General features: G+C 31.2%; 7 protein-coding genes across 8 annotated transcripts; 3 read left to right on the plus strand and 4 right to left on the minus strand.

The window, feature by feature from the left end:
• The first annotated feature begins 706 nt into the window (after nt 1-706).
• Nucleotides 707-2,101, plus strand: LOC148177614 (uncharacterized). Its single transcript, XM_088032838.1, has 6 exons — nt 707-883; nt 930-1,438; nt 1,498-1,597; nt 1,646-1,756; nt 1,809-1,964; nt 2,009-2,101. Exons 1-6 carry the CDS (start codon nt 794-796, stop codon nt 2,057-2,059), a joined length of 1,017 nt encoding a protein of 338 aa, XP_087888964.1. The 5' UTR covers nt 707-793; the 3' UTR covers nt 2,060-2,101.
• A 48,681-nt stretch (nt 2,102-50,782) lies between these two features.
• LOC148177615 (facilitated trehalose transporter Tret1-like) lies at nt 50,783-52,592 on the minus strand (the record flags this gene model as incomplete). The annotated part of the gene is made up of 4 exons (XM_088033380.1): nt 50,783-51,896; nt 51,945-52,229; nt 52,280-52,412; nt 52,458-52,592. Coding segments are annotated over 4 exons (1,605 nt in total), but the record flags the coding sequence as incomplete, so codon positions are not given.
• A 1,767-nt stretch (nt 52,593-54,359) lies between these two features.
• LOC148177616 (trehalose transporter 1-like protein) lies at nt 54,360-56,249 on the minus strand. The gene is made up of 5 exons (XM_088032440.1): nt 56,094-56,249; nt 56,026-56,046; nt 55,885-55,981; nt 55,525-55,846; nt 54,360-55,478 (listed from the first exon to the last, which is right to left on the minus strand). Exons 1-5 carry the CDS (start codon nt 56,105-56,107, stop codon nt 54,364-54,366), a joined length of 1,569 nt encoding a protein of 522 aa, XP_087888566.1. The 5' UTR covers nt 56,108-56,249; the 3' UTR covers nt 54,360-54,363.
• Nucleotides 56,250-56,412: 163 nt separating this feature from the next.
• Nucleotides 56,413-57,303, plus strand: LOC148177617 (uncharacterized). Its single transcript, XM_088032657.1, has 3 exons — nt 56,413-56,826; nt 56,876-56,954; nt 56,999-57,303. The coding sequence occupies exons 1-3, from the start codon at nt 56,541-56,543 to the stop codon at nt 57,165-57,167; spliced, it is 534 nt and encodes a 177-aa protein (XP_087888783.1). The 5' UTR covers nt 56,413-56,540; the 3' UTR covers nt 57,168-57,303.
• Nucleotides 57,304-58,111: 808 nt separating this feature from the next.
• LOC148177618 (trehalose transporter 1-like protein) lies at nt 58,112-67,437 on the minus strand. 2 transcript variants are annotated; one of them, XM_088032613.1, is made up of 6 exons: nt 67,296-67,437; nt 63,489-63,532; nt 63,414-63,434; nt 60,349-60,475; nt 59,423-59,837; nt 58,112-59,361 (listed from the first exon to the last, which is right to left on the minus strand). In XM_088032613.1, the coding sequence occupies exons 2-6, from the start codon at nt 63,500-63,502 to the stop codon at nt 58,325-58,327; spliced, it is 1,614 nt and encodes a 537-aa protein (XP_087888739.1). In that variant the 5' UTR covers nt 63,503-63,532; nt 67,296-67,437; the 3' UTR covers nt 58,112-58,324. The 2 variants fall into 2 exon arrangements, with proteins under 2 accessions (XP_087888739.1, XP_087888740.1); XM_088032614.1 differs by lacking the exon at nt 67,296-67,437 and adding an exon at nt 66,755-66,795.
• Nucleotides 67,438-77,015: 9,578 nt separating this feature from the next.
• On the minus strand, nt 77,016-119,091 carry Actbeta (inhibin subunit beta). Its single transcript, XM_088032768.1, has 3 exons — nt 118,277-119,091; nt 82,689-82,894; nt 77,016-79,624 (listed from the first exon to the last, which is right to left on the minus strand). Exons 1-3 carry the CDS (start codon nt 118,767-118,769, stop codon nt 79,016-79,018), a joined length of 1,308 nt encoding a protein of 435 aa, XP_087888894.1. The 5' UTR covers nt 118,770-119,091; the 3' UTR covers nt 77,016-79,015.
• On the plus strand, nt 87,173-91,455 carry LOC148177620 (myrosinase 1-like). Its single transcript, XM_088032265.1, has 5 exons — nt 87,173-87,356; nt 87,411-87,493; nt 87,960-89,041; nt 89,087-89,193; nt 91,291-91,455. Exons 1-5 carry the CDS (start codon nt 87,280-87,282, stop codon nt 91,436-91,438), a joined length of 1,497 nt encoding a protein of 498 aa, XP_087888391.1. The 5' UTR covers nt 87,173-87,279; the 3' UTR covers nt 91,439-91,455.
• Nucleotides 119,092-144,179: the final 25,088 nt, after the last annotated feature.

Consider the following 144,179-nt stretch of genomic DNA (forward strand, 5'->3'; position numbering starts at 1 on the left):
AGCATTAAAGCAAGTAAAAAACGCTTTTAATAATGCTTTATTGAGTAGTTTTAGAACTGTCTTGTGTTTCAAAGATTAACGTTCAAAATTCAAGATTTTCAAGTCAATGAATTACATACAAATTTGTTTTCAGTTTCTTTGTTTTAAAATAAAAAATTATCAAAGGCGAGAGACAATGCGAGGTAAGTCGACCCATTATAAAATTGTCGCTGATTTTCTAGTGCACTTTTTAGCTTTTGCTTCTAACACATTCGTTCCGGACCTTAAAAGTGTTCCCAATTTTTACGTCAATTACGTAGGTCTAACTTTTATAACTGTTCAATTAGGTCTAACTACTTTGTTGTTAAAATTCGATAAATCGATAAAGATCAGTGTCTTGGTGGATCCTGCTATAACCAGATGTGTCTAATTTTTTGATCAAAAATTAAAAATTAACAAAGACGAAAGATAATGCATTGTAAGTTAACTTTTACGTTTTGCTACTAACACCCTAAAAATCTCAAATTATATATCTCAAAAATTAATAAAATTAAAAGTGGTGGATGCGCCAGGTCAAAACCAAATATCTACATATTTCCATAGTATTTGTCTTAAAACGAACTAAATATAAAGTAGTTTAATTTAAAACAGACTTTCCCGCATCAAAATTTTACTATTTGAGCTAAAATAGAACAAAAATAATCCGTTTTTTTTAGATGATCCAATCAGCACTGCGTACTTTCTGGGCTATAAAGTTTTCAAGTTAAAATCCGTCAAATTCGTGCTGAAATATGCACTGTGCTTCTGTCTCTTAATGACATTTTCAAACATATTTTTCTTTTTGTGGTATCCGGACACTGTTAAATTTATGGATTATAGTGTATATTTTCTCCAGTTCCAATGGGTAAAAATTTTGAAAATCACTACACATTTTTCAGTTTTTATTTTAGGCAACACTCTGCATTATTGAGGTACTGCTTAAAAATAATCTTCTGGATGAAATGCAGGCCGAATTCACGTTTTGGCCGATTCATTCTTCTGGTGGGGAAACAAAAGCGAAGATTTTGAAGGAAGCAAAAATAATTAACACTTTTGTGTTTGTCGATGTGCTTACTATTTTGTGTTATGCGACGGCACTATCTACTCCAACTGAAAGCGACTCAAAACACCTTTTTCCAACGTTTTTATATGAACACTGCTTTGGTGGAAATTTTCTTTTAATAATATTAGTGGACATTTCATACTACGTCGCGATATTCTCTTCAGTTGTCCAAGGAAACCAAGTTATTTATGCATGCCAGCAGATGAAATTTCAATTGTATATGTTCAATAAAGTGATTGAAGAAATAGATAAAGATATTGGAGACAACGAAAAGATTCTGCTTTATAATGACGAAGATCAAAAACAAATAGAATTGAAACTAAAAGAGTTGGTTAAACGACACTGTGAGTTTCTAAGGTGGGTTATTTTTCTCTACTTAAAACACGTTTTCTTCTGTTTAAATTTACATTTTCTAGGTGGCAAAAAACAGCTTTGGATTTAATGAGTCATTACATTACACCGTTTTGTATCGCGGGATGCATGATTGGAACTTCTGTCATCCTTTTATGTTTTCTGGTAAAACTTTTCATCATTTTCTTTTTATTTATTTTCGGATTATTTCAGCTTTTTAAAGAATTTTCTTTCGTTTTACTCTGGCGTTGTGCAGCTTTTGGTATTCCAACAATTTTATTATTTTGGGCTATTCTGACATCGGGGCAGTCTTTAATAGATGAGGTAGGTAAAAAATGATGGGAAAACGTCCAAAAAATAAACTTTTTTTTCTCAGTCTGATAAGATATACACGACACTCGTACAAACCAATTGGTATTTGTGGAATTCTAAAAATAGAAAACTGTTTTTGGTATTTTTAGGCAATGCTCTAAATGGTATTGCTCTGAAATTTACCCAAAATATCGCCATCAACCACCGACAAGGGATGATTGTAAGTTTGAATTTGCATGAAAATAAAATTGATATTTTTTTTAGATTTGTCGCATGATTTGGTCAACTGTTTCAGTATGTTACAATTTCAATTAAACGTTTTTTACGACCGTCCTGTATATAATAATAATGTTACAATTACACACACTTATTCAATACAATTATTACAATTGTTTAACTTTGAGTTTATAAATGTCTTTGATTTAACTATGACAAATTTCGATCACTGTGGAAAAATGGGTGGAAATTTTGTTATTCATGACTGTTTTTTTTCCTAAGTGTGGGTCTAGAATTGATTGATTCTTGATCGTCATTACCCAAATATACTTACATGAAAATTACTCTACCAATTTGGTGTTATTATTTCTTATACCTACCAAAAATCGTTAAAGATCAGTTTTACAAGTTTCCAGGTGAAACCAAAGACAAAAAGAATTATTAATAGACTATGGATTACGTACAGAATTGTGTTTCCTATGTTTATTTTAAAATCAGCTTTGATCAAAAAAAGGAGAAAATAAAATGCAAGTTTTTTTGTTCTCGTAATTTATTCATTCTATTTTATTTTGTGCCGGTTGCTAACTTCTCTAAATTGCCAAAATTTTTAGATGATTCAATCAAAACTGCGCGTATTCTCGGGTACAAAATTTTTCAATTACTCTTCCTTCAAAATATATTTTGGAAGTCAAGTAGTTTATTTATGCCATCAAATGAAATTTCAGTTGTACATGTTTAAAAGTAGTAATTAAAAAACTCGATAAAGACGTAGGAAGAAGGAAAAAAAATTTTTTTTTGGTATTTACACAAAAAATTGGTATTTATGGAATATTAAAAATCGGAAACTTTTTTTGGTCATTTTAAGCAACACTTTGAATAGTATTGAGCTGAGATTTACTCAAAATACTGCGATTAATTATCGACAAAGAATGGCTGTCCGTTAAAGTTTAATTTAATAAAAAAATTGACGTTATTTTCAGGATTCTCGTGCAGTTTATTCCATTGCATCAGTTTGTTACAATTTTAATTAAACCTTGTTTATAATTAGAAAGTTATAATAATACAAATGCTAATAAAGCATTTATTTGAATTAAACTACTTCTACGAATAACAATGGTGAATGCGCCGAATCAAAACTGCATTAACATGTCATTATCATCATTATTGACCAGCAGGGTTCGATTTTTTTCTAATTAAAAATGTACGTACAAAATTTATGGGATCAATAAGTAAATTTTGATGAGGTAAATTACTTGAAACTGCAAGAAAAATCACTTAAATTTGTGTGAATGCGCCGAGCCAAACTGTTAAAAGAAAAAGGTAAAAAAATCCCACTAAGAAATTAAAGGGATCGAAAAGTTCAAGTAGCTTCAACGTATTGAAGTGAGTAAGACGAGAACGAATTTTGTTTAAAATTTCATTGTTATTTGTATAATTTGTATTGCACTTTTTTATTGTACCTAAATCCTAATTAACTGATTCGTTTATTAACCAGTTTATGATTGTCAGTTACTTAAGATTAACTTTGATAACTGCTCAATTTAGTCTGACTACTTCGTAGTTGAAAATAGGTATAGATCAGTGTCCTTGTACCGATTGTCCGATGGATACTGTTTCAATTGTGTCCATTTTTTTTTATTCAAGAATAAAGAATTACCAAAGACGAGAGACGTGGACGCGCCAAAACATTTCCATATTTTAAAAGACAAAAAATAAAAAACTACAATACTTTTTTAGATGATCCATCAGCACTGCGTACCTTCTGGGTTATAAAATTTTCCAGCTTACAAACGTCAAACTTTTACTCAAATATGCACTGTGCTTCTGTCTCATGATGACATTTTCGAACATATTTTTTTTTGCCTGGTATCCAGGCACTGTTAAATTTATGAATTACAGTGTATATTTTCTCCAATTCCAATGGGTAAAATTCTGAAAATTACTACACATTTTACGGTTCTTATTTAAGGCTACACTCTGCTTTATCGAGTTACTGTTAAAAAATAATCTTCTGGATGAAATGCAGGCCGTGTTTACATTTTGGTCAATTTATTCTACTGATGGCAAAACAAAAGCACAGATTTTGAAGGAATCAAAAATTATTAATACGTACGTTTTTGTCGATGTGCTCATTGTTTTGAGTTATGCAACAGCGCTGTGTACTCCAACTGAAAACGACTCAAAACATCTTTTTCCAACGTTTCCATATGAACACAGTTTTGGTGGAAACTTTCTTTTAATAATATTAGTAAATATTTCATACTACCAGTACTGCATACTACGCCGCGATATTCCCTTCAGTTGCTCAAGGAAACCAAGTAATTGATGCCTGCCAGCTGATGAAATTTCAACTGTATATGTTTAACAAAGTGATTGAAGAACTCGATAAAGATGTTAGAGACAACGAAAAATTTCAAAGATCAAAAACTGATAGAAATGAGACTTAAAGAGTTGGTTAAGCGACACTGTGAGTTCTTGAGGTGAGTCATTTTTCACCACTTAGAAAACGTTTTTTCCTCTTTAAATTTAAACTTTTAATAAAATAAACTTTTTTTTCTCAGTCTGATAAAATATACACAACACTCGTACAAACAAACTGGTATTTGTGGAATTGTAAAAATAGAAAACTGTTTTTGGTATTTTTAGGCAATACACTGAATGGTATTGCTCTGAAATGTACTCAAAATATCGCCATTAACCATCGACAAGGGATGATTGAAGGTAAGTTGAAAATTTTATCAAAATAAAATTATTTTTCTTTTAGATTTGTCGCATGGTTTGGTCCACTGTTTCAGTGTGTTACAATTTTAATTAAACGTTCTTTGCAACCGCTCTGTATATACATGTACCAAGTGTTCTACGAATTGTTAAACATCAGGAAATAACATGGAAATTTGAATTTTATTTTACTGCTTTCCCAAACCTCCAAATTAAATTTGGCTAATCGTAAATTGTGCTTTAAGAGGTTCTTAATTTGACAGCTTTATTAGGATCTAATACTATTGCAGGAGTATTAAAAAAGTCGAGTTAAAACGTGAATTTTTTAATTTCCTGCTCAAAATATTTTTACTTACTTTTTAAATTTACTTGTGCGAGAATGTTTTCAAAGGTAGGAAGGAACACGGATTAAAAAACTGCTTTCGAAAGACATACCTATTGGCAGTTAAAAAATTATTTTTGGCATAATGCAACGTTTTACATTGACAAATCTTTATTGCGCAGTTAAAATTTTAAACGGGAAATTTGAAATTTTTTGTTTTATAGCTTAATTTTTTTTTAATAAAGTAGTAATAAATAAGAATTTTAAAAATAGTATCCAGAATAAGAAATTAACTAAATTTAATTTAATGTTCAGGTAGAACAAGAAAAAAAATAGAAGTAAAATTTATTTTCATGTTATGTCTCTCTTTATATTTGACAATCCGTGGATCATCTGGCACTCTTATTCAATACTATAATTAAATTAACGTGTTTCAACTTTTTGGTTTCTTTAACCTAGCAGACTGTTAGTTTCTTTTCTCATGAAATATCTAATTTGTCACAATTTAATAGCACAAATCGATAAACCTGGAAAATAAGTAGGAGTTTTTTCTTCTAAGATATTGATTGGATCAATAATAATTGATTCTAAATAGCTTCTACGTTTTAAGCGAGAAAAAAAACATTTTACTAATGCTTTAAGTTGAGTAGCGTCTTATACCTTAGAGACAATGGTTCTAATCCAACATTTTTAAAAGGTTTACAAAACGCAAAAAAAAATTTGGGTAAGTTTATTTTTACCACATCAACATTGTTTCTATCTTCTAATTTTACTTGATGTAATTCTTAAATTATTATCTAATTAGTTTATTTAAAGAAAAATCGCTAGTGGTTACAGTCTTACTAGTTGCCTAGTAGAGTCAAAGGCTAAAGAAATCAAAATCTTTTATGGATTACATAGAAAATTATGTCTTCTACGTCTATTCCAAATTCAGCGCTGATCAAGAAAAAGAAAAAATAAAAAGCAAGTTTCCGGTTTCGTACCGGTGGCTAACATCCCTAAATTGCTAAAACTTTCAGATGATCCCATCGGAACAGCGTACATTCTGGGATATAAAATTTTTCAAATGAAATATGTCAAAGCACTGCTCAAGTACGCATTATGCTTCTGTCTGTTGCTAACATTTTCCAACATATTTTTCTTTGTGTGGTATCCAGACACTGTTAAATTCATGGACTACGGCGGAATATTTCTTCAGTTGCAATGGGTAAGACTTGATATGACTTTTCAAATTTAGCTTTTATTGTAGACTACATTCTGCATTGTTGTGACGTTTCTCTTAAATAATATTCTCGATAAACTCGAGGACGTATTTTCAATTTGGTCCATCAACTCCACTGATGAAGAAACAAAAAGGATAATTATAAAGGAATCAAAAATCATTAATGCCTACGTAGTGGTGACTTTTCTAAGCGTTTTGAGTTATGCGACTTTGTTGGCTATTCCTACTGAAGACGACTCAAAACACATTTTCTCAGCATTTTTATGTGAATATTGGTTTGGTCAAAATATTTTTATGGCAATATTAGTGAAGATTTCATACTATTTTCTTACACTTCCTGCAATGTCTTATGGAAGTCAAGTAGTTTATGTATGCCACCAGATGAAATTTCAGTTATACATGTTCAATAGAGTAATTGAAGAGCTTGATAAAGATGTTGGAGACAACAAAAAAATCTTTCTTTACACCGAGGAAGAGCAAAATACAATCAAAATGAGACTAAAAGAGTTAATTCAAAGACATTGCGAATTTCTAAAGTAGGTAGTTTTAGCCTAAAAAATATTTTTCTATTATCAAATTTAACTTTCAAGGTGGCAAAAAAGTATTATAGAGTTGATAGGCAATTACATAGCACCATTTTGTATCGCAGGATGTCTCAGTGGAACTAGTTATATTCTGTTATGTCTTCAGGTAAAGTTTTTTTAATTTCTACCTTATTTACTTCTGTCCGTTCTTCTAGATTCTTAAGAATTTTTCTGTTGTTTTACTCTGGCGTTGTGTTCTTTGCGGTATTGGAATTGCTCTAACATTCAATGGTATAATATCATCAGGACAGTTTTTACGAGATGAGGTAAATCAATCAAGAAAATTTTCTCTTTAACTGTTTTTTAGTCGGATAAAATTTATACAACACTTGTACAAACAAATTGGTACTTATGGAACACCAAAAATCGGAAACTGTTTTTGGTCATTTTAGGCAACTCTTTAAATGGTATTGAGCTGAAATTTACTCAAAATATCGCAATTAACCATCGACAAGGGATGGCTGTAAGTTTAAATTTGGTCTAATATAAAATTTACGCTATTTTTAGGTATGTCGTGCAGTTTATTCCATCGCTTCAATTTGTTACAATTTTAACTAAATCTGTTTCTATTAATAAGTTTGTAATTATGCAAATTTAACAATAAACGTAACAAGAAAGTTTTTTTGAGTTGAACTACTTTTACAAAAAAAATTGGTGAATACGCTGAGTCAAAACTACATTATCATCATTATTGACCAGCACAATTCGATTTATTCATATTGAAAAATGTAGGGAAATGTTAAAATAAGTGAATAAAGCTTCTCCCTACAAAATTTATAGGATCAATAAGTTCAAATAGCTTCTACGTATTGACTGAAATATAAAATAGTCACAATTTTTCTTTTGAATTTTCAACACCCTAAAAATTCTTCAAAATATTTTTAAAATTAACAAAATTTAAAATAGTGGGTGCGCTGGAATGCTTGCAAAGAAAAAATATTATTAAAATTTTAATTGATCGTTTTACAGACTATTCATATGATACGAGTATATTCCATTGCTTTAGTTTTTACAATTTCAACTGAATGGTGTTGTAATAATAATTATGCAAACATTTTTAATAAAATCAGAGCATTTTGACATTTCTCTATTTATTTATTTTTTGTTTGAATTGATTACTTCGTGCTAAACTGCTAAAAATTGAACACCATGACAAAGAAAACAAAGTAGGAAACTTAGATAAGGTAAATAACTTAAAACTAGAAGAAAAAACACTTAAATTTGTTTAGATGCGTCGAGGCAAAACTGTAAAAAAAAATGTAAAAAAAATCTACTAAGAAATTAATGGGATCAATAAGTTCAAGTGGCTTCAACGTATTGAAATGAGTAAAACAAGTTTTTAATAATACTGTCTTGTGCTCCGATGATTAAGGTTTAAAATTAAAGATTCGAAGAACCGTGAATGTTTTTTCTTCAATTTTTTTGTACAAAAATTAAAAATTACCAAAGGCGAGGTAAGTCGACGATTATGCAATCTCAAGATTATTTCTTTTCAATTTGTATCTTCTGATTTAAAACTTTTCTTTCCCAATTTTTAGTTAATTACACTAGTCAACAAATTTAAAAAAAATTGATCTGATATAGTTGTATTAAACTTTTAATTCAAATAATTGGATTTTTCAAAATTCATGAGAACTGTCACATCTGACATTTATAAATTTCGTCATCTGTCAATCCAGTCAATTCTGTAGTTGGTGCACAAAAAGTACACAAGAAGGCGCTGTATAAAAAAAGTTTTAATATGACTTTAAAAATAGAAATATTGTCTTAATTGAGATAATAAGTTAGGTAGATATTACTTTAGTAATCAATCTTCATTATGGTGATTTTAATTTATAAACGCATCTGAAGAGTAGACGATTTGGGCAATTTTCACCGCACGGTTTGTGTAAACGTTTAGGGCGCTTGTAAATACAGTATGTCCCCGGATTGAGTTCACAAGAGGAAAAAAAACGTTATTTTTTATTTTACAAAAAAATGACAAAGGAATAATATTTTTTGCTTAATTTAAAATAAATAAATCTTTAATTAAAAGTTGAATATTATCAAGCTGTGTTCTTAAAATCGATAAAAAAAATAGCGAAGAACTTTTTTATTTTTAATTTTGCAAAAAATGTCAAAGGAATGAAATTTGTTCCTTAACTCAAACCAATTTCCACTATTTGATTGACCCATTACCTGTTTTAGCACATAGTTCAATTCTAACTCGTAATTCCTTAAGGCTGTTTCGAATTTTCTCAATTATTGTTAAGGATGCAATTGCATTTTTTTTCCAATTTTTTAATAATCACACATTATTGGGCAAATTTTTCTTTAATCTTTAACGCACTATTTGAAATTGTGAATGCACAGCCTGCTATTATTTAAATACGATTACAAAATTTAATAAATAAAAACTAGGTGGCCCTCGGAATTCTGTAGATCTCTTTTTTCGTGAACCTCGCTTTTCCGTGGCGTTGGATTTTAATTTGAGATTGTTTATTTGATATACTATGAAACAAAGATGGCCTCGGAAAAATTAGGTTTACAAAAAAACCGAGTTCTAAAGAATTCCGATGGCCACCTAGTTAATTGCATTTTGTCATTTAACATTTAACAAAGAAAGTGTTAAGATAATTTCATATTTTGTGGTTTTCGTTTTTGAAACTCTGTTAGAAATAATTACGCATGGCAAAATGTAGATTTTCCTGAAAATTTTAGAATCAAAAAAAGAATAAAAGGTTTTAAGGTTCTAAAACCAACGCGCTTCGCTATTAAAAATTTAACAGTACTACGCAGAAAATTCATAAATCAGACAGGCTTCGTCTTTCGTGGTTTCTGAGTCTATTGCAAATTCTATTACTCATACAATAAAAGAAGAAAAAATATAAGACACACGGTGTAGTCTCCCATTTGGGCACCACGTCATAGCAAGAAAAAAATATACAACAGAATCTCGCAAATTTATATAAATTGGTGAGTTTCTATGAATACAGGCGATTTCTGAGTTGGTGTCCTCTAAACCATAAAATGAGGCTGTTGTAAATCAGTAATAATCATCTCCTAATTACCCAATTTACGATTTTCTTTTGTGAATGTGATGCGGTACGACTCTCGATCTTTGTTCAAAACATCTGATGACAGGGGTGGAAAAGGAAAACAACAAACCATCGACAATAGAGCAGCAGTTACAAAACTGGTCCAAAAAAGATTATACCTAAAGAATAACAGAGTTCGCTCTCTTACTAAATTTCTATTTAATCAAAGAAATAAAAAAAATTATAAATAAATAGAATATTGACGTAGCCATGATGTTAACGGAGATGATTGAAGTTGTTGACAAAGTTGACAAAATTTGTCCAATCTTTTACGGTCGCTCTTGCGTTTGAGAAGCTTTGGTACCTGTCATGGGTCCCAACCATTTTATGACTTAACAGAAATCGCCTGTAAATTCGTTAAATCGCAAATAAACATCGCATTTCAATATTCTCAATAATAAAAATTATTATACACTTTCGAGATTTTCGCTGTCATATTTAAAATGGACATACAGAAAAATGGTCGACTCAAAAAACTTTAGAACATTTTGAGATGTGAGCAATAATTATAAATGGGTTACAGTAATTTATATTTTGGGATCCATTGTTTGGAAACGACCTGTTTGTTTAAGTTTATTCATTTATAAATTGGTATTGACCAGGGGCTGAGTTCACCTGATTTTGTCGCTGATTGTCTTGTGATTTTGTCTAACTTCCCCTGATTTCCGTGTGATTTCGTCTAACTTTCCCTGATTTTTTTTTGATGTCGCGTCTAACTCCTCAGATCCTTTTCTGAATCGGTGAGAGATCTTTATGACACTCTCGACGTAATGGTTATGGTTTTGTCCCCGCGACAACCGGCGTACGGCGATATTTAAAAATCGATTTTGCGAAAATCAAACGGCCGAAGAGGACGAAAACCCGCCACTTTGTTAGTTTGGAAACTCGTCGGCAAAAGGGCAAAAGGAGCGAAAATAGTACGGTTCCGTCGTGAAAACTGGCAAATTTTTGACTTTTGAAAAAAATAGTAGATTTTATCAGACGGCAAAAAAGTGGTACTTTTTGTCGAGCAATTAAAATGTAGTAGCAAGGCGAAGCGTAGCGTATGCAAAATTGCGAACAGCAAAGCCACTTTTCGGAGAAATAACAAATACTACTTTTTGGCCTGTTATTTGATATTGAAAGTGAATCAATGCAATTAAAAAAATAAGCCATTAACTTATTTATTCAATTCTCATATACCTCCTTCTTATCTCCGCTTGAACAGTTGTCGGCATGACTTTAAAACTCACTACACAATAGTACCAATTTACCGAATAGCAGATTTTGTTATTGATGAAAAACATCGGTAAAATGTGCCACCCGAGTATCCCTGTCTGATGGTCGTTTTTTTTCTGGTAACAAAGGGCGTGGAGTGGATGTCGGTACTTATAAATACTCATAAATAACAAAACTAACTCAGATGGTGTACTCCTTTTGTGTAAAAAGTATCTTGTTAAGTCATACACGCTTGCACTTTTAGTCTCGTCTAATATCTATTTACTGCTTTAGAACGATTATAAGTTGGCCGAGTCGTAAATGGTACTTGAGTTTTTGGGGTATTTATGATGAACGGTTCCCTTTTCTTTTTTTGTTAAACTACAATAAAACGACTATCAGGACTTCTTAATCCCTTGTTAATTTATTGTTTTCGTCCAGTTTATATTTGTTGATCGCGACTATCGCTGTGTGATGGTCGTTGTTTTAGTTGTGTGAAGAGGAATGCAGTGATGTCGATTTAGAATTAAGAATTAAATTATAAAGAATATTTTATTTATATCGTCAGAACAGAATAAGTTAGGACTAATAAAATTTCCATGGGTAACTGTTTCGAGAAATATCCCAATATGCGAAAAATTAATGAAAAATGATACGCTACGGTTTCGAGAGATAATAAAGTACGACTTTGTTGTAGTAGGTCGGGAATGGATTAAAATTTAAAAAAAACGAAATTGATTACACGTTCGTTTCTTTGATTATGCTTGAAGTAATTAAGTCTTCGTCACCCGAAAGCGGCGGTCCAGTTTGTTTACCACTTCAGATCCCAAGAGAGGAGGTAAAAAATACAGTAGTATTTGAAGCTTCGCTGTCAAGTTACAGCAGGTACCAAATAGTGATTTTATGGCTTAATTGCAGTACTCACTATACAAAAGTATTAAACCAGTAAATTAGCAGATTCTGAAATTTTCTTATTTTTTACTCCTTTTGTGTAAAGATTTCCCGCATTTTTAATAATAATAGTCGTAATAAAATTCGATAATCGTCACGTTCATTTCAATTATCTGTTGTACTTTCGCATAAGTATCCTTAAAAATAGCCTGTTAGATACTTGGTATTTATGCAAATTTTTTATACAGAGTATCAAGAAATGTTTGTCCATCAAATGATAATAATCTGTGATTAAACAATGAATTCGCGCTTGTAAATTGAAGTTTTGAAATATGCTTAAAGATTTTGAAGTGTAAGTTACGCATAGATACATACCCAAAACACACCTTGATGGTCAAAGAGATCCTGTATTAAAAATAAGTCGAATTCGATTAATAAATCAATCTCCGCTAATGTTTCCTTCGTTGCTCGAACCGATTTAAATAAGTGCCGAGAAAAAAAGCCGCTACCGTACATGTTGTGTGTACAAAAAATCAGACCCTTTTCTGAAATGTTTACTGCATCTTTATGACTTCTCACGACTCAATGGTTATGGTTTTGTCCCCACGAACATTATAGCATTTTGAAACATCTACCACGTCAGCAAAGGCGGACGAACGAAAACGACTTTCAAAAGTCTCTCACGCGAAAAGCAAAAATCGGAAAAGGACCAAACCACAACCACCGGAATCTCGGGAAAGTGTACGTTTGGGAAAGCTCGGCGGAAGTGTCGAGAAAAAATCGGTGAAAGAAGGTACTCGCGCAAAACTACGTAACTCGTTCGCCGGTATTCTCGTTTTATTAGAGGCGCTCCGCCTGTACACGTTTTATATATATAGTAATAATGAACAAATTAATTTTAAGAGTACAAACTAATAATTTTGAAATTTTAATTGCAGATTTATCTGTTTTGAAATGAGCAAAAAATGTTATTCCTTTGTCATTTTTTTGTAAAATAAAAAATAAACTTTTTTTCCCTTTTGTGAACTCAATCCGGTGACATACTGTATAATGTTTCCGAAGATGTCAATTGAATGTTAATTTTACGACCGTCCTGTACGTAAAAACGTAAATAATAATGTTACAATTACACCCACATTTATTCAATTCAGTAATTGTATTATTATTATTACAATTGTTTAACTTTGAGTTTAAGTTACTTTCTATTAAATGTCTTTAATTGTACTATGACAAATTTGGATCAATGTCGAAAAATGAGTGGAAATTTTGTTATTTCTGTTTTTTTTTCCTAAAAATGTGGGTCTAGAATTATTAATTTTTGATCGTTACTAATCAAATCAAATTACATTAAAATTTCTAGAATAACTTTACCAAAGTAGTGTAATTATATTTCTTATACAGAAAAATCGTTAAAGATTAGTTTTATTTATTATATCGTGTGATTCATTAAATTTCCATTCTGGGTAGGCCGTGTATTTTGGACGTGTGTTGACTTCTTGTTCGATAACTACCAAATCTCGCAAATATTAAGCCGAAACTACTGTAATGGTATTAGTTACGACATGAATTTTTTTCTCAAAGCCAACTGCGAATGGAAATTTAATGAATCACACAATACTATGAATTACATACTGAATTGTTGTCTATTTTAAAATTAGCGTTGTTCAAAATCAAAATACTAAAAAACAAGTTTTTCTAATTTATTCATTCAATTTTTTGTTTTGTAGCAGTTGGTAACTTCTCTAAATTGCCAAAATTTTCAGATCATCCTACTAAAACCGCGCGCATTCTCGAATACAAAATTACTCAATTAAGATAATAATATTGATTGATTCTTGATCGTCGTTACTTAAACCAAATTACACGAAAATTATTACTAATCAATTTGGTGTAACTTTTCCTTATAGAAAAAAATCTGGAAAGTTAAGTTTATTTTTTATCTTTTTTTTTAATTTCACACTGAGTAATTCCGAAAGTTAACTGATTCGTGTATTGATTGATTTTTGATCGTCATTACCCTAACCAAATTACATAAAAGTTACTGGTCAATTTTGTGTCATTTTCTTTAAAAATAAATCGATTAGTATCGTGTGATCAATATTGTTTGTAATCAAGTCAGCCTTGCAAATTAATTTGTGGGTATGTCTTTGATAGATTCGTACCGACAGCTGTCAAATGGTTGTCAACTGCAATGTCAAAAGTGAGCAATTAGCGAATCTACGTTGAAGGTGTAACACCTTCCAGATTTTCTTTTGATTTTTTTTTTGTTGCTTGATTTATCTATTTTCAGAGTTTCGGTTGCCAAGTTCGATATCAGATCGCTAGTATAAATTGTCGATAGACATACGGATTCATTTTCATGGATGACTCGATTACAAACAATATTGATCGCACGATATTACAGTCTTGCTAGTTGTCTGCTGGAATCGACGCATTCAAAGCATTCTATGGATTACATACAGAATTACGTGTTCTACGTCTACACCAAAATCAGCGGTGATCAAGAAAAAGAGAAATTAAAAGGCAAATTTCTTCTTTTGTAACGGCGGCTAACGTCTTTAAATTGCCAAAATTTTCAGATGATCCCATCAAAACTGCGTGCATTTTTGGATTCAAAATTTTTCAGTTGAAGTACTTCAAAGCACTGCTTAAATATGGACTGTGCTTCTGCCTCTTCTTAACATTTTCAAACATATTTTTCTTTGTGCGCTATCCAGACACTGTTAAATTCAGGGACTATGGCGGAATATTTCTTCTGATTCAATGGGTAAGATTTTGCAATAAAATCGCAAACTTTATTTGGTTTTCATTGTAGGCTGCATTCTGCATTGTTGCGAATTTCCGTAAAAATAATCTACTCGATAAATTTGAAAACGTGTTCACATATTGGTCAATAAATTCCACAGATGAAGAAACGAAAACAAAAATAAAAAAAGAATCAAAAATTATTAACGCTTATGTGTTGGTAAATGTTCTAAACATTTTGAGTTTTGTAACGTTGTTGGTTTTTCCCACTAAAGACGACACAAAATATAATTTTTCAACATTTTTATGTAAATACTGGTTTGGCCAAAATATTTTGTTTGCTATAGTAATGAAAATTTCATACTACACTCTTATATATCCCTCAATTTCTTATGGAAATCAAGTAGTTTGTGCATTCCATCAGATAAAATTTCAGTTATACATGTTCAATAGAGAAATTGAAGAGCTTGATAAAGACATTGGAGAAAACGAAAAGATTTTTCTTTACACTCAGGAAGAGCAGATTCTAATCGAAACGAGACTGAAAAAATTGATTAAAAGACATTGGGAGTTTCTGAGGTAAGTAATTTTTGCTCTAAAAAATAATATTTTCTTTTCAAATTTGACTTTTAAGGTGGCAAAAAACATTAATAAATTTGATGGGTAATTACATAGCACCATTTTGTATCGAAGGTTGCGTCAGTGGAATTGGTTATATTCTATTTTGTTTTCAGGTATACTTTACTTGATTTAATTTGTTTTCAGTTCCGCTTATTTTCTAGATTTTTAAGAATTTTTCTGTTGTTTTACTCTTGCGTTGCATTCTTTGTGGTATTGGATTGGGTTTAACATTCTGTGGTATAATTTCATCTGGACAGTCTTTACGAGATGAGGTAAATCAATCAACAAAATTTTTGCTTTAACTGTATTTTTAGTCGGATAGAATTTATACAACACTTGTACAAACAAATTGGTATTTATGGAATACTAAAAATCGAAGACTGTTTTTGGTCTTTTTAGGCAACACTTTGAATGGTATTGAAATGAAATTTACTCAAAATATTGCAGTAAACCATCGGCAAGGGATGGCTGTAAGTTGAAATTTAATTTAAAATAAAATTGACATTTGTTTTAGATCTGTCGAACAGTTTATTCCATTGCTTCAGTTTCTTACAATTTTAATTGAGCGTACTTTAAAATTGCCTTTTTTGGATGTAGAAAATTTGTCGTTTACCCCATTTTAAAATCATGTTCTACTTCTACTTTAAGTAATTTATTAAATTAATTTGTTTAATAAAATAATCTTAATAATAATAATCAATTTTATAACTTTTATTTAATTTCATTGGCTAGTTCATTTTTTGTATTGTCTGAATTAAGTACATTAAAATCGAACTTTTTCTTATCAAATTGAGAACTAAACACGATTAACAAAAAAAATAAAAAATAATGATATTTTTTAGGAGTTCAAAACTTTGAAAATGCTGGATGCACCTACCGGGCCGAAACAATTATTTTTATTTATGCGAACATTGCTTTGATAAAATAGTTATTTGTGTTCTAAGGACAAAAAATGTTTTTTTTGGCCGTGATACACACAAGATTTTTAGGCGACATCATTAAATTTCCAAGTTAATTAATTTTTATTAACGATTTATTGATCTAATCATTTAAAACAACTAAATATTTATGAATCCTTCAGAAAAGTTCATATTTTTCTTATTTACATTTAACTTTGGCCTGTTAGCTTCACAATTTGTATGAATTAGGTTTGATGTGCTTTTCGATGTTGTTGTAGCAACATTGCTAGACATTTGCAATAATTCAACACGTCTTTGTTTTGCACTTTACAGTAGTTTGTCGCTTTGATTGTATCCAAATAATTATAAAATTGGGGGTAATGTCGGTATCTCAAAGTAATTTGAAAAATTAACTATAGATGGCGCAACCCTAATACGGACAAAAATGAAAGCGGTCAGAAAACAGTCATTTTTCGTCCGCATTTTCTAAAATTCTAAAAATTTTAATAATTTTACATCAAAGAAATTTTAAACTACGCACTTTAGCAAAACATACACAAAAAATTCCAGAATTTGAAAACTGTTTTTACTAATTTTAGACAATAGTAAAAACATTCCCATTAACAATCAACAAGATATTATTATAAGTTCAAGTTTGTATATACTTTAAATACTTTAAATTGATTTTTTATTGTGTTAGAATTTCAACCAAATGTCTTTTGAAATCGCCCAGTATACATTAGATTTTTTTGTCTTACCGGACTTTATTTTTTTTTCATTCATAAAATATCCAATTTGTCACAATTTGAAAGCAAATTTTGATAACGTGGAGAAATCGGTAAATTCTCTAGATAAGATATTGATGAGATCAATAATTCCTACAAATAGCTTCGACGTTTTCAGTTGAATAATAAACAAATTTCAACTAATGCATTGGTGGTTTTAGTAGTCTAATGCTTTAGAAACAATTGTTCGAATTCAGTTGTTTTTTAAGTGTTAGCAAGAGCGAGATTTTTTAAAGTTCCTCTATTTCTGCATCGTTTTTATTGATTTGTTTATTGCTTGATTGTTGATCTTCATTACACAAACCAAATACCTAAAAACTTGGTTGAATTTTTTCTTTTCGAAAAAATCTATAAAAGTCACACTCTTACTAGTTGTCTTGTGGAATCAAAAACAGAAGTATTTAAAATACTCTATGAATTACATACAAAACTATATTTTCGGCGTCTACTCCAAAATCAGCAATGATCAAAAAATAGACTAATTAAAAGTCAAGTTTCCTGTTTTAAACCCTCTCTAAATTGTCAAAATATTCAGATGATCCCATCAGAACTGCAAGGATACAAAATTTTCCAATTAAAGTCCGTCAGACTACTGCTCAAATATGCACTTTGTTTCTTTCTGTTAATAATAGTTTTGAACTTATTTTTCTTCGTGTGATATAATAATTCTTCTGTTGCAATGAGTGAGAGCTCGAACTGATGTCGTTCACTTTACATATTATAATTTTCATTGTAGTCTATATTCTGCATTGCTATGAGACTTAAGAAATAATAATATAAATAATATGCAAGCTGTTTTCATGTTTTGATCTAATTATTCTACTGATGTGAAAGCGAAAACGATAATCATAAAAGAATCAAAACAAATTAACGCTTACGCTATTCCCACTGAAAACGACTCAAAATATAGTTTTTCAACTTTTTTAAGTAAATACTGGTATGGTCAAAATATTTTTCTAGCATTATTAATTAAAATTTCATACTACATTCTTACCTTTCCATCAGTTTCTTATGGAACTCAAATAGTGTATTCTGTCAACCAGATAAAATTTCAGTTATACATGTTCAATAAAGGAATTAAAGAGCTTGATAAAGACGTTGGAAAAAACAAAAACATTTTTCTTTACACAGAGGAAGAGCAGAATCTAATCGAAATGAAACTGATAGAGTTGATTAAGAGACATTGCAAGTTTCTCAAGTAGGTAATTTTGGCTCTAAAAATTGGTATTTATGGAGTACTAGAAATCTAAAACTGCTTTTGGTCATTTTAGGCAACACTTTGAATGGTATTGAGCTGAAATTTACTCAAAATGTTGCAATGAACCAATCGACAAGGAATGGCTGTAAGTTAAAATTATTTAATAGTAATCAATTGATACTGTTTTTAGGTTTGTCGTGCATTGTATTCTACCGCTTCAGTTTTTTGCAATTTTGACTAATCGTTTTTTAAAATCGCATTGTTAATACGTTGATAGTTATAACTTTGCTAAGTTTGTTTACTTTGTTTTGAATATCATACCTTTTATTTTTATTGCTTCTTTTTTGTAAGTTGAATTTTCTGTAAATAATTTATCAAATAAAAATAGTAAAGAACTGTAGTATTATGTTGGATTTTATTTCCATTTAAATTGTAAATAAATGTCAAAAAAATTGAAAAATTATCCTACTACAAAATTTATAGAATCGATAGTTTCGAGTAACTTCGATGTACACCTAGAACTAAATGTAAACTGCTCAGAATTGTTATCTTTTTCTTTGAACAAGCTCAAATTTTTACAAATTATCTTAAAAATTAATTAAACTTAAAAAGGTGAAAGCGCCGGGTCTAATCAAATTATTTTAAATGTTCCGTTTCTTCACTCCTTTAAATTATTTTGTACATATTGATTGGTTACTAGTCATTACGACGACATTGATATTTTCCTAACTAGCAATTGGAATCAATAAGTATTTGTTTTTACAATAGTTACCTGGTTAATACCAACTCAAGTAAAATCATTAAAAATTATGAATTATATAAAAAATATCGTAAAAAACATCCGCCATTTTCAAAGAGAAAGAATTGAAGGTAAATTCTTTAATTTAAGAGAAACAACAGAAACAAGACAATTTTTTTCAGATGATCCCATCAGCACTGCGTACTTTCTGAGCTATAAAATTTTTCAATTGAGAGCCGTCAAATTCGTGCTTAAGTACGCACTGTGCTTCTGTCTCGTGATGACATTTTCCAATATCTTTTTCTTTATGTGGTATCCAAATACTATGAAATTCTTGGACTACAGTATATTTTTTCTCCAGTTCCATTGGGTACAAATTTAAAAATTACTACAAATTTTACAGTTTGGTTTTTAGACTACACTCTGCATTGTTATGTTGCTGCTCAGAAATAATATTTTAGATGAAATTCAGGCCGTGTTTACATATTGGTCAATCAACTCCTCTGATAAAAAGACAGAATTAAAGATCTTGAAGGAATCAAAAATTATTAATACGTACGTTTTTGTCGATGTGCTTATTGCTTTGAGTTATGCGACGGCACTATCTACTCCAACTGAAAACGACTCGAAACACCTTTTTCCTACATTTTTATGCGAACAGTACTTTGGTGGAAATTTCCTTTTGATAATATTAGTGAACATTTCATACTATGTCGCAATATTTCCTTCAGTTGCTCAAGGAAACCAAGTTATTTATGCCTGTCAGCAGATATAATTTCAGTTGCTTATGTTTAATAAAGTGATTGAAAAACTCGATAAAGATGTTGGAGACGACGAAAAGATTTTTCTTTATAGTGAGGAAGATCAAAGACTGATAGAAATGAGACTGAAAGAGTTGGTGAAACGACACTGTGAGTTTCTAAGGTGGGTTATTTTTTTTCTTCACTAAGAAAACGTTTTCTTCTCTTGAATACTAAACTTTCAAGGTGGCAAAAAAAAACATTGGATTTAATGAGTAATTCCATAACACCGTTTTGTATCGGAGGATGCATGAGTGGAACTTCTGTCATTCTTTTATGTTTTCTGGTAAAACTATTCTTTATTTTCTTATTATTAACTTTCGGACTATTTCAGGTATTTAAGGAATTTTCTTTTGTGTTACTATGGCGTTGTGCAGCTTTCGGTATTTTAACAATTTTATTATTTTGTGCCATTGTGACATCGGGACAGTCTTTAATAGATGAGGCACGTAAAATTAAGAAAAACGTTTGCCTGTTAATATTTTTTTTTAGTCTGGTAAAATACACACAACACTATTACAATCAAATTGGTATTTGTGGAATTCTAGAAATAGAAAACTATTTTTGGTGATTTTAGGCAATACTTTAAATGGTATTGCGCTGAAATTTACCCAAAACATTGCCATCAACTATCGACAAGGGTTGATTGTAAGTTAAATTTATATAAAAAAATTAAATTAGTAAAAACAAATATTTATTTTTTATAGATTTCTCGCATGGTTTATTCCACTGTTTCATTTCAACTAAACATTGTTTGAAGTCGCTCTGTATACAATAAGTGGTACCTACTTAATTATACAAGGTCTGGCGCAACACTTTATTTTTAAAAATAATATTTTAAAAATTTGCATACGTTTATAGTTGACAAAGCTCTAGAAGCTGAAGCAAAAATTTGTTTGTTATCATCTATAGTTATGGCATCGCGACGCCTAAGAAGTATAATTTTTGGCGATTTTTGAGTTTTTGCGAAAATACTCGCAAATTCAAATTTTTTACAACATAACTGTGATACAAATATTTAAGTTTTTATTTTAAATCTAATGCAAACTGTGTTTAAAATTTGAATTCTGTATTCTGCAGAGTATTAAGAATTTTTCCCTTGTTTCACTCGGGCGTTGTTCGTTGCGGTATTGCATTTACTTTTATCACTTGCTGGGTTAACATTAGCAGGACAGTCATTTCGAGATGAGGTAAATCGCTCAAACAATTTTTTTCCTTAACTGTGTTTTTAGTCGGACATAATTTATACAACATCGAAAACTGCTTTTGGTCATTTTAGGTAACATTTTGAATGGTATTGAGCTGAAATTTACTCAAAATATCGCAATAAACCATCGGCAAGGAATGGCTGTAAGGTAAAATTTAATTTGATATAAAATTAATGCTGTTTTTAGATTTGTCAGGCAGTGTATTCCATCGCTTCAGTTTTTTTGCAATTTTGACTAAGCGTTTGTTAAAATCGCACTGTTAATAACTAGATAGTTATAACTATACTAGCTGTGTTTTACACTCCATTTTAATATCTTATCTTTTATTTTTGTTGCTTTTTTAAATTGAATTCTACTGCAAAAACTGCAATACTATGTGCCTAAATATAATTATGATTGACTTGCAAACTTTGATTTTATTTTCATTTTAAGTTTACGCCTATGTCAAAAAGAATAAACAATTTTTCCATTACAAAATTTATAGGATCGGTAGGTTCAAGTAACTTCCATGATTTGACTGACATATAAAAAACTCGAAATTTTTGTCTTTTTTTTCAACTCGCTAAAAATTTTGCAAATTATATTAAAAATTATACGTATATAAAAATGGTGGATGCGCCGGGCCAAAACGTTATTTCTTATCTAGCTCTGCTATGGAGACTTTTATTTGACTAACAGAGTTTAATTTTATTTAAAATAAAAAAGAAAAATCTTATTAAGAAATTTATTAATAAGTAAGGGAGAAGGGGGCATAGCGGGGTACCGGAGCAAAGCGGGGCAAATCCCATTTTTCTAAATAATGCTCACATGTTGTAAGTTTTTTATTGTAATCAAAAAAAGTACATTAAAAATTATCCACTATACATTAGTCTATGATATTTAGTAAAAATTTTTTGTTAATTCCTATTATTTTAGGATGCGTGACTAATTGATTGTTAAGTTTCCCACTATGCCCCCCTCTCCTCTACCTACAAGTAGCTTCTACGTATTCAACTGTGAAAAAACAGTTTTATTGGTGTTTTGTGTTTCAAAGAAAAACGTCTGTTTAGGTACAACAACAATACAACGTTATATAAACACTCACAATCCAAAAAACAATTTCAGATTAATTTAATTTACACATGTACATTTACATTAATTGTAAGTTCAAGTTTGTATCTACTATAAATTGAATTTTTAGTTACAATATCAACCAAATGTTTTTTAAAATCGCCTTGTATAAATTAGATAATTTTTTTGTACATACTTACCAGACTTTTTTTTTAAATATTTAGTTTGTCTCAATTTGAAAGGAAATTTTGATAACGTGGAGACATGGGAAAATTGTCTAGCTAAGATATTGATGAGATGAATAATTCCTACAAATGGCTTCTACGTTTTCAGCTAAATAGAAAACAAATTTCAACTAATACATTGTTGGTTTTAGTAGTGTCCTATGCTTTAGAGACAATTGTTCTAATTCAGTTTTTTAAAAGTGTACCAAGAGCGAGAATATTTTTTAAGTAAGTACACATCTTCCACTTCTGCATCGTTTTTATTCTCAAATTTTACTATGTGTAATTCATTAACTTTTAACTGGATCATTACCCAAACCAAATACATGAAAATTTAATATAATTTTTTCTTATAAATTATAATGGCTAAAATTCACAGTTTAAAAAGTTAACTGATTCGTTTATTGATTCACTTTTGGTTGTCACTACGCTAACCTAATTAGGTACATTACATTACTATAATTTAGTTAAATTTTTTCTTATAGAAAAAATTGATAAACTAGTTGTTTGGTGGTACCAAAATGCAAAAGAATTTAAAATTGTCTATGGATTACATACAGAATTATATTTTCTACATCTACTCCAACATCAGGGGTGATCAAGAAAACAAGTCATTAAAAGGCAAGTTTGCTGTTTCGTAATGTTGACAATTGTCTCTAAATTGCCAAAATTTTTAGATGACTCCATGAGAATTGCGGGCTTTTTCGGTTACGAAATTTTTCAATTAAAGTACGTGAAACTACTGCTCATGTATGCACTATGCTTCTGTCTCTTCATTATATTATCGAATATATTTTTCTTCGTGTGGTATCCAGAGACTGTCAAATTCATGGACTACGGCGGAATGTTCCTCATCTTCCAATGGGTAAAACTTTGAACTTATACCGCGCACTTAACATATTTAATTTTTATTGTAGGCTACATTCTGCATTGTTGTAATATTTGTAAAAAATAATATTCTCAATGAACTGCAAGTTTTGACATTTTGGTCTATTCATTCCATTGAAGATGAAACAAAAACGAAAATCATGAAGGAATCAAAACTAATTAACGCCTACGTGTTAGTAAATGTTCTTAGTGTTTTGAGTTATGCAACGTTGTTAGCAGTTCCCACTGAAGATGACTCAAAACATATTTTTTCAGCATTTTTATGTAAACACTGGTTTGGTCAAAATATTTTTCTAGCAATATTAATTAAGGTTTCATATTACATCGTTATGTTCCCATCAGTTTCTTACGGAAGTCAAACAGTTTATGCAAGTCACCAAATAAAATTTCAGTTATGTATGTTTAATAAAATAATTGATGAGCTTGAAAAAGACATTGGAGAAAACGAAAAGATTTTTCTTTACACTCAGGAAGAGCAGATTCTAATCGAAATGAGACTGAAAAAGTTGATTGAAAGACATTGCGAGTTTCTAAAGTAGGTAATTTTCGCTTTAAAAATACTTTTTTCTCTTAAAATTTGACTTTCAAGATGGAAAAAAAGATCATTACAGTTAATGGGTAACTACATAGCACCATTTAGTATTTCAGGATGCTTGAGTGGAACTGGTTATATCCTTTTTTGTCTTCAGGTAATTTTTTTTTAATTTTGTTTTTTATTTACTTTTATCTTTTCTCTAGATTCTTAAAAAAAATTCCGTTGTTTTACTTAGTCGTTGTGTTATTTGCGGCATTGCATTTGCTTTAACAGTATGTGGTATAATTTCATCAGGACAGTCTATAAAAGATGAGGTGAATCAATCAAGATAATTTTCTTCTTAACTGTTTTTTTAGTCGGATAGAATTTATGCAACACTCGTACAAACAAACTGGTATTTGTGGAATTCAAGAAATAGGAAACTGCTTTTGGTCTTTTTAGGCAACACTTTAAATGGTATCGAGCTCAAATTTACTCAAAATATTGCAATGAACCATCGGCAAGGGTTGCTCGTAAGTTCAAACTTAATTTAACATTGAATTAATACTTAAAATTTAATTTGATCAATTTTATTATGCCGTTTTTAGGTTTGTCGCGCAATTTATTCCATCGCTTCAGTTTGCTACAATTTCAACTAAGCCTTTTTTAAAAACACCTTGTATATGTGAACATAGAAAGTTATAATAATTATACAGTTTAATTAAATCAGAATATTTAGACAATTTAAATTTATAACTTACTTATTTATTATTTAATTAATTATTATTTATATTATTTACTTACTTACTTATTTACAACTTTATAACTCTTGTCAAATCTGTTGAACTTTTTATTGTATTGTTTGAATTGAATTTTTTCTTGCTAAAACAAGATGAGAGAAAAGGTTAAGACGAGACAGGAAGTTTAATCAAAATAAGACGTTTTTAGACATTTTGGGCTTCGGACTGTAAATAATTAGAAAAGTAAAATGCAAAATGCGCTTTGTTCCGTTTTTTCACATTTTTTTATTTTTGTTTAACGTGGAAAATGGGTGGAAAATTTTCCTGCTAAGATATTAATGGAATCAATAATTACAAATAGCTTCCACGTCTTAGGTTTAACAAAAAAACTACTAATACTTAGTTTAATAGATTTTAATTTATTATAGTATTTTTATTGATTAGTTCTTGATCGTCAATTACTAAAGACCAACTTTGATAACTGCTCAATTTAGTCTCGATTTAGCAACTTCGTAGCTGAAAATCGATAAATATCAGAGTCCCTGTGCCGATTCTCTTGAATACTACTTGAACTCGACGCAAAGAGAATTGAAAGCAGATGAATTATATTCAGAGGAGTCTTTCTTATTTTTGTTTAAAAATAAGCAACCATCTAGAAGAAGAGGAGGCAAAAGGCAAGTGTTTCTCCTCTTTTGTCTTTTCGCAGATAGTTTCCAAAAACTGGTTTTATTTTCAGATGACCCCATCAGAACAGCGTACATTTTGGGATACAAATTCTTTCATTTGAAATGCGTTAAAGTACTCCTTAAATATGCACTCTGCTATTGTCTCTTGATAACATTTTCGAACATATTTTTTTTCGTGTGGCATCCAGAGACGATTAAATTCCTGGACTACGGAGGAATATTTCTTCAGTTTCAATGGGTAAATTCTATCCCGGAATTATTAAAATTATCTTTTATTACCATCGTAGGCTACACTGTGCATTATTGTCATGATGATCAAAACTAATCTTCTCGATGAAATTCAAGGCGTGATCACATTTTGGTCTCTTCACACTGATGAAGAAACGAAAACAAAAATTATGAAGGAATCAAAACTAATTAATGCTTCTGTGGTGGTAAATGTTCTCAGCGCTTTGGGTTATGCAACTGCGTTGGCTATTCCCATTGCAAATGACGCAAAACATATTTTTCCCATATTTTTATGTGAATACTGGTTTGGCCGATTTTTTTTTCTAGCAAAATTTTTAGTGAAGATTTCGTACTACATTATTATTCCCCCTTCAATTTCTCATGGAACTCAAGCAATGTACGCATGCCACCAAATGAAATTTCAGTTGTGCATGTTCAACAAAGTGATCGAAGAGCTTGACATTGGAGAAAACGAAAATATTCTTCTTTATACTAAAGAAGAGCAAGAACTAACCGAAATGAGACTAAAGAAATTAATAAAAAGACACGCTGAGTTTCTAAAATGGCAAAATGCAACTTTAGAGCAAATGGCTAATTACATAACACCATTTATGATCGGCGGATGCGTCGGCGCAACTGGTTTTATTCTTCTTTGTCTTCAGGTATCATTTTCTGTGTTTTCTTCTTTTTTAGTTTTGCACCTTTTTCTAGCTCATCGAAGAGTTTTCCTATGTATTATTACTTCGTTGTGCTTTTTGCGGAATTTCTGCAACTTTAATATCGTGTGGTCTTGTAACATCTGGACAATCTTTGAAAGATGAGGTAATTCAATAGAAAAAATCTTATTTTTGACTCTTTCTTTTAGTCTGATAGAATCTATTTAACACTTGTGCAAACAAACTGGTATTTGTGGAATTCTAGAAACCGGAAACTGTTTTTGGTATTTTTAGGCAACACTCTAAATGGTATTGAGTTGAAATTTACTCAAAATATTGCCATCAACCATCGACGAGGGATGATTGTAAGTTAAATTTATATAAAAATTATATTCATAGTATTTTTTTTAGATTTGTCGCATGGTGTATTCTATGGTTTCAGTGTGTTACAATTTCAACTAACAGGAACTTCGAGAAACGTTTTTAAACTCACTTTATATTAATAATGCAAAAGCACTTTGCTATTTACAGGGCTACTTTCCCGCCTCTCTTTTTCCGATTTAGATTTAACCGTATTAGTAATCGCCCTGTATAACATAAATAATAATGTTAAATGTATACACATTTATTTATTACACTATTTTGTTTAATCAATTATAATTTTTCGACCTTAACTAAAAATTGAATTTTTAGGCGAAAAGTGAGTCTTTTCTGGCCGCAAACATTTTTTGGCCGATCTATGGTGGCGCCATCTATCCATAGTTTTGCATATTACATCAAGATACCGATATTACCCCCAATTTTATAATTATTGAAAATGAACATGTCTAGCAATGCTGCTGCAACAACATCAAAAAGCACATTAAACCTAATTCATACAAATTGTGAAGCTACACATGCCGAAACTGCAAATGTAAATAAAGAAAATATGAACTTTTCTGAAAGATTCTAAAACATTTACAACTATTCAGTTGTCATAAATGATTAAATCAATAAATCCCAAATAAAAATTAATTAACTTGTAAATTTAATAAAGTCGCCTAAAAAATCTTGTGTGTATCACGGCCAAAAAGTGCCATTTTGCCCTTGTCTTCTTTCTGGCCTCGGCTTTCGCCTCGACCATTAAAAAAAGGCTCGGCCAAAAAAGAAACACTTTTTGGCCTTGTGCACAAATAACTATTTTAGTTCTCAAATGCGGACAAAAATTACCGTTTTCTGACCGGTTTCATTTTTGTCCGTACTAAGGTTACGCCATCTATTATTAATTTTTTTAATTACATCAAGATACCGACATTACCCCCAATTTTATAATTATTTGAGCAAAATCAAATCGAGAAACTGCTGTAAAGTGCGACAAGGCGTGTTAAATTATTGCAAATAAACGAACATGTCTAGCAGTGCTGCTGAAACAACATAAAAAGCACATCAAATCTGATTCTTCAAAATTTTAAAGCTAATTAAAGAAAATATAAACTTTTCTGGAGAATTCATAATTATTTACAATTATTTAGTTAATAAATCCTAAATAAAAATCAATCAACTTGTAAATTTAATGACATCGCTTGAAAAATCTTGTGTATCACGGCCAAAAAGTGCCATTTTGCCCTCGCCTTCTTTCTGGTCTCGGCTATCGCCTCAGCCATTAAAAAAAATTTTTTGGTTTTGTTACACAAATAACTATTTCAATCGTCCAAAAATAAACATTTTTCTACCTTGATTGTCAAGATAAAAGTTTATTTTTATGCTTGAGCAGTAATATCTCGATACAAGTTCTACAGGATTCCGAGGGCCACCTAGTTAATTGCATTTTGTCATATAACATTTAGCAAAGAAAGTTTTAAGATAACTTTATATTTTGTGGTTTTCGTTTTTTGAAACTCGGATACAAATAAATGGCAAAATGTAGATTTTCCTAAAAATTTTAGAATCAAAAAAAAATAAAAGGTGTAAAGAACCAACTGGCTTCGCTATTAAAAATTTAACAGTACTACGCAGAAACTTCATAAATCATACAGGCTGCCCCTTTCATGGTTTCTGAACTCATTGCAAATTCTATTAAAATGAAAGAAAAAAAAAAGACACACGGCGTAGTCTCTCATTTGGGCACCACGACATAGCAAGAAAAAAAGATACAACAGAATCTCGCGAATTTATATAAATTGGTGAGTTTCTATGAATACAGGCGATTTCTGAGTTGGTGTCCTCTAAGCCATAAAATGGGGTTGTAATAATCAGTAATAATCACCTTCTAATTATCCAACTTACGATTTTCCCTTGTGAATGTGGTACAGGTACGACCCTCGGCTAAGTGTTTCACTTCACAACATTTGATAACAGGGGTTGGAAAAGGAAAACAACAAACTATCGATAATAGAGCAGCAGTTACAAAACTGGTCCAAAAAATATTATGAAGAATAAAAGGGTTCGCTCTCTTACTAAATTTTTATTTAATGGAAGAAATAAAAAAATAATAAACAAATATAATGTTGACGTAGCGATGATGTTAACGGGGATGATTGAAGTTACAAAATTTGTCTAAACTTTTATTACGGTCGGTTTTGCGTTTGAGTGTCTGTCATGGGTCCCAACTATTTTATGACTTAGCGGATACCAACTCAGAAATCGCCTGTAAATTTGTTAATTCGCAAATAAACATTGCATTTCAATATCCTCGATAATAAGAATTATTATACACACAGGGTTTTATGTAATCCATTGAAATTATCTTCTTTTGCTTTTTGGTACCACCAAATAACTAGTAAGACTGTGAATTTTATTTTCCTTTATAAGAAACAATGATACCAAATTATAGTAATTTTCTTGTACCTAATTTGGTTTGTGCCAAAAATCAATCAATAAACAAATTAGTTATCTTTCTAAATTACAAGTATAGTGAAATTTAAAAAAAACATGCAGAAGTGAAGCAAGCGAACTTTCCTTACAGTTTTTCCCGCTCTTGGCAACTCGTTTAAAAATATAGAATTAGAACAATTGTTTCTAGAGCATAAAATACTAAAAAACCTCCAAGCATTAGTGGAAAGTTTTTTTATTCAACTCAAGACGTGGTAGCTATTTGTAATCATTGATTATATTAATATCTAAGTTGGAAAATTTTCCACGCATTTTTTTACTTTAATCAAAAAAAAAGTGAAAAAACGGAACAAGGCGGATTTAGCATTTTACTTTTCTAATTACTTACAGTCCAGAGTCCAAAATGTCTTGATTCGTCTTTACCTTTCTTCTCATCGTGTTTACCAAGAAAAAATTTAATTCAAACAATACAATAATAGAACCAATAGATTTGACAAAAGCTATAATATTTGAGTGTAAAACAAAATATAAATTGTCTATACAATCTGCTTTAATTATTCTTTGTATAATTTTCAATACATATATGTTTTACTTTTCAAATTTCTTGTACTAGAGAATTACTACAAGAAATTGGAAGAGTAAAACAAAAACGGCAAAATCGAATGAGAAGTTTATAGAGACAAAACACTTGCCTTTTGATTTTCTCTTTTTTTTTTGAAGAAATGAATCGGAAACTGCAAAATGTTCTACAGCTACATAAATATGTCATTCGAAATTGTTTCTAGACATTATTATACACTTCAACAAAGTACTTTGTTTATAAAATTAAAGACGTGGAAGCTATTTGTAATTATTGATCAAATCAATATTGCAGCAAGAACATTTTCCACTCATTTCTCTATGTTGATTGAAAAATAAAAACAGTAAAGAAACGGAGCAAGTTTTAGCTCAATGCAACCACCATTTTTAATTTAATAATTGTCTAGGATAATTTGGGAGATTTTTTGGCATGTTAAAAGTAAAAGATGAAAGCTGTGAATTTTTTAGACTCCATTCTAAACGTGGAACCTCTAGATCTCAAAAAATGTTTAGTGGGATTTTTTTACGTATTTTTGGTACTAACAATACAAAGTTTAAACGTAAATAAGAACGCGCTTTGCTGGTCAATTGAAGCATTGATAAGTCATAAAACTGTTTGGACCGGCGCTTCCATCATTTAATTTTTAATTCTTGCAGTCAAGAGTTAAAAAAAATCAAAAGGTCATCTTAACATTTTTATGTGAATACTGGTTTGGTTCAAATGTTTATCTAGCAATATTAGTGAAGATTTTATACTACATACTTACTCTTCCTTCAATATCTTATAGAAGTCAAGTAGTTTATTTATGCCATCAAATGAAATTTCAATTGTACATGTTTAAAGGAGTAATTGAAAAACTCGATAAAGACGTAGCAAGAAACGAAAGGATTTTTCTTTACACAGAGGAGAAGCAAAATCAAATTAATATGAGATTAAAAGATTTGATTAAAAGACACTCTGAGTTTCTGAAGTAAGAATTTTTTACTCGTTGACACGTGCTGAAAGAGAATTTTAAGGTGGCAACGAACAACAATAGAATTGATGGGTAATTACATAGCACCATTTTGCATGGGAGGATGCGTCGCTGGAACTGGTTTTATTCTTTTATGTCGTCAGGTATAATTTTCTTTAGTTTGTTGTTAATTTTTTCCGTTTATTTTTCTAGCTTTTGAAGGACTTTTCCGTTATTTTACTCTGGTGGTGTGTTCTTACCGGAATTGGATTCGTTTTAACATTCTGTGGAACAATATCATCAGGCCAGTCTATTCGAGGTGAGGGAATCAATCAACAAAATGTTTTTCTTAAACGTATTTTTAGTCGGATAGAATTTATGCAACACTCGTACAAACAAATTGGTATTTATGGAATATTAGAAATCAGAAACTGTTTTTGGTTATTTCAGGCAACGCTTTGAATGGTATTGAGCTGAGATTTACTCAGAATATTGCAATTTACCATCGACAAGAAATGGCTGTGAGTTAAAATTAAAGTTATTTAACGCTATTTTAATATTTTTAGATTTGTCGTGCAGTTTATTCCATCGCTTCAATTTGTTTCAATTTTAATTAAACCCTGTTTATAATTAGAAATTTATATATTATACAAATGTCAATAAAGTATTTTTTTTGAGTTGAACAATTCTACAAAGAAAAATGGTGAATACGCCGAGTCAAAACTGCATCATCATGTTATTACCATCATTATTAACTAGCAATGTTCGATTTTATTTTTATTTAAAATTTAAGTAAATGAGAAAATAAGTGAATAAAACTTCTCACTACCAAATTTATGAGATCAATAAGTTCAAGTCGCATCTACATATTGACTGAAATATGAAGGGCTCTCAATTTTTAATTTTCAACACGCTATAAACATCTCAGACTATTTTAAAATTTAACAAAACTGAAAATGGTGGATGCGCCGGGTTAAAATGAAAAATGTTTCTATGTTCTGTTGTAATTAGTCCTACCATGCGTTATTAAAGCTAGGGACTTTACGTTTTACAAAACTACTTCCCTGCCCGTTTTATTCAGATTTGAAATTCACATTATTTGCAACCGCTCTATACAAGATGATTTTGAAAATGCATGTACAAAATGAGTATGGTATCATAATATATTTTTCTTTTTTAATTTTTTTAACACTATACCATTTCAAATTTTATTTCTAATTATACAGGGTGTCCGGAAAGTGAACCACTACCTTAAAAGGAGATATTTGGGTGATCCCCCAGAATACCAAAAAAATATTAAAAAAATTCTTGACTTTTTGTTTTTGCCAAAAGACCAAAAGAAAATTAGGAAAATGGAAACATTACTGAACTGTTTTCCCAAAAATTTAAATTTCCAGTATTCAAAGGCATAGTAACGTTGCTGTTGTGTCGTTGGCGTTAGTCAGGTCAATTCATAAGCTATGGAAACTATGGTTTCATGTGAACGATGCCACACTAATTGAAATTGTTGATTCAAAAATCTTGTTAACAGTTTTCAGGCATTTCTCACAAGATTTTTACGATTGTTTTTGCACCTTGTCTTTGCGCAAAATGTCGTTTAGGTAACAAATTCATTTGAACGTCAAATTATTGCACAAAAATCGTTAATTTTGGCATCAAACTTTTACTTTTCAATCCATCATAACTCGAAAAATTAAAGACATGGATTTTTTTTAATATTTTGAACCGGACATCCTGTTTTCATTTTTGTCATTCTTATTATACATTTTTAATATGAATTCTAATTACCTGATTCGTTTAGTAACTAGTTCATAATCGTCAATTACTTAAGACTAACTTCAATAACTCCTCAATGTAGTCAAACTACTTTGCAGTTAAAAGTAGATATGGATCAGTGTCGTTCTACCGATTGTCTGCTGAATAGTGTTTTAATTGTGTTTTATGTAAATACTGGTTTGGCCAAAATATTTGTTTTGCTATAGTAATAAAAATTTCATACTGCTCTCTTATACAATCCACTTTCTTATTGCCTGGCCGACACAAATACGACAAAAATCCCACATCAAACCAATATAGGCAAACTCATACAAGAACAATATCGGCTCTCCAACATAGGAATTGCATTGGCTATCCCGTATAATAACAATATCAGCTATCTGATGTAGGAATTGAAGTGAGTACCCAATATTGGAATTAAACTGGATCCCCGTTATTGGAACTGTATTTAAAATACTTTTCTTAATAAATTAATCCACATTGAGATGTAAATCAAATATTAAACAATCAGACTTGGGACTTTATTGTCTTCTTGTTGGACCAAAATTTTCATTCCTCCGTGGTAAAACTGGCGTCCATAAACTTAGACAAGAGTCGGTCTCGTGGAATCTGTCCTAGGAAACTCTTCTGTTCATTGTCATCTGTGTTTCCACCTTCGTCTCCAACCGCGAAAAAATCCCTAAAAGCTGTGTTACAATAGGCAGGTTTCTTTCTAAATTAGCCGAAAAACCCTCCTCCTTTTACCGGGCTTGGGACCGGCAACAGCGTTCTTAGTGGTACGTAATGTACCACAGGGGGCTTGTATCATAAAACTTACTATGATAAATTAGTAACGTGTCTTTAGTTCAAACACAAACTTTATCAGAGCAAATTTTATAAAACAGGCTCCAGAACGCTGCAGGCGGAGTTAAATCTAAAAAAAAGTTGTTAATTAAAAAGTAATAAAATGATACAAAATGATATGCTTACCTGGATATGATTGTTTTGTACCTTATAATTTTGTTTTAAAAAACTGAAAACGAGAGTTACTTATACGAGTCGGTTAAATGCAAAATCCGGCATCTGCATTCTACCCTAATTTTTCTAGCGCTTAATAAAGCAAGATAAAATTAATAATAATATAATAATAAATATATATAATAATAATAATATATATACTATATATACACCTTCGTAATTTACAAGATTTTATTTTATTTATTATTGAATAATAAATGAAATAAAAGCTTATAAATTACAAAGGTGTTTTCAAAATTTAATTATGAAATTTATAATGCTGTGTCAAATTTGGGTCATATGCAGATGTCGGGTCTTACATTTAAGTCGCTGATAGTCTCTTACCTGCATGTTAACCCACACTAGCACAACAGCACTAACACTACCACTGCGCAAAAAATCGGATTCACTTACACTCCGCGAAGAACCGCAAACGCAACATCCCAACACCAGAAAGAAAAAAATCCTACCTTGTGAGATCTAACGTCGCCATCGTCTTCGTACACGGACCTACTGCAATAGAAATGTTTTATTAGGCATTTTACTCGCATTTTCAAATTGACGATGGAATTTCATAGCTGTACCACTAAAATTACCAAAATTACGAATTTTATTAACTTACCCTTTTATCCTGATCCCTAAGCCGTATCGGCAGGCACCTACCACTGCATCCCCCTCTAGGACACCGGAAGACTCACTCACTTTGTTTCAAGAACGGTTCAAATTTTAGTTTTAAGACACTGAAGTAGCTCGCGCACTAAAAAGAACTTCGGCACTGTTTTGCAAAACTCGACTTTTAACTTTGACACTCGCGGAAGTTCCGAATTTATGAAGAGTTATAAATAGTAAAAATTATATTCATTTAGCTAAACATAAGTTTGTCTTACCTGCATGTTTACACACTAACACAGTGTCACTACCACTTGTCAAACAACGAATGCACTTACACTCCGCGAACAACTCGTAAAGAAAAACATCCCATCGCGAGGTTCATCGTCGTTCAAATCCCGTCACCCAGAAGGAAAAAATCCTACCTTGTTTGGATCCAACGTCGCCATCATCTTCGTACACGGACCTACAGCAATAAAAAAATTTTATTAGAAATTTGAACCAACAGTTTTAAGTTAACTAAGCAGTTAACTTACCCTTTAATCCTGATCTCGAAGCTGCATCGACAGGCTCCTACCACTGCATCCCCCTTTAGGAATCAGGAATCAGGAACCATTCACTCACTCACTTTGTTTTAAAAACGATTTTAATTGTATTTTTAAGACACTACAGAAACTGAACTGAACTATTTCCCGCACTAAAAATGTCGGCACTCGAAATTAATAGTCAAATTCAAATAGGAGAAATATTAAGAAAAAAAGAGAACATTATTAGATAAAATGACAAAATTAAAAACGTCGTAAAATGGTAGAATGGAGAAAAATTTAATAAAAATAGTGCTCAGATGGGGAATGAATGGGTGCTTGGGCAGAGTGACTCATCGAAGATTAAACAAATTGGACAGAAGTTGGAGTTGAAAAGTGTAAAGTGGCAAGAAAAAATGAATGGAATTCGGGTGACTCTCCCCCATTTTTTAATAAGAAAAAAAAAGATCATTGAAATAGATAAAATGACAAAATTAGAAATATTGTAAATTGTGGAAAATTTAATAAAAATAGTGTTCAGATGGGGCAATGAATGAGTGGTTGAGCAGAGTGACTCATCGAAGATTGAACAAATAGGACACAAGTTGGAGTTGAAAAGAGTAAAGTGGCAAAAAAAAATGAATGGAATTCGGGTGAATTAATAAGAAAAAAAAGAGAACATTGAAATAAATAAAATGACAAAATTAGAAACGTCGTAAAATGGTGGAATGGAGAAAAATTTAATAAAAATAGTGCTCAGATGGGGAATGAATGGGTGCTTGGGCAGAGTGACTCATCGAAGATTAAACAAATTGGACAGAAGTTGGAGTTGAAAAGTGTAAAGTGGCAAGAAAAAATGAATGGAATTCGGGTGACTCTCCCCCATTTTTTAATAAGAAAAAAAAAGAGATCATTGAAATAGATAAAATAACAAAATTAGAAACATTGTAAATTGTGGAAAATTTAATAAAAATAGTGTTCAGATGGGGCAATGAATGAGTGGTTGGGCAGAGTGACTCATCGAAGATTGAACAAATAGGACACAAGTTGGAGTTGAAAAGAGTAAAGTGGCAAGAAAAAATGAATGGAATTCGGGTAACTCTCCTCCCATTTTTAATAAGAAAAAAAAAGAGGACATTGAAATAGATAAACTGACAAAATGAGGGAACGTCGTTAAATGGTGGAATGGAGGAAAATTTAATAAAAATAGATGGGGAATAAATGGGTGGTTGGGCAGAGTGACTCAATGAAGATTGAACAAATAGGACAGAAGTTGGAGTTGAAAAGTGTAAAATGGCAAGAAAAAATGAATGAAATTTGGGTGTTTCTCCCCCAATTTTTGGTCTCAAAATACACCCCTTTCGCGAACACAGACACCGTAGGGGATCTTGGTGGATTCAAAATGAACTTAGCTCCCGGAAGTCCACCATGTTTAACGAAACAAAGTTTATCCCGTGAGTAAGCATCTTGACCAAGGTGTCCCGTAAAGTGTGTCCACCCTTCTAGCAAAACTAACCGAACATTTACTTTCAAACTAATCGCCTTGAAAAATAAATTACATAAAATGATTCTAAACCCTATTCTGAACGCTATGGTAAATTTTGATTCGAAGGGCAGTTGTGCTATCAAACGACAGCTAGCTCCCGTCTCCCGTCTTTACAATGTCCTCGTCCCCCTCAACATGAAGTTCGTTCATCGCGCGCCCACATACTAAGGTCTGTCGGCTACCAATTGTCCAGTCGAGGCCAGTTTTTCGGTGGTGCCAAATGAATACTGTCCAACCAGTGTTGGAGAAATGAAAGCAAAATACCTCAATAGTTCCGTTCCAACCATTATGGTATAACACAATCCGAGCCTGGGGTATTGAATGACTAACATTGGCCCTGTTTCTAGGTTAGCATGTGATGCGACCGGCATTCTACTTCGGCTTTCTAGCTAAGTCCCCCCGCCTTAAGGTTCATCCACCCCCCCTAAAGTCAAATCGTGGAGATATGCAGATACAGCTTCAACTAAATGCGCTCTGAGAGTTTAGAGCGGCAAATGAAGTCATTCGTACCCGACGTCTGCTGGTCGGTATCGGATTGACACCGTCGCATCATTAGCTCACACAAACTGAACACCTTTAGAAGACTCCGTAAATGCCGTAACTTGACAAACTAATGTGTCGGCTACAGAACATGCATGGATGTTTCCATAGACGCACGCAAAAGGTACCTAATTTCCTAAATGTGTGTACCTACGTGGATGAACGTGGGTCCCCTTACTAGTGTTGGTATGCTTAAGTGTACAGGGTAGGTGGCAGCAAGTGTAGTGATGTTAAATTATGTGCAGAATACAGAACATACATGGATGTTTCCATAAACTCACGCAAAATGTGTGTACATCTAATTCCCCAATTTTGTCTACCTATTTGTTTCCCCTTGGTTGTGTTGGTATAAAAGAACTGGACAGAGTTCTCCAGTATTAAGAAATAGTGAGAATAGAAGTTCATGGTTGTGTTGGTATGAAAGAACTGGACAGAATTTTCCAGTATTAAAAAGAGAGGAAATAGAAGTTCATGGTTGGTATAAAAGAACTGAACAGAATTTTCCAGTATTAAAAAGAGAGGAAATAGAAGTTCATTGTTGTGTTGGTATAAAAGAAGTGGCCAGAGTTTTCCAGTATTAGGAAAGAGAGGACATAGAAGTTCATGGTTGTGTTGGTATAAAAGAACTGAACAGAATTTTCCAGTATTAAAAAGAGAGGAAATAGAAGTTCATGGTTGTGTTGGTATAAAAGAATTGGACAGAGTTTTCCTGTATTAAGAAAGAGAGGAAATAGAAGTTCATGGTTGTATTGGTATAAAAGAAGTGAACAGAGTTTTCCAGTATTAAGAAAGAGAGGACATAGAAGTTCATGATTGCGTTGGTATAAAAGAACTGAACAGAATTTTGCAGTATTAAAAAGAGAGGAAATAGAAGTTCATGGTTGTGTTGGTATAAAAGAACTGGACAGAATTTTCCAGAAAGAAAGAAAGATGCAACTAAACTGTCCTACCTTAATCCTTCGTCTTACATTTTTCAAGATGTTCCAAGATTTCGAGTGAAAATTCCGAAGTTAGGATGATATCTGTAACAAATAAATACGAATAAGTAAAAAAGTCGAATATGTATGGAAAAATAGTACACACCTACATTTAATCCATCGTAGCAATGCAAGTTCTACCATGAAATGCTTGCAATCACTTAACAACACTAAAATAAATTCGGAGTCACCGTAGCACGTCTTTCTTACTCAAAACTCGGAGTACAACTAAATAAATAATAGCTTTACGGACGTTATTAAATAACGATGATTTAACTCTTATTTTCTTGAAAAAATGACTCCCAATGTATTTGTGATTGCACTAATTAGGAACAATGCACAAGACTAAAACGTACGGAAAAATGCCATACGGTCAAAAAATATATCTGATAGAAAATCCATCAAATTGCTATGAGATTTCGTTATTATTTCGCCTTGCGTTTTCAAGAAACATTTCATTTCAAGACTCGCGGAAAATACCGTTTCGCCAATAATTAAACAAATCAATCGAAAATTTACCAAAAAATGCGACGCAATTTTTGTTAAAACAGTTCCCTTACATTAAAAACTTGTTGTATTTAGCCTGCCCTGCAATATGTATCTAACTTTCTTTAAAATCCGATTATTGCTAAACAGAAACACTCTGTATATTAAACTGCTTGCGGTAACGCTAACAAACTGAAAAAATGGACAATCAAACGCGCCTAACGTTTCTCTGAATTGAAAACTCTCGAAAATGTTTATAAATGAATATAGGTTGGTACTTTACCTTACAAAATATTTTCTCAGAACAGCACTCTGTAGCACACATCACTGAAGCGACCGTCTTTATCAAAAGCCGAAACACAACTGTTTTCATTAATATGTAATTTCCTAATTGCTTATAACAAAAACTTTTACTTTTTTCTTGAGCGAACAAAAAGTACGTTATCAGGTGGCGCTATTGCCATGCCATAACCGAGGGTCATGAATGACAACGATTTTTCAGAAGGTAGAGTTACAAAATAAATCCAAATATAAGATGGGTAGACAAAACAGATTTTGCAACTTTACATTAGTTTGAAAATTTTCAATTTAATAATAAAAGAGTAGCAACAGTAGTGCTAGAAAAACGATAAAGAAAACCGCATATTTCTTATCTGTCATAGGTCCACAAAAATGATTTACATTCTAATTTAAACAATCGAGTTTTAGTGGTAAAACACGACTTAAAAGTAGCAATTCCTCAAATTTCACTAAAATTATGAGAGTTATCAATTTTAGTGAAGCATTTGGGCATTAAATATAAAAATTTCTATTTATGCCTTTTGATTTACAATTTTGCAATTTGGCAGAGTTAATATTTGATTAAAAACTAATAATTTCCCGAAATTTCATAACTGTGGCGCTAAAATTACCTTAGTAGTACTTTACCTTGCAAGATATTTTCTCAGAGAAGCACGAAACGACCGTCTTTATCAAAAGTCGAAACACAACTGATTCTAACAATGAGATTTATTATGTAATTTCCTTATTGCTAACTACCTTTTTCTTGAGCGAACAAAAAATAATCAAAAGACATTTCATTTCAAGACTTGCGGAAAATACCATTTCGGCAATATTAAAACCAATCAATTAGAAAATTTACCAAAAAATGCAATGCAGTTTTTGTCAAAACTGTTACCCTTACATTAAAACTTGTATTTAGACTGCTTGCAATAATCAGATTTAATAATTGCAGATTAAACCAAATTTCGAATTTTTAAAACGAAACTCCGAACACGCCTAAATAATAAATAATGAAGCACTGATTTCACTATGCCACAAAATTTAATCATTTGATTTTCGCTGAGACGCTGATTTTGATTCTTTGTTAAGTATGCAATAAGACGTCTGGGTCACATCAGGATTTTTAGCGAATTTGTCATATATCCTCCAGAAAGAAAATCAATCAAGGCATATTTCAACAAAGGTTTATTAGTGTGGCCTTTTTTCATATAATTGAACTTGAAAATGAGCACAATAAGAGCGAAGTTATCAGTATTGCTATCTAACTATTTTTTTGCCAAAAAAACGAATTGTTCGTCGATGGTGCGGTACCTAACCTTCAACTAATTACGTAATTGAAGGATGAAATGAATACATGAGACCTAAGTGAATTCCAGCACGGTGGCGTGAGACGACTATGGAAATTTTTACAAAAGATCCAAGCAAAGAAAACAGAATTTCTAGTACAGAACACGATTATAAAGTTGATTTGCATATGTGCTTTCAAATAAAATTTTAATCGCAAAATTAATATTGGGTGGCTAATTTTAAGAAATGTTTTCGTCTAAATGAAAAATTTCCAAAATTCCTTGAGCAACCTTCTAATTTTGTTCATTGTATTTAACAGTCAAACACTAAACAAAGAAGTAAGAACAAAAAAGTTTAAATGTATCTAACTTCCTTTAAATTCCGATTGTTACTAATCATAAATACTCTCTATATTAAACTGCTTTTGTCAACGAAAAACGCGCCTAACGTTTCGCTGAATTGAAAACTCTTGAATAATATAGGTAGTACTTTACCTTGCAATATATTTTCTCAGAGCAGCACTCTGTAGCACAAATCACCAAAACGACCGTCTTTATCAAAAGGCGAAACACAACTGATTCCAATAATGAGATTAATATGTAATTTCCTAATTGCTTATACAGAGTGTTATGGAAATGAGTACACAAAATTAAACTGGTAAGAGAACTCACCATATGCAACAATTTTTCTTAATAAAAAAAAAACCGGCACATAAAGAAGCACCATATCCGTGTATTCCATGTTGGTATAAACCATTTTGTACCACTTTTTGCACTTTAAGAACGATCTGATAACTTTGACCCTATGAAAATTCACAACAAACTGAGCGTTTTTAATTAAATTACAGCTGAACAGGCGTTTTTATGACAAAAAGTTGTGATAAGGTGTAAATCAAAAAAATCTCTTCGTTGCGGAAATGAAAATGAATTTGTTTAGAGATATCGAACGGCTGGCCAAATTAAGGGCGGAAAATAGCGAAAATCAAAATGCGTTTACGGAAAAAAATATCTAGAAAAGTTGGAGATCTTGATGCGTTCTAACCGGTTAAATTTGTGTATTTAATTTCATAACACCCTGATTTTTTTGAATAAAATTTTTGTAAAATCCCAAAATGTTTTACTTTATCTTAAACTTAATAGTTCTAAACAACACCACAAATTAGTTTAGAATGGTAATAAAGTGTTTTACGAGCGGACTGATAACGCAGAATTTTTTTGTGCTTTTTGTGTTTTAATTTTATAGCAATTCAATGGTAGATGGGCGACTTGTCAAAATAGTTCTTTTACCAGTTTAATTTTACGCACTTATTTCCATAAGACCCTGTATAAAAACTATATTGGCCCCCATTATTAAAACAATATTGGAAAAAGATCGACTTACTAATATTGACTGCCCGATCAAAAACCCAATATAGCTCTGATATTGTTGGCCAATATAGTATTTACGTCGACAATCCTACATTGAAACAATATGTTTTCTATACATTTCCGACTTTGGTGCTACTAGGGATGTTCAATAGAGTCATTGAAGAGCTTGATGAAGACGTTGGAAAAAACAAAAACATTCTTCTTTACACTAAAGATGAGCAAAATGTAATCGAAATAAGACTAAAAAAATTGATTAAAAGACTTGAAGTAATTTATTAAATAAATTTGGTTTGGGAGTTTATTCTCTTCATTTGGCCCGTTGTTACTGCGCAGCATTGTGAAATGATTTGTAAATTCTCCCATTGCTGTTTCCAACGAAAATATTTTTTTGAATATAAATTCTCAAATTCAGAAAAAATGTGATCGTGTCAAACAGCGTTAATACGCCAAAAATTTCAAATTATCTCCAAAATTAATAAAATTAAAAATGGTGGTTGCGCCGTATGCCGTACATAGTATTTGTTTAAAAAAAACAAATCTAAAATAATTTAATTTAAAACAAACCTTATAATTTTACTATTTTGAGTTTAAATAAGACAAAAAATTCGATTTTTTTCAGATGATCCATTCAGCACTGCGTACTTTCTAGGCTATAAAATTTTCAAGTTAAAAACCGTCAAACTCGTGCTCAAGTATGCCCTGCTGTGCTTTTGTCTCTTAAGGACATTTTTGAACATATTTTTCTTTTTGTGGTATCCAGACACTGTTAAAATTTATGCATTATAGAGCATACTAGATGGACCTCGGAATTCTGCAGATCTCGCTTTTTTCGTGAACCTCGCTTTTCCGTGGCGTTGGATTTTAATTTCAGATTGTTTATTTGTTATACTATGAAACAAAGATGTTCTCGGAAAAATTAGGTTCACAAAAAAATCAAGTTCTACAGGATTCCGAGGGCCACCTAGTTAATTGCATTTTGTCATTTAACATTTAGCAAAGAAAGTGTTAAGATAACTTCATGTTTTGTGCTTTTTGTTTTTTGAATCTGATACATTTAGAATCAAAAAAAGAAAAAAAGGTTTAAAGAACCAACTGGCTTCGCTATTAAAAATTTAACAGTACTACGCAGAAACTTCATAAATCAGACAGACTGCACCTTTCATGGTTTCTGAGCTCATTGCAAATTCTATTGCAATGAAAGACGAAAAAATATGAGACACACGGCGTAGTGTCTCATTTGGGCACCACGTCATGGCAAGAAAAAAAGATACAACAAAATCTCGCGAATTTATATAAATTGTTAAGTTTATATGAATACAGGCGATTTCTGAGTTATTGTCCTCTAAGCCATAAAATGGGGCTGTTGTAAATCAGTAATAATCACCTCCTAATTAACCCAACTTACAATTTTCTTTTGTGAATGTGATGCGGTACGACTCTCGACTAAGTGTTGTTGATCTTTGTCTACAACATCTGATAACAGGAGTTGGAAAAGGAAAACAACAAACCATCGATAATAGAGCAGCAGTTACAAACTGGTCCAAAAAAAATTATGAAGAATAACAGAGTTCGCTCTCTTAATAAATTTATATTTAATCGAAGAAATAAAAAAATTATAAATAAATAGAATCTTGACGTAGCGATGATGTTAACGGGAACGATTGAAATTACATTTGTCCAATCTTTTACGGTCGGTTTTGCGTTTGAGAAGCTCTGGTGCCTGTCATGGGTCCCAACCATTTTATGAGTTATTATAACTTAACAGAAACGCCTGTAAATTCGTTAATTCGAAAATAAACTTTGCATTTCATTATACTCGATAATAAGAATTATTATACACATTCGGGATTTTCGCTGTCATATTAAAAATGGACATACAGAAAAATGGTCGAGTCAAAAAACTTTAGAACATTTTGAGATTTCAGCAATAATTATAAATGGGCTACAATAATTTATATTTTGGGATCCATTGTTTGGAAACGACCTGCTTAAGTTTATTCATTTATAAATTGGTATTGACCAGGGGCTGAGTTCACCTGATTTTGTCGCTGTTTGTCGCTGAACTTCCCCTGATTTTTTTTTGATGTCGCGTCTAACTCCTAATTTTCAAGTAATATTATGTGATTTTCTATTGATATCTTAATGATTTTCCCATATTGTCTGTTTAGTGATTTCTTATTGATAACATGACTTGTCAGAGGTTAATACTTGTCAAAAATGGCACACACTTAACTTCATTTTATTTTCTTGCTAATTCCCCTGATTTCCTTGTGATTTTGTCTGACAATCGCTGGTTTCCTATTGAATGCCCCTGATGTCCTAATTTTCCATCGATTTCGTCTAACTTTCTTTGTTTTTTTGTATTTAGTCAAAGCATCCCTGATTTCCTAACGAATTCCTCTGATTCATAGTGATTTCCTAAGACTCATTTTCCAGGAAGTTAATCACAGAAGTTAATAATTTTCAAAAATGGCATACGACAAATCAAATCAAGGGAATTTTCTTGTGTTTTTGATTAACTTTCTCGGATTTTCTTGTAATTTCGTCCAAATTCCTCTGATTTTCTTGGGATTTTGTCTAATTTAGCCTCATTTTCTAGTGATTTCCTTTGATTTTCTAATCATTGGCCCCTGATGTTCTAATATTTTCTCCTGATTTTTTATGGATTTCGTCTAACTTCCCTTGATTTTCTAGTGATTCTCGGGTATTAATAAGCAGATCCGCTGTTTGCGCTTTTTCCTGAACTCATGCAATCACACAATAGATTCTGTCTATGAAGAAAAAATGCTGTTGATAATTTTTCATGGAATTCCCCAGTTACCTTTCGAAACATTCTTTTTTTACCGAAATAGGGACCTAAAGAGCTCATTTAGCACACTCAAAGCAAATACTTGTATCCGAAACATGCGTGAAAAATCGTATTTTTTTTGTAAATTGAGAGTACGTAATCAATTAATTAATGGCAGATTATATTTTCTTCGCAGCTCGGACTGATTTTAAAAGTGCTGTTTCTCTCGAGGAAAGCTATATTTTACGTACTTTTTGGGGTATTCAAGGTTCTGATTTTTTTTTGTTAAACTACAGTAAAACGACCATTAGTATGTCCGGTCCAATTCTTCAGAGATTTCGCATTCTTCATTCCTTGTGAATTTATTGTTCTCTTCATTATTTTATCCAATCCTTATCTCCGCTTGAACAGTTGTTGGCATGACTTTATGACTTAATTGGAGTACTCTGTACAATAGTACCAAACTACCGAATAGCAAATTTTGTTGTTAAGCAATGCGTTTGGAAACAACTATTTTGTTTAAAGTGGATTCTTCAATATAGCCACTCGAAGATTTCAATTCCACCTGACGTTTCAACTCATCGATGCTCAGACCACTGTTTGCCCTAATCGTATGAAGTTTGTCGGAAAGCATGACCAGTATATTCTCAGCGTCGGGTAGATTCAGAATTAATCGCAGTTCTGCATGTTTTGCTAGCCTTTTAATATCTTCACTTATTTTTGAACGGATTTTTACAAACTTGAAAAAACGTGTTTAACAACGTAAACAAACCGTCTCTACGAAAACGATTCACAAACAACCTTTGATAATTTTATTGTGTAAATTCACATTTTCACAATAATTCACAAGTCAAATAATTTATGTATGCCACCAGATGAAATTTTAGTTGTCCATGTTTAATAAAGTAATTGAAAAACTTGCTAAAGACGTTGGAAAAAAAACATTTTCCTTTACTTTAAGGAGGGACAAAAACTAATTAAAACGCCATTGATACAGTTGATTAAGAGACATTGCGAGTTTCTCAAGTTAAGACTCTAGAAAAAACTAATTCATGTGATGATAACGCACTTAAAAAACTTTAAAGTGGCAAAGAAATATCATAGAGTTGATGAGTAATTATATAGCACTATTTTGTATCGCAGGTGGCGTCGGTGGAACTGGTTACATTCTTTCATGTTTCCAAATATAATCTTCTTCATTTTCTTCTTATTTACTTTCGTTTATTTTTCCAGCTTCTTTAGGAATTTTCCGTTGTTTCACTCTCCCGTTCTGCTATTTCCGGTTTTGCATCCGCTTTAAACAAATTGGTATTTATGGAACACCAGAAATCGGAAACTGTTTTTGATCATTTTGTGCAACACTTTGAATGGTATTGAATTGAAATTCGATCAAGAAATTGCAATGAACCATCCACAAGAAATACTTGTAAGTTCAAATTTAATTTAACATGGAATTTATACTTTTTTTAGTTTTGTCGCGCGATTTATTCCATCGCTTCAGTTTGCTACAATTTCAACTAAGCCTTTTTGAAAATCGCCTTCTAGATGTAGGTATATCTAGACAGTTATAATAATTATACAAAGTTTCATTTAATCAGATTATTTAGACAATTTTAATTTAGTTTTGCACTCCAATGTTATATTAATGTTTGGATTGAATTTTTTCTTGCTAAAAACGATGAGACAAAAGGTTAAAAAAAGACATGAAGTTTAATCAAAATAAGACGTTTTTTAGACATTTTGGATTCTGGACTGTAAATAATTAGTTAACTGCGCCTTGTTCCGTTTTGCACACTTTTTTTATTTTTGATTAACGTGGAAAAATAAGTGGAAAACTTTTCTGCTAAGATATTAATGAGATCAATAACTACAAATAGCTTCTACGTCATGTCTTTAACAAAAGAATTACTAATACTCAGTTGACGTTTTTAGTAGTGTCTGTAGACAATTGTTTCATCGTCAAGTTTTTAAAAACCGTACAAAAATTACAATTTCCGCTTTATTTCTTCAACAAGTGCTGGTGTTTTTCGACTTCCTTCTACTTTTATTGTTATCCTCAATTAAGTACTGGTCTGAACCTTTTTTCGCATTTTTGTGTTTTTGTCTTTTTCTGCTTCTTGGAAATTGTGTTTGTTATTCATGCTGAACATCTACTAGTTGTTTCTACAATTAAACAATTATAGGAATTGAAAGGAAACTATGGATTTCATACAGAATTGTCTTTCCTATGTCTATTTCAAATTCAGCGTTGATCCAGAAAAAGAAAAAATAAAAGGTACGTTTTTTGAGTTGCCGCAATTTTCTCATTGTCTTCTTTGTTTCACTTTTCTATTTTTCGTTGGGGACTGGTTTTCTACCTTGCGGAAATTTTCAGATGATCCTATGAGAACTGCCTGCATTCTAGGATACAAAATATTTCAATTAAAGTCCGTCAAACTACTGCTCAAGTATGCACTGTGCTTCTGTTTGTTGCTAATATTTTCCTGCATATTTTTTTTTGTGTGGTATCCAAACACTGCTAAATTTATGGATTATAGCGGACTGTTTCTCTTAATGCTATGGGTAAGAGTTTACATTGTTCATTTTACCTATTTAGTTTTCATTCTAGGCTATATTCTGCATTGCTGTGAGATTATTCAAAAATAATATTCTCGATGAAATGCAAGCTGGTTTCACATTTTGGTCCATTCATTGCACTGATGAGGCAACAAAAACAGAAATTATAAAGGAATCAAAACTAATTAACGCTTACGTGTTGGTAAATCTTCTAAGCGTTGTAGGTTTTTCAACTTTGTTAGCTATTCCCACTGAAAACGACTCCAAATACATTTTTCCAACACTTTTATGTGAATACTGGTTTGGCCAAAATCTTTTTTTAGCAATATTTATAAAGATTTCATTCTACATCCTTACTTTCCCATCAGTTTCCTATGGAAGTCTCACAGTGTATAGTGTCCACCAGATAAAATTTCAATTATACATGTTCAATAGAGTGATTGAAGAGCTTGATAAAGACATTGGAGACAACAAAAACATTTTTCTTTACACTGAGGAAGAACAAAATCTAATCGACATGAGACTGAAAAAGTTGATTGAAAGACATTGCGAGTTTCTGCAGTGGGTAATTTCAGCTCAAAACTACATTTTTTCGCTCCAAATTTTACTTTCAAGGTGGCAAAGAACATCCAGAAAGTTGATGGGTACTTACATTGCACTGTTTTGTATAGCAGGATGCGTCGGTGAAACTGGTTATGTTCTATTTTGTCTTCAGGTATAATTTTCTGCATTTTCTTATTTACCTAGTTTTGTTTTTATCTCCAGATTTTTAAAAAATTTTCCATTGTTTTACTCTGGCGTTGTGTTTTTTGCGGTCTTGGATCCGCTTTAACATTTTGGGGTATGATATCATCAGGACAGTATTTACGAGATGAGGTATAGTAAATCAATCAACATTTTTTTTTATCTGCGTTTTTAGTCGGATAGAATTTACACAACACTTATCAAAACAAATTGGTACTTATGGAATGCTAAGAATCGGAATCTGTTTTTAGTCATTTTAGGCAACACTTTGAATGGTATTGAGCTGAAATTTACTCAAGATATTGCAATAAATCATCGACAAGGAATGGCTGGCTGTAAGTTAAAATTTAATTTAAAGTGAAATTTATACTTTTTTTAGGTTTGTCGCGCAGTGTATTCAATCGCTTCAGTTTTTTACAAATTTAACTGAGCGTTTTTTAAAATCGCGCTCTTTATAAGTAGATAATTATAACTATGCAAACTTTGTTTTACATTCCATTTTGATACCACGTTTTTATTTTACTTGTTCCTTTTTTAATTGAATTTTATGTAAATATTTTATCAAACAAAAATGGTGGATGCGCCGGGCCAAATCGTTATTATTTATCATTGGTCTTTAAACAAATATTTGTCTCCATCATATAAACTTTAATTTAATCAGTTTAATTTTATTTAAAAAAGAAAAAGTAAAAATTATTCCCACTAAGAAATTTATGGGATCAATAAGTACAAGTAGCTTCTATGTATTGAACTGTAAAAAAAAAACGATCGTGTTTTATTAAACAGTTTTAGTAGTGTCTTGTGATCGAAAGAGAAACGTTTGTTTTTCAAAAAGTTTAATTTTCCATGACACAAATGACGTTTTATCATAACCCACAAACTTAAAATTAATTAATATTCGTTTATTGATTAGATCTTGATCAGATAACTGCTCAATTTAGTCTTACTGCTTTGTAGTTAAAAATCGATACCGATCAGTGTCCTTGTACCGGTTTTCTGTTGAATATTGTTTTAACCAGACGGAAAAAAAGTTCAAAATAAATGAATTATATACAGAGAAGCCTCTCTTATATTTATTTAAATATAAGCATTCACCAACAAGAAGAGGAAACTAAAGGCAAGTTTCGCTTCTCTTTTGACTTCTCACTGATTGAAAAAAAAACTGGTTCTACTTTCAGATGACCCCATCAGAACAGCGTACATTTTGGGATACAAATTCTTTCATTTGAAATGCGTTAAAGTACTCCTTAAATATGCACTCTGCTATTGTCTCTTGATAACATTTTCGAACATATTTTTCTTCGTGTGGCATCCAGACACGATCAAATTCCTGGACTACGGAGGAATATTCCTTCAGTTTCAATGGGTAATTCCTATTCCAGAGATAATAAAATTATCTTTTATTATTATTTTAGGCTACACTGTGCATTATTGTCATGATAATCGAAACTAATGTTCTCGATGAAGTTCAAGGTGTGATCACATTTTGGTCTCTCCACACTGATGAAGAAACGAAAACGAAAATCATGAAGGAATCAAAACTAATTAATGCTTCTGTGGTGGTAAATGTTCTCAGCGCTTTGGGTTATGCAACTGCGTTGGCTATTCCCATTGCAAATGACGCAAAACATATTTTTCCCATATTTTTATGTGAATACTGGTTTGGCCGATTTTTTTTTCTAACAAAATTTTTAGTGAAGATTTCGTACTACATTATTATTCCCCCTTCAATTTCTCAAGTAACTCAAGCAATGTACGCATGCCACCAAATGAAATTTCAGTTGTACATGTTCAACAAAGTGATCGAAAAGCTTGACATTGGAGGAAACGAAAAGATTTTTCTTTATACTAAAGAGGAGCAAAAACTAACCGAAATAAGACTAAAGGAATTGATAAAAAGACACGCTGAGTTTCTAAAATGGCAAAAAGCAACTTTAGAACAAATGGCTAATTACATAATACCATTTGTGATCGGCGGATGCGTCGGCGCAACTGGTTTTATTCTTCTTTGTCTTCAAGTATCATTTTCTGTGTTTTCTTCTTTTTTTAGTTTTGCACCTTTTTCTAGCTCATCGAAGAGTTTTCCTATGTATTACTATTTCGTTGTGCTTTTTGCGGAATTTCTGCAACTTTAATATCCTGTGGTCTTGTAACATCTGGACAATCTTTGAAAGATGAGGTAATTCAATAAAAAAAATCTTATTTTTGACTCTTTTTCTTTTAGTCTGATAGAATCTATTTAACACTTGTGCAAACAAACTGGTATTTGTGGAATTCTAGAAACCGGAAACTGTTTTTGGTATTTTTAGGCAACACTCTAAATGGTATTGAGTTGAAATTTACTCAAAATATTGCCATCAACCATCGACGAGGGATGATTGTAAGTTAAATTTATATAAAAATTATATTCATAGTATTTTTTTTTAGATTTGTCGCATGGTGTATTCTATGGTTTCAGTGTGTTACAATTTCCACTAACAGGAACTTCAAGAAACGTTTATAAACTCACTTTATATTAATAATGCAAAAGCACTTTGCTATTTACGGGGCTATTTCCCCGCCTCTCTTTTTCTGATTTAGATTTAACTGTATTAGTAACCGTCCTGTATAACATAAATAATAATGTTACATGTATACACATTTATTTATTACAATAGTTTGTTTAATCAATTATACTTTTTTGACCTTAACTAAAAATTGAATTTTCAGTTCTCAAATGGGGAGGAAAAATTACCGTCTTCTGACCGCTTTTATTTTTGTCCGTAGTAAGGTTGCGCCATCAATCGTTATTTTTTTAAATTACATCAAGATACCGGCATTACCCCCAATTTTATAATTATTTGAGTAAAATCAAATCGAGAAACTGCTGTAAAGTGCAACAAAGACGAGTTGAATTATTACAAATGAACATGTCTAGCAGTGCTGCTGCAACAACATTAATAAGCACATCAAATCTGATTCATACAAATGTAAAGCTACACATGCCGAAATTGCAAATGTAATTAAGGAAAATATAAACTTTTCTGAAAGATACATAAATATTTACAATTATATAGTAGTTATAAATCATTAAATCCATAAATCATAACTAAAGTTAATTAACTTGTAAATTTAATGACATCGCTTCACCGCCAAAAAGAGCCATTTTGCCCTCGCCTTTTTTCTGGTCTCGACTATCGCCTCGGTCCTTAAAAAAAAACATTTTTTGGTCTTGATACACAAATAACTATTTCAAGCGTCAAAAAATGGACAATTTTCTACCTTGATTGTCAAGGTAAAAGTTTATTTTTATGCTAAAGTTGATAGAGCACTTTGTACGATACTCGTACAAACAAACTAGTTTTTGTGGTTTTCTAAAAAACAACTGTTTTTGGTATTTTTAGGCAACACTCTGAATGGAATTGAGCTGAAATTTACTCAAAATATTGGAATTAACCATCGATTAAAGGTGATTGTAAGTTAAAATTTATTTTAATTTTAAATTGACATTTTTTTTAGTTTTGTCGTGCTGTTTATTCCAGCGTTTCCGTTTGTTACAATTTTAATTAAGCTATTTAAAAAGCATTTTTCCGTCTGTCTTATTTATTTACAAGCAAACGAACCATGTGAATTAAACCAAGGGCACTCAACTTTTTACACGGCTGCTCCCCCGCCTGTCTTACTTATATACAAGCAGACGAACCATGCGTATAAAACCAAGGGCACTCTACTTATTACACGGCTAATCCCTCGCCTGCCTAATTTATTTACAAGTATTGCCCATCCAAACTAAATGTGAATAAACAAACGGATGCGCACCAACAAATTTCAAATCACAAATCAATTTCAAGTCGCAAAAATGCAACTTTATTATGACTTCAAATTTCCTATTCTCGACGCCCATGGTAGCGACTATCCTTTTCTATGCGCGTGTTATCAAACCAACAACACATTTTTCATTTTCCACAAAAATGTGAGCGGAGGCGAGCGAAGCGAGCCATTGGTACTATATTAAATCCAATAAAATGTATTAATTTCAGATTTTATTCAAATTAAATTATTTTTTCAACATTCTAAATAAAAATCCTCTACCTAAACCTTCTCCAGCAGTTGTTCTTCGTGTTCCGCGGCCTTCACTATCTTCAGCGGTTTGCTTTGCGCGAAACTCTTCTCTTCTTTTTTCCCAATAAACATGATATTTCTTTCAAAGTACTCTTCAATCTCCGAAAGTTTTTTTCCCTGCGTTTCCGGCATGAACACGTACACGTAAATGGCACAAACCAGGGTTACCACCCCGAAAAAATACTGTACGCCGCAGATTCCCCCAAACCATTGATACATGTTTGGGTAGAGTTGCAACGACAAGAACATGAGGAAATTCGCGCAAACCAAGGAAATACTGTGGGCGACTCCTCGTATTTCCAAAGGAAAGACTTCTGCGGACATGGGGTAAGGGATTGGTATCACACCGATCATTGAAGTCACCACGAATAATAGTAAAAGTACCACTGGAATCCATGTGATAGTGGAGGTACCGGTTTTGATCCAGTACGTCCATAGTCCGGACAGGAAGATGGAGGCAGACATTCCGAAACAACTAACAAGCATCAGAGGTCTTCTGCTGAAAGTCTTCTGAACGTACGTGTTAATCATTGACATTACAAACCGTACGACTCCAATGAAGATCGAAGTGAGGTAAGGATTGTAAGTTGAACCGACTTCTTGGAAGAACGAGATGGAATAAAAGAGAAAAATGAAGATCCCAGAGAATTGTTGAAAGAAGAACAATCCAAAGAGGATCACCAGTGGTTTGTACCCCGTCGGTTTCATAAAAGCAAGAAGTTTGGCCTTGACTTGGTTCTCCGTCTTACTGTTGCGGATCATCTTCAATTCGTGTTCTTTCTGAAGAAGCGCCAGTTGCAACTCCGTGAAAGTCTGCGTCTTATTCTGAGGCTGCGGTTGGTACCGGTAGATCCAGTTTATCGATTTCTTTGCTTCTTCAATTCGGTTTTTGGAAATCAACCAAGCGGGACTTTCGGGGATGAAGAAGACTAAAGCTGAGGGGAGAAGTGTGACGGCGATGGTGAGCCACGCTACTTGTCTCCAGTGAAGGAACCAGCCCATGATGAAGGTCATTACCATTCCTACGTTAAAAAATTAGTACCATTAGTACCATCAAGACGATGACGTACCTAGAGAAGTCAGAGCCGGCGCTACAGAGATCAAAGACCCTCGCATGTCCTTCCTGGCAATCTCCGTCAAGTAGACAATAGCAGGACTGGAACCAAGACCTGAAGACAACCCCACAAGAGCTCGTCCCAAGATGAGAGTCGCGACGTTTTGAGAAAGAGCCATGAGAGTGCAGCCGGTGACTCCAGGAAGTGCCGCCAGAGCAAGAGTTTTAACACGCCCGAAGTGGTCCATGAGGACACCAACCATCAGACTTCCTGCAAGATTTGACAGCGCAGGAATGCTTGCTAAAAGTGTCTTATTACAAGAAACGAAATTCTCAGCTAGTTTGTTTTACCGATTAAAGAACCTTCATTTTTGCTGACTTCGAATTCCGGAGTCTCTTCCAATTGTGGCAGAAGAATAGCAGAGAAAGCTAAGGAGATTCCGATGGAGATGTGGTAACTTGTGACGAGAATTGCCGCCAAAATCTAAAAAAGTTGCTCTAGTTTGGGGGTTGAAAAAATGAGACTTACTTGTGGGGTGAGATTTTTCAGACTTCTTCTTTCGTAAACGCTGATGGAGTTGACACTGCCGAGGATGTGGTTGTACTTTTCGTTGGTCTTCTGCTGGGCCAGGAGCTGGCTTGAGTAGGTGGAACTAAAGAAAAAAAATTATGAAAAAATTAGAAGAAAAAAAATAAAAAAATACGAAATTCTAGTGTTTTTACTTTTGTGTTGGTAGCACTGCGAGATCGATGATTTTGACAATTTTGAGGTATAATAAGATACATGTCAAAAATAAATACGATAGAAAAATTAGCAAAATTTTGATTTTTTACAAATTTAAAACAATGTAAACCTACTTTGGTCGATATCTCGTTCATTTTTAAAGAAAAATTAAGTTATTACGGCTCATTTCAAGTAGAATTTTGCGCAAATTTGAAATACGAGCTCAAAATCAACGTACGGCAACAAATAACTAAGTTATCGTCAATTAAATTTTCCAAAATTTTAATTTTAATTTTTGAAATTTTTAAAGTTCTTTATCTCCAAAACTAAGATAGACAGAAAAACACCGTTTTCGCCATTGCTTTTCTCGCGTTTTTTTTGTTAAGAATCCGTTCACAAAAAACAAAATTCGTTGGCCACTTTTTTGGGAAAAAATCGAACTCAAATGTTAAAAATTTTTAAATTTTTGGTATTTGGATCGCCACTCAAAAACTATTTAATTTACCGATCTGAAATTTAGTCAGTTGATAGATCTCAAGCTGCCCTTTTGACTGATGTAAACTTAAAGATATTAAGATTAATTTTTGCTTCGGAAAAAGCTTGTTAAAAGTGACTCCAAAAAGCGTGAGAACTTAAGTTGGTCAATATCTCGTTTATTTGTGAAGCAAACTTAAGTTATTTGTTTAACGCAGAATTTCACGAAAAATTCAAAACTGTGTTAAGTTTTCTTGCACTCCTGAATATTTAGTGCTCCATATCTCCGGAACCACGACAGATAATGATAATAAATGCGGTCTTCGCCATCGTTTTTCCAGCCCTTTTTTTTACTTAAGATCAATTTTCAAATATCTAAAATTCAATTTTCTTCAATTTTTTGAAAAAAAAAAATTGACTTAAACAATAAAAATATTTAATTTTTGGTTTTTTGACCACCACTCAAAAACTGTTTGACCTACCAATCCCAGATTTGGTCTGTTGATAGATCACAATTTGCTCTTTTGATTGATGTGTATCTCAAAATCATTAAACGTAATTTTCACGCAAAATCCCAAATTTTTCACGTACGTCAAAAAAGTATCGGAATATTCTTTGCTCCATATTTCCGTAACTACACACAGATAGAAAGATGAGGTTTGTGCCATCGTTTTTCTCGCATTTTGAAAAACTATCTGTCTTTTTGGAACTCTTTCGTTTTTTAACAGTTTAAGCGGTTTCTTTCTCTGAGTCTAGCTACGTCAAAAAGATAAAGATAAGCATGAACGGGATATTAGATAAGATAAAAGAAATAAAAGATTTTCTTAATCTTAAAATAATAATATTTTTAATTAATTTCTTCGCACAATTTTATTAATTAATTTTTATTTTAACCTCCGAAATCAATCGAAATATTGAAGACTACCTATTTCTTTTATTTGTTAAAATCAACAAGTTTTGTAACAAACACAAACTTAATTTAATTCGTACTTACTGTAAAGTGAAGCAGCTGGCACTACAAATTAATTAATTAAATTAATTAAAAATTATGATTACTAATTTTTCACTTTGCGCTTACCTCAAGGGATCCATCACAATTTTTTCACTCCCAACAAGGTCACCACGCGCACCACTCACTAACCAAACAATTAAATCAGAAAAATTTCGAGTACTTCGATAATTTTCCAGTACTCGAACTACATACTTGCACTGACATTGAATAAAGCGCCGATAAATTCTAAACTTGATTTATTGATTTGTCATGTTCATTTTCACTCCTTGAAAGTGTGACAGTCTTCTTCTTCTTTCCAATGTACAGAGTGTTACTCTTAAAATAGTCTTCAATCTCCGACAACTTCTTCCGATGCGTCTCTGGTAGAAACACGAAAGTGTAAATCACCGCAGCAAAAGACACTCCGGAGAAGAACCACTGGATACCCGCAGAGCCCCCGAGGGCTTCCTCCATACTGAGGTAGTTCTGCACAGCGAAGAACATCATGAGATTGACTATGCTAGTGGTGATGCTGTGAGCCAAACCGCGAATTTTAAGAGGAAAAAGTTCCGCCGTCATCGTCCATGGGATTGTTAACAATCCGACCATTGACGCCACCACGTAGAAGAGGAGGAAGACAACGGGAACCCATGAGAGAGTCGTGGTACCGTCTTTTATCCACTGGGTGAAGAACCCGGAGATCAGAGTACTGATTCCCATCCCCAACGCGCTGATCATAATGAGAATTCTTCGGTTGAAGTACTTCAACAGCCACGTGTTGAGGAAGGACATGATCAATCGGATGACCCCAATCCAAATTGAAGCGACGTACGGGTTGAACGAACTACCAACAGACGCGAAGAACGTAACCGAATAGAAGAGGAAGATGTAGATTCCGGAAAACTGCTGGAAGAAGAAGATCCCGGAAAGAATCAGAAGCGGCTTGTATCCCGTCGGTTTGAGGAACTCCTTCAACACGTTGCTTCCGGACTTCTTCGCTTCGAGTTTCTTCTGTTTGTCTTCCATGATGATGAGGTTAAGAGTGAGTTCGGAGAAACTAGAGTCGTCGATGGGGGGTTGGTGCTTGTGCAACCAAGACAGAGCTTGGCGAGCTTCTTCAATGCGGTTCTTGGACACCAACCACACGGGGCTCTCCGGAATACAAAACAACAGAAGGAAGGGGATGATGATGTAGATATTGCAGAGCCAGGCGAGGAGGCGCCAGTCCATCAACCACCCCTTGAGGTACCCGATGACCATCCCAAAAGACACGTAGGTGGGGCCCAGGATTATCAACGACCCCCGCATGTCTTTTCTTGCGATTTCTGTTATGTACACCACCGCTGGGTTCGTGGCCATTGCTGAAACAACTCGTAAATTAAGAGATTGGTTTTTGGTGGTACTAACTCGACGAAAATCCCGCGAGTACCCGCCCAGCTAACAACATAGAAATGTTAGAAGACATCGCTATCATAATCCATCCCGCGACTGCCGGTCCCATCGACAACTTCAACGTGTTGATCCTCCCAACTTTGTCCATAAGATACCCAGAGACCATCGACCCCACTGGCGCTAGCAAAGGTACCACACTAGCCACCCATGCCAGTTGCCCCTTGGTGGCCACAAGATCGCTGTCTTCCCGTTCCAACTGAGGGATCAAAATTGCAGAATACGCCAAAGCTATCCCCACAGCTATATGACTGGCTGTAGACACCGCCGCGGCTAAAACCTACTTCAGTTAGGTAGTACCGGTAAAAGGAGACTTACCTGTGGTAACAAGTTCTTGAAATTTCGAGTTTCATACCGACTGAGAGACTTGGTGCTGGCAGTCGCGGCGTCCAGAACATCGCGATCTTGGTGCGCGCTGAGAAAACCCGCTAAGACGTGCAAAAAAGAGGTGGTACTTACCTCAAGTTAAAATTGCTGGCGCTGTAAGAAAAAAGTTAAAAAAATTGGGGGAATTCGTGCGATCTCACCTGATCGGATCCATGGTGGAGAATAAGAGTTTTGAAATCTCGAGCACTTACGTAACTGTGTGATCATTCTGACAGTAGAGTTGTCAAGATTAGATTTTGATTGATTGATAAAATGTCTGAGACCGGTCCTGTTTGAATCACGCGCGCGGAGGCAACACGTTGTGCATCTCCGGATTCCACTAGACTTGCAAATATTAAAATTACCTAATTATCAAAGATCTCAGTTGGAAACTGTTTATTGAGTGTCAAAATATGCAAATAATGCTAATTGAAAAAAATTAGTGGCTGTTTTTTTTAATTTTTGCCGACACAACTTCGGTGGAATCTCAAACGTCACTTTGACATCTCCTGTCATAACATAACCTATGAATTCCGCACTTAAAATACAGTTTTTTAGGGCGTTTTCCCGCTTGATTTAGGTTTCCTTCAATCTATTTCGCCACAGAAATGGTTTTTGTTAAAACAGAACCGACCAGTGACGACGAGGTGTACGTTCTTGAAGATGACATCAAAATTGAAGAAACGTCGTTGTTGGACCCCGAAACGACGTACCCGTTTAGTGTTATTATTGAACAAACGTTTTCGATTTGTTCTACGTGTAAATCCGCCTTTCAGCGCAAGACAGCCCCGAAATTCATAAGTGAAGCTGACATCTCCAGGTGCAATAGGTGCATTTTACATAGTAAATTAAACGAGGCGTTTACGCAGATGTGGAACAATAAAAGGATCAAAAGTAGGGAAAATCATGGAAATAGAGGCTCAAATAATCGTTTTCTTTTCAGAAAACCCGAATTTGTCAAGAAGTAAAAAGAAAAGCGGTACCAGAAAAGTGGTACTTGGCACCTGTGCACCTTCAGAGAGGTATTTCAGTTGGTTGCACTGCTTAAATAATCATTTTTTTGTAGCATTTCAATTAATAAATTAATGTTTGTATGTGCCAATTGCAAGAATAAGTTTGAAAGAAAAGACAGTTCTGTGCTGAAAGAGGCTTCTGACAGGTACAGGTGCAACAAGTGCATTCTGCATTCGCGCATAAGCAAAGCCGTGAAACTGCACAGGAGGATAATAAAATAATTTTTTCTAACGTGGAAAGGAGGCCTTATAATTTAGTGTGGGTTGGCAGCCCTGTTTGACATTTGGAACTGTCAAATGCGAAGTACATTAACACACCCCAGTGGCGCTCGAGCGTACATGTTTAAATAAATGCTTTTGTTTTCATCCTGTGTGTTTTCTTCTTTTAAAGTCTTTATACAAGGCGTTTATAAATGTTTCTAGCATCAAGAGTGGCTTTGAAATGTGAAAGAAATTTGCCGCTCATTTCGAATGTGGGTTCAGATTTTTCAACTGACATTTGTAGTTAACCTCAATTATGGAGCAAAGTACATAACTTCTGAAAAAAAAACTATTCTATTTGTGGTTTGAAACCTAAAAATCATAAATTGGGACACAAAACCGTAACCGAAACGGCGTTGACGTAAGTGACATAATAAAAATAATATTAATAATAGTTTTCAAGATAGTTATATTCACTATGAAAACAAAGCGGCAAAATAGTGCATGACAGAAATTGCAGAGCCCCCCTTGATGCTAGAAACATTTATAAACACGTTCTAGTTCATCTTTTTCTGACCGGGCAGTTTCATATTTCTTGTCAAATATGACAAACAGTGTTACCAACAGATTTAACATTTTTTAAGTCCCTTATTCACTGCAAACTTACTCCATTGATGCGTGGTGCCAAATCCACAGAATGTCACCAACACAATTTTTTCCACATCACTGAAAGATGAGTTAGCATTGACTCTAAAACACGCAATCAGCTGATGAGTTGCTTTTTCTTTGATAAGATTTTGCATGTCTTTGATGACCTCCAGTGACGTACCATTTGATGTCAGAAAGGGTTACTTAATTTTTAAGGCTTATCTCTGAAGAGTGAGTGAGGTTAGGTCAGCCCCCATGTTTATTCTGGGCGGCGCTTACTTAAGCCCCGCCCCAGGTCCTTTCAATAATCGACGCCATATTTGCAATACATTTTATTGTAATACGTGTAGCACAATATCACAAACATTATAAGTACCTACATAAGTAAAACTCGTTAATTCGAGAAGTTGCAAACCTGTCAGCTCTTATAAAAACAGTATAAAAAATATCAACACTTTTAATAAATACACAGCTCTGTCGTAATTCATCACACTGTCAATCCGCTTAAAACTATAATACTAGGAAAAAATTCAAACATTCATAAGCTTCTCCTTCTGCTCCTTGTCTTTCGCCGCTTCTTCAGCCCGCGCCCTCTTCTTTTTTTGCCCCAAATAAATCATATTGTGATTGAAGTACTCTTCAATTTCCGTCAGTTTCTTTCTGTGGGTCTCCGGAATAAAAACAAAAGTGTACAACATCTCAACAACCGCAATCACCGCGAAGAAGAATTGCACCCCCGCGGCCCCGTGGAACGTGTCCATCATGCTCTCGTAACATTGCACAGCCGCAAACATGAGAATGTTGGCCATACTGTAAGCGATGCTGTGAGCCACGCCCCTTATCTCGATCGGGAACATTTCGGCAGTCATCGTCCACGGGATCGGGAGGAGACCAATCATCGACGCGATGACAAACAAAAGGAGGGTTGCAACTGGCACCCACTTTTCGTCAGTGCTGCCATTCTGTATCCACATCGTGAAAAGTCCCGAGAGGATCATACAGAGCGACATGCTCAATCCGCTCAACATCAACAGCGGCCTTCTGCTGAAAGTCCTCAAGAGGTACGTGTCGACAATGGACATGAACAATCGCACGGCGCTGATCAACACCGACGCGAGGTACGGGTTGACAGGGCTACCAACCTCCCGGAAGAATTCCACTGAGTGGAACAGCGTGATGTAGATCCCTGAGAATTGCTGGCAGAGGAACAAACCGACGAGGATGATCAAAGGTTTGTAACCGGTGGGTTTAAGGAACGCTTTGGCTTTGTGAAGAGGACTCGGACCTTTAAGGCGAAGTACTTCTTGTTTAGCCTCGTGCTCGCGTTTTAGTTGGTCTAGTTGCAACTCGGCGAGAGTTTGGGGTTTGTTGTCCGGTTGAGGTTGGTACTTGTTGATCCAAGTTAGGGACTTTCTCGCTTGTTCGAACCGCCCTTTCGATACCAACCACGCGGGGCTCTCCGGTATGAACATGATGAGAATGCAGGGAAAGACGCTGTAGCCCAAACAGGTCCAGGCGACGAAGCGCCAGTTCAAAAACCACCCTTTGAGGAAGGTTAGGACCATCCCTTAAAAAAAATCGAAGTTAATTTTCTCGCTTGAAAAAATGAGAGCGCGCTATCAAATTACCTAAAGAAGCGTACGCTGGAGCGAAGGAAATCAACGACCCCCTCATGTCGGCCCTGGCAATCTCCGTGATGTACACAATCGCCGGACTGGTCCCCAAGGCTGAAGCCAGCCCTGTAAGCAACCTCCCAGCTGCCAACATCTGGAAGTTGGTAGCCATGGCGATCAAAATCCATCCAATGATGCCGGGAATGGCTGCCAACTTGACGGTGTTCAATCTCCCTATACTGTCCATGACGAAACCTCCACAGATGGCACCAATGGGCACAGCCAAAACTATCACACTTGCGATCCATGGGCGTTGGGTCGCTGTTATGGGAAAATTTTCTTCGTCCAGTTGCGGCAGAAGAATGCCGGAGAAGGCTAAGGCGATGCCCACCACGATGTGGAAGGAGGCTGCGAATACTGTTGCGAGGATCTAAAAAAATGACAGTTTGAGGTTAAGTCACGTGATGTGGTTTTGATGCAGGGCTGCCAACCCGCGTGACTTTCCCGAGCCTCCTTTGATTGTAAGGGCGATGACGATATATCCTTGAGGTTTAATGCAAATTAACTGAATTAATTTGCATGGAAAATAAGAGGTAATTATATGGTTTGGTTAAGTTGTGCAAAAACCCGCGAGCAGTGCTGTAATGTTAGCTTTCTAAAAATCGCGGCACAATTTAATTCAGTAAATTTGGGGTGCTGGGCGACGGTACTGCAGAAAATGGTCGAAAAATGATCGAGATTTGGTCATTTAACTTGTTAATTCTATGCAAATCACCGTCTGAAGGTTCTTTTCTAAACTTTCTACGATTTGGAGGTGGAACTGGTCTGATTAATTGGCAAATCCAAGTCAATGTCGTTAATTGAACTCTAAGGGTGCGTTTACATTTGACATTTGTGAGCAAAAATCTAAGAAACTGAAACAAAAAACAAAAAAAAAATACCTGAGGCCACAGCGTCTTGATGCTTTTTCCTTCATAGCGACTCAGCGATCGACAGCTCACGATAATTTCCTGAAACTTCTCTTCTTGTTTCTTCAGTTCAATTATTGCTTTTTCATTTTCTGCGGTGCTGTAAGTTCGAAACATCTAATTAGTAATTAGGTGCTCGCGACTCCGATCGAAATTAATTAATGGCAGTACCGATTATTTTTCATCATAGCTAATTAAGATGTCATGATAAATTTCAATTTAGTAAATCTGCAATTAACAAGTTGGCTTCGAACAGCTGACGATCACGCACGAGGCAAGGGCAAGGTTGCCATAATGTTAATTTGAGTAGGAGGAATTTATTTTTGTACTTCTCGTCCACTTCTCTTCGTGATAATGGAAAGTGGAAATGTATTGATAACGTGGATGGTGGAAAAATTCTTCCACTTGTCGGCAAGGTCAAGTTCGCACAATGGAATGAAAAGAAGAAAGACCTCTTTTGTAAATTTTCAAGGACTTGAAAATTGAACAAGAGAGGTGTTAGCGAAGAGGAGCAAGGTTGAAGCGTTTACAGCCAGGTGCAAAAAAACGGGCAGAAAATTGGCTTTGAAAGCAAGGGTTATGTGGGTATAATAATAGGATTGGTTTGACTGGCAGAGAATAAAATTTGGCAGGATGTAAAGTGTGTAAAAATAAAATTTAAGATGGAAATAACGCAAACTGAATTGTACGATGGATTTTATAGGAATTTTTTGTATTTTTTCAATCATTTATCTTGAATTTTTTGTTTTTATGTTTTGGTACTTTTTTTCAGTGGATTGGATGAATTTAGAACAGTGAGATTTGGAGGATTCACTACTGTAAACTTGCTTATTAACTGTGCTAATTTACAAAATTTTAGTACAAGAAATAGAATTTTTAGAAATTTTTATCATCGGCAACGAACTAAAAATTTTGATTTGTTTTGTACTAAAATCCATAACTTTGGTAATTTTGATCGTAAAAGAATTTGAACGCCGTACTATTTCTGGGCAGTTTATTAACTGTGTCTAATTTTAAATTTTTAAAACAAGAGTGTGAATTTTTTAGAAATTTTCATTTTCATAGCGAAAAAAAAATTCGAACATTTTCTATTAAGTTTCGAAACTTTTTCAATTTTGATTCTAAGACTGAAATTTTTATGTCTTACTACTTTAGACTTGTTAATTAACTGTGCTAAAATACAAAATTTCAGAACAAATAATAGAATTTTTAGAAATTTTAATCTTCGGATCAAACTAAAAATTTTTTTTCCAGATTCCATAACTAAGTAATTTTGATCCCAGAACAGTAGAATTTGAAAGTGGTACTACTTTCAACTAATTTAATGACTTTGCTATTTTACAAAATTTTAGAAGAAAAATATGAATTTTTTAAAATTTTGACTTTAAGGCCGAAAAAAAGTCAATAGTTTTCTATTAAATTCCGTAACTTTGTCAATTTTGATTGAAATAAATTTGGAGGCCTTACTACTTTTTAGTTCATTAAGTGTGCTAAATTACAAAATTTTGGTACAATAAATAGAATTTTTAGAAATTTCTATCTTCGAAATGAACAAAAAAATTTGATAATTTTAAGTAATTTTGATCCTAAAATAGTAGAATTTGGAAGCATCACTACTTTCAACTAATTTTAATATCTGAGACAAATTACAAAATTTTTGGAACAAAACAGAAATTTTCATTTTTAGATCGAAAAAAAAGTCAAATGTTTTTTATTAAATTCCGTAACTTTGTAAATGCTGATCCTAAAACAGTAGAATTTGGAGGTCCTACTACCTTTGATTAGTTTATTACCCGAAGTAAATTACAAGATTTAAAAGAAAAATGTGAATTTTTAAAAATTTTCATTTTTAGATTGAAAAAAATATCAAACGTTTTCTATTACTTCCTGTAACTTTAATTTTAATACTGTGAGATTTGGGGGTGTTACTACTTTCCACTAGTTTATCAAGTGTGCTCAATTACAAAATTTTAGTGCAAAAAATAAAAATTTTCGAAATTTTTGTTTTCGAAACAAATTAAAAATTTATCTTTTTTCTACTTGATTCCATAACTTTGGGAATTGTGATTCTAAATGAGTGGAATTTGGAGACGTTGCTACTTTCAACTATTTTAATAACTGTGCTAAATTACAATATTTTAGAACAAAAATTTGAATTTTTAGAAATTTAAATTTTCAGGGCGAGAAAAAATTTCAACCGATTTCTTAAGGTAAGTTCCGTAACTTTGACAATCTTGATCCTAAAATAATAGAATTTGTTGGTCTTCCTAATTTACACTTGTTTATTAACTGTCCAAAATTACAAACTTTTAGTACAAAAAATTAAATTTTTCCAAATCTTTGTCTTCCGAATAAACTAAAAATTTTCATCTTCAATCATGAATATTTAACGGCAATTTAATTTCGAAATAAATTCAAAAAGTCGCTCCAAATTATAAAAGTTGCAAAAAATAGCCCTCTTAATTAATTAATCAAGAAGAAAAATTTATTATTTACTTAATTAGGAATCGAAGTGGAACTTTACCAAACTTTTCACTATTACGGCTTCAGTTCGATGCTTCATTTGAGCTATTTAGGTAAAATTAAACACCAGAATTCCATAAAAAATGTCATTTCTCGATTTATATAAAAATTATAATTGATATAGATTAATTATTTTAAATTTTACGAGTGTTTATATTTATTTTTTGTAGTGTAAACTCAACGATAAAACTCAACATTTTTTGTAAATAAAACGAGAAAATAGAATTTGTCACATTTCCAACCATTTCTGCGATCATTTTAAGGCCGTTTTTTCATTGCCTTAAAATAATAATTATCTTATCGGTAGAATTATTATCAATAAACAGTTCCAACGGACATAGAGAATAAAATAAAGATAAAAGGATCATTAAAATGCCCACATAAATATCCTGCAATAATATTCGATCAAAGAGAAACGGAAAATTTCGAAATCCGCAACACGTTCCCTGAATTAAAACATATCACTTCCAATTAAAACGTCATTTTAATTCTTTCTTGATTAGAATCATACTTACTGTAAACTGAAGCAGCTGGCACTGAAACGACAAAATATTAATTACAAAAAATTAAAAAAAATTGAGCAAGTTCACCTAATGGGATCCATTTCCTCTCAACTCCGTCCACTTAATTAATTCTGAAACAGAAAAATGACTTTACAATTCTGTTGCTACGTCCGTTTTTTCAAGCATGATTATGATGATTTCAAAATGTAGCCTTGAACTATCATTTTTCGCGTGTGCGTTCGGATTCATTTTTCTCGACGCTCGGATGAATGTGTAATTGAGCGATAAATCGCCGTTTGTTTGTCTACCTTTTTTGCGACGAAAGAAATGCTTCAATGAGGATATTTGCATTGGGGGAAATGTAAACGACAGTTATTGAGTGAGGGTAGAATCATTTTGTGTTTGCATGGGACTCTGGAAAACTACTGGGAATTTCTTATCGCACTCGCGAGTCATGTTGCGATTATGAATACATGAAAGTGGAAGGTAAATAAAAATAGCGACCTCCATTGAGCGGGTATTTAATTAATCGATTAATCGAAATACTGATGTGGATACATTCATTCGTGTATTTGGTTTGGTAATAGAGACCGGATGGATTTTATTCATGCTATTGCAAATTTTTGAGGTTTAAAATTTAAATTAGATTGTTATTTTGGGACCTTGATTTCATTGTTTAGACATTCCCTCATTAATTTTTTATTCTTAAATGTAAGACCAAAATTGGATTAAACTTTCAGGACTTGAAAAAAAATCGTCAAGGATTTCGAATAAATTATTTCCTTATTTCAATTAAAATTGATAATAATAAATTGATAACTGCAGAATCTGTACGAGTGCCCACTCAGATTCTATTATCTTAAAAAGTTCTGATTGTTTCAGGTTCTCTAGATTTCAGATCAAGGCTCATTGAGACATTTATTTATCCTGAAATTCCATGACTTACATATTAATTCAGATAAATCAATAAATAATATTAGAACACGAAATCGAAAATTTTATTTTTAGAATCCTGCAGTTCCTGTAATTTTGATCGTAAAGGTTTGAAGTTTAGAGGCGTTGTTACTTCCGCTCCGTTTATTAAGTGTGCTTAATTACAAAACTTTAGAGGAATAGAGAGAATTTTTAGGAATTTTTATTTTTAGAACAAACCCTAATTTTTTACAATTTTTTGTTATGTACCGTAACTTTTGCCATTTTTATCCTAAAACAGTGGAATTTGGAGGTGTTACTACTTTCGCCTTGTTCATCAACTGTGCAAAATTACAAACTTTTAGAGCAAATCGGAGAATTTTGGGTTAACCCAAAAGTTGGCAACGTTTTCGATTAAATTCTGTAACTTTGAGATTTTTAGTTCTAGAGCTGTAAAATTTTGAAGCTTTAGCATTTTCGGTTTGTTTATCAATTGTACTAAATTACAAAATTTCAAAACAATGATGAGAATTTTTGAAATATTTTTATTTCCAGGACGAAAAAAAATTTCAACTACCTTCTTCATAATTCTGTAACTTTGGTTGTATCAAACCCCCAAACAATAAAATTTGGAAAAGATGTTACTTACAACTAGTTTAAATTTTAGACCAAAATCGAAAAATGTTTAGACTTTTTTCAGAATGAAGGAAAAATAGCGAAGATTTTTGATTAAATTTTGTAATTTTGGCAGTTTTGATTCTGGAACAGTAAAATTCAGAGACGATTTTACATTCCACTAGACTAACAACTGTACTGAATTTCAAAATTTTAGAACAAGAATGTAAATTTTTAGAAATTTTTTCACGATGAATCAAGTTTTCGACCATTTTCTATAAAATTTTGTAACTTTGGCAGTTTTGATGGTCAAAGAGTATAATTTGGAGGCGTTTCTAATTCCGACTATTTTAGTAACTATAATAAATTTCAAAATTTAAAAGAATGTGCATTTTTGACTTTTTTTTAGGATAAACAAACATTTTGTCCAATTTTGTCTAATTTGGCCATTTTTTTATAAATTTTCGTGTAACTCTTGCAATTTTGATGCTAAAACAATAAAATTTCTAGGCTTTTTTACTTCCGACTTATTTGATAAGTGTGCTTAATTTCAAAATTTTAGATCACAAATCTGAATTATTTAGCCATTTTTTTTTCAGAATCAACGAAAAATTTCGGCCATTTTCTATAAAATTTTGTAACTTTGCCAGTTTCTATGGTAGAAGAGTAGAATTTAGAGGCGTTTCTACTTCCGACTATTTTAGTAACTGTGCTAAATTAAAAAAATTTAGAACAAGAATGTGCATTTTTGGCCTTTTTTTCAGGATAAAGAAACATTTTCGGCCATTTTTTTTTACAAATTTTCGTGTAACTCCTTGCAATTTTAATGCTACAACAATAAAATTTCTAGGCCTTTTTTTCCGACTAGTTTGATAACTGTGCTTAATTTCGAAATTATAGATTAATTACATTAAGTCTGAATTTTTAGAAATTTTTTTCAGAATCAACGAAAAATTCGACCTTCTTATGTAAAATTCCCTAACTTTTTCAATTCTGGTTCTAGAACAGTAGAATTTGAAGGCCTTTTTACTTTCGACTAGTTTAATAACTGTGCTAAATTTCAAAATTTTAGATCAAAAATCTAAATTTTTAGAAAATTTTTTTCAGGATCAATAAAAAATTTCGACCATTTTCTATGAAATTTCGTAACTTTGTCAATTCTGATTCTTGAACAGTAGCATTTGGAGCTGTTTTTACTTAAAACTGTTTCAGTCACTGTGTTATATTTCAAAATTTTAGACCAAGAATCTGCATTTTTAGATTTTTTCAGAGCAAAAAAAATTTTCGACCTTTTTTTTAAAATAAATTTTCGTGTTACTCTGACAATTTTGATGCTAAAACAGTAAAATTTGTAGAGCTTCTTAGTATAGATTAGTTTAATAACTATGCTAAATTTCAAAATTTTATAACAAGGATTTAAAAATTTAGAATTTTTTATTTAGAAAAATTTCGACATTTTCTATAAAATTTCGTAGGTTTGGCGATTTTGGTGCAAAAAAAAACAGTAAAAATTAGAGGTGTTGCTATTTTAAAGTAGTTTATTAACTGTGCAAAACTACAAAGTTTTAGACCAAAAAGGAAAATTTTTGAAATTTTTTATCAGGACCATCCCAAACTTTCCATCGTTTTGTATTAAATTCCGTAAATTTAACAGATTAATCCAAAAACTGTAAAATTTGGAGGTTTAACTACTTTCAATTTGTTTGTCAAGTATGTAAAATAACAAAATTTTAGAGCAACTAAAAGAATTTTTGAGAAATTTTCATTCCCACTTCGAACCAAAAATTTCCAATAGAAAAGTGCAATAAATATGATAACAATGTTACCTGTCGTGCATTTAGTTTTATCGAAGTAAAATATGCACTAAGTAGGCACATTTACTATCACTGAAACAAAGGAAAAAATTTTAATTATGCGACGTCAATTCACCGCACAGAAAACCCAAGCAAATTTTCGTTTTCTCGAAATAATTTTACTCAGAAAACCACTTTATTTTTAGTGTCAATTAAACAAACTCGCAATTATATACATATACAAATAGCGGTCGTTGCGGTAATTGCGGTGACACGACAAAATCAAAGAAAAAATTACAAAATTATCCACCGACACCGGTCAATCATTATACCAAAAATGGGTCAGCGGCTTTATCGCAAGTCAAGCGAAATTGCATTTGTGCATGGAGTAACACTTTTCCTCGGCTTTTCCGCGAAATTAATGCTAATTGTAGTTACATCATTCCCGTGGAGAAAACAAAAGAAAAAGAAAAAGAAGCGAAGATGACGACAGATTTCTAAAGACATGACGCAATATTACACCGATACGAGTCCTATTGAAATTTCTTGGGGCTTCTAGGAAAAGTGTACTTACGTCATTTACGTCACAACACACATCACACATCCACTCTCTAAGAAGACCACGCTGCTTATAAGCCAACATCAGCTGTTTCGATGATCCTCGCGAGTAGAGATGGGTGCTCCCTCCACAGAGCATGGCGATCGCACAAAGATAAGTCATTTTTTAAAGTCTGTCCGCGCAAGGCTCGAGTTTTGATCGTGATCAATAGATGGGTTGTCACGAGGTGGACGGCTCGATAGTGTGTCCTTGAATTTGGGGATGACGGGGGGTGGTAATGCACAAAGACCATAAGGCCATGAGGTCATGGTTTTGGGATTGAAGTGTACGTCTTGACGGCATACTTCCAAATTGATTGTTTATCAAGCTTTATTGGCGCAATTATCGGGTTATTAGGAAAAGTAATCATCGAGTCAGGTGACAGCGAGAAATTGCAGTTTCAAAGTGCCACTTACGTCAAACTAGTTTTCATTAGTTTGGTGTTTATAAATTATCAAAATTCAGGGGAAAATCCAATTCAAATAGTCTTTTTACATTTACGATTTTTCGTTCGAAACTGTATAAAAATATTAAAATGAACAGTTGTACGATAAGTGGAGAGGATTATCGTCAGTATTTGGTAAATTAGATAAACTTACTATAATCTGAAATAATTGTACAAATAGAGTACAAAGTTCGGGATTTCCGCATGACGAAAAAATTTTCAATTGGGTTCGATCTGTATAATCTCTATTAACACACAATCTCTTTTATTTTCATGCTCAAACAGTAGGATTTACGGGCGTTTCTACTTCCGACTTATTTAATAACTGGGCTGAATTTTACAATTTTCGACCAAGAATGAAAATTTTTATTTATTTTTTAAATTTTTATTTTTTAAATTTTGGCAATTTTGATGGTAAAACGGTGGAATTTAGAGGCGTTTTTACCTTCGAGCAATTTAATAACTGTTCTAAATATTATAATTATAGAACAAGAATTGGATTTTTTAGAATATTTTTTCAGAATCCAAGAAAAATTTAGACCATTTTTCTGTGAAATTTTGAAACATTGGCAATTCTTATGCTAGAACAGTACAAGTTGGAGATGTTTCTACTTCAGACTAGTTTATTCAATCATTGTACCAAATTTCAAAATTTTAGAACAAACATGTAAATTTCTAGAATTTTTCTTCACAATGAACGAAAAATGTCGATCATTTTTATGAGATTTTTTAACTTTGGCAATTTTGATGCTAAATCTGTAAAATTTAGAGACTTTTCTGTTTTCTACTGGCTTATTCAGTGAGCCAAATTTTAAAATTTTAGATCCAAAATGTAAATTTTTAGAATTTTTATAAGGTTAAACAAAGAATTTTGATCATTTTTAATCGTAACTTTGTCAATTTTGATGCTAAAAGATTAAATATTTGAAAGGTTTTTTACTTTTGACCAACTTCATAGCTGCGCTAAATTTTACAATTTTAGAACAAGAATATGAATTTTTAGAAAATTTTATTTCAGCATGAACGAAAATTTTCGTACCATTTTGAATAAAATTTTGTAACTTTAGCAATTTTGATATTAAAACGGTGGAATTTCGAAGCGTTTTTACTTTCGAGCAGTTTAATTAATAACTGTTCTAAATTTTAAAATTTTAAAACTAGAATGGGAATTTTTAGAATTTTTTTCGGGACCAACAAAGAATTTTGACGTTTTGAATAAAATTTTGTAACTTTGGCAATTTTGTTGCTAAAAGAGTAGAATTTGGAGGCTTTTCTACATCCGATCAACTGAATAACTGCACTAAATTTCAAAATTTTAGAATAAAAATGTGAATTTTTAGAAAATTTTAATTCAATATGAACGAATAATTTCGACCATTTTCAATAAAATTTCGTAACTTTGACAATTTTGATGTTGAAACCGCGGAATTAGGAGGCGTTTTTACCAGTTTTATAACTGTGTTAAATTTGAAAATTCTTGAACAAGAATGACAATTTTTTGAGTTTTTTATTTTGAATGAACGAAGAAATTTGACCATTTTAAATAAAATTTGGAAACTTTGGCAATTTTTATATTAAAACAGTGGAATTTTTGGAGGTGTTTTTACTTTCGGTCAGTGCTAAATTTCAAAATTTTAGAACAAGAATTTAAATTTTTTTTTTTAATTGAACAAAAAATGTTGACCATTTTAAACAAAATTTCGTAACTTTGGAAATTTTAATGCTAGAAAAATTGAGTTTGGGGGTTTTTCTACATCCGACCAACTAAATAACTACACTACATTTCAAAATTTTAGGACAAAAATGGGATTTTTTAGAAATTTTTATTTAGGATGAATGAAAATTTTCGACCTTTTTGCATAAAATTTTGTATCTTTGGCAAATTTGATGTTAAAAGTCTAAAATTTGTAGGATTTTTTACCTCCAACTAGATTAATAACTGGACTAAATTTCAAAATTTTAAAACAAGAATATAATTTTTTAGATTTTTTTCAGGAGGAACAAAAAAATTTCGCCGTTTTTTATTAAATTCCTTAGCTTTGGTATTCTCATTTTTCAATAGTATTTTTTTGTTTTTAACAAAACGTACCTGTAATAAATTCCACACATTAAACAACAGACCTTATAAAGAGTCATTACGGCCTTATCAGTACCGGTCAACAACAGAACGATAACAAAAATATAAATGCGAATTACAAATGCACGCCAAATGAGTCACTGAATATTAAAATTTTCAAGACAAAAGTTATAAAAGAAACTCGCCTAAAAACTCTCCTTTCAGTTCTTATGGGATTTCTGCACTTGTCAACATCTTCATTATTAAATAATAATATTCATTGTTATCTCAAAAATTGTTCGAACTATTTAAGCGTCAGTTAGTGCGAAACCACACGTCAAACCACAATCACAATGACGTCACTTTTTATCTCCTATTAATAAGTAAACCTCGCATATTTATCCATTAATCTTGTTTTAATTTATCTGCCATTTAATTCATCTCATGGAATTTATTGCAACAGTCAATTTCATAACGTTAAGTAACACAGAATTACAAGTATTTTTCCACTTCCTATTTTTCGTCCTCTTTCTGATGGTACAATTGTACCACTTATCGCTCGCAGATCTTCCATCTTGAGTGCTCTTAATTGCCAGACCGGTTCAAACGAGTTCAAAATCGCCAATACTTCAATTAAAATTGATTAAAGATTAGACAGTGGAAAATTATAATCGAAGTAAAACCGTACAGCGGCGCCACTAGATGGCGACACACTCTAATTTAGTGCGGACTGCTTTTTCATAAGGAGGCTCCGACAGGGGGCGCTACGTGTTTAATCAAAGGAGGCCTTGATCAGAACGATCTAAAAAATCAGATTTGAATATTGTCAGGACTGTTCATCTATCAATTCCAAGTGACAAGCACTTTGGCTCGAATACAGGGACGGCTCGCCGCGACTTGTTTATAGGGGCGAGTCCGGGCCTGATTTGACGCAATTAAAAAGAAAGCCTGACCTAAAAAACGTGATTTATTATGTGGGAATTAACAATTCTCGGAAAACAAATCTGTTTTTTTACCGCCGCGGTTTTCATTTTTTTATGGTTAAAATTGACGGATCAAAACAAAAATCTTCTTTTGTGCTTCCCGGATGCCGCCAACTCCAACCACTTGAAGCTGTAAAGTCCGAAGTTTCTCAAGAGCATAAAACTTGGAGAGTTCCTGAAAAAATCCCCCTCAGGTACGGCACTGCCCTTGACTAACTCAGCTGATTATTATTCATTCATTTGGAATGAAAGTGAAAAAATATTTGTGATATGTGGGGTCAATTTTTTAGAAGTAAAGAGTTGGTTTGGTTTGATGAAGCATCGGCCGAGTCTGGGATGAGAATCCGACCCGGAGACGCCGGCGTCTCGTGACGTCATGCTGGCGTCTAGCAGCCACATCACTCACCACTATAGACCTTTATAATGCATTATACACGACTCATTACTTCGTTCACTGCTTTTACTATTCTTTTGCAGGACAGGGGTGTAATTAGTCGCTTATTTTGAGAAGGTCAATGGTTAATTTATTGAGGGATGAAAAGTGGGAAGTTAGAGAGGAGACTTCTTTTGGAATATTGTCTAGAATTTTCTGAAGAATTGTGGCGATTCCTGGATAATATCAAACAATCTAGAAGAGTCCTGGGGGTTCTCAAATCGTCTGGAACCTGGAGAGTTTCCGTGAAGTTTGGAAAATTTTAGAGGAACCTTCAGAATTCTAGAAAACTTGCAAATCTAATGAAACTGAAGAATTTAAAGTGAATCAAGCACATGTAAAAAATTTACAAATAAAAAATATTTTATATTAAATTCCGGTGTTTTGGCAGTTTTATTCCTATAACAGTAGAATTTGAAATAATTACTAATTTAAACTGGCTTATCAACTGTGCGAAATTACAAATTTTTAGTACAAGAAATAGAATTTTTTGATTTTTTTATTCGGAACAAACGAAAAATTTCCAATTTTTGTATACAAAACTCCATAACTTTGATAATTTTGATTCTAAAACAGTATAATCTTGAGGTAGTACGTTTTTTGACTAGTTTCATAACTATGCTAAATTACAAAATTTTAGAACAAAAATGTGAATTAAAAAAAAACATTTTAAAAGCCATAAAAAATTCAATCGTTTCTCTTAAATTCAGTAATGTTGGTAATTTTGCTTCTGAAACAGTAGAATTTGGAGATGGTACAAATCATGTCTAGTTTAAAATCTGTGCTAAATTATAACAAGAAATTTTAGAACAAAAAAGTGATTTTTTTTTACAAAATTTTGTAACTTTGGCAATCTTGATTTTAAAACTGTGGAATTTAGATGTCTTGCTACTTTAAACCTCTTCATTATGTGGGCTAAATTCCAAACTTTTAGTCCAGGAAATAGAATTAAAAAATATATATATTTTTGGAGCGAACAAACATATCCAATTTTTTTCTACTGAATTCCATAATTTTGATAATTTTGATTTTAAAACTGTGGAATTTAGAAGTCTTCCTACTTTATACCTAATAATTATGTGTGCTAAATTAGAAAAAAAATTAGAACAAAAATGTAAATGTTTAAAAATTTTTGGAAATTTTTGTTTTCACAAGAACAAAAAATTCAAACTTTGTCAATATTTATTCTAAAACAGTGGGATTTGGAGGTCTTAGTACTCTTGAGTCGTTTATTAATTGTGCAAGATTACGAAATTCTAGTAGCAAAAATGGAATTTTTAGAAATTTTTATCTTTGAAACAACTAAAAATTTTTATTTTTGTTTATTAAATTTAATCACTTTGGCAATCTTTATTCTAAAACAGTGCAATTTAGAGGTCTTGCTAGCTTAAACTAGTTCATTGTGTATGCTAAATTACAAAATTTTAGTACAAGAAATAGAATTTTTAGAATTTTTTATCTCTGAAACGAACAAAAATTTCCAACTTTTTCTAGCAAATTCCATAATTATTGTGATTATAAAACAATAGAATTTGGAGATATATGCTACTAGGTTTGACTAGTTTAAAAATTGTGCTAAAATAGAAAAAAAAATTAGAACATAAATGAAAATTTTTAGAAATTTTTATTTTTACATCGAAAAGAAATTTTAAATGTTTTCTATTAAATTCCATAACTTTGTTAATTTTTATTTTAAAACAGTGGGATTTGAAAGACTCAGTACTCAGTTAGAAGTTGTGCTAACTTACAAAATTCTAATTCCAAAAATAGAATTTTAGAAAATTTTTATCTTTGAAACAACTAAAAATTTTGATTTTTTTTACTAAATATTACTTATATAACTTTGGCAACCTTGATTAAAGCAGTGGAATTTAGAAATTTTGCTAATTTAAACTAGTTCATTATGTTTACAAGAAATAGAATTTAAAGTTAGTAGTTAGTTAGTAGTTATATGCGGAAAAACCTCCAAATTGTTTTTTCATAAATAAAAAAAATTATAATATGTATATCTATCCAAATGATCTTAGGTAATCTAACATTTAATGAAACTGAAGATTCTAAAAGATACCACATGTGAAAATTTCGAAAATCTAAAAAAACGGAAAATTAGAAAATTTGGAGACAAAAAAACTGGAATAGTTAAAGAATTAGGTGGAGAAGATGAAGGGCTCGAAAATGCTAAAAAACCTAAAAATTTGGATGATTTACAGTTTTTGGAAAACGCAAAAGTTCCCAGATTGTTTAAAAAGCACATAGAATTCTTGGAAATCTTGAAATCAGCATAAAATAGAAATGTTTAAAATCCAAAATATAAACGATCTTAAGAAAACAAAAATATAAGCAGTCCAAACTAGCAAAAAATTGAAAAAGATCAAAATACTCTGTCAAAACTATTAAAAAATCGATACAGAAATAAATAAAATTAAAAAAATTAAGAATTGGTTACAGAAGAATGAAATTTTGCGATACTAAAAAATCTAAAGTAAAATTTTAAATACAAAATCTAAAAAGCCTCGAATAGTTTAAAAAATCCAACTGAGATAAACTCAATAAAGATCCAAGAAATCGAAGAATTATAAAACTCAAAAAAAAATACAAAATCATTGCCAACAAACAGATTTGGCACAAGTTTTGTGTTCTCTGTGGTTTATTTTATGAAAAAGTGCAACATTTTCAATCAAAACTGATAAAGTCCATTAGAAAATTGCACCGAATGGTAAATTGACCCGGCGCCTCCACCAATTTTCCTCTGCGCTTCTCCACTTACCTGAACCAAACTTAATTACTTCAAGCTACAGGTGTTTGCGTTACCTGGATTTACCCAACGAAAGTGACCCTTCTCCTTCACCCCCACAACCCCGTAAATCACTTCCTGATTGATTTCCGCGTCTTCTCCCACCCACATCCTCGTTGCACCATAGATGCACTCTGTAAAAAGCTTTGGCAATGTGCTCTTTTGGCAACGCGCCTTTTATTTATCATAGTTTTAAAGCGTCCCGACGCTGTGTGGTTCTGTCTCTGTCTTGACCACTTAATACAGTTCGAGGCCGTCTGAAAGTTTGCTCCGAAAAGAGGGGCGACAAACTTCTTTATATGAAAGATTTGTACATGGAGCGCCACAATAATTTATTCTCTATCCAGTCGCTGGAACTTTGGCAGAGATTCAAAGTCTCGCACAGAGCGAAAAAGGGGAAAACAGTCCGTGAAAATGCGCACAGAGGCGGGGGAGGAATATTTCAATCGGTCCGTCTAGGAGGCTGGAAACGGGGGAGTGAATGAGTGGTCGCTTTTTAAAATTTTTTATTCGAGTAATTACATTTTAAATTCAGGAACATTTGTCGATTTTTCTCTTTAATAAAATTGCGTTGTTTGTCTATTACTAAATGAGCTAATTATTATCAAATTATTATGTAGGTTGCAAAAGCTAATTTATTTATATCAACGACCATACAAGTTTCTCCACGATCATCGTAAAATATTCTGGTCGTAAAATTGCAAAATATCTCCGCCATGACGGGACGCCATCTTGGATCTCAGATATTTTGTGATTAGAATAGGTATTTATAACGATTTGTTTATAATAAGGCAAAATTTGGGTATATTTGCATAGATATAGTGCAGGGGAGCCAACCACACCACTGAACTTTCTACTTGCCCAGGTCTGACCAAAATGCCGAAAAACGCAACTACAATGATATGTGTCGACCTGGATCGGTTGCCCATGACCTTCTAAACTAATGGAAGAACATCCAAATTCTGATGGAAGATGATCTAGTTGGCTCCGTGTTTCAAGTGAAGCTGCGGTCTTCCGATGGAGCGAATCGAGCGGCGCTTCAAACCGCTTTCATCGTTCCATTGCAAGAACTGGTAAGTGCCTATGAGTATTATAAGTGGACTAGCATTTTATATACTTTACAATGAGAGTTATACTGCGTAAGTCGACTGCTATATTTAATGAGTAGTTTAGTATCTTATTGTCATTTAATGCTTACAATTTACAATAGAAAGGAGGCGGCAGTGAATCATAATTTAAATTCCACGAAATTAAATAAATACAAACACAAAAAATCACAGGTTACAATGGTAAAAAAATCACAACATTTAAGTACAATCACAAAAACCATAATTTAAGCCCATTTCTCCGCGGAATTTACAAGGCTCAGCTGTGATATATTTTTTACAAGATCAATCACGCATTGACAGCTAAATTTACAGGAGTGTAAATGTAAACAATATTTCCTACGACAACAGGGGTTGGGGGTGTGCGGATTTTTAACGGGGGCGCTTATTGTCTACAATGTCTCTAAACAAGGCACTTAAGACATTATTCATTTAAGGAGGACAGGACCGGACTGCGCCACTTGTTTCTGTCAATCATTTTATTGCGGGAATTACAATTAATTGACTATACTTGAAATTACTTGACAGAAAAAGTGGGCTCGCGCGACAGCATTTCTATTAGCACTAAATACAACAGTTTTTGCGCTCTTGACGTAAAATACTGTTTCATCACATCAATAAAAGACGCATTTTTTTTTGTTTTTATGCCACCAATATGCTTAAAATTTGGCCTACTGCGATTTTTAGTAGTGCCATTTTCCTCATATTAAGTTATTAGACAGTTGCTCGAAATCAAATTCTAGACCAAATATTACTTTAAAATTCACATTTCAAATTTTCAAAAATTAGGTGTTCAAATTTTATTATTTTTGCCTGTTTTTGTGTTTTTTTTTTTATATTCGTTTTAATGTCTTAATGTCTAATTTTTCTTTATCTCTCCATAGCAAAAACTGTCTTATTCAAAAAATCGTAGTAGGCCAAGTTTGCAATATGTGGCGAAGTTGGCGGCATAAAAAGTTTCGTTTTATAAAGTTGTATGTTTGTAATAAAACTACAATTTCTATCTCACAAAATTAACAGAGATACAAGTATAATTGATCATTTAAGGTGTGACACACCGTATAATATTGGGACTAAGAAAAGAACAATTCAAAAATTACAAAAAAAAAACAATTTAAAGATTCTCTGGAGGCATTTTTTTCAAAAATCCAAATTAGCTTTAGCTCTAGAAGAAACTCACTCATACTTTTATATGAGTTTCTCGAATCTCTAATTAAATACGAAATAATCTCAAAAATACCTCCAAAATACATTAATAAAAAAGAAAATAGAAAAAAAGACAGTATGAGCCAAAAATTTCCACCATTTTCAATAAAACTTTGCCAATTTCAATGGTAAGACAGTAGAATTGTAGTAGTAGAAAGGTGTTTCTACTTCCGACTAGTTTAATTACTTTGCTAAATTTTAAAAGTTTAGAACAATAATGTAAATTTTTAGAATTTTTTGTTCAGGATCAAAGAAAAATTTCGATCATTTTCAATAAAATTTCACAACTTTGGCAATTTAACTGCTAAGACAACAAAATTTGAAGGCGTTTCTATTTCTAACTAGTTTAAATTTCGAAATTTTAGAAGAATAATGTAAATTTTTAGATTTTTTTCGGAATGATGGAAGAATTTTGACCATTTTCTATGAAATTTTGTAACTTTGGTTATTTGATGCTAAAATAGTACAATTTGAAGGCGTTTCTACTTTTGACTTGTCTAATTATATTGCTAAATTTCAAAATTATAAAACAAAAATGAGAATTTTTAGGTTTTTTTTCAGGCTAAACAAAAAATGTTGATAATTTTCAATAAAATTTGGTAACTTGAGCAATTTTAATGGAGACGTTATTACTTTCAACTCGTTTAACATCTGTGCTAAATTTCAAAATTTTATAACGGGAATGTTGATTTTTAAATTGTTTTGTCAATTTTTATATTAAAACAGTGGAAATTGGAGGCGATTTTATTTTTGACAAGTTTAATCACCATGATAAATTTTACAATTTTAGAGCAATAATGTAAATTTTTAGAATTTTTTGTTCAGGATCAAAGAAAAATTTAGACCATTTTCTATAAAATTTTGTAACTTTGGTAATTCTGATGCTAGAACACTCAATATTATTAGGAAGCATTTTTAATTCAGACTAGTTAAATAAATGTGCAAAATTTCAAAATTTTAGAACGCGAATGTGAGCATTTATAATTTTTTTTAATAGGGACAAAATTTTTTTACTATTTTTATTTTAAAGCGTTTTTACTTTTGACCAGTTAATAACTGTTTTAAATATCAAAATTTTAGAACAAGAATGCAAATTATTAGAATTTTTTTGAGATGAACGAAGAATTTTGACCATTTTGAATAAAATTTCGTAACTTTAGCTACTTGGATGCTAAAAGAGTAGAATTTGGAAGCCTTTCCACTTATAACTGCGCTAAATTTCAAAATTTTAGAACAAAAATGTGAATTTTAGAAAATTTTACTTTAGTATGAACAAAAAAAATCGATCATTATAATTTTTTGAATTTTGTTGCGGAGAAACCAGCAATATGTTTTCCACGAATTCAAAAAGTTTTAAAGAATCTACAACAACCTAAAATATAATGAAACTGAAAAATCTAAAAGCAAATCGTTTCGCAAATCTGTAGAATCACAGAAAATTGAAAAATCTACGATGTTGAGAAGGTGAATAGCTCGAAAATGACAAAATTCTTTCTCAAAAAAAATCATAGAATTTAAAAGAACTAAGAAATTCGAAAATTGTAAAAAATTAGTGAAGTATCAAAAATTTTGATTTTTTAAAATTTAAATTCATCAATCTAAATTATTCAAACTAAATGAATATTTTCAAAATTTCGGAAATATTTTTGAAAAATTCGAAAAGAAGAAAAACTAGCCGTAATTCTGTTAAATCAAAAATTAATTTAAGATAATCCAGAGAATGTAGGAATCAAGAAATCAGTAGAAAGATAAAAAAAATTTAAGAATCCAAAAAGAAGCGATTAAAGAAAAGAAAAATAGAAGCAGTCCAAATTAGCAAAAAATTGGATAGAATCAAAATGTTTTAAAAATAATCTAAAAAAATCATTCAATCAAAAAAATTCGCAAATTGAAAAAATATGACCAAACAATTTTAAAATTCAAAAATACGAAGGTAGTACAAATAAGTTTAGGTCCAACTTTAGAGAATTTCAGATATCTGTGAGGAATCTAAAAGGAATCTACATGGAAATCTGAAGGAATCTTAAGGACTCTCCAAGGATACTGGACCGAATTTCTAAGAAAACTCTAGGAATCCAACAGGGTCTTTCCTACATCCACATAGAAATCTTTTTAAGAGATCTCCAAGGAATCAAGCACAAAAGTGGATCTACAAGGAATCAACAAAAACAGTACAAAATTTTTGCTGTCAAAAATGGTCAAAAAAATGTGTTTAAAAGAATAAAGAGACTAAAATGTTGCCAAATTTCTCGTATGGTACAAACTCTTCTAGTAAAATTCATCTAGAGCCTTCCCATTATTGCTACTGGTAAAATTCTTTAGCTAAATAAGTATTTAGCATCTTCATCTTAAAAAAAGGAATCGGAAAAAGTCGGTAGAATGGGAGTTAAGAAGAAAGTCCGGTCCTATCAGGTTTCAAGAAAAAAGAAGCAAACCCTTTAGCACGCCCGTAAATCCCGCACACCTCCACCTCAACATTGCGATATTTGTTAAGAAAGTCTTTCGTTTAATAAAATATTGGGCACAATCTCAGTCCGAAATTTCATACCTACCTTAGAACGCTCGTTCTATACAATGAAAATTTGGAATAAAGTATGAAGTTATAAATTGGTAACACGAGAAAAACAACTGAACAACATTTCACAAGTCCGTGTTAAAGTTTAAACTACAAGTTTATGGACAACCGCACTCGTCGACCACCATTTTAGGCAGGTCCCTTTTGATAATAGTCAGATCAGGTCCGTAATAGATTAAACTCATACTAGAAAACTTGAGAGGCGCGCAACAAGGCTGCATCCCGCTCAAATGGTGAGTCTTTCTAACCTCTTCGATCACGTGTGTGTGGTAAGTGACATAAGTGTCAGGCGTCCGGTGCAAGCCGCAGTCGCCGCGGCAGTAGTTTGCATGGTAGCCCTGTGGAGCGATGACCCAGTCGTCCCAACCGAGCTGCTTGAAACTGACGTAGAAACGCTGTTTGCAGCACTGGTTGCCCGAGTCCTCCGAGCAGTCGAGGGCTCTTCTTCGCACACGTTTGGCCGTGTTGGGGTCGGTGTGGATGACGAGGAAGGGCCGGTTGGGGTTGTTCTTCTTGTCCATCTCTGTGTTGAAGAGGTGGACGTGCCAGTTACTGCAACAGCTGCAGTCGACCAAGAGTTGAAGCTTTTCTTTGCGGGATTCCGACAGCCACTGCTTTACGGTCTCGGTGAGGTCGAGCTTCTGCCAGCCGCTTTTCGACTCTTGGAGGGTTAGGGAGATGGTGTCGGACGTCGCATGGTCAAATTCCTGCAAAGGGAGGAGATTAGTGGCGTGTTGGGAACACTAATTTAATATTTTCAAAATTTAAAAAGAGACAAAAATTAGAAATTTCAGTTTTCAACGAATTTTTTAGTAAGCTACAAGAACTTTGGAAGACCATCTGAATGACAACCCCATACTTTGTTTATATTTCAGGTTTTCTAATAAATTATAAGAAATCTTTAAAAATCTAGAAAGAAAGATTTTAGAAGGACTTTCCAAAAATCTCTAAGATCTTTCAAAAATACTTTCACATTGTTTGTGTAAAATCGTAAATTAGGTAGTTTTAGGTCTAAACAAATAAAATTTTAAGGTTTTATTGCTTTTGTTTGTTTGCTGCATGTTTATTAATTGTGCCAAATTACAAAAATTTAAAACAAAAAAACATAATTTTTGAAAATTTTTATTTTGAAGAAGAATTAAATTTTGTAACTTTGGCATTGTAAATATTACAGCTGTCACATTTGGATGTTACACCACTTGTCTATTAACTGTGTGTAATTACAAAATTTAAGCCTAAAACAGAATTTTTGGAAATTTTCAATTTAGAAAAAGTCAATAATTGTTATTGTTTTAAATACAAAAACGTATCTTTGGCAGTTTTACTCCTAGAACAATAAAATTTTGAGGTTTTATTAGTTTTGACATGTTTATTAATTGTGCCAAATTAAAAAAAAAGCACAAGAAACAATTATTGTAAAGACCAATCAAAATTTTTTAATTTTTTTTATTAAATTCTGTAACTTCGGTATTGTAAATCTTACAGCTGTGAAATTTGAACGTTACACCACATTTGACTCGTTTATCAACTGCGCTAAATTACAAAATAGTAGACCTAAAAATAGATTTTTGGAAATTTTCATTTTAGGACGAACCAAAAAGTTTTATCGTTTTATAGAAAAAATCGTAACTCTCACAGGATTAATTACAGAAAAAGAAAATTTTGAGCTTTTAATACTTTTGAGATGTTTATTTATTGTGCCAAAGTTCGAAATTTTAAAGCCAGAAACAAAATTTTTGAAAATTTTTATTTTGAAGACGTATCAAAAATTTCCAACTTTTTCTAATCATTTCGGTAACTTCGACATTGTAAGTCTAACAGCTGTCAAATTTGGAGGTTACACCACTTTTGACTCGCTTATCAACTGTGCTAAATTACAAAATTGTAGGCCTTAAAACAAAATTTTTGAAAATTTTTATTATGAAGATCAATCAAAATTTTTAACTTTTTGTATTAAATTCTGTAACTTCGGTATTCTAAATCTTACAGCTGTGAAATTTAAACGTTACACCAATTTTGACTCGTTTATCAACTGTGCTAAATTACAAAATTGTAGGCCTAAAAATAGATTTTTTGCAAATTTTTATTTTAGGCCAAACCAAAATTTTTTATCGTTTTATAGAAAACATCGTAACTCTCACAGGATTAATTGCAGAACAAGAAAGTTTTGAGAATTTAATACTTTTGGGATGTCTATATATTGTGCCAAATTTCGAAATTTTAAAACCAGAAACAAAATTTTTTCAAAACTTTCATTTTGAGAATGAACCAAAACTCTTCATTGTTTTATGTAAAAAATCGAATCTTTCCTGCTTTAATCCTAAAACAATCAAATCAAATTAAGTTTTATGTCTTTTGGCATGTTTTCTAATTGTGCCAAATTTCAAAACCAAAAATTTTCAACTTTTTTTATTAAATTTAGTAACTTGGATATTTTAAGTTTTATAGTTGTCAAATTTAAAGATTACACCACTTTTGACTCGTTTATCAACTGTGCTAAATTATAATACTGTAGGCCAAAAAACAGAATTTTTCAAATTTTTTATTTTAGAAAAAATCAAAAATTTATATTGTTTTATAGACAAAAAAAGTAACTCTAGTACGTTTAATTCTAGGACGGGAAAATTTTGAGGTTTTATTAGTATAGACTTGTTTATTAATTTTGCCACATTACAAAATTTTTTAGGCAGAGAAAGAAATTTTGAAAATTTTTATTTTGAAAATAAATTTAAACTTTTCTACAATTTTGTACACCCCTAATAAATTTCGTAACTTTGGCAAATTTAATCCAAAAAACAGTAAAATTTAAAGTCTAAGAAATCTGGAAAATTTCTCTAAAGACTCTCCAAAACATCTCTAGAGAATTTACAAAAAATTTTCAATGAATTTTTTAAGAATCCTGAGAGGAATGTTTAATGAATTTAATTTGGTTCAACTAAACTTAAATAAATCTTCAAGAAATCCCCAAGAGCTTCCAAAGAACTTACAGGATCTCTAAGAAATGCCAAAATTCTTTATGAGTTTTCTGAAACAACTCTACAAGGAAAAGTACAAAAGAATTTTGAAATAGTTTTAAAACTAATTTCAAAAAATTTTTAAGGAATCTTCAAGAATCCAGAGGAAATACTCAAAGAAACTAGAATAAAACTCTAAAAATAAATGGAAAGGAATCTGAAAAGAATGGAAATCCTGAAGGATCAAAGCATAGAAAAAAATTATCTTCCAAAAAAGGTCCGATTTTATTAAGGAAATAATTTATATTTCCGCGTCCCGAAAACCGAAGTTGAAATTCGAACCGCTCTTTAATTTCTTTGGAACAGCCAAACTTAATCCACATTGTTTTCACTTTCACTCAGTTCTTAAAGAAAGTCGCGAACCCTTTTTTGTCTCACCCTAAATTGACTCCCCAATTTGTTGAGTCAATATTTTTTCAGCCATCATCTGACAGTTCTCCATCCAAACAAATGGATATCTGCCCGGACTTTAAACTTTATATCTAAACTCCAGACAGGGAAATAATGAAAACCGCTCGCTGACCTTAATAATTTCTTGGCATGAAGGATACAACTGTGCCAGACTACATCATACTTATCCTGTATATTCATCAGAAAATCTCTATTTACACTTGGATTCGCTTCAAAATCTTTCTTTATTCGGTCCAGGTCAGGGTGAAAGAAGCAACTATTTAAAAGACTAAAAACAAGAGCACGATGCATCATTTTTCTGACGGCTTGAAATAAAAAATAGGTCAATTTTTTTTGGGTACTTTACCTGTGATGTGAGCGTAATTGTTTCTGGTAGACGAGATATGATTTTGAAGACGTAAATTTCGGTAGATCTGCACTGCATTGGTCGACGACGTCGAATGTCAGCTTTCAGCCATAACGTGGCTGTCCTGACTCGGAATTCCTGACCTGCTTGCCCGGATTCCGGACTCACACGGAATTCTAACAGTCTATTCTGGTTTACCCTGGACCCTGAAACAGATTTGTAGGATTATTGGCGGGCCAATGCCGTGTAAGTTATGTGGGAGGAATGAGCTTTTTAGGGGGAACTTGATGTTTTAATTCGATTGAATTTGATGGGGTTTGGGAAAATCGCTGGTTATACAGATGTTCATAAAGTCATTTCGTTGGAACTGAAAATTATTTTTTTTTTATTTTGCCAAATTTCAAAAATTTAGACCAAGGAATAGATATTTTTGAAATTTTTGTTTTCGTTGAAACCAAAAATTTTTGCCATTTTTAATAAAAATTCCGGTATTTTCAATATCAGTAGAATTTGTTAGACCTACTACTTTCAATATGCTATGACAGTTTAGATAAAAAAAAAGAACATTTTTAGGAATGTTATTTTCAATCGGTGAAAAATTTTTTTCTATAAAATTTTGTAATTTTGGTATTTTTGGTCCAAAAGTCAGTATTTTTTACTTGTATATTAATTAAACTGAATTACAAAATTTTAAAACAAAAAATTTTGAAAATTATTTTTATTATTTAAATCCAGAAATTTACACCGTTTTAAATAAAAAATCGTAACTTTGACAGCTTTAGTCCTAGAACTGTAAAATTTTGAGGGTTTTTTGCTTTTGACAGGTTTATTATTTGTGCCAAATTTCGGAATTTTCGAGATAGAAACACAATTTTTGAAAATTTTTATTTTCAGAATGAACCAAAAATGGACACCTTTTTAAGTAAAAAATCGTAACTTGGGCAGCTTTTCTCCTAGAATTGTAAAATTTTGAGATTTTATTGCTATTGATAGGTTTATTAATTGTACCAAAATTAGAAATTTTTGAAATAAAAATACAATTTTTGAAAATATTTGTTTTGAGGATACACCAAAAATTTACACATTGTGTTAAGTAAAAAATCGTAACTTGTGCAACTTTACTCCTAGAATTGTAAAATTTTGAGGTTTTATTGCTTTTGACAGGTTTATTATTTGTGCCAAAGTTCGAATTTTTTGAGATAGAAACACAATTTTTAGAAATTTTTATTTTTAGAATGGACCAAAAATTTACACGTTTTAAGTAAAAAATCGTAACTTGGGCAGCTTTTCTCCTAGAATTATAAATTTTTGAGGTTTTATTGCTTTTGACAGGTTTATTATTTGTGCCAAATTTCGGAATTTCGAGATAGAAACACAATTTTTGAAAATTTTTATTTTCAGAATGAACCAAAAATGGACACCTTTTTAAGTAAAAAATCGTAACTTTTCTTCTACAATTGTAAAATTTTGAGATTTTATTGCTTTTGACAGGTTTATTAATTGTGCCAAATTTCGAAATTTTCGAACTAGAAACACAAATTTTGAAAATTTTTATTTTGAAGATAATAGAAAAATTTACATCGTTTTAAGTAAAAAATCGTAACTTTGCCAGTTTTAGTCCTAGAATAGTAAAATTTTGAGGTTTTACTCTTTTTGACAGGTTTATTAATTGTGCCAAATTTCGAAATTTTTGAAATAAAAATACAATTTTTGAAAATATTTGTTTTGAGGATACACCAAAAATTTACACATTGTTTTAAGTAAAAAATCGTAACTTGTGCAACTTTACTCCAAGAATTGTAAAATTTTGAGGTTTTATTGCTTTTGACAGGTTTATTAATTGTGCCAAAGTTCGAATTTTTTGAGATAGAAACACAATTTTTAGAAATTTTTATTTTTAGACTGGACCAAAAATTTACACCGTTTTAAGTAAAAAATCGTAACTTGGGCAGCTTTTCTCCTAGAATTATAAATTTTTGAGGTTTTATTGCTTTTGACAGGTTTATTATTTGTGCCAAATTTCGGAATTTCGAGATAGAAACACAATTTTTGAAAATTTTTATTTTCAGAATGAACCAAAAATGGACACCTTTTTAAGTAAAAAATCGTAACTTTTCTTCTAGAATTGTAAAATTTTGAGGTTTTATTGCTTTTGACAGGTTTATTAATTGTGCCAAATTTCGAAATTTTCGAACTAGAAACACAAATTTTGAAAATTTTTATTTTGAAGATAATAGAAAAATTTACATCGTTTTAAGTAAAAAATCGTAACTTTGCCAGTTTTAGTCCTAGAATAGTAAAATTTTGAGGTTTTACTCTTTTTGACAGGTTTATTAATTGTGCCAAATTTCGAAATTTTTGAAATAAAAATACAATTTTTGAAAATATTTGTTTTGAGGATACACCAAAAATTTGCACATTGTTTTAAGTAAAAAATCGTAACTTGTGCAACTTTACTCCAAGAATTGTAAAATTTTGAGGTTTTATTGCTTTTGACAGGTTTATTAATTGTGCCAAAGTTCGAATTTTTTGAGATAGAAACACAATTTTTAAAAATTTTTATTTTTAGAATGGACCAAAAATTTACACCGCTTTAAGTAAAAAATCGTAACTTGGGCAGCTTTTCTCCTAGAATTATAAATTTTTGAGGTTTTATTGCTTTTGACAGGTTTATTATTTGTGCCAAATTTCGGAATTTCGAGATAAAAACACAATTTTTGAAAATTTTTATTTTCAGAATGAACCAAAAATGGACACCTTTTTAAGTAAAAAATCGTAACTTTTCTTCTAGAATTGTAAAATTTTGAGGTTTTATTGCTTTTGACAGGTTTATTAATTGTGCCAAATTTCGAAATTTTCGAACTAGAAACACAAATTTTGAAAATTTTTATTTTGAAGATAATAGAAAAATTTACATCGTTTTAAGTAAAAAATCGTAACTTTGCCAGTTTTAGTCCTAGAATAGTAAAATTTTGAGGTTTTACTTTTTTGACAGGTTTATTAATTGTACCAAATTTCGAAATTTTTGAAATAAAAATACAATTTTTGAAAATATTTGTTTTGAGGATACACCAAAAATTTACACATTGTTTTAAGTAAAAAATAGTAACTTTGGCAACTTTAATTTTAGAACAGTAAAGTTTTGAGGTTTTATTACTTTGGACATGTAGATTAATCCTGCTAATTAACAAAATTTTAAAGCTAAAAAACAGAATTTTCTGAATTTTTTATTATAGACGAAACAAAAATTTTCATTATTGTATATAAAAACTCGTAACTTTGGCAGCTTCAGTCCTAAAACAGTAAAACTTTGAGATTTTATTATGTATGACATGTTTATTGAATTGGCCAAATTTTAAAATTTTAGAGCAAGAAACAAAATTATGAAAAATTTGCATTTTGAGGGCAAACAAAAAATTTCCAACTTCATCTAGTAAATTTTGTAACTATGGCATTGTTGGTTTTATAACTGTAAAATTTTAAGGTTTTAGCACTTTTGAGTTGTTTACCAACTGTGTAAAAATTTAAACTTTTAAAGCAATAGAAAGAATTTTTAAAAAAATAAAATTTAATTTTTAGTATTCAAAAATTGTCACTTTCTTATATTAAATTCGGTAAATTTGGTAGTTTCAGTCCTAACTCCTTAAAATTTGAATATATTGGTACTTTACCTTCAGTTTATTAACTATGCCAAACTACAAAAATGTAGACCAAAAATGAGAATTTTTGAAATTTTTTTTTAAGAACCATCCAAAAATTTCTGTCGTTTTATATATTAAATTAATATATTTAAATTTGGACAAATTTATTTCGAAAACAGTAAAATTTGGAGTCATTACTTTGTTCTACCTGCTTATCAACTGTGCGAAATTACAAAATGTTAATACAAGTAACGGAATTTTTAGAATTTTTTTAGAAATTCGGGAACGAGCTTATTACTTTGGACTTGCTCATTAAGTCTGCAAAATTACAAGAGTCTACACTAAGAAATACATTTTTTAAGAATTTTTATATCTCTTGGCTGTAATTAATTGTACCATCCGACTTTGACTTTTTAATAAAAGAGCTAAAATACATGTGTGGACAAACGTTACGGATACAGACAAACCACTGCGCAAAACAGGCATTTCCAATACACATACAATCAACAAATTGAAATTATAAAAAATATATCTCTGCTTTGTCATCTTGTCGAGAAATCTTCAAAAGAATTCATAAATAATGAGACCGATATTTATGTCGTTGAATAAAATAAGACCCACTATCTATGCAACCAACTCAACTAGTCTCTGGCAGTCGGCCATGAACATCCAGCACATAGAAAAACAAAGAAAAACTTACAAAATCCTAAACAACGTGAAGTGCAAAAAAAATGATAAAACCTTACAAAAAGTACAAAAAAACTGATATTGATAAGATAACTTATCGGCAGATACAAATACAGAAACGAACACGACCGATGAACACCGACGTTCCAACGTAATATTATATTAACAAAACTGTAGCTATCATTCGTTAGTGTTTGTCATTATTTCGTTAAAGCAGTACATATTATAGTACTGTTAATGACATGCACATTTTATTGTAAATCATGATGATGAAGATGATGATGACGAGTACTCGAATTATTATTATAACACTGTTATCGGTTTTTCAACCGGCGTTATGGTGAGTCATTTTATGTTATTATGACCAATTCAATGTTATATAAGAATGTTCTAGCGGAAACAAAAAATTCCCTGATGATTTTAAGTTTGGCGTTGCTAGTTCGGCTTATCAAATTGAAGGTGGATATGACAGTCGAGGCAAGTAGGAAACATTTTTAATATTTTTTTTCATTTCGCATGCCTCGATAAAAACGCTCGGCATGCCTCGCTGGAAGATTTTGTAAATAGAATGCAATAAACGCTCAGACACCTCGCTCAAAATTTGTTGAACTTGAAACCGATAAATGCTTGGCACGCCTCCCTTGTTGATTTTGAAAGTAAAATGCTTCACTCGGCTCGCCTCGCTAGAATATTGTAAAAGTTAAATGCAATGCTCGGCACGCCTCGCTGGAAGATTTCAACGTAAAATGCAATGCTCGGCACGCCTCGTTTGTAGATTTCGAAAGTAAAATGCCAATCACTTGGCTCGCCTCGCTGGAATATTGTAAAAATTAAATGCAATGCTCGGCACGCCTCGCTGGAAGATCGCAGACTCGTCGAAGTAAAACACGATAACCAAGAACCATTTTCAATTTTGTTCTATATCAGTTATTTATTTGAACAGGCAAAACCGCCTTCGACCACTTCCAGCACCTAGACCCCTCCCTAGTCTCCGACTCATCTAACGCTCTAACCGCCTGTGACTCCTACCACCACGTCGAAGACGACATCTCTATGGTATCAAACCTCGGAGTCGACTTCTACCGTTTCTCCATCGCTTGGTCGAGGATCCTCCCCAGTGGCCACGCCAAAGATATAAACATCGAAGGAATTCGTTACTACAGCAAGCTAATCGATGGTCTTCTCGCCAAGAACATTCAACCAGTTGTTACAATCTTTCATATGGATCTTCCCTTGTCCATGCATGAGCTCGGAGGATTTTTAAACCCAATGGTTACTGACAGTTTTGTGGACTATTCCAGAGTTTTGTTTCAAAATTTCGGGGATCGAGTGAAGACGTGGATTACTTTCAACGCCAATTTCTTTGATTGTGGAGACACGGAGTTTCCTCACAATACCAATAGGTCGGGAATCGGGGAGTATTGGTGTTTGAAGAATACCCTGATGGCACACGCGAAAGTGTACCATATGTACCAGAAAGAATTCAAAGAGCAAGGAGGTCAGATCGGTTTCACTCTTGATGGGCGATGGTTCGAACCGGCGACTCCTGGTGAAGAAGAAGCTGCCGAAAGAGTGAGGGAGTTCACCGAGGGAATTTTCCTGAACCCGATTTTTGGAAACGGGGACTATCCAGACGTTGTTAAGAAACGAATGGAGGATTTAAACAAACTACAGGGCTTCTCGAGGTCGCGACTACCCCCATTGACCTCCGAAGAAAAAAACCTCCTTAGAGGAAGCTCCGATTTCTTGGGTCTAAACGTGTACACCACGTTCTTAGTAGAAGATGCCACGGATAATGATAGTCCTGATTCGTTTTCTTATTACGAGGACTTGGGTGCAAGGATTTACCAGGATCCTAAATGGAAAGGAGCTCGATCAAGTTGGCTCAAGGTAGTTCCTTGGGGTTTTAGGAATACTCTCAAGTGGATCAAAAATAAGTACAATAATCCGAAGATTATCGTCACAGAAAATGGATTTTCTGATTCGGGGGAGCTGGAGGATTTAGATAGAATTCAATTTTATAAGGTGGGGTGAAAAGGGAGATTTTCGAGGGTTGATTTGATGTTTTAGGGGTACTTGGGGGCTCTCTTGGAGGCGATACATGAGGATGCGGTGCAGGTCAAAGGGTACGCGGCTTGGAGTTTGATGGACAATTTTGAATGGTTTGCTGGATATAGGTCAGTATGGAATCAAACCAAAAAATTCTAAAAATTCGTAACTTGAACAGTTTTTATTCCAAAGCGATGAAATTTTGAGGAATTACTACGTTAGATTTGTTTTCTAAGTGTACTAAATTTCAAAATTTTAGAACCAGAAAGAGAATTTTTAGAATTTTTGATTTTCATTCAAACCGAAAATGACAACTCTGTCTTATAAAAATTCGTAATTTGGGCAGTTTTTATTCCAAAATAATGAAATTTGGAGGAGGTACTACTTTTAGAATAAAAAACCAAATCTTTGGGAATTTTTATTTTTAGTATGAATCAAAAATTGGCGCTGTCTCATATAAAATTCCGTATATTAGACAATTTTTTATCCCAAAACAGTAAAATTTGGAGTAGTTACTACATTGAATCTGTGTTTTAACTGTGCTAAATTTCAAAATTTTAGATCAAAGAAGAACATTTTTAGAAACTTTTAGAAATTTCAATTTTTAATAAATATTATAAACCAATATTTCGCTCCGTTTTCCATAAAATTCCGAAACTTGGACAGTTGTTATCAGTTGTTAATAGTTAAATTTGGAGGAGTCACTATTTTGAAGCTGTTTCCTAACTGTGCTAAATTTCTAAATTTTAGAACAAGGATTTTTAGAAATAAATTTTTTTTTGCAACCACAAATTTCCACCATGTGATATGAAATGGTGTAACTTGAGCCACTTTAACTTTAGAACAATAAAATTTTAAGGAATTACTCCCTGAAATCTGTTTATCAACTGCGCTAAATTTCACAATTTTAGAGTAAGAAAATTTTTTTTTAGAATTTTTCATTTAGAAAATGAATTGAATTTTGGCCCTTTTTTTATAAGATTTGTAACTTGCACAGTTTTCATCCTAAAACAGTAAAATTTGGAGGAGTTACTATTTTGGAGCTGTTTCTTTATTGTGCTAAATTTCAAAATTTTAGAGCAAGGCTGGAGATTTTTATCATATAAAATGTCATATAAAATTTCATAACTTGCACCGTTTTAATCCTGAAAGAATGAAATTTTGGGGAATTACTATTTATTATCGGTACTAAATTTCAAAATTTTAGATCCAAATACATTTTTTGAAATTTTAATTTTTAGAAAAAATCAACATTTTGTACCGTTTTCTTTAAAATTTCGAAACTTCGACAATTTTTATCCTAAAAAAGTGAAATTTGGGGGAGAAGTTACTACTTTGAAGTTGTTTCTTAACTGTACTAGATTTCAAAATTTTAGAGCACGAAAGAAGATTTTTAGAATTTTTGTTTTATATTCCAACTAAAAATTTCGACTAAGTCATAAAATTTTGTAAATTTCATCGTTTTAATTGTAGGACAATCAAATTTGAAGGATCTATTGTCTAAAATTTGTTTAATAACGGTGCTATAATTCAAATTTTTAGAACGAGAAACAAAATTTTTAGAAAATTTTCGATTTTAGAATGAACAAAACTTTCTATATAATTTCGTAATTTAAGCAGTTTTCATCTTAAAACAGTGAAGAGGGAGAAATTGCGAAATTGCTAAATATTAGAACATAAAACAAAATTTTTTGAAATTTTTGTTTTTAGAGCAAAGCAAAAATTTGCTCCATGATCTATAAAATTTTGTACCTTGGACAATTTTTTAGAAATTTTAATTTTCAATCTGGCCAAAAATTTCGAATATATCAAATAAAATTCTGTAACTTGAGTCATTTTAATTCCAAAACATTGAAATTTTGAGGAATTGCTAAGTGAGATCTGTCTATTAATTATTCTAAATATCACAATTTAAGAACAAGAAACAAAAGTTTTAGAAATTGTAATTTTTTAGAACTAACAAAAAATTTAGAACGTCTTCTAATAAATTCCGTAAATTGTATAGTTTTTATCCGAAAGCAGTGAAATTTGGAGACTTCACAACTTTCGATTTGCTGATTAACTGTACTAAATTACAAAATTTTAAAGCAACCAAAAGAAATTAAAAAAAAACTTTAACATTTATAAAACTTTTAATATTATGTAACCGCATAAAATAATTTTTCCATTCAAAATTTGTATTTCGCTTAAACCAACGTAAGTAAATCAACTCCTTTATTTTTCAGCGAGAAGTTCGGTCTCTACCACGTCGACTTCTCCGACCCAAATAGAAAACGAACTCCGAAATCCTCCGCTAAATGGTACAAGAAACTGATTGAAACAAGACAATTAGACGACAATCCCACTGCAAATAGGTTAAACTCCGAGCTATAATAAATCACTTTTTTCTACCCTTATCTTTATCATCCCTTCCTCTCATACCTCCAGTGACTTCAACGCAAGAACAAGAAGCCACAGGTGCTCTCACTTCCTCTCCAAAACCAGTACATAAATAATGGCAGTACTAACATTTATCCCGATAATAGTCAAATCCTTTTTACTGATCAGACAAGGCGATTTTCGACGAGACGAGTTATCGATGTCCTACATTTTTTTCGTCCTTTAATTTACTTATTGTCGTTTCCGATCCGCCCTTCTTTTTACGATGGTTTTAACGATGAGGACCGAATCGCATGCCAGCGCATTCGAATGCACCCGCCATGATGATCACGTGATTTGTAACGACGATTATACGCAAATTTCGGTGGAAAAAAAATGAGAAGAGGGTGGCAAATGAGCGGAAGATGACATAAATTTGACGGAAATGGGGAGAAACTGAGTAAATATTCCGAGGAAAGTTAATCGGACGTGGTCAAGCGGCACCTTAGCCGCTCAAGTAGGTAAAGTAAACTTAACATCGCATGTAGATAAAGTACTTAATCAAGTTTAAGTTTCTAGTTTAATTAATTAATTGTTGAAAATACGATCGTGCCAACTTAATAGTGTTGTTTTAGTTACATGAAGTGCTGGAGTTTATTGTAGCGATGATTTATTAGTCATAAACACAAGTTTGTCTGTCTAGGCCGAATTATTTTGTTCTCATGTTTGAATAATAAACTAAATTGATGTGAAGAAGTTAAATTACAATGTTTTGAGCAACTTGAACTTGAATACGGCGAGCGAAGCGAGCTATTAACGTACAAAACAAATCGCGCATTGTCGAGTCCAGAGTCCCGGAAAAACAGATTTTATGGTTTTCTAATCATAAAATAAAGCTCGATTTTATGGAGTAACAAGCAATACTTAAATATCTATAACAAGATTTTATTCCTTCTACTGAGAATCCACTTGATACAAAGTAAAAATATAATAAAGCCGAGCTCGACTGGAAGAAAATCAAAATGAATGTGTAGGAGTGGAATGAAAACAATACTTTTCGAGTTGGTGTATATTTATACCGTCTGAAATCCATCAATAACGTTTTGTATTATAATGAGGGCACGTCAGATTTTGAAAAATGATAAATATCTAGGGAAGATCGGGACTTGTTTAGGATTTTTGCACAGGAAGTCGTTGGCCTGTAATCACGAAAAGTGGGGTCGACATTTTGTGATTAGTAAAGAAAATTCGGAAAGTTGGGAGATTTTTTATAAAGTTTGGCGGGTACAGGAAGGAAGGAGGAGACAGGATAAGTGGTGGTTTGATTTTTTAACTGACGTTCTGAGGTTGGTGGTCCTTGAAAAGCTAATGCATTTCAAGAGTTGAAATTTGGGGGGAAAAATAAGCTGATCACAAAAAAATTGCTTCAAATTAATATTTCAGATTCTGGTTCTTACCCTACAGTTTTGAAATTTGGCACAATTGATAAACTTGTCAACAGTAATCTTATCTGCAAATTTGACTGTTTTGGGATTAAAATTGTCAAAGTTACGATTTTTTACATGAAACGATGCAAATTATTCAAAATACTGTTTCTTGATTTAAAATTTTGGAATTTAGCACAATTAATAAAGACGTTAAAAGTAATAAAATCTCGAAATTTTACTAGTTTAGTAGTAAGACGGCTAAAGTTCTACTTAATTTTTATATGATGAAAATTTTTGGTTTACTCAAAATAAAAATTTCCAAAAATTATGTTTCTTGTTTTAAAATTTTGAAATTTAGCACAATTACGTAACATGTCAAAAGTAATAAAACCCTAAAATTTTAATTTTCCAAGAGTAAAAGTGCCAACGTTACAATTTTTTATACAAATCAATTTAAATTTTTGGTTCGTTTTCAACAGAAAAATTTCAAAAAATTTTGTTTTTTGTTTGAAACTTTTTAAATTTAGCAGCTTTAATAAAAATGTCAGAAGTAATACATCCTAAAAATTTTACTGAATTATGAGTGTAACTGCCAAAGTTACGTTTTTTTATAAAAATGTATGTACATTTTTGATTTATCCTCAAAGTGAAAATTTCCAAAAATTCGGTTTCTTGTTCTAAAATTTTGAAATTTGGCACAATTAATAAACAAGTCAGAAGTAATAAAACCTCAAAATTTTACTGATCTACAATTACAACTGCCAAAGTTACAATTTTTTATATAAAACGATGTAAATTTTTGATTCAAAATATATATTTTTTTAAATTTCTGTTTTCGTTTAAAACTTTTCAAATGTGGCAGAAGTAATTCAGATGTTTAAAGAAATAAAACTTTAAAATTTCAGTTTTTAGGAGTGAAACTGCCAAAGTTACGATTTTTATAGAAATCAAAGTAAATTTGTGGACTACTTCAAAGTAAAAATTTCCAAAAAAACTGTTTTTTTGCTTAAAAATTTTGAAATTAGGCACAATTAATAAACAAGTCAAAAGTAATAAAACCTTAAAATTTTACTGGACTACGATCTAAACTGCCAAAGTTACGATGTTTTATGTAAATCGATCTAACTTTTTAGATCATCCTCAAAGTGAAAATTTCCAAAAATTCTGTTTCTTGCTCAAACATTTTGAAATTTAGCCCAATTAATAAACAAGTTCAAAGTAATAAAACCTCAAAATTTTACTGTTTTACTAGTAAAACTGCCAAAGTTACGATTTTTATATAAACTGATGTACATTTTTAGATCATCCTCAAAGTGAAAATTTCTTAAAATTTTGTTTCTTGCTCAAACATTTTGAAATTTAGCACAATTAATAAACAAGTCAAAAGTAATAAAACCTAAAAATTTTACTGGTCTACAATCTAAACTGCTAAAGTTACGATTTTTTATGTAAATCGATGTAAATTTTTGCTTTGTCCTCATAATGAAAATTTCAAAAAATTTTGTTTTTTGATTTAAAATTTTGAAAATTAGCATAAGTAATAAACACGTCGAAAGTAACAAAACGTCAAAATTTTACTGAAATTCGATTAAAAGTGGCAAAATTACGATATTTTATATAGAACGATATACAATTTTGGATCAACTTCAAAGCAAACATTTTCAAAAAATTTGTTCTTTGTTCTAAAAAAAATTTTGGAATCTAACATAGTTTATAAACAAGATAAAAGCAACAATTTCTCCAAATTTCACTCTTTTAGGATTTACATTACTAGAACTACGGAATTTAATAGAAAACCGTGCTTGGCTCATTTTCAAAATTAAAATTTCTAAAAATTCTATTTCATGTTTGAAAATTTTGAAATTTAGCAGCACAGTTAATATTCATGTTAAAAGCAACAAAACCACAAAAGTTTCTTATTTTAGAATTAAAACTGCCAAAGTTACGAAATTTAATATTTATAATTTTTGAATAGAAAAAAATTAGTTTTTGATGTACAATTTTGTAATTAGGTATAATTGATAAACTACTTGAAAGTGAAATAATCTCCAAATTTGACAGATTTGGGACTTGAAAATACAAAATTCTATTCTGTTCTAATCAAAACAAAATTTTCCAAAAAATATTGCTTCATAACTGAAAATTCTCCCGCTAATTATCATCTTTTTTTTTAATTAACTTTCCGAAGAAAACTGAAGTTATGTTTGCGTAAATCCCCGTTTACGACCCCTTGAAGCGTTAATAACCCAAACAATTAACTCAAGTATCCAATAAAAAGGCAATAAACCAAAAATTCACGTCAATGGATTTCCCAAATTAGCCCATCCAGGACCGTACTAAAAACCCTGCAGTCGCATCTCTGTGCCCAAAATTCTATCGGCGATTATGTAAATTCCTCCATCCATAAAAATATGTTTGTTGTGTGTCTGGTGCAGTAAAACTCTTTGAACTCAGATTGAACCATAAATATAAAATTTATCATCGTATGAGTTTATTTGTCTTAACATGTTCTTTAGAATTTCTCGCCATAACAATAATTTCATATTCTACAACTTGTTCCGTACTTTTTACAACTTGTTAACATCTATAAAATAAAAAGCGCCATCGCGATTTTATTATGGAATTATCCTTATAATTTCGTCGAATTTAGGACGACTGAGATGAATTTTTAAAGTTTCTACTCCACGAAAGCAGGCAACCAGTTATACACACACGATGGATGTGTCCTTGAATGTTTACAACTATCAATAGGAACGAAAAGGACGATATTGACGTGTGGTCGGTTCGAATTGGAAAAATATCAGGTAATTGTGGTTTATGTTGTGCATTTCGCGTGTGCAACCCCGATTTCCCTCACATGCGATTCTAATGGTACTACATCCATAAATTACGGGCAAAACTCGCCACAAAAAACTTGGAATAATATAACATACACGGACCATTGGGCACATCGGGGGCGAAAAGTGGCGTGTGGCTAATAATAGGGTGCAGAAGCTAAATATTGAAAGGTTTTCGGTGGAGAAATCACGTCAACTCATGGGTCCGCGACTTTCATTATCATTACTTTTTCCCTAGTTTATTGCAACAATTTCGCCGAATTTTTACTGCGAGTTGGACTACACACAAAATTCCTTTCAAACCGATAGATGATAGCAGACGAACAGCGCGACGGTTTCTGCACAATTTCGTTCTCTGGAGCGTCTGGAAATTGCATGCAGCTATAAAATGCAAGTAAAACCACCGGAGTAGAAAAAGTATTGTGAGCAACGTCTGATTGCTACTTTCTCTAACTAATTTCAAAATTGAGTGGAGCTGCTGTGTTTACCAAACTGAAATTGTTGTTTATTCTCGTTTCAGTGGATGCTTTTAGAAGTTTCCTGCAATAGATTGTATACAGTATTATTTTTATGGCCACTAGACTATAGAGAAAGTTATTGGCCAAAAGTGCACTTCAAGTATGAGTGTTTTACTGAAATAAAATTTTATGTTTACGCTATTGTGGCTTCGAAATTTTAACTACAATGTTGATGGGGTATTTCTAGGACAGTGGGCGCGGATCATGGCGCAATTATCTTATTGTCTTCTAGTATCTTAATTTTTGGAATTTCTTTTCTCCAGACTACTTAAAAATTTATCTTATTGTCTTCTAGTATCTTAATTTTTGGAATTACTTTTCTCCAGACTATTTAAAAATTTTGATCGTTTTATTATTAACTTCCGTAACTTTGGCAGATTAAACTCTAAGAGAGTGAAATTTAGCGTCATTACTATTTTCAACCTGCTAGTCAACTGTGCTAAATCACAAAATTTTAGAGTAACATTAGGAATTAAAACAAAATTTTTTTTACAATGCAAGCCAAAAGTTTTCACTATTTTCTATTAAATTCGGTAACTTTCGTAGTTTTAACCCTAAAACAGTAAAATTTGGGGGGTGTTGCTATTTTTGACTAGTTTATTAACCTTGCTAAGCTAAAAAAATGTAGATCAAAAACGAGATTTTTTTCTCAGGATTATCCAAAATTTTCTACTGTTTTGTATTAAATTCTGTAACTTTGACAGATTTAATACTGAAACAGTAAAATTTAGAGCATTTGCTATTTTTGACTTGCTTATCAACTGTGCCAAATTCTAAACTTTTAGATCAAGAAATACAATTTTTTAAAATTATTCATTTATTTGAGTCGAACAAAATTACGAACGTTTTATACTTAATTCTCTAACTTTGGCATTTTTAGCTTCAATGCAACAAAATTTGGAGGTTTGCTTACTTTTAGTTTGTTTGTTAATTCTGCGAAATTTCAAAATATTAGAGCAACAAACGGAATTTTTGAGAAACTTTTATTTTCAAGACGAAACAAAAATTTGTCCTGTCTATAGAATGCTGTAATTTAGAAATTTTCAATCTTATAACAGTAAAATTTGAGATTTTTACACCATTTTTGACAACTCTGCTAAACTACAAAATTTTAGACTAAGAACCAGAATTTTTGAGATTTTTTTCAGGAATATCCAAAATTTGTTATCGTTTTGTAAAAAATTCCGTAACTATGGCCGATTTGATCGGAAAACGGTAAAATTAATTTGGAGTCGTTACTATGTTCGACTTGTTTATTAAACTGAATAAAAGTTCTAGATTAAAAATATGAATTTTTAAAGTTTTTTGTCGAATCAAAATTTTTCATCGTTTTCTATAAAATTTTGTAACTTTAGTTTTTCTGGTCCTGAAGTTGCCAAATTTCAACAGATTACTACTTTCAGTTTGTATCTCAACTACTTACCTCAAATTACAGAATTTTAGAACAACAAATAAAAATTTAAAAAAAAAATTATTTTTAGGGCTAACTCAAAAAAACTACTCTCTTATTAAATTCGGTGACTTTAGTAGTTTTAATCCTTAAGATGTTAGTCCTTTCAACTAGTTCATTAATAATTGTGCTACAAACTACAAAATTTTAGGCCTAAAAAACTGAATTTTGGAATTTTTTTGGGATTACTTGTTCAAAAATTTGTATCGTTTTGTATTAAATTTCGCAACTTTAGCAAATTTAATCCGAAAATAGTAAAATTTAGAGTCATTACAATGATTGACTTGCTTAGCAACTGTGCGAAATTTTAAGACTCTAGATCAAGAAATAAAATTTTTGTTTTAAGTCAAACCAAAAATTTCCGACTTTTTAATTAATTTGGGATTTTCTTATAGAGGTTTTACGACTTTTGACGTGTTTATCAATTAAACAAAAATGCAAAATTTTAGAGCAACAGAGAAAATTTGTGGGAAATATTTATTTTCAGGATGAACCAAAACTTTGTTGGTTCTAATCCTAAAACAATAAAATTTGAAAGAGATTGCTGCTTTCATCTAGTTTATTCATTGGGTTAAACTACAAAATTTTAGACCAAAAACTAGAATTTTTGAGATTTTTTTTTCAGAACCATCCCAAAATTTCTATCGTTTTCTATTAAATTCGGTAACTGTAACATATTTAATGCAAAAACACTAAAATTTAGAGTCACTACTGTTTTTGATTTGCTTATCAAGTGTGCTAAATTACAAATTTTAGATCCAGAAGGAAAATTAAAAAAAAATGTTTTTAAGATTTGTCCAAAAATTTTTATCGATTTTTCATTCCTATTACATTCCGTATCTTGAATAGATTCAATTCAAAAACCTTGAAATTTGGAATAATTAATAGCTTCAATTAGTTTATCAACTGTGTCAAATTCTGTAATTTTAGCTCAAGAAACAGAATTTTTGAAAATTTTTGTTTTGAGTCAAACCAAAAATTTCACACGTTTTCTAATAAATTTTGCAACTTTGCCATCTGTTTTCCTAAAGCTGAAAAATTTGAAGGTTTTACCACATTTGACTTGATTATTAACTGTGCTAAATCACAAAAGTTTAGAACAAAAATAGAATATAAAAAAAAATGTTGTAAAATTCTGCAATTTTAGCTCAAAAAACATTTCGAAATCTCCACTTCAATCTCTTGCAAAATCACCCTGTATATCCGTGATGACAGATCCCTCATCGTTTTAATCTGTAGACCAGTTGGCACGCCGCCAAATGAAATTTAGGATGACGTCCATAACGAAATTCTAATAAGTCTCATATCATTAAATTTAAAATTTTTAACGATTTGTGGGCTGGGAATGTCCCTAGAATTCATATTCATATATCATCGTTAAATTTTAGTAAGTAGCTCGCTAATTTACCGGCAGAAAAAGTATTTTATACAACAGCGACGTCACAGCTCAAGGTGCAATTAAACAGGTGTGCGCACTCACTTTCAGTGATCTATTATTTAGCGCGTAGTTGCTAAAAATGATTTCGATATGTTTATGTCTGTGAGTTCGGCCTTGATTTCGTATTTTTAACCCTCCGATTGGCCACGACAAGTAAAGTCGTGTCATTTGACCACTTGATCTTATTTTATTAATTCATTTTCTTCATTTATTCATGTTTCTCCTGTATGGTACATAATTAATACAATCTAATGATTAGTGTAAGAAAAAGAAAACGATGAAACAAACCTTTAATAATTCAGACTTCTATAAATGTTAAGTTTGTGTCATGTTTATTTACCCTGAAAAACTCACACGTTTCAAAATGACCCTGTTTACCCCATTTAAGGGAAAGTTAGCGGAGCTTTCAACCCCCCAGAAAAATACGAAAAACTCGCATTCAATCAAGTGTGACAATACCGCCGCCAATATTTAGCTATTTATCATAACAATGATCTCCTTGGAGACGTATTCATCCGAGTCTATTAGCCCCATTTTCAAGGTTGTTTTATATTAAAAGTATTCGATGGAATCGTGTTTTGTTCATTGGAGATTTCTTTATCTCGTGGAGAAAAATTTCGGAAAATTGAAGAGTTTGTGGCGGTGGAAATTTATTATTGATTATTTTGATGCGTTCAGGGTCGGGTGCAGAGGGTAAGCACGTGTAGTGGTAATAACTACAATGCAATTGAAAATGAATAAACAAGAATGATCAAAGGGAAATTTATTGATTTGATTTGTACGTGGCGGAGCTGAACTTTAGTATTTCTTCGGAGTCTTTAGGTTATTCGGATCTTTTCTTTCAGCTTCTTCTATTTATCTGTGTCATTGTTATTTGTTGCTCTGAAATTTTGCAATTTAGAAAACTTGATGGACAAGTTGAAAGGGCTAAAGCCTTAAAATTTTACAGATTTTGGACAAAAAATGGCAAAGTTACGGAATTTAGTACAAAACGATAGAAAATTTTTGAATTGCACTTTAAAAAAAATCCAAAAATTGTATTTCATAATCTAAAATTTCGTAATTTAACACAATTGATAAGCAGGTCAAAAATCGTAATAATTCCCAATTTTACTGTTTTAGGACTTAATCTGCTAAAGTTACAGAATTTAATACGAAACAATAGAAATTTTTGGATAGATCTTTAAAAATTTCAAAAAATTTTTCGTCTTGATCTAACATTTTGTAATTTAGCACAGTTGATAAGCAAATCGAAAATAGTAATAACTCTAAATTTCAGTGGTTTTGAATTAAATATGTCAAAGTTACGGAATTTAATCCAAAACGATAAAAATGTTTGGATGGTTCTGAATAAAAAAATTCAGAAATTCTAGTTTTTGGTCTAAAATTTTGTAGTTTGGCCTGTTGAATAAACTAGTTGATAGTAGCAATTTCTTCCAAATTTTATTGTTTTAGGATTGAAACCACTAAAGTTACCGAATTAATAGGAGAGAGTAAAAATTTTTGGTTCGTTCTACAAATGAAAATTTCCGAAAAATTTTATTTGTTGCTTCAAAGTTTTGCATTTTTGCTTAATTGATAAACACGGCAAAAGTGGTAACATCTCACAATTTTACAGCTTTAGGATAAAAAATGCCAAAGTTACGGAATTGAATAAAAAAAGTTAGAAATTTTTGGTTCGACTTTAAATAAAAATTTTCAAAAATTTTATTTCTTCATCTAGAGTCTTAAAATTTTGCACAGCTGATACGTAAGTCAAACATTGTAATAACATCAAAATTTACAGTTTTTAAATGAAATCTGCTAAAGATGCAGAATTTTATATAAATCGTTAGAAATTTATGGATGGTTCTAAACAAAAATCTCAAAAAATTTGCTTTTTGGTCTAAAATTTTGTAGTTTAGCCTATTGAATAAACCAATAAAAAGTAACAATTTCCTCTAAATTATACTGTTTTAGAATTGGAACCCCCAAAGTTATAGAATTTAATAGGAGAGTGTCATTTTTTTTGGCTCTCTAAAATTTTGCATTTATGCACAGTGGATGAACAAGTTCAGAGTTTAGAGAGAATTTTACAGTTGTAGGACTAAAATTTGTAAAGTTGCATTATTGAAAAGAAAAAGTTGAAAAATTTTGGTTCGACTCAAAATAAAATTTTCAAAAAATTATTTTTTTGATCTGGCATTTTAAAATGTTTGATAAGCAAGACAAACATAGTAATAACACTAAATTCTACAGTTTGCAAATTAAGTCTGCCAAAGTTACAAAATTTTATACAAAATAACAGAAATTTTTGAATGATTTTGAAAAAATTTCAAAAATTCTGGCTTATGGTCTAAAATTTTAAAGTCTAACTTAGTTGATAAACAAGTTGAAAGTGGTAAAACCGCAAAATTTTACACCTTTTGGACCAAAAATGTTAAAACTTCAAAATTTAATAAAAAAAGTTTGAAATTTTTGATTTTACTGAAAACAAAAATTTTCAAAAATTTTACTTCTTAATCTAGAGTCTTAAAATTTTGCACAGTTGATAAGCAAGTTGAACAAAGTAATGACATCAAATTTTATTATTTTTGGATTTAATCTGCTAAAGCAACAGGATTTAAAAAAAGATTAAAAAAAATAGAAATTTTTGGATAAAAAGAATAAAAAAAATTAATCATTCTGTTTTTTTTTTTCTAAAATTTTGTAGTCTAACCCAGTGAATAAACTAGTCAAAAGTAGTAATTCTTCCATATTTAACTATTTCCTGATTAAAACACCAAAATTTCTGAATTTAATAGAAATTTAATTTTTGCTTTTCCTTAAAAATGAAAATTCCTAAAAAATTCTTTGTGTTGCTCTAAAATTCTGTAATTTAACATAGTTGATGGACTAGTCGAAAATAGTAAAGTGTTTAAATGTTACAAATTTAAAACCAAAATTGCTGAAGTTACAGATTTTTATAAAGAATTTTGGAAATTTTTGGTGCGACCTAATATAAAATGTCACAAAATTTTTTTTTCTTGATCAAAAAATTTCTAATTTAGCACAGTTGATAAGCAAGCTACAAGTAGCAATTGCTCCAAATTTTACTATCTTGGGATTAAAACCGTCAAAGTTACGGATTAAAGAAAAACATTCTATTTTGGCAAAATTGATAAAAGTTATATTAAATTAAAAAAACTAAAGTTTGGAGGTTTTTATTTTACAAAATATTCAAAAATTCGGTTATCTTCTGGAGATGGTCATTTTACGAAGTAAGAGAGCGAGCGCAGCGAGCTACAGCCGGCTTCTTCGCCTCCCCGCCAAATTTCAAACTTAATAATAAAAAAACAACCCTCCAACTATTACCGGAAACACAAACCCATTCGCCTCCTCCAAAACCAAATTTACGACCCGATCAGTTTCCGTAATAGCCTTCTCCAATTTCTCAAAATTAATAATTCCCGTTTCCCCCAAGATCCTCCGACCTTGGAGCCCGAAAAGAAACTCCGAATAGAGTTTTTGGACGTCCGGTGCATCTGCCTTTTAATCGGTTGTAGGACATTAATAAAGTATACGAATAGTGAATAAGGAGAGGGTAGACGAAGGAAGATGAAAAAACTAGAAACCCTCGGGAATTTGAATATTTAATAGTGGAGAGACCGACGACTATGAGGTTGAACTATCGCAATAGTAAAAAATGATGTTTGAATGTCTGCGGCTGAACCGGATCGATGTGAACGGCTCCGTCGTGGCGCTCTGGAAGTCGCCTCGTCTGCAGCGTCTACAGCGCTTGAAGAGATCCGTCGTGATACGCAACGAAATGATAAGGGTGGCTGGACGCTGAGGGGACACACCTTCTCGGATGGTCAAAGATTTATCGCGAGGATGTTATTTCGGACTAATTAAGGGGGCAAAGAGGCCAAAATTAATTTTCCTGATTCATCTAGATCCTTTAGAAAATTTGCGACAATTCTCTTTTATTCCTCGGTCTCGTTTTTTTTTAATTTTTCTTATATTTTTAGTCTCCAACAGTATGTCTTTCGTTGTTCTCTGTTTTTTCAATTTAGAATAATTGTCTACTACATTTAAAAGCATTTTCCTCAATTTTTCTACAGCGGGAGAAAAACTTTAAGGCGCTTTGCTGTTGGTAATATGTTTGTTTGCCCATCTAGAATAAGTACAGAAAAGTTTTTCTCTCAGAAGTGGTCACTTTTAATAAAAAAATCCGCGAGACTTGCCGAGCGTTGATCTCATTTTACTTCCGAAATCTTCCAGCGAAGCGTGCCGAGCGTTGATTGCATTCTACTGCGGAACTATCAGCCAAATCAAAAAATTTCAAGAGATCAAAAATATTTGTGATGAAATTTTGCGTCAAACGATATTTGAATGGTTTCCCTAGTCCTAACACAAGTTACATTTGTATGAAAAAAAAATACGTAAAAATATTCACTCTGTTCTATTAATTTCTGTAACTTTGTTAGTTTTAACCCAAATATTTTGAAATAGCTTATTAACAACTATGCTAAACTACAACACTTTAGCCCAAAAATTCTTAGAACCGTTCGAAATTTTTGTCGTTTTGTATGTATTAAATTTTGGCATTTTGGCAGAACTGTGCTAAATTAAAAAAAAGATGATCAAGAATTTTCTGACAACAAACTATTTTGAATCTAATCAAAATTTTGAACGTTTTATATTAAATTTTTTAATTTAAACATTGTTAGTCCTAATGCAGTACAATTTGGAGTTTTGACTACTTTTAACTTGTTTATCAACTGTACTGAATTACCGATTTTTAAAGCAACGATGAGAATTTTTAAGAGTTTTTTTTCTTCAGGAGAAACTAAGAATTTCGTTTCCTTTCTACAAAAGTCTGTAACTTTGGCAGTTTTAATCCTAAAATGGTCAAATTTGGAGGCAATGCTACTTATAATTAGTTTATTAACTATGCTAAACCACAAAATTTTAGACCAAAAACTTTCTAGGACTATCCAAAAATTTCGATCCTTTTGTATTAAATTCCGTAGCTTTGGCAGATTTAATTCTAAAACTGTAAAATTTAGAGTATTTACCTACTTTTGACTTGTTTACCAACTTCGTTAAATTACAAAATTTTAGGGCATAAAAAAAAAATTTTGAAATATTTTAATTCTCAGGATGAACCAAAACTTTTTGTCGTTCGAACGGTTTATATTAAATTCTGTAACTTTGGCAGATGTAATCCCAAAGCAGTAAAATTTGGAGTGGTTACTACTTTTAACTTGTTTCTAAACTATCTTAAATTTCAAAATTTTATACTAAGCAATAGGATTTTTGCGAGTTTTTATTTTGAGTCGAACCAAAAACGTGTAACGTATTTGTTTAATTCTGTAACTTTGGCTTTTTTGGCCCCAATACTGTCAAATTTGGAGGTCTTACTACATTTAGCCTGTTGATTAACTGTGTTAAATTAAAAAAAAATAGAGAAACAAACGAAATTCTTGAAAAATTTTTATTCTCAGAACGAAACAAATAATTCCCATCCCACATTCACTACATTCTGTAACTTGAAATTCTGAAGGCTAAAAACGTAAAATTTTGTGTATTCACTGTATTTGATTTGATTATTAACTGTACTAAATTCCAAAATTTTAGATTAAAAAATAGGTTTTTTTGGGAATTTTTTTTGAGTCCAAAATTGATACCAAAAATTTCTAACGTTTTTTATTAAATTATGTAACTTTGCTATTTTTAATCCAAATGCAGTAAAATTTGGAGGCTATATCACTTCTAGCTTTTTCGTGCACTGCGAGCACTTACAAAATTTTAGAACAACAAATGGACTTTTTGAGAAATTTTTATTCTCCGAACGGAACACAAAATTCCCATCTCATTCATTACATTCTGTAACTTTAAAAATTTTAATTTTAGAACAACAAAATTTTACTGTTATAGACTTGATTATTAACTGAACTAAATTTCAAATAGATCAAAAAAACAGCATTTTTTTAAGGATTTTTATTTTGAGTTGAACCAAAAACTTTCAAAGTTTTCTATCATATTCAGTAACTTTGTCATTTTCAATCCAAATGCAGTAAAATTTGGAGGCTATATTACTTTTAACTTCTTCATAAACTATGCCATATTCTCAGAACAAAAAAAGCTCAATTCATCTATTACAATCTGAATCTTTGAAATTTTCACTCCTAAAGTAGTAAAATTTGAAGCATTTACTGTATTTGACTTGTTAATTAACTGTACTAAATTCTAAAGTTTTAGATCAAAAAATAGAATTTTTTGGAAGTTTTTATTTAGAGTCGAACCAAAAACTTCCAACGTTTTCTATTAAATTCAGTGACTTTGCAATTTTTAATCCAAATGCAGTAAAATTTGGAGACTATATCACTTTTAGCTTCTTCATGAACTGCGCAAAATTACAAAATTTTAGTGCAACAAACGGAATTATTAAGAAACTTTAATAGTCAAGGCAAACCAAAAATTTTTACTCCTAATTTGCATACACCAGTATGCAATTATTAAAACCAAATATCACTTGTCCCTCCACATTTCCACATAAAAAATTTATAAAACCACAAATACGCCAAATAAATAGGCGCACATTTCCAGTACATCCATATTTGATATTATAATTGACTGTTTGTTGCCATTAGGCGGCACAGTCAGACGACTCACATCTGAATATTTTACCAGTTTTTGTCCAAAGTATTGTGAGGAGTGTCTCGATAATGACATTTTCTTTATTTTATTGTTATTATTAAACAATTTGGATTCATCATGTCAATGGTAGCAGCTTAGATATTTATGCGCTGTTTACTATTTATTTCCGATCGATTTCAATGACATGTTGACTAAAAACGAAGCAATCACAGGTTCATAGCAGAGTGTATAAATAATAAAAACGAGTATAAAAGTAGTAGTAGAAGAAAAAAATGAGCGTATTTTAATATTAAACTTTAAAGGAGCACCAGGAAAATGGAAAACGCGACTCTTTGAATTAACGTTATTTAATTGTAATTAGGGGTTGGGGAAGTTGGGCGGAGCGGTGGCTATTTATAACATTTTTAATTGTTAATTAGATTACTAACCGGTTAAATAAATATTGATGGTTGTAAAAAGGCGACCTTTCCCTTTCATTAAAGAATTTCATGACGAAACATTTCATCCCTTGAAGAACAACAACTTTTACTTTCATTGGGTTGTTGACTTCCCCTCTCATAATCGCCGATTTTAAGGCATAATGAGGGCTTAAATTCTATTTATTTGAGGGCTCCCATATCGTGCTCTGCTGCAATAAAGCTCTAAAATCATTTAAATGAGATAGTTTGGTGTCACCACTCTTAAGATCGATGGGCAAATGGAAGGAATAAGAAGAAGCAGATTTATCTTATTTATTTTAAGGATTTCTTGAACTAAAAAGCAATAAATAAGATTTGCTGGCGATTTGGATGCATTTTTAAGTACATGCAATGATTAATTATAAAAAAGAAAGATCCCCCGAAATTTATAATTCGGCTTCCGTTGCATTAAAGGTGAAATTCGCGAGCCGCCCCAATTCCAAGCGGGCGATAAATCAAAACTGCATCGTTTGTTTCATTCGTACCAATTCCATCCCCTACTATTTCACAAAACAAGTATAAAAATAGAAAAACATGTGATGAAAGTGGACATACTACACATATATACGAGGTTTCGAATTGCCGTTCTTTCCCCTAGTTTGGTAATGTACCGGAACGCGCTAAGGGTGAATCGGAGAAAAAAACTTGTACTATGATAGAAGCGTCAATGAATAGCAAAACCAACCCTTTCTTTCTAAAGCGCAAATTAATTTAATTAATGTTATTAATCGTAAACAAAGACATAAATAATAATGTAAGAAAAAGGGTTGTTGAAGAAAGGCGAGCGTCTCGGAAGTGACTTTGCAACCCTCTTGTTTTCTGGATTCTCTCCCTTATCGTGGCCGAAACACGCGCCGACGAATATTATTGCGTCCACAGTCAAAGGATTTATGTTGGCAAAACGGTGATTTATTGGGGGTGCATTTGCTTGGGGTGAAAGTCATTGGAATTATGCGAAATTAGGTGGATATAGGGAGAAGGAGAAAAATCTTTTTTTTCACGGTGGGGTGGGTGGGCTTAAGTGGTTTACATTGTCACGAGCGGTTCTAGAATCATTTAGCAAAGAATATAACTGAATTTTTTATTAAAAATTTTATCTTTAATTGAAACCAAAAATCTCCATCGTACGGTAAAAAAAATTAAAACTTGGGTAGTTTTTATTCCAAAATAATGAGATTTCGGAAAATTACCGTTTTTGACCTGCTTCTTATTTGTGTTAAATTTCAAAATTTTAGAGCAAGAAAAAGATTTTTTTAGAAATTTTGATTTTCAATTAAGTAAACCAAAACTTTCTGTTATATTAAATTCGGTAACTTTGTCAATTTTAACTCGAAAATAATGAAATTTAGAGGAGTTACTACTTAAGACATATTTATTAAGTGTGCAAATTTTCAAAATTTTATAGCAAAAAATATAATTTTTAGAAACTTTAACTTTTATTCGAACCAAAAATTTCCATCGTGTCACAAAAAATCTATAATTTAAACATTTTTAACGCCAAAATAATTAGACTTTGGGGAATTACCGTTTTTGACCTGCTTCGCAACTGTGTTAAATTTAAAATTTTAAGACAAAAACAAGAATTTTTGAAAATTTTGATTTTTATATAAACTAAAAATTTCCACTCTATTATAATTAATTCTGTAACTTGGGTAGTTTTAACTTTACAACAGTGAAATTTTGAGAAGTTACTATTTGAAACTTATTTCTTAATTCTGCAAAATTTCAAAATTTTAGAGCAAAAAAGAATTTTTTTAAAAATTTTGACTTTTATTTCTACGAATAATTTGTTCTATTAAATTCGGTAACTTAGGCAGTTTCAACCTTTAAACACTAAAATTTAGAAGAGTTACTACTTAAGGGTTATGTATTAACTATGCAAAATTTCAAAATTTTAGGTCAATCAAATTTTTTTTAAAAATTTAGACTTATTTGAACCAACCAACTATTTTCTATTAGGTTCTGTAATTTCGGAAGTTTTATCTTGAAAACAGTGAAATTTGGAGGAGTTGCTATTAGAGACTTGTGAATTGACTCTGTAAAATTTCAAAATTTTAAAGCAAAAAAAAATTATCTATAAATTTTGATTTTTATTCGAACCAAAAATCTCTCACGTGCTGGATAAATATCTGTAACTTGGGCCGTTGTAATTCTAAAGCAATGAGATTTTGATAAGTTACTCCTTTTGATCTACTTCTCAACAATAATAAATTTTAAAATTTTAGAGCAATAAAGAACATTCTTAGAAAATTTGACTTATATTCGAACCAAAAATTTCCTCCCGCTTTTGTTAAATTTTGTAACTTAGGCATTTACAACCCTTAAACACTGAAATTTAGAAGAGGTACTACATAAGGCCTGTTTATCAACATTGCAAAATTTTACAATTTTAGGACAAGAGAAACAATTTTTAAAAATTTTGATTTTTATTTAAACCAAAAATGATCACTCTCTTCTATTAAATTCTGTAGCTTCGGAAGTTTTGACTCTAAAATAGTGAAATTTGAAGTAGCTGCTACTAGAGACTTATTTATTGACTCTGTGAAATTTTAAAATTTTAGAACTAAAAAGAATCTTTTTAAAAATTTTGACGTTTATTCAAACCTAAAATCTCGTGTCGTGTAATTTGGGCTGTTTGAATTTCAAAATAATAAAACTTCATGGAGCTAATACTTACGACCCGCTTTTAAACTGAGTTAAATTCCAAAACTTTTGAACAAAAATAAAAAATTTTAGAAATGGTTTTAATTCAAACTAAAAATTTCTAATTTATTAAATTTGGTAATTTTAGTAGTTTCAACCCAAGAACGTTAAAATTTGGAAATGTTACTGCTTAAGACTTATTTATTAACTGTCCACAATTTCAAGATTTTTAAGAAAGACAATTTTTAAAAATTTTGAGTTTTATTTAAAGTATGGACATATAAATGATCACACTGTTCTATTAAATTCTGTAACTAATCGAAAATCTCCATCGTGTCGTGTAAAAATCTGTAACTTGGTCAGTTTAAATGCCAAAATAATGAAACTTTAAGGAATTACTACTTTTGATCCGTTTGTTAACTGCGTTAAATTTCAAAATTTTTGAACACGAAAGAGAATTTTTAGAAATTGATTTTTATTCAAACTAAAAATGTACACTCTTCTATTAAATTCGGTGATTTTAGTAGTTTCGACCCCAAAACATAAAAATTTGGAAATGATACTACTCAAAACCTATTTATTAACAGTCCAAAACTTCAAAATTTTAGAGCAAAAAGAACAATTTTTTGGAAATTTTGACTTTTATTCGAACAAAAAATTTTTTGTGAAAAAAATCTGTAACTTGTTTTAATATGAAAATAATGAGGCTTTAGGAAGTTGCTTTTGATATGACTTTTAACTGGTCTAAATTTCAAAATTTTAGAATTAAAACAATTTTTTTTTGAAAAGTTGGTTTTTTATTTGAACTGAAAATGTATACCTTTTTCTATTAAATTTGGTTTCTTTGGTAATTTCAATTCTTAAATAGTAAAATTTGGAAGGGTTACTACCAGCGGCCTAATTATTAACTGTACGAATTTTCAAAATTTTAACGCAAAATTTAGAATTTTTAGAAATCAAAACTTTTCAATTTTAAAGCATAAAAATTACTCAAGCTTTGTTTTTTTATTGTCTTCTAGAAGTTGATTGAACTTGATTATTTTTCTAATAGAATATAATTGAATCAGATATAGCCAGCATCCAACGATGTTTAATTACTTCTGTCTGGAAATTGATTAAAATAACCAGAAAAATCAAGTCTTAATTCAACGTCATTGCCGGTCATTTTTAGTAAAAATGAATGAGATTTTCGGTCACGTAAAATAAAACAATGAATGAACAAACAAACCAATCGATCAAAGAACAAAAACGCAATCGTATTAATAAAACCCGTGAATGACTTTGTAGCAGAATGTAGATCGAAACCATTTCTTTGTTTACATCTTGTTTTATCGCCCATTTTAAATATTTTATTAAATATTAGCAATAAAGCAAGACCTTTCCAATTAAATTTTTCTGATCTGCATAAATCCCCCAACAAAGTAGAATACAAACAATTAAGCCCCCACGAAATAGAAGCATAAACCAGGAAATAAAACTGATTTAGTTCAAAGTAAAAGCCATAAAGCTTCTTTTTAACGATCACAAAATGAAATTTTAATGTCTCCTCAGAAAACAATAACAAGCAAAATTGCAAGCAGGTGAAAAAAACAACACGATTAATCGTGGGATCATCGAAGCTTTAATTAAGACTCGTTTTCTTCGCGCGGTGCGAACGTTGCACGGGGGTGCACTTTTCCGGGTCTCCGGATTCGGCTTCCGGAAACAGAAAGCGAGAGCACCTGTGGGATAAATAAACGTACGGGGCAACAATTTGAAAAGAAAAAAATTTCTTATTTTTAACCGAGTAAAGCCACGTATGAACCTAATATCCAGTTCAGGGTTAAGCGCGCGGTAAAAATCCAGGGCCGGCTCGTGCCTGAATAAAGACATTTCTCACGACGATAACGTTTATGCAAATTCGTACACGGCGTCGTTAATCACCGACTTTTGAATATTACATTTGTAACGATTTTTTTAAACTAAGAGGAACTTCTGTGTAATTTTCATCGCATGTCGGAAACTTTCCTTCTATCTTTTCCAGGAACGGCTTTGAGTTTTCTTTGAGTAAGTTCACGGGTAAATTGAGTCTTATCGAGTGTGTGTGTGTCATGGGAATGTTCGATATATCGATTTGAAGCGAGGTAAAGAGGAATAATTGATGGTAATTGCACGTTCTTGGTCGGTGTAAAATGAAGAGAAATATGAAAAAAGTTAAGCCACATAATCGATGCGGATAATTGATACAAAGTGCAAATGTGAAAATTTACAGATCGGTATAAATAAACTGGATGTAATTAATATTCGATGCTATAAATAAATCAGTTTAAAAGCGCATAAATTATGGAATCGATCCGTTTCACAACTGCTGTGTTTTCGGTTTTGGGGTCATTAAACGGAAATTTGTCAAAGAAATGACAAGGGAAAGACATTAAACCCCAATTTACATCGAGAAAGAAAAACAATAATTATGAGAGCACTTTTTATACAAAGTTTGGATAGAAGCGGGTCGAGACCTGAAACTTGCGTGACACCTATAAAAAATTTATTGCTACTGACCACTAAATAACGAAATAAATACATTTATGAGACCACTACCTACACCAAAATATCCCAGTTTATCAATAATTGTGTAATGATCGACCAAATTGAAGGTTTACACAAACAAATTTTGGTATAAAGGTGAATCCTTTTAGAACGAGAACAATTTTTGCTGTAATTCCAATATTTGTAACAGGAATTAGATAAAATTTGGAGTGGTTGATAGTTTACTTTTGATACCTGTGTCAAATTTCAAAATTTTAAGACAAATATGTCGAATCTTTCAAATTCTTAATTGAGAAAGACCTAAAAATTTTGAATTTTTATTAAAAGTGCTGTAACTTCTTTATTTGTAAAATTCGGCTAGACTTCTACTTCACTTTCCATTATTAACTGTGCCAAATTACAAAATTATAGGACAAATGTGCAAATTTTACAAATTTTTGTTATGGTGACTAGCCAAGAATTTCCAAAATGTTCTCAAAAATGCTGTAATTTTGGTAATTGTAACATAACTGTAACAAAGTTTGAAGGGACTATTACTTGACTTCCGATTGTTAACTGTGCCAAATTACAAAATTATAAAACAATTGTGCCAATTTTACAAATTTTTGTTTTGATGACTAGAAAAGAATTTCCAAAATTTTCTTAAAAATGCCGTAACTCTAGTAATTATTACACGATTATTACAGAATTTGGTGAAATTACTTCTTTACCTTTAAATGTTGACTGTGCCAAATTACAAAGTGATCCGACAATTGTGTCAAATTTTACAAATTTTTGTTACGGTGATTAGACAAGAATTTTGAAAATTTTCTCAAAAATTCTAGAAATTTAAACGCAATTGTAATAAAATTTGGGGACATTACGACTTTATTTTCGATTGTAAACAGTATCAAGTTGCAAAATTATCGGACAAATAAGTCAAATTTTGTACAAATTTTTATTACGTTAACTAGCCAAAAATTTCTAAAATTTTCTTAAAAATGCTGTCATTACGGTAATTGTAATGCGATTCTAATAAATTGTAGGGACATTACTACTTTACTTTCGTTTGTTAACTATGTCAAATTACAAAGATTTTGGAGATATGTGTCAAATCTTACAAATTTTTGTTAGAGTAGCTAGCCAAAATTTTCCTAAATTTTCTCAAGAATGCTGTAATTCTGGTACTGGTAATTGTAACGCGATTGTACTGAATACTTGGTAATATGACTACTTTTACTTTTAGTTTGTTATAAACTGTCCAAATTATAAAATTATGAAATAATTTTGTCAAATTTTACGAATTTTTGTTACGGTGCTAGCCAAAAATTTCCAAAATTACTTTAAAACCGCTGTAATTCCATTTTTTGTAAGATAATTACAATAAAATTAGGTGACAATACTTCTTTTTTTTCGACTAATAATTGTGGCAAATTACAAAATTATAGAACAACTTTGTCAATATTTACAAATTTTTGTTACGGAGAATAGCCTATAATTTCCAAAATTTTCTTAAAATTGCTGTAATTTCGGTAATTGGAAAGCGATTGCAATAAAATTTGGGGAAATAGCTACTTTACTTTTGATCGTTAACTATGCAAAATTACAAAATTATTGGACAAACTTTACAAATTTTTGATTTGAGAACGATTCAAAAATGTAATTTTTTTTATAAATGCTCTTTATTTGGTATTTGTAACACAACTGTAATGTTGTTATTCAACTTCTGGTTGTAATGGAGCCAAATTACAAAATTATAGAACGAGTGTGTTCAAATTTTACAAATTTTCGTTTTGAGGTCAAAGTAACAACTTCAATTTTTTTATAAACGCTATAATTCAGCTATTTGTAACAGTTGATGAATAAAATTTAGGAGTTTTACTATTTTTTATGCATTCATTATCAAGTCCAAATTACAAAATTCTAGAAGAAACGTGTCAAATTTTACAAATTTTTGTTTTAAGAACAACCAAAATCTTTCAAAAATTTTTCATAATTGTTGTAATTTGGGTATTTGTGACAGTACAGTAATAAACATTGGGGAAATTATGATTTTTTACCCACTTGTTAACTGTACTAAATTTCAAAAGTATAGAAAAAGTGTGTCAAATTTTAGAAATTTTTGTTTTGAAAAAAAGCTGAGAGTTTTCAATTTTTTTTTTGTAAAAGCCGTAAATCCGGCAGTTTTAACGACACAATATTAAAATTAGGTTTTTTAATTGTGCGAACATTATACAACAAATGCCAGAACTTCTAAAATTTTTCCATAAATTCTGTAATTTTGGTATTTGTAAGTCTAAATAAGTAAAATTTGCTGGGATTAGCATTTTAGCTGTACCAATTTAGACGATTTATTATTTAGATAACATAAACTTAAATTTTTAAAAAATTCGCAGTGATCACATTGAAACCACTTTATCTTTTTTAACTCTTTACTTTTTTGATATCTTTTGATCTTTTGTTTGTTTTAAGAGAAAAATGTAGCGACGACATAACTTACAAATATTTATTATTATTTTTATGTCTGCGAAACTTTAATTAAGTTTAATAAATCTATGAAAACTGCACTTTTTAATTATTTTCAATAAATTCCTCTCCCATAAATCTTTCCATTTCATTCCCTTCGCTGCCTTTACGACTTTCAATCGTTTTCTAATTAGCATCATCTCCCAATAAAAACAATCTCGTCTAGACGCTCCTACTACACAGAGTGTTCCCTAAAACCGCCTCTCTAAAATAGAACACCACATGTCTTAATTTCCGGCGATTGTAACTAAATGAGTGAATGCACTTTTCTGATTAAAAAATTCGAGGTCGTCCTGTGTACCGAATTTTCTCCACGCGTCATTACGTATGAATCAGTTATGACTTTTCAGTTTTTCCGGAAGCGGGAAGGTTATTTTAGATGGGTGAAACGTGGGGATTTTAATTTCAGTTCCGTGTTGGCTTTTTGCTATAATTTGTCAGACGTCGCGTCGCCGGAAAATTCTAGATTTTAGGAGTATTCTGCGTTCGCTGATTTTTAATAGAATTTTGTGGTTTTCCGGTGGCGAATCACGGGCGTCCGTTCGTTGCTATTATTATATAATTTTCTGTGAATCCGATAAGGTTTAATGGATTTAGAGCTGATCATATCGACGAGTTTTTTAATTGGACGTTTGATGCATGGGCGTAGGAACAACTAGGGTCATGGGATGTATTAATTATTGTTTGCGTTCATGTTGTTTTCTTATCGTTAATTGGCGCCCGTGACACGTCAATCAGATGAATCAAAGTCACATTTTACACATTAATTGCGAATTTATTTTTAGATTCCAATAGAAAAAATTAATTGTCAAAATTGTGGAAAAAAGAGGATTGTAATGAAGGTATTTTCCGACACTATTTACTGACTCATAGTTTCGTTCATATTGCATGTAATCAATAAATCATTACGATACTATTTTTATTGTGTTTTTATGGTGAGAAATGTAAGTGCCTAGTGCAAATTACAGGGATAAAAATACCAATAAATAATTGATAAATGAAAATTGATGATCGGAATTATCATGGCAACAGTTTAAAACTCGTTCAAATTAAAAAGGATAAAGACAGACTAGGTCACACGCACCGATTTATAAAATTCTCACTTACAAATAGCTGCTTTCAGTTTATGCTGTTCATGTGTGTAATTATGAAAGTCTGCAGTTAATTTACCAGTTCATTATGTGATAATTACCGCCTCATATTTTGCATATTAATCTTTCGCATAATTTAATACTACCAATTATTACAGTTTGCATAAATTTGCAGTGGGATGAGTTTGATGATGTCTTGTTTATTCAATTTCGAGTTCTGATGGAAATCGCAAAATGTGGAGAAAATCAGATTTGGAAAAAAAATGGAGAAAAAAAAGGGATTTGCTTTTGGAGCGCACCTGGAACTTTTGGCGAGGCGTGCCGAGCGATAATCGCATTTTACGGTCGAACTATTTGTCAAATCCAAAAATGTCATTTTATTGAAAAGATTCTTCAAAAAATTCTGCTGAAGACGATATTTGAATCATCTTGCTGGTCCGACTACAATTTGCACAATGGCTATTCAAAGTTTTGATTGTTTAATTTAAATTTTTTCGACAAACCAAAATGTCGACTTTGAATTACTATTGTGCCAATTGTGTTAAATCTAGGAAGATATTTCAAATAGCCCTTTACGAAAAATTTCATAAAGAATTTTTTTGGTGTCTTCAATTTTTATGATTTGACTGACGGTTGGGAAGTAAAATGCGATCAACGCTCGGCATGTCGCACGTTTTTTTGATTAAAATGATAAAATACAAAAAATTTACAAATATTAAAATGTCTATGCTTAATAATAATTGAGGATTCAAAGGAATACAAAGTTTCTATCCACCACAAATTTAAAACATAGAAGTAAAATGAATGGAAAATAAAAAATTAAAAAGAAGATAAAAAGATCCGAAGAAAATTCGAAAAATCCAAAAATCAAATAATCTCAACAAGCGAGTGTCAGATTGTAATTTCCTCAAATTTTATTACTGCACTGTTACAAATACCAAAATTACAGTAATTATAAAAAAGTTTTTGGCCAATCACCAAAACAAAAATTTGTAACTTTTGACTCATTTGTTTTGTAATTTTTCGCAATTAACAACGGAAAATAAAGTAGTTATATGCCAAAATTTATTACAATCGCGTTACAATTACTGGAATTACAGAATTTTTCAGAAAATTTTGAATATTCTTGGCAAATTACCGTAACAAAAATTTGTAAAATTTCATTTGTTCTATAATTTTGTAATTTTGTACAGTTAACAATCAAAAGTGAAGTACTAACCTCTTCAAATTTTATAACAATCGGGTTACAAATATCGGAATTACATCACTTTTGAGAAAATTTTTGAAATTTTTGGCTAGTCACCGTAATAAAAATTTCTAAAATTTGATGTTTTTGTTCTATAATTTTTTAATTTGGTACAGTTAACGATCAAATGTAAAGAACTAATCTTTTCAAATTCTATAACAATCGCGTAACAATTAAAGAAATTACAGCTTTTTTGAAAAATAAATTTAATAGTTTTGGACAATCACCGAAACAAAAATTTGTAAAATTTGACACATTTGTCCGATAATTTTGTAATTTGGCACAATTAACAATTAAAAGTAATTTAATAATCTCTCCTAAATTTATTACAATCGTGTTACAATTACTGGAATTAAAGCATTTTTGAAAAAATTTTGAAAAATTTTGGCTAATCACTGTAACAAAAATTTATATTAATAAAATTTTGCACAATTGTTCTATAATTTTGTAATTTATTACGGTTAACAAGCAAATGTAAAGTACTAATCTTTCCGAATTTTATAACAATTTTGTTGCAATTAAAGGAATTACATTTTCGAAAAATTTTTTGATATTTTTGGTTAATCACCGAAACAAAAATTTGTAACTTTTGACCCATTTGTTCTATAATTTTGTAATTTGGCACAGTTAACAACTAAATGTAAAGTACTAATCTCTCCAAATTTTATAACAATCGGGTAACAATTATAGGAATTACAGCACTTTTGAGAGAAATTTTGAAATTTTTGGTTACGACCGAAACAAAAATTTGTAACTTTTGACTTATTTCTTCTAAAATCTTCTATATTTTGCAATTTGGCAGTTCAATCAAAAGTAAAGTAATAATTTCCCCGAATTTAATTACAATCGCGTTACAATTAAAGAAATTACAGCTTTTTTGAAAAAAAAATTTAATAGTTTTGGACAATCACCGAAACAAAAATTTGTAAAATTTGACACATTTGTCCGATAATTTTGTAATTTGGCACAATTAACAATTAAAAGTAATTTAATAATCTGTCCTAAATTTATTACAATCGTGTTACAATTACTGGAATTAAAGCATTTTTGAAAAAAAATTGAAAAATTTTGGCTAATCACTGTAACAAAAATTTATAAAATTTTGCACAATTGTTCTATAATTTTGTAATTTATTACGGTTAACAAGCAAATGTAAAGTACTTATCTTTCCGAATTTTATAACAATTTTGTTGCAATTAAAGGAATTACATTTTCGAAAAAATTTTAATCACCGAAACAAAAATTTGTAACTTTTGACCCATTTGTTCTATAATTTTGAAATTTGGCACAGTTAACAACTAAAAGTAAAGTACTAATATCTCCAAATTTTATAACAATCGGGTAACAATTATAGGAATTACAGCACTTTTGAGAGAAATTTTGAAATTTTTGGTTACGACCGAACTATTGACTTATTTCTTCTAAAATCTTCTATATTTTGCAATTTGGCACAGTTCAATCAAAAGTAAAGTAATAATCTCCCCGAATTTAATTTCAATCGCGTTACAATTATTACCGGAGTCAGAGCATTTTTGAGGTCTTAAATTTTCTGATTTGACTACCTTTTTTTGACAAAAATTTAAATGTGCACAAAAAGTGAAAAGATTACAAGCTAAGCTTTAAAACAGCTCAGGGTAAAAGGATAGCAAAGTTGTTAATGAATTCGAAGAGTCTAGAAGAATACCACTTGAAGTAAAAAAAATAGAAAATAAAAATAAATAAAAATAAAATAGGTAATCGGAGGATGTCGAAGTTTAAAAAGAACAGCAAATTCAAAAAATTTAAAAATGAAATAATCTCAAGCACTGAAAGAATAAAAACTGACAATTTTTGCAGTGCCAGTTTTAGAGAAACGGAAGAACCGAAAGAAGAAAAAAGTGCAGTGGCTAGAAACATTCTATTTGATACTCGTATTTGTAATTTTTTCCTAAACTTGTTGAATATTAAAAAAAAATTATTCCCATAATTCCATTTCCGGTACAACCGGAAATACTACAGTTTTGTTTGCTTACTCACTTGGGACCCTTTAAAGGGAACTTTTATTAATTATAATGTAATGAAACTGTCGGAAATAGAAATAAAAGTGTTACCTTGTTCCGCGAAGGAAATAATCTCAGACGTCCTTCCGTAGAAGTCGTCGAAATCCATCGTCTCCACCGTGGCCGTCCTGGCGCTCGTCGTTGATATATTTTCTTCACTATAAGAGTTTCTAAAAAAATCACTGTTATCCTCCGCTCTGCTCAGGGTTTCCATGATAACTTCTCTAGGAAGACTATGTGTGACATTAGGCTTGTGCCTCAAGCCCAACTTGGATAAGATCTGTCTTTTGATCGCTTCTAACCTCAAAGAGTCCGTTTCCGCCTTGATTTCCCTATCATTCTTGTATATGCAGTTGGGACACGTGGAGCTCTCTTCGGCGGCACTGTTCTCCAGTTGCGCCACGTAGATGTCTTCGTCGACGTGGTGGTGCCTGAGCCTCTCCGAACACACCATCGTGATGCTGCTGCAAAGAAGGTACAAACAAGGGAACGTGATCGCCCACTTGTGCGGCTTCCTTCTGTAATAGTTCCTGTAAACGGCCATTATGCTAGGGACGGGATCGCTCTTGAACTGTGTATTATCTATCGGAGGCGGTCTTCGCCTTCCTTGACATCTTCCCTGGATGTTCACACATTGCTTTTCACACCTTCAACTTTTGCGAAAGACAGATCCTTGAAACACCGACATATCACAAAAAATTCCAGTCTTCGGATATCACAAACTCCGGAATCGCGCCCGGAAAGTTGTTGGCAAGTTTCGACGGCGTCCCGATGCGCGTTCGCTTCAGACGACGTGCGGATCGCGACTGGAACTGGACTGGAATTGGCCACTACTCCTCCTCGAGTGCGACTACATGTCTGGAGTATGAGAGGTCCTTAAACACTGACTATCAAGCTTTTTCATTATGTAATGCCGGCGGAGGATCAGAAACACCTTTGATGGGACGGAGTCGATAGTTGCTATTATGTTAAGCGGGGGTGGCTTTCACACGAGTGGGGGTGGCCATTCAAGACGACACGACAAACTTTTCGCACGTACGACGAATAACAAAGTAGATACTTGCGCAACTTCATCATTTTTAATTCATTATTTATTTTATGGGGGTTTTAAACTGGCGCGATTGAGTAAATATCAACGCTGACGTATACTTAGACGAGAATTAATATCTAACTTTATTTAGCAAAATTTTTTCAAAATTTCTTAATTATCCCATCTCTCATTTTCCCTGTTTTTTATTTATTAGTTAAACAAACGGAATATGGAAACATATCAAAAGGGAGACAGAAAGTAAAAATCAAAAGTGGTTTCAATGTGATCGATGCACATTTTTTAATTTGACTTTATTTAAACTAAATAATAAATTGTCTTATCTAAAAAAAAATACTAATTTTCGCAAATTTTACTAGTTTAGAATCACAAATATCGAAATTACAGAATTAATGAAAACATTTTGAAAGTTTTGGTTCGTCATCAAATCAAAAATTTATTAAATCTGGGATATTTGTTGTATAATTTTGTACCCTTGCACAATTAAAAAACAAATATAAAACAGTAACACCTCCAAATTTTAATACTGTATCGTTAAAATTACCGAAATTATAGCCTTTATCAGAAAATTTTGGAAAAATCTTGCTATGGAAACAAAGTTATTCTAACATTCCGTATCGAAATGGATATTCAAGCACTTAAAACAAATACAAAAACAGCGAAAATAGCTTTGTTACAAGAACAAATTAGGAAAAATAGTATAAAAACCTCGTTCATAAGGCCATTAAGGCACTCATCCATTATAACACTGCGGCTTTGCCGCTCGTTTTATAAACTTGGATTTGTGCCTTAAAATTTGCCTTATGAAACTCGGTGTTTTTTTAATATACTATTTTGTGTTTGAAACAAAAATTTGTAAAATTTGGCACCCTTGTAATTGTTATGTAAGATTGTAATCTCCCTAAATATTATTACTACACTGTCACGAATACTGAAATTACAGCAATTTTAAGACAGTTTTTGAAAGGTTTGTTCTATAATTTTGTAATTTGGCACAGTTAACAATCGAAAGTAAGGTAGTAATGTTTTCAACTTTAGTTACAATCGCGTTACAATTACCATATTTTCAGCATTTTTAAGAAAATTTTGGAAATTATTGGCAAGTCACCATAAAAAAAATTTGTAAATATTGACACATTTTTCTATAACTTTGTAATTTAGCACAGTTATTAATTAAAAATAAAGTAGTAATATTACTTAATTTGACTGCAATTATGTCAGAATTACTGGAATTATAGCGTTTTTGAGAACATTTTGGAAACTTTTGGCTAGCCATCGTAACAAAAATTTATTAAATTTGACATACAGGGTCCGGCAACACTTGTGTCCACCCCCAAAATCGTCTTTACTTTTAAAGATAAAATTTTGAAAATTTGCATACGCTCACAGTTGACAAAGCTCTAGAAACTGACGCAAAAATTTGTTTTTTATCACTGATAGTTTTGGCGTCGCGACGCCTTAAAAATGTAATTTTTAGTTAATTGTGAGGGTTTGTGATATCAACCCCTAATTTATTTTTTTTTCATTATAAATGTGTTAAAATTATCTCAGCTGTTATTAGATTCAGTGCAAATTGTCTTCAAAATTTGAGAAAAAAATGCGGTTTTATCAAGTTAGTTTCCAATTTTATTACGTCAAAATTGGGAACAACGTTTACACCCATCTGTCAACATCTTGTGCCACAAATGACATCTATCTTTTGGTTCGCTTTAGATTGTAACAAAAGTCTTAATTGGTGAAATTGTCGCTTTGTCAATGTTAATTAACGGTTTCTGGTGTCCATAAAGTGCAACATGCCCGTGTTAATCAAAATTAACCTTTATAAGAGTGAATGAAGTGACTTGTGAAATTTTGGTGTAAACGTAGTTTCCCGCTGCGCCGTCAGAATTTTGAAAACTAACTTGATAAAACAGCGTTTTTTTCGCAAATTTTATACACAATTTGTATTAGATTTAAAATAAAAACTCAGATATTTCTATCACAGTTATGTTGAAAAAAAAATGAATTCGCGAATATTTCCGCAAAAACTCAAAAATCGCTAAAAATTATACTTCTTAGGCGTCGCGACGCCAACCAAACCGTGAAAAAAAATCAAATTTTTGCGTAAGCTTCTAGAGCTTTGTCAACTATGAGCGTATGCAAATTTTCAAAATTGTAACTTTAAAATTAAAGACGATTTTGGGGGTGGACACAAGTGTTGCCCGACCCTGTATATTATCGATAATTTTGTAATTTAATCCACAGTTATTAATCGAAAGTAAAGTAGTAATATCATTAAATTTCATTACAATAATGTTACAATCATTTGAATTACAGCGTTTTTAAGAACATTTTGGAAATTTTTGGTTAGGTCAAGTTTGTAAAATTTGACACAGTTGATTTATAAGTTTGTAATTTGGCACAGTTATAAACCAAAAGTAAAGTAGTAATGTTACTAAATTCGATAACAATTGCGTTACAATTACCAGATTACATCATTTATGAATATTTTTTGAAAATTTTTGGCTACCCATCGTAACAAAAATTTATAAAATCTACAGTAACGTAGTAATATCATCAAATTTTATTACAATCGCATTGCTTTTACCAAAACTACATAACTTTTAATAAAATTTTAAAAATCTTGGGCTAGCCACCGTAACAAAAAGTTTGAATATTGACACAATTGTTCTTTAATTTTGTAATTTGGTACAATTATCAATCGAAAGCAAAGTTGTAATGTCACCTAATTTTATTACAATTATGTCACAATTACCAAAATTATAGCGTTTTTTGAGAAAATTTTGGAAATTCTAGGCTAGCCACCGTAACAAAAATTTGTAAATATTGATACATTTGTTCTACAATTTTGTAATTTGGCAGTTATTGATAGAAAGTAAAGTAGTAATGTCATCAAATTTTATTACAATAATGTTACAATCATTGGAATTACAGCGTTTTTAAGAACATTTTAGAAATCTTTGGTTAGCACTGTAACAAAAATTTGTAAAATTTGACACAGTTGATTTATAAGTTTGTAATTTGGCACAGTTATAAACTAAAAGTAAAGTAGTAATGTTACTAAATTCGATAACAATTGCGTTACAATTACCAGATTACATCATTTATGAATATTTTTTGAAAATTTTTGGCTACCCATCGTAACAAAAATTAATAAAATCTACAGTAACGTAGTAATATCATCAAATTTTATTACAATCGCATTGCTTTTACCAAAACTACATAAATTTTAATAAAATTTTAAAAATCTTGGGCTAGCCACCGTAACAAAAAGTTTAAATATTGACACAATTGTTCTTTAATTTTGTAATTTGGTACAATTATCAATCGAAAGCAAAGTTGTAATGTCACTTAATTTTATTACAATTATGTCACAATTACCAAAATTATAGCGTTTTTGAGAAAATTTTGGAAATTGTAGGCTAGCCACCGTAACAAAAATTTGTAAATATTGATACATTTGTTCTACATTTTTGTAATTTGGCAGTTATTAATAGAAAGTAAAGTAGTAATGTCATCAAATTTCATTACAATAATGTTACAATCATTGGAATTACAGCGTTTTTAAGAACATTTTAGAAATCTTTGGTTAGCACTGTAACAAAAATTTGACACAGTTGATTTATCATTTTGTAATTTGGCACAGTTATAAACCAAAAGTAAAGTATTAATGTAACTAAATTCTATTACAATTGCGTTACAATTACTAGATTACATCATTTATGAATATTGTTCGAAAATTTATGGCTAGCCACCGTAACAAAAATTTATAAAATTTGACATATATTACCAATAATTCTGTAATTTGACTCAGATAAGAATCTAAAGTAACGTAGTAATGTCATCAAATTTTATTACAATCGCATTACTTTTACCAAAACTACAAAAATTTTAATAAAATTTTGAAAATCTTGAGTTAGCTGCCGTAACAAAAAGTTGTAAATGTTGACACAATTGTTCTGTAATTTTGTAATTTGGTAGAGTCATCAAGCAAAGTTGTAATGTCACCTAATTTTATTATAATTATGTCACAATTAGCGAAATTATAGCGTTTTTGAGAAAAAAATTGGAAATTCTTGGTTAGCACCGCAACAAAAATTTATAAAATTTGACACAGTTGGTTTATAATTTTGTAATTTGACGAAGATAACAACTAAAAGTAAAGTAGTAATGTGACTAAATTCTATTACAATCGCGTTACAATTACCAGAATTACATCCTTTATAAAAAAATTTGAAAATTTTTGGCTAGCCACCGTAACAAAAATTTATAAAATCCGAAATAGGTATATCACAAATAATTTTGTAATTGGCCCAGTTTAGAAAACAAAGTAACGAACAAATGTCTCCAAATTTTATTACAATTACAGTAGAATTACCGGAATTACAACAATTTTAGGAAATTTTGAAAATCCTGGGCTAGCTATCGCAACAAAAATTTGTAAATATTGACACATTTGTTCCATAATTTCGTAATTTAGCTTAGTCAACAATCGAAAGTGAAGTAGTAACCTCCCCGAATTTTATTACAAACACAATACAAAGACGAAAGTTACACACGTAAAAAAATATTTTCGAAATTTTTGGTTCGTGCCCAAATAAAAATTTGTATCCTTTGACACTTTTATTTTATAATTCTGTAATTTGGCACAGCTAACATACAAAAGTCCGATAGTACTTTCAGCAAACTTTATTACTGTAACAGGACAATTACCGAAATTACAGAATTGAGAAAATGACAAGAATACGAAACATTTACCCAAATATCTGAACTTTTGAAAAACGATCCGGAAAGTTCTAAGTTTCAATATTTAAGTTTAAATAAACCATTTTTATTCATTATTCAACTTAGAATTCCCTTTGCACCTCATCTCCGACTGCATCTCCAACATCCTAAATACAAGTAAGACGCTCTCTTAATAATAAAACGCCACACTTTGCATACATTACCGATTAATGGCAATGGCATATGTGACAAGAATTCTTCAATTATTCCTTCCGAAGGCTTGCGACAACCGAACGAAAGACATTTTCAATTGAACTTATTAAATTTACATCCTTCAAATGCCAGACGACATGTTTGCGATTCAAACGAGAACCGAGAGATTATCAATATTTGATCTCTGACTCAACCCAATTCACGAATTTCATTCAAAAAAAAAAAGAAGGAAAGAAAGAATTGCGTGAAAAGAGCGGTACGGATCAGGCGACATATACCGAGTGTTCTTTAATTTTTTACATTGGATGGAAGTTTAAACTAGCGGCTCAATTATATTGTGTGTCGAGACAGGAAAGTGGGCTAATACGCGCGAGTGTTGTGGGGTTATATGAGACTATTTCGTTCAATTGAGGTAAATTGGTGTGATATAAGTTTTAGTTGGGACACTCTATATATTATTATCTTTCGTTGCCATCAGGGTTTTGCTTTGACTGTTTTAGAGTTTCAAAGGAGTTTAAAAGGGAAGGTTTGAATAAAGACGTTTATTTATGTAGGTAGTGGTAAAATGGCGTTATTATCACCCATGATGGTATAAATTTAACGTAATGGTGAGAACCAGCTCATTTCGTGTCCACTCTGTAACAACAATGTAACATTTAAAAGATTTTTCCATGTCGTCGTCTGGCGCCTATCGTTTCCTTTTACAGCGAATCTCAGGTACGCTGACATTCAAAATAAAAACAGTTATAGCAATTTAATTCTCATTTCTTCGTTGAAATGTTGCGGCGGTAACAAATTGGTCCATAACCGGCGAGCCCAGTTTCGCATTTCTTCGCATAAATTATCATTTTGCAATAGAATCCCGTCTGCTCGAAAGCTGCATAAATTCTCGAACGGACAATGAAAAAAATTATGGTGGAAAAGTTAATTATGACAAAGGGCGTTTCGAAGTCCTAGCCAAGATTTTGCGCTACATACGAGCACTTGATTCTTTTCTTTTTATTTATTATAATTTTATGTGTCTATATCTGCACAAAGCTTTGAACGATTCGAATGGAAATACTTGGCAAGAATGGATGGACCGAGTTATGACTTATGGGCATACCAATTTGGCAAGTTTTATGGATGATGATGGGAAAACGCCAGTACGGTTCTGGTACGTTGGGGTGACACTATCGATAAAGCCGTGTAAAAGACGTCACGATAAGTCAATAGTTCGAAGAAAAATTCTTTATGGAAAATGGAGAAATTATTATTGATCAGACGCTGTGAAAAGTTTAAACTTTAACATCGAATTTAACTGGCGTGTTACTACTCGAATAAAAATTTAATGGCTTTCAAATGACGATATACTCGCAGATTTCAAACACAGTTATGGGATTTTTACTATTTTAATGACAGTTATTTCCATCGTAACGCAAGGAAATCATGGTTTACGGGCGGGAGGGCGAAAAATTCGAATAACCACAATGAAAAGAGCAGGCCAAAGATAATTAATCCAAAAATGAAAATAAATAATGCAATAAATTTCATTTCAATGGTAAGAATTTAGCGGAAGAAGATAAACCACTGCAGCGCATTAATCAAAATTTGAGTGCATCGAAGCATAGAATCAATTATTTCCATTCAGATAACACTCAAATTCAATCAAATTATCTGCTCGATGTTTTGTGTAGTAATTGCGTTCTGATGATGTTAATTAATGCCAAAGTGCGGTTGGGGGGGTCTAAAACTGTATTTTTCAAAATTGAAGGAATTTCAATGTGGAATGATTGAAGAGATTTTTTCGTGGGCAAAAGTACGACCGCGTTTTATTGTCGAAAAGTATGTCAAATCAAAAAATTGCAAGAGATTGAAAATATTCGTCATAGAATTTTGCGTAAAATGGTATGTAGACTATCTTTCTAGATATGATACGATTTGAGCAATGGTAATTCAAAATACAGTTACATTTGGAGTGTTGAAACAATTTTCATCTGTTTTGTATTAAATGCCGTAACTTCGGCAGATTTAATCTTAAAACAGTATTTTTGTTCAAATTTTGCTTAAATTCTCTTTTGGATTTGCTTATCAATTCAGCTAAATTCTTAAGTTTTAAATCAAAAAAGAAAATTTTTGGGAATTTATCTCCCTATTCTGTAATTTTGGTCTTTTTAACTCTAAAGCTGTAAAATTTGCAGGCTTTCAGCTTCCACTTTCAGCTTGTTTATAAATTTTGAGACATTGTTATTCTCAGAACAAACCAAAAATTTTCACTCTCTTCTATTAAATTTCGTAATTTTCACAGTTTTAATCCTAGAACAGTCAAATTTTGAGGTATAGCTTTTGACATATTGTTTATTAATTGTATCAAATTTTACAATTTTTAAACAAATAATTAAATTTTTGTAAATTTTTATCGTTGTATACAAAAACTCGTAACTTTTGCAGTTTTAATCGCAGAACAGTCAAATTTTAAGTTTTTGTTATTTTTGAGATGTTTATTACTTCTATCTATTTTCAAAATTTTAGAACAAGAAACAGAATTTTTGGAGTTTTGAGGACGAACTACAAATTTACATCGTTTTATCTAAGAATTCAGTTTTAATTCTAGGACTGTAAAATTTTTAGATTCGATAACTTTTATTAATTGCACTATATTTCAAAATTTTTAAAGAAAAAATCTAATTTTTGTCAATTTTTTTTTTAGGACCAACGAAAAATTTATATCGTTCCATAAAAAAACTGACTTGGGCAGTTTCACTATTACAATAATCAAATTTTAAAGTTTTATTACTTTTGACGTGTTCATTAATTGTCAAATTTCAAAATTTTTAAACAAGAAACAGAATTTTGGAAATTTTATTTTGAGCACGAACCAAATATTTACATTATTTTAGCTAAAAAATTGTAATTTTTACAGTTTTAATTTTTGAACGTTTTAATCCTTGACGTGTTTATTAATTGTACCAAATTTCAAAATTGTTGAGGAAGAAACAGAATTTTTGGAAAATTTTACTTCAAGAATGAACCAATATTTACATCGATTTATATAAATAATCGTAACTTTAGCAGTTTTAATCCTTGAACTGTAAAATTTTGACGTTGTATTACTTCTAACGTGTTTATTAGGTGTGCTAAATTTCAAAATTTAAAATCAAAAAAACAAAATTTTTAGAAATTTTCATTATGAGAACGAAAGCAAAAATTTCCATCGTTTTAATCAAAAATCGTAACTTCGGTAATTTAAATCGTAGACCAGTAAAATTTTTAGAGTTTATTACTTTTGACTTGTTTATTAGTTGTGCCAAATTTTAAAATTTTTGAGCAAGAAACAGATTTTTTGGAAATTTTCAGCTTGAACTCAAACCAAAAATTTACTTCGATTAATATAAAAATTGTAACTTTGGCATTTTCACTCCATAAACAGTAAAATTTTGGCAGTTTTAATAGTACAATAGTCAAATTTTGAGATTTTGTTATTTTTGTCATGTTTATTACTTTTACCTAATTATAAAGTTTTAACCCAAGAAACAGAATTTTTTATTTTGAGAACGAATCAAAATTTATGTCGTATAAAAAATCGTAACTTTGCTAGTTATTCTCACAGCAGTTATATTTTAAGGTTTAATTACTTTTGATATTGTTATTAATTGTGCCGAATTTCAAAATTTGAGAGCACAAAAAATATTTGGAAATTGTTTTATTTAAAAACTCGTAACTTTGGCAATTTTAATTTTACAATAGTCAAATTTTGCGGTTTTATTACTTTTGCCATATTTATTACTTGCGTCAAATCTCAACGTTCTAAAACAAGATACAAAATTTTTGGAATTTTTTATTTTAAGAACGAACTAAAAATTTACATCGATATATATAAAAAATCGCAACTTTAGCAGTTTTAATTCTTGAACAGTAAAATTTTGACGTTGTATTACTTCTGATGTGTTTATTAGGTGTGCTTAATTTCAAAATTTGAAATCAAAAAACGAAATTTTTAAAAATTTTTATTATGAGAACGAAAGCAAAGATTTCCATCGTTTTATATAAAAAATCGCAACTTTGGTAGTTTAAATCGTAGACCAGTAAAATTAAGAGGGTTTATTACTTTTGACTTGTTCATTAGTTGTGCAAAATTTTAAAATTTTTGAGTAAGAAACAGAATTTTTGGAAATTTTCAGTTTGAGGTTAAACCAAAAATTTTTTATCAATTTATATAAAAATTGTAACTTTGACATTTTTACTCCTAAAACAGTAAAATTTTGGCAGTTTTAATCGTAGAACAGTCAAATTTTGAGATTTGGTTACTCTTGATATGTTTATTACTTTTACTTAATTATACAATTTTAACCCAAGAAACAGAATTTTTTATTTTGAAAACGAATCAAAAATTTATATCGTATAAAAAATCGTAACTTTGCTGGTTTTAATCTTACAGCAGTAAAATTTTAAGGTTTAATTACTTTTGACATTGTTATTAATTGTGCCGAATTTCAAAATTTAAGAACACGAAAAAAATAATTGAAAATTGTTTTATTTAAAAACTCGTAACTTTGGCAATTTTAATTTTACAATAGTCAAATTTTGAGGTTTAATTACTTTTGCTATGTTTATTACTTGTACCAAATATCAAGTTCTAAAACAAGAAACAAAATTTTTGTAGTTCTTTTAGGACGACCCAAAAAAATTATATTGTTAGAATTTTTTATGAGGACCATCCAAAAATTTCTATCGTTTGATCTTCGTTGCACTTTATTTTTTGTTTCTCCTGTTCTTTCTTCATTCTCAGCGTTAATCCTCCACTTCCAATGTGCCGCTTCCTACCGACCAACATCTCCACGAACTTTTAACTTTTAAGTGGTTAATCCTTACAACTTAATCACGCGTTCCGAACAAGGCGGCGGCGTAGATGCACAAGCAAACAAGCCGCATCTGTGTGTGCGGTCCCACTTTCGCTGGGTGTCCTGTCCTGCACTCGTGACTATTTATTATATCGTAAAATCTTCAAGCTGTCACAATTTCAGACTTTAATGGACATTCTGTTGGTCGTTGATTGGACCGCGTTTTTACCAATTAGTGGAAATACCTGAAGACGCTTCACTGACATTGGCGTCTCTGAAGGTTACATGATCTATTGAAAGAGAGCAAAACTATCCAGACATTATATCGATCGTTGCATAATCGAGACGCGGATTATGTAATTTCTTTCTTTTATGTATCAGATGGCTCATAAATTCTTCATTCTCACCTTGATTTCGTGAAGGAGTGGGCTGAGGCGCCACTAATACAACAACAGTTAAGGTTAATTAAGACTTTTATTTGTTCTAGTGGTTGTTAGTATTCAAATTTGATTGAAAAATTCTTGTGTAGGTCGTTTTGTTGCAACGAAAATAGGTTAACACGACGCAGGAATTTTATTTCTTATTTTTCTCTCCAAACGTGATTTCTAATTAACTGAAAAACTAGCAGATTAAATAACCAGTTCGAATTCGAAACTTGAAATGAGACGGTATTGTCTTGAATTATACATTACGTCTTGAAAACTATCTAATTTCAGTCACATTGTTGAGAGAATCGAAATTTCAGAGCTCGATGGAACTATTACCACCGTAATTATTTAAACTTGAGGGTAAATGACGGCTTCCGATAAGTTGGAATTGTAATTGGAAAAGTTATTGTTTTCAAATCGGACAATTGGGGGGTTATTTGAGTAAATGATTTGGGAAGTTGGAATTGAATTGTTTATTGTGCTTCTTCCGCACCTAAAAGCTGGCTATTTTTTTATTTTGGTTGTTTGTTTTTTTTTGTTATTTACTTTTTTACTCGGTCGCTATCTCGCTTATGTATGAAGAAATCTTGAAGTATTGGTACTCATTTTACGCAGAATTCAAAAAGGTAAGATTTGTTAAATCGGCCCACAAATAACTAAGTTTTGAGAGATCAAAGTTGAATATTGAATTTTGAGTTGGAAAATTTTCAAAGCTCAATATCTTCAAACCAACAAAAGATTTTAAAAAGCGGTTTTTACCATCGTTTTTCTCGGATTTTTTTACATTAGAATCCGCGCTCAAAAGTCAAAAATTTAATGGTCGATTTTTTGGCCAAAAATTTTATAATTAGGTAAAAGTAATAAACATGTCAAAATTAACAAAATATCAAAATTTAACTGTTCTACGATTAAAACTACCAAAATTTTACTGTTTAAGGAGTGAAAAGTTACAATTTTTATTTAAATCGATGTAAATTTTTGTTTTAACTTCAAGCTGAAAATTTCCAAAAATCCTGTTTTTTGCTCAAAAATTTTAAAATTTGGCACAACTAATAAGCAAGTCAATTGTAACAAGCACTCAAAATTTTACTGGTCTACATTTAAACTACCGACGGAAATTTTTGCTTTCGTTCTAAAATTTCTAAAAATTTTGTTTTTTTGATTTCAAATTTTGAAATTTAGCACACCTAATAAACACGTCAGAGCTAATACAACGTCAACATTTTACTGTTCAAGGATTAAAACTGCTAAGTTACGATTTTTTATATAAATCGATTAAATTTTTGGTTCGTTCTTAAAATAAAAATTTCCAAAAATTTTGTTTTTTGTTTAAAACTTTTGAAATTTGGCAGAATTAATAAACACGTCAAAAATAATAAAACTTAAAATTTTTATTGATTTAGAATTTAAACTGTCAAAGTTACGATTTTTTATATAAATTGATGTAAATTTTTTATTCATCTTTGAAGTAAAAATTTCCAAAAAATCTGCTTTTTGCTCAGCAATTTTAAAATTTGGTACAATTAATAAGCAAGTCAAAGGTAATAAAACCTCACAATTTTATGGTCTACGATCTAAACTGCCAAAGTTACGATTTTTTATATAAATCGATATAAATTTTTGGTTCGTTCTTAAAATAAAAATTTCCAAAAATTTTGTTTTTTGTTTAAAACTTTTGAAATTTGGCAGAATTAATAAACATGTCAAAAATAATAAAACTTAAAATTTTTATTGATTTAGAATTTAAACTGTCAATGTTACGATTTTTTATATAAATTGAAGTAAATTTTTGATTCATCTTTGAAGTAAAAATTTCAAAAAATTCTGCTTTTTGCTCAACAATTTTAAAATTTGGTACAATTAATAAGCAAGTCAAAGGTAATAAAACCTCACAATTTTATGGTCTACGATCTAAACTGCCAAAGTTACGATTTTTTATACATATAAAACAATGAACAGTTTTGCTTCTGTTCTCATAATAAAAATTTCTAAAAATTTTGTTTTTTGATTTAAAATTTTGACTTAGCACTATTATTAAACATGTCAACAATTAAAACGTTCAAAAATTGAAACTGTCAAAATTAAAATTTTTTAGCTAAAACAATGTAAATTTTTGGTTCGTGCTCAAAATAAAAATTCCCAAAATTTTGTTTCTTGTTTAAAAATTTTGAAATTTGACAAAATTAATGAACACATCAAAAGTAATAAAACTTAAAAATTTGATTATTGTGAGATTAAAACTGTCAAAGCTACGATTTTTTAAATAAAACGATGAAAATTTTTGGTTTGTCAAAATTTTGAAATTTGGTGCAATTATTGATGTGAAAATCTATCATATCTCAAAATTTCACTGTTTTTGGGTAAAAAGTGTTAAAATTACGACTTTTCAGATGAAACGATGTAAACTTTTGGTTCGTCCTCGAAATAAATATTTTCAAAAATTCAGTTTCTTGTTTTAAAATTTTTAAGTTTTCGTTTTTTGATCGCCACTCATATACTACTTACCCTATCGATCTGAGATTTCGCCAGTTCACAGATCTCGAGGTCCACTTTCGATCGATATACAATTCAATAATACTTATCATGGTTGTCGCCTCAAAACTGCGTCTTGAAAATGACCTTAAAACGCAGAATTTCGCGTTGAATCTAAAACCACTCTTGTTTTTCTTATCAGTCAACAAATAACTGAATTAGAGGTGTTTGAAATTTCGGGTTGTCGCCAGAGGGCCAAAATTTTGAAGCTTCCGAAACGATTCAATATTTCCGAAATTATGGCAAATATAAAAAACCCTTTTCGAAATCGTTTTTCGCGCAGTTTTTTACCTTAGAAATCGATTTTAGACTATTTGAATTCAAAATTTTCATTTTTTTAATGTAGAAGTTAGCTGTCTTTTGAACTTTATTTCAGATTCGGTTGCTATATCGCCTATTTATGCAGCAATCTTAAAGTATTGTGCTCATTTTACGCAGAATTTCATGCAGAATCCAAAAAGGTGAGATTCGTGACAATCTGCTTAAAGAACACTGAGGTATAGGTGACCAAAGTTTCGAATATTGAATTTTAAGTTGGAAAATATTCAAAGCTCAATATCTTTGAAACTACGAGAGATTTTAAGAAACAGAAAAGTCGAAAATTTGATGGTCCATAAATACAGGTGTTACTTATTTATTTTTTGAAATATTTAAACATAATTTTGAATGATCATTGCGCAACTTGCATTAGAACTGGAAAGATGGCTCAAATACTATTTCACGCAGAATTTCATAACAAACGTTTTTGTTCTCTTCACACTTTTTGACTTGAGTGCTGGTTCCTACGTAAAATGCGAAAAATTACTCAAATAACAGAATTTTGCCGCTCCCATTCACCAGTGATCTCCACCAAAGTATATGATTAACACGCCATCAAGATCACAGTTCTCTTAGTTGACCACCGGCACCACACACACACTCCGCTAATCAGTCCTATCTTCTTTGTTTATCTTTTTCTTATCTCAAATCGATTGAACCGAAGTATATAAGGTGATCTACTCACGAGAAATTTGGACCACCGTGGTCACTCATTTACTCATTACAATACAGCACCATCTCTATTTCATTGATTTTTTTCTATAATGTCATCGTGCAGCCATTTTTACGAGCGTGCTGTAAAAGTGCCAATAAAATTAGATGGTTTTATTGCTACGGAGTTAAACGACACATTATAGATGTCGAGATGGAATCTTTTAATACAAAACTAAATATTTCATCTTTCGAGTAGATAATGATAATTTTCGTGTTTTTCACTTCGGTGCGTTGACTCGCCAACTTATATGTCATTTTTCTATTGTTTTTTTTCCAGTATTACCAACCAAAATGAAATCTTTTTACCTGTTGGGCCTTTTGGGATCTGAGCGTGGGTGCTTCTTCATATCGCATAAATCGTCCCATTGACAAGACCTCACACGTCTTCAGTTGGTGTGATCGAAGATAAAAAGGTTCAGTGGAGTGATAGATTTGGGACAAGTGGGCTTTTTAATGGATATTGGTTTTAATTACCGAGGGGATAAGTTATGGGCCAGAGAAAATTGATACTGCTCTGGCTAAGAGAAATGCCCATTGGTAAGACAGAAGACAGAAAAGAAGAAAGAGAAGTGAAATTAAAGAAGACAGGAAACACAACAAAATATACTCAAGTCTTCAAAAAAATGCTCGCCAAGCGTTTATTGTATTTTACGTTCGAACCACCAGTCAAATCGAAACATACCAAGAGATCATAAATATTTTTTATTAAATTGTGCGCAAAACGATATTTGAACTATCTTTATAGTGCCATTAAAATTGACGCCAAGATAATTCAAAATTAAAAAACATTTCAAAAAAAAGAACACCTGTATTTTACTTATTTTTGATGCTACTGTATTGAAACTTGTGCAATACATTTGACAACATTATTAAAAGAGCTAATTTACAAAAATTTAGACTAACAGAAGGAATATTTAGAAATTTTTATTTTCAGAATAATGAAAAACTAATGTTTTTTTTTTCTTTAACACCTTGTAAAGATTTAACGTCACAAAAACAAGATTTGCGGAACTTGCTAATCTTGTATTGAGCACTAAGGCTGCTAACTTTCAAAAATTTTGGTCATAGAGGAGAATTTCTAGAAATTTGTATTTTATAGACTAATAAAAATGGAACCAAAAATTTTAACACTCTCTGTATTTTTTTCATTTTTAATCTTACTGTATTGAAATTTGTGGAACTTTGTATTCTTGACTACGTCATTAAAAGTGCTAGTTGGCCAAAATTTAAATCGAAGAATAGAATATTCGGAAATCGTTATTTAGGACGACGAAAAACTATTTTTTTTTCAACACTCGGTAATTCTTGCATTTTTACCGCCACAAAAACAAAATTTGCGGAAATTGCCACTTTTGTTCGTACCAAAAATTTAGATTACAGAAAAGAATTTTTAGAAATTTTTATTTTATGAACTAATTAAAATACATAGAACCAAAAAAATAGGCTCAAAACTTTTAACACTCTGTATCTTCTTAATTTTTGATTATTCTATTTGTATTGAAATTTATGGAACTTAATATTTTTGACTACGTTATTAAAAAGTAGTAATTTACAAAAATTTAGATTAAAGAAAATAATATTTGTAAATTTTTATTTTCAGGACAACGAAATACGAATCTCTTTTTTTTCAACGCTCTGTAATTTTTGAATTTTTAGCGCCGCAAAAACTAAATTTGCAAAAAATGCGTCTCTTGGTTGTACCTCTTAGACCACTAATTTCCAAAACTTTAGATTACGGAGAAGAATTTTTAGAAATTTTTATTTTATGAACTAACAAAAATAGAACCCAAAACAACACTCTGTATTTTTTTTAGTTTTTATGCTACAGTTTTAAAATTTGTAGAGCTTAATATTCGTGCCTACGTTATTAAAAATGCGAATTTACAAAAAATTAGATCCGAAAGAAGAATATTTGGAAATTATTATCCAAACGAAAAACGAATCTTTTTTTAACGCTCTGTAATTCATGTATTTTTGGCGCCACCAAAAGAAAATTTGCAGAAATTGCATCTTTCGTTGTATCTTATAGATCACCAACTTCCAAAAATTTAGATTACAGAGAAAAAGATTTAGAAATTTTTTTTTATGGACTAATAAAAATAAAAGAAAAAATTTTAACACTCTGTATCTTCTTCATTTTTGATGCTACGGTTTTTAGAATTTGCCGAACTTAATGTATGTAACTACGTTAATAAAAGTGCGACTTTACAAAAATTTAGATCAAAAAAAAGAATATTATTTGGAATTTTTATTTTCCAAACGACGAAAAACGAATCTTTTTTTTTAACACCCTGTAATTCGTGTATTTTTGGCGCCACCCAAAAAAAATTTGCAGAAATTGCATCTCTCGTTTGTATCTTTTAGATCACCAACTTCCAAAAATTTAGATTACAGAGAAAAAGATTTAGAATTTTTTTTTTTATGGACTAATAAAAATAAAAGCCAAAATTTTAACACTCTGTATCTTCTTCATTTTCGATGCTACGGTTTTTAGAATTTGCCGAACTTAATATATGTAACTACGTTAATAAAAGTATGAATTTACAAAAATTTAGATCAAAGAAAAGAATATTTGGAATTTTTTATTTTCAAGACGATGAAAAACGAATTTTTTTTCAACACCTTGTTTTTTCTGTATTTTTTTCGCCACAAAACAAAATTTGCTATTTGCTAATTTGCCACTCTTGTTTGTACCTTTAAGACCACCTACTTCCAAAAGTTTAGGTCAACATTTTTAGAAATTATTATTTTATGGATAAATAAAAATGGAGCCAAAAATTTTAACACTGTATCTTCTTCTTTTTTGATCCCACTGTATTAAAATTTGTGGAATTTAATATTATTGACTACACTACATTATTAACAATGCAAACTTACATATATTAACATCAAAGAAAACAAAATATTTCGAAATTTGTATTTTCAGAACGACGAAAAACAATTTTTTTTAACAACTTGTAATTTTTGTATTTTTGGAGCCAATAAAACGAAATTTGCAGAAGTTGTCACTTTTGTGTTTACCTCTAAGACCATCGACTTCCAAAAATTTACGTTACAGAGAAGACTTTATAGAAATTTTTATTTTATGGGAGACTATTAAAAATGGAACTAAAAATTTTAACACTCTGTATTTTTTTTAATTTTTAATATTACTGCATTGAAATTATTTGTAGAGCTTAATATTCTTGACTACATAATTAAAAGCGCTAATTTACACAAATTTAGAAAGAAAAAATATTTTAGATTTTTTTTTAGTATGACTAAAATTTTTTTTAACACACTGTAATTCGTTAGTTTTAGAAACTACCAAAAAGTCTTCAAAATTATTTATGAAATTCTGCGTAAAACAAAATACTAACCATTTTCTTAGCTCCAATAAAATTTGCGCAAGGATAAAGTTAAGTAAAGTTAAGTCAGAAACAGAAACTTTTGGTAAACACTCTGTATAACAGCATTTTTCAGGCCCTTTTCCCAAGAAATCGCAAGTGAAGCTATTTTTCTAGGCCAACCATATTTCTCCATTTGTAGACATCTCCACGTTTTTCCCGCGATTTTAATCTCGAATCTCGCAACTTTATTTTATCTCCGTGTCAAGCGTAAAAAACTCCCTTCTCGATCCACACTTATAAATAAACTCCGATTTATTTTTTTCTCACAATTAAAAGAAGTCAATCTCTATTCCCGAATCCTCGTCGAACTTCTCAGATTTCTTAAAAACTTTACTGCGATTGCCTATTAATTCTCCGAACGCACTATATAAACTTTTAGATGAATTACAGTATTTTTCTCTCGTTCTTATTACATTGTTTCGGAACTCCGACTTGAAGATACTTGATGTCTCCGGGAAAAAATCCATTAACAACATTGACGGAGATAAAACAGCAAATCGTAACAAATCACTTCCTGTGTGAATTCCAATTAGCCAATTATACCAAAGACGCCAGTTTTTGACTTGTAAATCCCCGGGAATTCAAATCGCGGAAGCTATGCCCGCTTGATTATTCCATCTTGATTAATGGAGACGATTGACGTAAAAATGCTGATTTATTACGCCCTAATTTTCGATCATTTTTGAAAGTCGCATCGATCGACAAGAGAGTCTCTCTGCGGTTTCTCAGGAAGCTCAAACAGAAATCTGTACGACAAAATCAGTGTATAACTGGTTGCATGAGTGCCTCCAAAAACTTGATTCTTTTATATGGGTCATTTCAAACATTACTGTTGATTAAACAAAGTGTGGGCAATTAAAAGCCATCGCGTCTTTTTCTGTTTGGTATTCATGCGAGTTGAATTGAAATTGCAATTTTCAATGTGTAGTTTGGGGCAATTACGCTGCACCATTATGGAGGTAATAAAATTTGTAATCAGAGTATTTGATTGCAATAATTGCTCGAATTTATCGAGTTGAATTGATACGGAAAGTGGATTTTTGGCACGTGGAGTACTGCAAGTGTGTTTATTGTGCTGTTCAAAGCTTTGATAATTTCAATGAATCGTGTGCGGACGGGTTCAGTTAATGTTCCGATTTTTACTGGTGGATTATTGTGGGATTAGTGGGATTATTGAAATTTCAGAGCAAATATGAAAAACTAAACAGCCACTGATTTTTTATATTTTCTATATTTGATAATTACGACTTTTCGTTTTATTATTCATTACTGTTTCATTTTTTTATTCTCTTATATTATTCTTTTTGAAATTCTTCTCTTTCTTTACGTTTTTCTGGTACGCATTATTAATATTTTTTGAATTTTCTTTTTTTTAGTTTTAAATTTTTTAAAATTTGCGTGTTTCTTCAAATTTTTGTATTCTTCATTTTCTCCAGATTCTCCAAATTCTTGATATTCTTCAAGTTTTTTTGATTTTCTGGATTCTCTAATTTTTTGAAATTCTTCCAAAATCCCAAAATTTTTAGATTTAAAAAATATTTAAATCTTAAAGTTTGGTCAGATTCTTTGATTTTCTTGTTTCTAGTTTCTAGTTTAAAACTTTGATAATTTGCTTCAAAATTTTGGAATTTAGCACAGTTAATAAATAAGTCGGAACTAGTAAAACCTCAAAAATATTTTGGGTTGCACGTGAAACTGTTACAAACATTTTATAAAAAGTGGCAACAAATTTTAGCTCAAAATGCAAAGTATTGTTTTTGGTTCTAAAGTTGTAGAATTTGGCGCCGATGATACACAAGTTAAAAGTGATAAAACTTAGAAATTTCACTGATTTCGGAAAGTTACAGAATGCAGTTACAGAACTGATAGAATTTTTTGGTTCGTTTTCAAAATAAAAATTTTTAGAAATTTGTTTCTAGATCTAATATTTTGAAAGTTAACACAGTTAATAATTAGATCAAAAATAGTAAAACCTCCAAATTTTGCAGGGATACGATTGAAACTGCTCACGTTCCGGAATTTAATTGGACGTAGTGGAGATTTTTCTGTTCGTTCGAGTTAACAATTTCTAAAAATTGTGTATTTTACTAAAAAAATGTAGAATTTGTTGCATGAATTCTTTTATTTTAATTTTTGAATTCTTTAGATCCTTTATATGCTTTGGATAGTTTTGATCCTGTTTGAATTATTTTTTTCCCAAAACTTGTAATTTTTAAAAAATGATTTAACTCATGGCTTTACATTTTTAGATTTAAAATTTTCCAAAAATTTTTAGTGGTATTTTGTCAATTGTTTTTGTTTTTTTTACCCTTTAAATTTTAAAGAATTTTCAGAACATTTGGATTGTTATTTTTCAGGAATTTTTGAGATCTTTCAGAGTTTTCTAGGGTTCCATGGAAATAATATTTTCAAAGAATAACCAAGATTTTACACGATTCTCCAAGATTTTTTAAGATTATCCGAGATTTTCGTGACTTCTCCGGGATTCTATGGCACCCAGAGGAAAAAATTGGGGACTTTTTGCCATTTTTTGGTATCTTTTAGATTCTTTCAATTCTACATTATCATTTCCAGATTTCTTTACAATTTTCGAGAACTTTCTACGATTTTCTACGTTTTCCTATGATTTTTTTAGATCATTAAGATCTTTTAGATTTTTTAGATCCTTTAGATTCTTTAGATCCTTTAGATCCTTTAGATCCTTTAGATTTTTTCGATTTCTTTGTGCTTTTTTTCGCAAAATTTTAGATATTCCACTGGAAGAGTTATTCCGATTTGTTATATTTTTTCGATTCTTTGGGTTTTTTGAATTTCTTAATAATTTTAAATTTTTTTTCATTTCTAGGCTTTCAGCACGCTCCAAATTCTTTAAATCTTCCAGTTATCTTTGATTCCCCTGATTTTTTAGTTTTGTAGTTTTTTTTTCAAATTTTCAAAATTTCCAAATTTCACATCTTTTTCAGTTTTAACTTCAGTAATTTTAGATTATGTAGAAACTTAAGTTTTTGCAGATCTTGTAACACTTTTTGACTGATCTAAGACTCTTCAGATTATATATATTAGAATATAAAATTAATCTTGGTGTCAATGTTTCGATTTCAAATCCTCAAATGCTCTATAGAGTTCTCTAAAAATTCTTCCCAAAATTTTCTACCATTTTCTGGTTTTTATATTGTCTGGTTGAGGTTTTCTGGGATTCTGTGGCATTTTGGGGAAAAAATTTGGGAAATCCATTAGAAAATCCTTTAGATTTTTTAAGTTCTTGTGATAGCTGAGATCTTATAAATTCCGCAGATTTTTTCGATCTTTTTTATTTCGTTTGAAGTTTTGGATTTACTTCTATTTTTTTCTCTTGGTTTTTGCTTTCTGGTCATTAGTCGATATTTTCATTTTTTTTTAGACTTTTACCTTTTCGGTTTTTTTTTTTTAGTTTTTGATAGTTCAAATTTTATTAGGAAATCTTCCATGGTTCTGTGGGAATAAAATATTATTTAAGAATTTTTAAAATCTTATACAATCTTCCGGGATTTTTCAGGATGTTTTACGTTTCTGCAGGATATTCCAGAATATTCTAGACACGTTTACGATTTCCAGAATTCTCCAGAATTTTTGGGGATCCTCAAAATTCTTTAAATCTTTGGCACACTTTGGATTTTTTCTTTTTGACTTCCTAGAGTTTCTAGATTATCTAAATAAATTCTACTCATTTGATATTCAATCAATTCTTTTGTAACTACAAAAATCTGAAAAGATTTTTTCGCTGAATTCATTAGGCATCTGAGTATCTTTAAAATTCTTCGCTTTTTAGTATTTTTTGAGCTTGTTAGATTTTGCTTTTTTTTTTCCTTCAGTTTTTTTTTTACTTTCTAGTCTCTATTGGACATTATTTAGTATTCTTCCTTCGATTCTTACTTTTTTACTTTAAATTGTTTTTGGATTTTGGAAGTAAAAAGTTTTTAAAAAATAGAAAAACGAATGCCTGAAAAAACGAAAATCTTGAGACGTGCTACGCCACTGTTTCCAATAAATATTAAGACGGCAGCCACTTCTTTCAACACATTTAATAAAAGAATTTAGGCCAAATTAATTGCACAAATGCACCAAGTGCAGTTTTTATTACCCAATTGCATCGCCCTTAATTTTTTTTGAGAATCACAATTGGTCTGGCTTTATTACCGCCCGAGCAATTGTTGAAAAAATCACGCGCAATTACCCAAAATATTAATTAATTATCGATACCCACAATTGCGTCACTGACCACAAAATTCGGACAATTACTTACGTAACGTAAGAAGAAAAGTAAAATTCGGCGTGTAATACCAATTTTAGCACTTAAGATGTTAGCTCTAATGTGTTGATTACGTGGAAATTGTTTGGGGAAAAACTCGTTTGTCATCGTCCGGGTTGACAGGGTAAAATCTCGGCCTCTAAACCCGTTCCATGAAAAAAATAAATGTTTACAACCTTTTTTTTAACCAGGATAAACAAAACATTTTAATGGTCGAGTCAAGGCTGTCGTATTTTTAGAAATGCACTTTTATGACTTTCTCATGGTTATCTCTGCATCTGCTATCAACGGTCAATGGCAATGACTTTAGTGGAGTCACCTACGACTTAGCTAATTTGGGCAGGGCCGTACCGCGGAAATTTCAAATAATTTTAACTTTGTTGAACTAGTGTAGTGTTGAAATAGCACCCCCTAAAGAAGGGTAACAAAATCCTCCGGTGTCGCATGTAACCCAATCTTTCGCAAGGATTAAATTCAAACTTCCTGAACTCTTAAGGCTGCCCGCGTCGAGTTACTTTTTTTCTAATTATTTTGATCATGTGGGTCTTGTGAACTTTGACATTGCACCGAAATTAAATTTGGCGCGTCTAGACTATGGTTTCGATCGGACGCATCCCAATGAGTGTGATAAGAAAACTCGTTCGCTTGAAAATGCGTTCAAACCAGTAATTTATGATATCTGTGGCATTTATAAACGTGGACATTTCTCACGTATTCTCATTGAAAAAACTCGCTTGTTGACCTGTCGACCAAAGACGGCAAATGTAGGAATTTTTCAGCTCGTTGTTTGTATTTTTTTCGCTCGCTTTTCAGTTGGAAATGGACATTGTTCTGTTAGCGAGTAACTGTAAGTTGCGCTGTTCTACTTTGCCAATTTCTTTTCGCTCTTAGACCATGTCCTATCCTATCATTGGAATTGGGTACCCCCGAAATAGATAAGTGGTCTAGCCTAGTCCACGTCACACAATTACTTTGACAATGTTAGGACGGTCATGGTTAAAAACTCAAGGTCGACACGCATTATTATATCATTTTTTATCACGAGTAAACAAAACATTTAAAAATTGACGGCAGAGTGCATTGCCTAGATGATTAGATGACAGTTTTGCGAGTTGTTTTTTAGACGCTTTTGGTAAACATTCCGACAATAAACAAGATTGCCTATCGAATTTTTACTTTTTTTATGTGCATATCATTAAATGTGAACACATCGACCAAAAATGCAGTTGTTCAATGTTTTCTTCGCCCGAATAAAATTCCGAACGAAAACAATAAACAAATCTTCGCAGGTACGTTGATCCTCATAATTAAGAAGATTACACGAAAAAACAACGCAATCAATATTACAATAACAAAACATTCTTTACAAATAGTTACGCAATTTTATCGGGCGGTTACGAAAAGTTTTTCCATTATTGGGAAATTCTTATTTTGTCCTGAATCAGAGAGCTGGATAACACAAAAATTCCGAAATTTTGATGAATTTGGTGTTCGGAGAATTCGCGAATTTCGCACGTCTGGTAATGAAAGTGAAAATTGGAGAATTAAGCTAAATTAAGCTAATTAAATGTTGGGTTCTGGTAACACGAGTTGTTTGGGATTCTGAAGCATTAAAGCAATTTTTCAAATTTTACAATATTTTGGAATTCTTAAGATTCTTTAGATCCTTTAGATCTTTTAGACCTTTTGGATCGTTTCGATTCCTCAGACTGTTCCGATCCTAGAGATCCTTTAGATTCTTCAGATCTTTCAGATCCTAGAGATTTTTTAGATTCTTCATATCCCTAAGATCCTTCAGATCCTTCAGATCCTTCAGATCCGTCAGATCCTTCAGACCCTTCAGACCCTTCAGATCCTTCAGATCCGTCAGATCCTTCAGATCCTTTAAATCCTTTAGATCCTTTTCTTCCAAATCCGTCAAATCCTTTAGACTCTTCAGATCTTTCAGATCCTAGAGATTTTTTATATTCTTCAGATCCTTAAGATCCTTCAGATCCGTCATATCCTTCAGACCCTTCAGATCTTTCAGATCCGTCAGATCCTTCAGATCCTTTAAGTCCTGTAGATCCTTTTCTTCTAAATCCGTCAGATCCTTTAGATTCTTCAGATCCTTCAGATCCTTCAGATCCTTCAGATCCTTCAGATCCTTCAAATCCTTCAAATCCTTCAGACTCTTTCTCTTGATATCCTTAAGAACTCTTTGACATCCTTGAGATCCTTAAGATCCTTGAGATCGCCTTGACATTCCCAAATTTTACAAAATTTTCAAAAATTCTTTCTTTTAATTTTGAAGCATTTTGATGACGGTCCAAAATTCTCTAGGAAATTCTGAGATCCTACATGCTTCTCCACGATTCCACGCTTCCTTAAGATTCTCTATGATTTTCCAGGAATCTTTACGATTCTCCGGAATTTCCTAGACTTTTTCAGGCTTCTTTACAATTCCCGGAAATTTCTACGATTTTCCACATTTTTTTAAGAATTATTTCAAATTGTTTCGGCTTTTCCTAGATTGATGTATCGTTATCCAGAAATCTCCTGAATTTTCCAGGATTCTCTACCTTTTACTTCTTTTTTTTGCTATTTTCTGGGATTGTTTAGATAAATCCTTGCAATAGCTGACATCTTTTAGTTCCTTTTTGTTTAGTTTGAACTTTGGGATTATTTTTATTCTTTCTTTTCATTTTTACTTTCTGGTCTTTCTTTCACTGTTAGACCATAAATTTCTCTAAAATTCTTCTGTTGCTTTTATGGAGCTTTTCTGATTTTTATCCTTTTGATTGTCAAGAACGTGACAGTATAAAATTTTCTAATAGATGCTCAATGGTTTTTTCAGGATTTTTTTCGATTCTCAAAATTGTTTAAATATTTTGCCAGTTTAAATTTGTTACTTTTTGACTTCTGCTAGTTTTTGGAATATTTAGATAAATTGTAACAACTCCAGTATATTGGGCTATTCTTTTCTTTTTTCCTATTTTTTCTTCTTCCATCCTTCCTCCAATTCTTGTTTGTTTTTTTAATTGTTTGAACTAATATTTAGAATTATGAAATTGTACAAAAATCTTAATAATTTAAAATTTTTCTCAATTTTCAGATTAATTTTCCACTAAACTTACCTCCACGTACCAAACATTTTAGACATTTGATAAAAAAATCATAACTTTGGAAATTTTAATGCTAAAGCAATGACATTTGGGGATGTTACTTTTCTTAAGTAGTGTGTTAATTTTACCAAATTACAAAGTGATAGAGCAAAAGACACAAATTTTAGAAATTTTCAACGTAACACTAAAATAAGCAAAAATTTTCAAAATTCACCACTAAAATTCGTAATTTTGCTAATTTTGGTGCTACACTTTTGGAATTTGGGGAAGTTACTACCTTGAAGTCGTGTATTAACTGTACCAAATTTGAATATTGTAAAACAAGAAACACAAATTTTAGAAATTTTTGTTTTTGAGACGAAGGAAAATTGTCAG

Source organism: Gnatocerus cornutus, chromosome 3 (assembly GCF_029298725.1).
Source record: "Gnatocerus cornutus isolate USDA-ARS CGAHR chromosome 3, icGnaCorn1.1, whole genome shotgun sequence".
NCBI classification, from domain to species: Eukaryota; Metazoa; Arthropoda; class Insecta; order Coleoptera; family Tenebrionidae; genus Gnatocerus; species Gnatocerus cornutus.

What these genes read in the sequence shown, in the direction of transcription:
- Actbeta (XM_088032768.1), bottom strand. Translation starts at nt 118,769, where the DNA reads ATGGCCGTTTACAGGAACTATTACAGAAGGAAGCCGCACAAGTGGGCG. An exon ending in TATTTCCTTCGCGGAACAAG is followed by an intron (nt 82,895 to 118,276) that starts GTAACACTTTTA and finishes AATCTGTTTCAG; the next exon opens with GGTCCAGGGTAAACCAGAAT. An exon ending in CAATTACGCTCACATCACAG is followed by an intron (nt 79,625 to 82,688) that starts GTAAAGTACCCA and finishes CTCCCTTTGCAG; the next exon opens with GAATTTGACCATGCGACGTC.
- LOC148177616 (XM_088032440.1), bottom strand. An exon ending in GCCAGCAATTTTAACTTGAG is followed by an intron (nt 55,982 to 56,025) that starts GTAAGTACCACC and finishes GGGTTTTCTCAG; the next exon opens with CGCGCACCAAGATCGCGATG. An exon ending in TCAAGAACTTGTTACCACAG is followed by an intron (nt 55,847 to 55,884) that starts GTAAGTCTCCTT and finishes TAACTGAAGTAG; the next exon opens with GTTTTAGCCGCGGCGGTGTC.
- LOC148177614 (XM_088032838.1), top strand. Translation starts at nt 794, where the DNA reads ATGACATTTTCAAACATATTTTTCTTTTTGTGGTATCCGGACACTGTT. An exon ending in TCATCCTTTTATGTTTTCTG is followed by an intron (nt 1,598 to 1,645) that starts GTAAAACTTTTC and finishes GGATTATTTCAG; the next exon opens with CTTTTTAAAGAATTTTCTTT. An exon ending in ACCACCGACAAGGGATGATT is followed by an intron (nt 1,965 to 2,008) that starts GTAAGTTTGAAT and finishes TATTTTTTTTAG; the next exon opens with ATTTGTCGCATGATTTGGTC.
- LOC148177620 (XM_088032265.1), top strand. Translation starts at nt 87,280, where the DNA reads ATGATGATGAAGATGATGATGACGAGTACTCGAATTATTATTATAACA. An exon ending in GTTTTTCAACCGGCGTTATG is followed by an intron (nt 87,357 to 87,410) that starts GTGAGTCATTTT and finishes AGAATGTTCTAG; the next exon opens with CGGAAACAAAAAATTCCCTG. An exon ending in GAATGGTTTGCTGGATATAG is followed by an intron (nt 89,194 to 91,290) that starts GTCAGTATGGAA and finishes TTTATTTTTCAG; the next exon opens with CGAGAAGTTCGGTCTCTACC.
- LOC148177618 (XM_088032613.1), bottom strand. An exon ending in GCCAGCTGCTTCAGTTTACA is followed by an intron (nt 60,476 to 63,413) that starts GTAAGTATGATT and finishes TCGAACTTACAG; the next exon opens with CACCGCAGAAAATGAAAAAG. An exon ending in TCAAGACGCTGTGGCCTCAG is followed by an intron (nt 59,838 to 60,348) that starts GTATTTTTTTTT and finishes TCATTTTTTTAG; the next exon opens with ATCCTCGCAACAGTATTCGC.
- LOC148177617 (XM_088032657.1), top strand. Translation starts at nt 56,541, where the DNA reads ATGGTTTTTGTTAAAACAGAACCGACCAGTGACGACGAGGTGTACGTT. An exon ending in GAACAATAAAAGGATCAAAA is followed by an intron (nt 56,827 to 56,875) that starts GTAGGGAAAATC and finishes TTTTCTTTTCAG; the next exon opens with AAAACCCGAATTTGTCAAGA. An exon ending in ACCTGTGCACCTTCAGAGAG is followed by an intron (nt 56,955 to 56,998) that starts GTATTTCAGTTG and finishes ATTTTTTTGTAG; the next exon opens with CATTTCAATTAATAAATTAA.